This window comes from Lissotriton helveticus, chromosome 5_1, assembly GCF_964261635.1.
Source record: "Lissotriton helveticus chromosome 5_1, aLisHel1.1, whole genome shotgun sequence".
Lineage (NCBI taxonomy): Eukaryota > Metazoa > Chordata > Amphibia > Caudata > Salamandridae > Lissotriton > Lissotriton helveticus.
Window position 1 is genome coordinate 1,437,126,713 of NC_136065.1, and position 144,179 is coordinate 1,437,270,891.

Sequence of the window (144,179 nt, forward strand, 5' to 3'; positions counted from 1 at the left end):
GGAGTGGGCCAATGCGGAAATAGCGGCTGCCACGGCTGCACACCAGTGAGTGGTAGCTGGGTTCCTCAATGTCCTCAAAACCATCCACATGGCATTGCTGCCACAAGGCCTGGCGCTGATGCCTGCTGCTGCTACCACTACATCCTCATCTCCACCCCCTGAAGTGTCAGTGCCACACAGTGCAGCAGACATTCCACCTCCGGCCTCTGAGGTGTTACTGCCACACAGTCCTGGAGAAAGACCAGCACCACACACACATGAGGCACATGGAACAGCAGAGGATGAATAGTTGGATGAAAGTGCTATTCTGGTAAGAAGGACGCAGTAGCATTCATCTCCACCATATGTCCGGTTTCAGCTTGGTTCTGCCCTCTGCATCCTCATCCTCCACTGTCCCCCGATGCACTCTGCGACACTCACCTTGGACCTCGCAATGGACTGCCATATTCTGTGGGATCGCCAATGACACAGCAATCAGACAGTGGACTGAACTCTTCCTCTTCCTTTGTACTTGTCATTCTCTGAAGGACTCTGGCTGGCCCTACATGGGCCAAAATTGTAAATTGGGGTTTGCATGGCCCTGAACTCCTCCAGATGCAACACTCCACTGAATGTGCATTAAACATTCTGACTCACACAGATGTGTTGTGTCTATGGCCTTTCATATCTGTTAGTATTTATGAATGTAGAGTCAGTGAATTCCCCCTATGTCCAATGGGCTCATGTCTTTGGACTTGGGTCACAGGGTGACCCATTGCCAAATGTTGTCTGGCTGGCGCCGACGCAACAACAGCGAAACACGCATTTGTTACTTCCTTGTCCAGCCCCGTACAGAACCACCAGAGCCCCGGGGTAATTGTTCTAACCCTTATGCTGGACTGGTATAAGCCAGGCCAGCCCATTAGGCTTACACTTCAGGGGGGGACAACAACACCAAATGTGCCAGGACTCCCCTGTAGTGATCTGCTGCTCTCAGGTCTAGTTGTCAGCATGCCAGTGCCACTCCCTCACAGCTGGTATGCACCCACACCACACCCATCCAGCACACGTGTCACAGCACATGTGACCCTGCCAATAAAAACGGCCAGGCGCACATGCACGACGCCATTTCCAACCACTCTCTGGGTGTATCCGTGTGGTGTGCATGTAGGCATGGGGTAACGGAGGCCTGCAACATCACATTCCGCAGGCCCGGAGGTGACATGATGGCGTCCGCACCACGATACCCAATCATAGAGGGTCCATGACTAGCGAGGCACAGATCTGGTGGCACCGGATACAGTGAGGCAGACACATGCACACTACCACGGGACGGTGACTTTTGGTGCACTGAGGTAGGGGCACCTTAAGTTCTGACCAGGTGTGCAGCCTGCAATGATGCCCCCTCCTGGTGGTTCCGACGGCTCAGGTTTGTGTGCCCTGCTGGATCGCAGTGTAGGCCTGAGCCAGCAGGCAGCGCTGGCCTACCGCCATGTGGCATCGTCTCCTGGGTCTCAGAGTTAGTGGCACCTATGAGGCTGAGCGGGTGTGCAGCCTGCGATGTTGCCGGGTGCACTGGTATGTCCACTTCCATGGAGACATGGAGACCCAGCACCAAATGTGAGACTTGGGGGCCAGTGGAGCTGCATGATGTGGAGGGTGCCATGTCTGCTGGCTCCAGGCTTGCACCGGCACGTGGTGGGCCCTCATTTCTACACGCTGGTGGCAGAAGGTGAGCAGTGTGGCCTGGGTGCGCAGTGTAAGCACTCTCGCTCCCTGGCACTCTCTTCTTTTCTCTGTCTCTCTCTCTCCCCCTCTCTGTCCATCTATCTCTCTCTCCCCCTCTCTGTCCGTCTATCTCTATCTTTCTCTCTCTGTCCGTCTATCTCTCTCTCCCACTCACTCTCTCTCCTTCGCTCTCTCTCTCTCTGTCTCTTGATGTGTGCAGGACACACCTTCTCATCATGACTTTTGTCTTGCAGGCTGTGACCTACCGAGTGTCCCCACGGGTGCCGCCATGTGTCTTCATTTCTGCTCTGTGTTTGTTTTAATAAAGTTTCATTTGTTGCGTCGAAGATGAATGTGTGATGCTCATTTTTTGTGTCGACACATGCATGTAACCAGATGTGATTGTGAGACATCAGGCAGAATATTTGGTACATGATTCTATGTAGTTGATGTGGCATGTCTTTGTCCGGGGAGGGGGCATCTAGTGGGTGGAGGCGGTGGGTGTTGTGGCCCTCTTGGGTGTCCGGTCTGCTAAATAAGTGGCACCATGGCATCTGTTGCTCTTCAGGTGTGACTCTGGCCTTGGCTCCCGTTTGTGGTGCAGGCTGTGGTCCGACTTTACACCAGGCCAGAGCAGGTGTTAGTTTTGTGCTGCTAACGCGCCTTATCTCATGTTTTGTGATCTTATTGCCGATCTGGCTGGTCATTGAGAATATTGCGGAGTGGTGTTGTCGCAGCTTTTTGCTCGGGAATGCCTACTCTGCATCTCATTAGCGATAGTTGCGGGGGTCATCTGTGGCAATGTTTTTTGCAGCTGCTATCACAGGTAAACTGGTGCTATGGGCTGTTAGCACCAGCTTGTGAATGGGGCAATAAAGTTATTGCGACTTTGGCTGTGATAAAGTGCCGCCAACTCAGCGATAGCTCCTTGAGAATATGTCCCTCAGTGCTTTATTAGGTAGCTATGATTTTACGGTGGAAACATGGGCTTAACCATAGTAGGTACAATAGGTTTTCTTATGGGATACGATTCAATGGATGCATATAATTGGGTGTGATTCATTTGTTTTGACTGAAAGTGATAAAGTACATGTCCATTCACCACAGGTGGCTCACCCCAGCAACAATTTTGCCTTCAGGCTCAAAATAAATCATGTAAATCAAAGTCCTCTTGTAGGGCTAAAGAGGACATTGTGGGTAACAAAGGTTCTTTTAGGATATATTCAATTTGGAATCCATCTGAAGCCCTGAATGTTGGTGCCAACAGTTCCATGTAGAGGAAACTTGAAAAACATAGCTGCAATTGTCACATCTCCACTGGGATCACTTCTCCAACTTTTCTGCTCTTGAGGATTACCTTCAGACTTTATGTAATGATTGAGCTGAATCAGTGTTGTGCAGGCCTCAGCCAGACCCGCTAGTGCAAGGGGTTCGCCCTTCTCTGCACAAAGTCCTCAGACCAAATACAAAGAAGTTGGCACAGAAACTGGAAATAGAAAACGTAACATTTATTTCACCTCATGAGGTGGTGCTCCGGTTCCAACAGTACCCTTCGGCATTGCAAGAAGTAGCACCACGAGCTAAGATAGCATGGTTTATTTATACCCACACAGGGGCTCAAAAGAAGGCGGTACAAAGCACAAGAGCACATTTTATGTACATATAAGGTAATATCGAGAGGCACAATCGATCAGTGGGAGGAGCTAACAGTCTCGGGGGCTTGACAAACACATTCCAATGTAGAGCTAATCACTACCAGATGTGAACCCTAACGAACAGCTGCAACGTAGGGGACGCTATTTATAGCCTGTTACTGGGCAGACTCAAGCACCATGAACAGGAAGATAGGACAAAGCACATGGTCGGCACGAGGCAGAATGTAGCAGACAAAATGGCTGCCGTGAATACAAAATGGAGTCCGCTAAATGTCAAGATAACGACTAGAACTAAGATGTCTTTCGCTAATGCTCAATCTAATCGCTGTTAAATTACAACAGACGACCCTTTTAGCATTAGCTAAAGACATACGCTCTTTTGGGATAATCTAATTATTCATCCTGTATATCTATACGCATCATATCAGCTACTTCTTTATCTAATGTATGTTGTGCTTTTTCATTCACAGTATTCTTTTTGGATGATATACAAGCAGTTATCCATATAGAACATAGCATTGGGCCACAATGGATACACATACAACAGGTGAAAATCACTGCAATTGCAATACAGAGAAGAGTCAGTAATTTCCAACCCCAAGCGGAAACTAGAGCCCAGAACCATCCAGCAAAAGTCCAGGTGCCATTTTTAGCATGAATATCTGTAGCTATCTTATGCAGTTTAAGAATTGCATCATATACTGAGGGCGAATTATCAGAGATAAAAACGCAACAACTACTACCAATAACTTTGCTTGCACCTCCTCTATCTGCTAACATAACGTTTAACACCATCCTATTCCGGAGAGGTACAATCCTAGCAACTTGTAACTCTTCAGTAATATTTCCAAGAGCTATAGCAGTTTCATTAGTGACAGCTTCCACAACTCTAGTCAATCGTCGCACTTTACTGCTATTTAATGCAGCACCCACAAAAGGAAACAGGCCCAAATTAAAATCAACATATTGCTGCAGACTAGTGTCAGGTTGATCCACATCATCGGTACTTATTGTCCTCTTATAACGATTCATTGAAATGTTCCTAAACAGTTTAAAATCTCGATGGTATGAAGCAGGTGCCAGGAAAACAGGAGGCAGTAAGAAAGAAACATAACATGCACCTGACCACCCAACTGGTAATCTATGCTATCCATGACTTCCACATACTAGATATGTGTTATGTGAAGCCAAAAATGAGCTATTATTTATTCCATCTATATTTAATACAGTAACACAATCATTAATTCCAACTGGGATTCGTCCAGTACTTTGTACACATAAGTCTGCTTTAGTCCTTGTAACAGTAATTACAGATTGGTTGCTTGTGGTAAAGTCTCTCGTGTGGGTGAAAACATATGGCGTAGAAGCATTGTCCGGTCGGGATTCCTCCCATTCCCATATAGTTCCATTTGCTTGAGGATACCCATGTTTGTCTTGATAACACTCTTTATTCAGACGAAAAAGAAGTCCAACTACTGTAGGTTTTCTAGTTGCAAACAAAAGAGTGTTTCAGGCTCGACAAGAACCATTATGCGAGAAAGGAAGTGGAATAAAAGGTGTTCCACCTTTCTTTTGATGTGCTGGAAGCATACCACATATCCAACAATTGGTGGTGTTCGTTGCATTATGGGTATGGTGAAGCATCTGGACAAACGTATTATTAAGATAAGATTCTCAATGCTTCTGCTCATGATACGGAAGAGTGAAATGCTGGTGTTCTTCTGGGACTGGAGTAGTAACCACAAAAAAATCATGAGTAGGAGCCATCATTTCAGCAGACCAGGTGATTACTGCTATAATTGTCAGAGCAGCAAAACACCTATAACTCCTAATACCTTTTTCTTAGTGGTCATCATAGCAACAAAATCAACTTTCTCAAAAAACAGAACAAAACAAAAAACAAAAATAGTAGTAGGAGCTCTTCTCCCCTGGGTAGACATTGTTTTCTTCACCACAGATCAAGACAGGTGTCACTACACTACACAAGGATGATCCCCCTCCCTTGTCATATCGGAATTCTGTTTCCACTACCCAGGGCGGTTGCTCAACCTGTCTCTCTCAAAAAAAACCTGTCAATGCTTTCCTCGGTCTCAAGTTGTATTGCGTTGCTCCAGGAATCGTCTGGTCCGGGAAGAACTCCGCAGATTCGTCAGGTGATACAGCAGGGCCTTTCTCCATGGTCAAGATCTCTCGATGATCAGACAGCACAGCAGGTTCCACCAAGTTCGACGATACCTTCCGACAATGGGTACTATGCACCCAGTTCTTCTTGTTGGTGACTCGAACCGCTGTCCTCGTGGCAAGGAGCACCTGTTCTGGTCCACGCCATCTCGGCTCCAAGCTGCTTGGCCTCTCGAACACCTTAACCATCACAAGGTCGCCAGGACGGAGTTCATGGCCTTCACCTGTAGATCTGTCAGGAAGTGCTTCTCGAACCTGTTGATGAATAGAAACCAAACTGTCAGTTAACTGTGCCAAATAGTCATTCATCAAGACACAAGGAACATCATACACAGACCTCGGTTTTGGAACTCCCCAAATATTCATGGGTCGTCCAAATACCACTTCATACGGAGTGAGACCCGTTCTAGAATGTGGTACTGATCTGATTGACAATAATGCCAATGGCAACGCATCTGGCCAGGTCAAGTGTGTAGAAGCTTGAATTTTCACAATTTTCAGCTTCAGGGTAGCATTATACCTTTCCATCAATCCTGCTGATTGTGGATGGAACACTGCGTGGAACTTCTGTTTCATTCCTAATCCCTTCAAGACATACTTGGTAACTTCCCCAACAAAATGAGGTCCGTTATCATTCCATAGGAGTCTGCAAACACCAAACCTCGGGAAGAATTCCTTCAATAACTCCTTAGAAGTAGTAATAGCAGTATTGTCCTTTGTGGGGTACGCCTCAATCCGTTTACTGAAGGCACATCCCACCACTAGAACATACTTTATGTTATTACAACGCTCATGTTGGATGTAATCCATTTGCAAGACTTCAAAAGGTGCAGTTGGTGTAGCAAAATCTCCAGATGGAACTTGCGTTCCTTTTCCAGGATTATATTGTAAACAGATCAAGCAAGACTGTACTACTCTCTTAGCTGTGCTAGCAATTTCTGGATGCTCCCAAACTTGCGTAAGCATTTTTGTTATTGCGGAAGCTCCAACATGTGCTAGCCCATGTGCCATCGGAACCATAGGTTGTACGAAAGCTATAGGCAGCTTCCATCTATCCATCTGCTTATTCCGCCAACAACCTTCATCATCTAACTCTCCTTCTTTAGACCATTGTTCACGTTCTTTATCAGAGGCTGTCCTCTGTATCTCTCGTACTTCTTGCCTAGCATCATGCCATCTCTCAGCATGTGACTTCACTACATACATGGGAGTAGTGCTTCTTTGCGTCACAGTTTCACGTGCCACGTGATCTGCAAAGGCATTACCTTGTCCAATCTTATCTGTCACTTTCTTGTGCGCACTACACTTCACTATGGCTACTTTCTTTAGGCATGTCAATGCAATCAAAAGATTATGCACTAATTCTCCAGGCATTATTTGCATTCTGTGAGATGTAAGAAAGCCTCTTTCCTTCCAGAGTAGGCCAAAATCATGCGCTACTCCAAAAGCATAGCGGCTATCTGTGTAAATGTTCACACACAAATCAGTACTAAGCTCACATGCTCACGTCAAAGCTATCAATTCAGCTGCTTGAGACGATTTCTGTGGTATGCGAGCTGTCTCCACTATTGTTTCAAGCGTGGTGATTGCATATGCAGCTGAGGTCGTACCATCTGGTAATTTCAAACAAGACCCGTCAACCCACAATTCACCATCCACATCTGGAAGGGACCTATCTTGCAAATCAATGCGACCCTTTGTCTGTTCCTCAGTCAGGAATATACAATCATGCGTTTCTTGTGATTGAGGCTGAGTCACCAGATACGGCAACAAAGTAGCTGGGTTCAAAGTTGCACATCTCTTCAATGTAATGTGAGGAGCTAGCAATGTCAGTTCATATCCTGTCAGACAAGCGCTAGTTAAGTGCTGCGTCTTTGTTTGATTCAAAAGGGCATCAACCGCATGGGGTACCAACACTAACAGCTTATGTGACAAAACTATTACCTCACTCTTTCGTATTGACACAGCTGTTGCGGCAACTGAGCGAAAACACCCAGGTAATGCTCTAGCAACAGGATCAAGAACTGCTGAAAAATAAGCACAAGGACGTTGCTTATCGCCATGTAACTGGACTAAAACTGACAATGCATATCCATCTTTCTCGTGCACGTAAAGTGTAAAAAGCTTCGTATAATCTGGTGTACCTAACACTGGTGCTAAACAAAGGGCTTGTCGTAACTGTCTAAAAGCAGTTTAACATTCAACTGTCCATGGAAGGGGTACGGGAGTATCTTTCGTCAAAAGTGCTAACAAAGACTTAACAATATGTGAAAACCCCAAAATCCATTGCCTGCAAAAGGAAGTAACTTAAGACCAAGGAATGCACGTACTCCTTTCTGTGTAGAAGGTGCTGGTGTGTCTAAAATTGCTTGTATACAATCTAATGTCAATGCACGTCCCTCCTTAGACAAAAGGTGACCTAAGTAGGTTACCCTTGGACTACAATATTGCAGCTTCTTTCTCGACACTTTGTGATGATGTGAAGCAAGTAAAGAAAGCAAAGACCGAGTACACTTTTCACACTGCTCCGGGGTGTCGGCTGCCAGCAAGATGTCATCGACATATTGTATGAGAGCCACACCTTCGGGCAATGCAAAAGAATCAAGTTCTCTTTTTAATGCTTGACTGTAAATACTCGGACTCTCAGTATAGTCTTGAGGAAGTCTACAAAATTTATACGATCGATTATTCAAAGTGAAACCGAATAAGTATCGGCTGTCAGAATGAATAGGGATCGAAAAGAAAGCATTCTTCAAGTCTATAACTGAAAACGTAGTAGCATTCGGGGGGACTAAAGTAAGAAGTGTTGTGATGTCAGAAACCACAGGGTACTGCGGTACAACAATCTTGTTTACCTCCCTCAAGTCTATGATGAATCTGTAAACTCGAGTATCATTGTTTCTTTTCAGAATTGGAAGAATCGGGCTGTTGCAAACATTAAATGGAACTTCCTCAACAACTCCAACTCGAATAAGATCCTGTACAATTAGTATGAGTGCTTCTTCACCCTCCTGGGAAATCCTGTATTGAGGCAAGTGAGATAACACAGCTCCCTCCTTGACACTAATCTGTACTGGTGGGATAACCATTTGACCCACATCAGTACCTGAGGTAGCCCACAAAGTTTTAGGAAGCGAAGCCAATGCAATGTCTTCTTTAACAAGACAAACTCTTTCAGGCTCGGAATGATTATCATTCAAAATGACACACACTCCTTCAGGAGAACATCGTATTGTGGCTCTGAAATACTTCAACATATCAAGACCCACAATATTATCTGGTGTGTTTGGGGAAAGCAAAAACGGACATGGAGCACTAAATGTATAAACATGAAATGCAAGTGGTTGTGACAATGGGCTAAGGGAAGGTGTTCCATCGAAACCTATCAAAGTAATAGTTACGCCAGACAGGGGAGCCCTTGGAACCAATTGTTTAGACAAAGCACTACGAGTAGCTCCTGTATCAACCAGAAACCGATCATTAGAACCCAAAACATGTGCTGTAACATAGGGACCCGGTACAAAAGGGGGTGGTGATGGAGGGAGCATCTGAACCAATCAAACACTCACACCCAGTCAAAAGATCTGGGTTTGATCCATCACCGTTCTTTAGCCCACTATGCCACCCCAGTTCAGACATGGCTATATGCAAATCAGTCTGACCCTGTGCCTCATGGGAACAGTCCAGCCCGAAAGGCCAAGCCATGCCTTCCCTGGACCGGAAACAAGCTTCCGAGGACCGGTTTCTGGCATTCCAGCCGTCTTCAGCCCGACTTGCTTGAATCCAGTGGAAAAAGTGAGCAAGGGACTCACGTCTGAGCATACCCTGCCACACTTATGGCGGCCAAAGTGGTACAAAAGGGGGTGGTGATGGACGGAGCATCTGAACCAATCAAACACTCACACCCAGTCAAAAGATCTGGGTTTGATCCATCACCGTTCTTTAGCCCACTCTGCCACCCCAGTTCAGACATGGCTATATGCAAATCAGTCTGACCCTGTGCCTCATGGGAACAGTCCAGCCCGAACTGCCAAGCCATGCCTTCCCTGGACTGGAAACAAGCTTCCGAGGACCGGTTTCTGGCATTCCAGCCGTCTTCAGCCCAACTTGCTTGAATCCAGTGGCAAAGTGAGCAAGGGACTCACGTCTGAGCATACCCTGCCACACTTATGGCGGCCAAAGCGGTACAAAAGGGGGTGGCGATGGACGGAGCATCTGAACCAATCAAACACTCACACCCATAGGTAACATAGGGACCCGTCTGATCTACTGGAACTTCAACTGATTCCTTACCCCATCCTTGGCAATCCTATGCATGAGCAGAATCGTAAAGGTCAGGCTGGACATAATTAGATATTTGACATTGATTTCGTCTATCAAAAGCATTTGGTCCATTCTGCGCTCGTACATTAGTATCAAATAGAGCAAGATCATTCGTTTTTCCCCTAGGCCCTGAAAAACCTAGACGATTTCTCATTTGTCCCCGCCCTCGTGAATTCTGTTGGGCACGCCACACTGGGCAATCAGCCATCCAATGACCAAATTGCTTACAATACGCACATTGATTAATAGACAAATTCGTACGAGTATAGGGAGTATTGAAAGATCCACGTCTGCCTCTATCGTAACCTCTATCATAGCCTCTAGATGGCAGACCATAGACTTGGGCTAACATGACTCTTGTTTTCAAATCTTTAGATTTCTTTTCTTCCCTACCTTTCGCTTCTAATTCTTGACGCCCATAATATTGAGCCATCGTCAAAACAGATGCTGGAGAAGAGGTAGTCCAAGAACTTTCACTGGCTTTTAAGAGTCTAGCTATCCCTGGCAACAGATTCGTAACATATTTGTCGACAAACAGATGTCTGCCTGTATCATCCGTCAAAGACTGACCGCTAAAATCATGAAAAGCTGCCTCAAAACGTGTAAAGAAATCAGAAACCGGTTCATCTACCTTTTGTTTACACGATGCTAAAACAGTCCAATCTATCTTCTTAGGGGGAATAACTGTTTTAAGTTTAGTTATTATTGCTTCGGGGAAATCTAATATTAACTTGTGTGGCTTTTTAGTGGGCTCCCTATCCACATCCAATTGTTCTAAATCCTCCCATTCGGCACCAAGAATAGCCCGATCATCGATTTTACGAACATTCCGCCACATATCTGATGGTAAGATTAAACCGAAAAATAAATCTATATAACACAGGGTCATAGTACAAGAATTTATAGCGCCTTCAACTTCCTCATAGAAAGCGGCTGTTTTTTTACGCGGAACGGGTAATGCTGCTTTAAGCGCCATTACATCTGCTCTATTCCAAGGAGTGTACACCCAATTATAAACGAAATATCCTTTAGCATCAGCAGAATTTTTATCATCACTGTCACCCGCTCCTTTAGGAGGAACATACAAGGGTGCGGCTTCCCGCATAGGCCTCATATCGACTGGTATTATCTTATCTGTTTCGAAGATAGGAGACTGCGACACTCCAGAGGGATTGGGCTGCGCAGCTGCATCTGCAAGCTTTTTCTGCTCCTTCAAGTGAACCGCGTCAGTTCGTAATTTAACCAACCATCTAATCGTGTCAGGCACCTGAGAGAAAAGAAAAAGACCATCAGGCATGGATTTACGATCAGCTGCTACATTATCAGGTTCTATTATTGGAGAGAATTTTCGAAAAAATTCTACAACTTCTGTAGCAAATGTCACAGTGAAATATAGCTGCTCCCTTTCCGACCATCCCTGTATACTAGCTAAAAGATCGGAAGCAGGATCAGTCCTACGTAATGCTTTACGAGCAGCTTGTCTGATATCGGATGCATGCTCAGCAGTCAACATGGATCGAGTGTCCCGCGCTTTTTGTTGCACTGTAGGTGGAGGTCGATCTAATAACAAAAAATCTACTTGCGGTTTATTAAGGACAGGATAGAGAGGCTGTCGAACAGGATATTGTCCAGATACCTGCAATCTTTGTTCTTTCTCCTCTTTCTCTTTTAGCTCTTTCAGTTCTTTCTTTCTCATTTCCAACGCTTTCTCATACACATTCTTTCGCTGTTCTTTCTCAATCAACGCTTGCTCACTCTTCTCTTGTTGTCGTACTTTTTCTCCCACATACGCACACATTCAAACATATCACGTCTAGACCTCCGCTCAAAGATACATCGCTCCACATACTCAATCTTTCGTGCATCCAATGACCCATTCAGTGGCCAACGTAACTCAGGATCCTTTTTGGTATATTTATGCCACAACGTGCTGTACATTATGTAAGAAAGACCAAATTTTAGATACATGTCTCTATTAGGCATCCCCTCTGGGGGAGACGGCTGCGATTCCTCAAGTCGTAGATTGGTACCATTACAAAAGCAACACAACTTTCAAAGTGCGCTAAAAACAGGCATGCCAGAAATGATGCAAAATATGCAGCATTATACACAAAGTAGCACTTAAAGTACCTTAAGTACGTTGCGCGGTTCAAATCAAATAATTAAAGAAAAATCTTCACATTGCCTGCCTATATGAGTTGCAACACATATATATACTAAATTCCAAATACAAATTACACTAGTCTTTCCAAATACAAATATGCCACAGTAAGTGTTCCTAAAACTACCTTACCATACCAGGGCTTTTAAAACCCATAGTAGGTGCCGCAAAACGGCTCTTACCAATCATAGGTTGTCCAGATTCCAACTGCCAAGTTCTAAATTCGACCAAACGGTCACTGCACGGCGAACCAACAGAAGAGATCTCAGTGGAAGACCGGCGCCGCCTGGATGGTCAGATCGGAAAGAAGGGAAGAAACGCCTTGGGTGCCAAGACTCGGGTCTCTTCTGGCAGCGATCGCATCCTCAGCGAGGTTCCAAACCTTCGTCACGACCAATCCTTCGGGCATCCGAGTCGTTGATGAGCCCTACGTTGGGCGCCAATTTGTCGTGCAGGCATCAGCCAGACCCGCTAGTGCAAGGGGTTCGCCCTTCTCTGCACGAAGTCCTCAGACTAAATAGAAAGAAGTTGGCACAGAAACTGGAAATAGAAAACGTAACATTTATTACACCTCATGAGGTGGTGCTACGGTTCAAACAGTACCCTTCGGCATTGCAAGAAGTAGCACCACGAGCTAAGATAGCATGGTTTATTTATACCCGCACAGGGGCTCAAAAGAAGGAGGTACAAAGCACATGAGCACATTTTCTGTACATATAAGGTAATATCGAGAGACACAATCGATCAGTGGGAGGAGCTAACAGTCTTGGGGGCTTGACAAACACATTCCAATCTAGTGCTAATCACTACCAGATGTGAACCCTAACGGACAGCGGCAAAGTAGGGGACGCTATTTATAGCCTGTTACTGGGCAGATTCAAGCACCATGAACAGGAAGATAGGACAAAGCACATGGTCGGCACGAGGCAGCATGTAGCAGACAAAATGGCTGCCGTGAATGCAAAATGGAGCCCACTAAATGTCAAGATAATGGCTAGAACTAACATGTCTTTCGCTAATGCTCAATCTAATCGCTGTTAAATTACAACATCAGGAGATGTGGGTTTTGAGCCATTTTAAATCCATTAGCTTCAGAGGGTTCACTGTCTTAGGGTCAACCATCTTTAGCTGCAGTTCGAGGTTTTACCACAAACAATCCCAGAGAAAGCTAATATGTTGCTCATTGACATAATCACAGGGCTACTTTGTGGTCTCCTCCTCCCTTTGTTGAATATGCTAACTTATGTATATGAGAGCTTCCATACGCTCTCGAGGTTTCTCCTAGTGAGTAAACACTTAATGTGGTTCTCAGCACAGGGAATTCCCTGCCGTGTTTCGGCATCGGACTGTCTGTTTAGCAGGACAATTTTCCCAGTATCCACCTCTACAGGCATTGCCATTACTACATTCCATCAAACTCCTCCTTAAGAAGTGACATTACTGGTTTCCTGACAAAATCATGTTTAAAAGAAGAAGCAAGAAAATAAAACTTCATTTCCCAGCATCACGTCTATAAGATGTGACAGTACTGAATCTACCATCAATTTAACTTTAGTTTTACCCTCTAGGATGTCAATCTTACATCCCAAGCCCCAGCTAAGTGTGGACACAGAAAGGTTTACTGCCTGCTTGGGACTGCTGTGGGCAGAAAGGGCCTTGGGACTCAACACCAGTTGTACTGTAACCACAATGAGCACTTGCAGGATGTATTATCACATAATGTGCCTAGGCTCCACACTGTCTGTTCCATGATCACACCCAGACCTAATCCACACACTCTGACCTCATCCTCACAAAACATAGGGTCTGATTACGATGCCAGTGGTCAGACGGCCAACATCCCATTGGTGGTGGTCCGACCGCCGACAGACCTTCAGTTGACCACCATATTGAGGTGGTGGTGCTCGGACCGACATCAGCCAGACTTCACTTCTCTGCATCCGCCAAGATGGTGCAGCTGTCGATGAGTGCCAGGGAATGGCAGCAGTGCAGAGACAGGCACTGCCATCAAAAATGCAATGTCCATTTCCAATAACCTTTTCATTGTGGGAACTCCGCCATGAAAAGACTGTCAGAAAGGGGACTAAGGGGCCCCAAACAGGGATTCTGGCCATCAGAGAAATTGGAAAAGTGTTCCTGGAGGCAAGTTTAGTGCCCCCTTCCATGGCACTGACCTCTGTGTACCATGTGACATGCACAACATGGTACATGCACACAGTGCACGGACGTGCAGGAGATGCTGCACAATGGCAGCATGTGCCGTGTCCCTTTTCCATGGCTGCAGCATGCCCCTGCTGTGGTATCTCTGACTTTGGGCCACCAACCCAGCAGTCTGGTGGTAATACAGGGGTCAGACTCCCACATACACCTCAGGTGGTCTCCTGATCGCAACAATGTCTGTTGGCGCTCTGACCACCGGCATCCTAATTGAGCTCATAGATCCAAACTCATGCACATCCCTCTAACCATCACACACACTCAAACTGTTAAACACACAATCCAAATCATGTGCATTACTTCTCATTCTGCAATAATGAATGCTCCAGTCATGGTGGAGTTCAACCCCTATCGCAAGCCTGGCACCCTCTTCATCACAGAAATATGGCTCATCCCAACACCTCAGACATCCTAATGTCCTTATTGTCACAGCAGTTGCGGCTCCTGGACAGAGTGGTGTGGGGCAGTGGGGCGGGGGGGGGAGGGGCAGGATGTGGGGTAGTAATCTCCAGCATATGGCAGATCGGAGTTAGGTAAATAAAACAAATAAATTAAAAAAATTAAATTGCACGCCCTGCATCGCATTTTGCTTTGCAGCGCGCGCTATTTAATTTGTTTTATTGATTTATTTCTTTACCTAAATCCGATCGTCCGTATGCCAGAGTTTACTACCCCCCCACCTTAGCCGTCCCCTGCCCTGCAGCACTCCCTCCAGGAGCCGCTACTGTGTCACAGGCTAAAACATCTATTGTGCAGACCACACATGTAAGAAGTGACGTGGCCTCACTCTCATCCATATATCATGGCAAGCAAGTGTCACTCAAATCCATGGAGCTCCAGACATTCCACTTCCCACTGTCTTATCGACACACTCAGCATGGTACATCATGTCTCCCAATTAAAGCATTCCAAAGGCCACAGCCTTAACCTTGTCTTCTCAATATTACCCAACATCCAGTGCAAATCGTCCACACCTCTTGACTGGCCTGACCACCTTATCATCGCTATATCCCTGCTAGGCATACAACCAACACATTTAGGTCAACCCAAAAGAGAAGAACAAACCCTCGAATCTTTAAATACTTCTCCATTGACAGACGGTAGCTGGAACTCATCTCTTGCCATACCAACACCAGGTCTGACGTTAAACCCCTTCTAAATGTCTGCAACAGTTTTCTGGAAATATATGTGCACATCCAAACTCCAACTAAAACAAGAATGTGCCAGCTAAACTTTTCAGCACCATGTTTACTCCGAAGGCGTTGCCAAAAACAAACACTCCATCTGCAGACAGGTGTCAGTTGATGTAAATGTAGGCTTTGCAACATGTTAAAATTATCTACATGACTGACTGGAGCTTTTTTCTACAGTGGTTCAGGCCTGAAATAGAGGTACTGATGTTTCGCTGTCCATGTTCCACAAGTAGGTGGAGTAAAGTTTACTGCCACCAACATGTGGAATCTCAATTTAATGCACCTAGGGTTGCCCTGCCAAAGAGTCTATGCATACCACTTAGAATAAGCGATACAAAAGGGGGTGGTGATGGACGGAGCATCAGAACCAATCAAACACTCACACCCAGTCAAAAGATCTGGGTTTGATCCATCACCGTTCTTTAGCCCACTCTGCCACCCCAGTTCAGACATGGCTATATGCAAATCAGTCTGACCCTGTGCCTCATGGGAACAGTCCAGCCCAAACTGCCAAACCATGCCTTCCCTGGACCGGAAACAAGCTTCTGAGGACCGGTTTCTGGCATTCCAGCCGTCTTCAGCCCGGCTTGCTTGAATCCAGTGGCAAAGTGAGCAAGGGACTCATGTCTGAGCATACCCTGCCACACTTATAGCGGCCAAAAGCGGTACAAAAGGGGGCGGTGATGGACGGAGCATCAGAACTAATCAAACACTCACACCCAGTCAAAAGATCTGGGTTTGATCCATCACCGTTCTTTAGCCCACTCTGCCACCCCAGTTCAGACATGGCTATATGCAAATCAGTCTGACCCTGTGCCTCATGGTAACAGTCCAGCCCGAACTGCCAAGCCATGCCTTCCCTGGACCAGAAACAAGCTTCCGAGGACCGGTTTCTGGCATTCCAGCCGTCTTCAGCCCGGCTTGCTTGAATCCAGTGGCAAAGTGAGCAAGGGACTCACGTCTGAGCATACCCTGCCACAATTATGGCGGCCAAAAGCGGTAGAAAAGGGGGTGGTGATGGACGGAGCATCAGAACCAATCAAACACTCACACCCAGTCAAAAGATCTGGGTTTGATCCATCACCATTATTTAGCCCACTCTGCCACCCCAGTTCAGACATGGCTATATGCAAATCAGTCTGACCCTGTGCCTCAGGGGAGCAGTCCAGCCCGAACTGCCAAGCCACGCCTTCCCTGGACCGGAAACAAGCTTCCGAGGACCAGTTTCTGGCATTCCAGCCGTCTTCAGCCCGGCTTGCTTGAATCCAGTGGCAAAGTGAGCAAGGGACTCACGTCTGAGCATACCCTGCCACACTTACGGCAGCCAAAAGCGGTACAAAAGGGGGTGGTGATGGACTGCCAAAGAGTCTATGCATACCACTTAGAATAAACCACTGTTAACATGTTTTTATGGACTAATTAATTTCATACTGAGGTGTTTAGCAGCATCTCAATACACAGAGTCAAATATGTCACTACATTCATTTAGAGAAAATGCACTTTCCTGCAAGAGATGGAATTTTGTGGGATGAGGAAATTAGATATACAAAGCAATGATAAAGTACAATAGTTAAAGATTAACATAACCATCCCTTCTTCATCATGCACATTTTTAAGGTATAGTCATGCAAATACATGTGTACATCTCAGACATTGTCTTTAAAGTAGCAGCTACATCACAGATGGTGTTCTCAAAGAAGTTGGTATTTAAGAGGGCCTTTAAAGTATTGCAGAGCCATAAGCATGTTGTTTCTCTTTATGAACAAGACTTCGTGCCTTGAATGTTAAAGTACCTCCTAGTGAGCCAGATGCAAAATAGGTATGAAAAAAGTATGAAATGTACAATACTTTTCAGCAGGGCCTTTTCTTAACTGAAAGAATTGTTTGAAGAGGTATTTTAGAATGAACACAGGGTAAATACAAAATCATTTAAAAATAACTGGAAAATGCAGAATGTCAAAGGCACATCTTTGCACAATAAGTGTGTATTTATAGGCTTGTTTCCTTCAGCGTGCAATTTTGTAAAATTTTTTGGAAACTATTTTGCTGTGAGTGTTTGAAAGGATCCTGTAATTCAGTGCCATTTCTGTGCTTCCGTGAAAGACAAAACATTAACGGCCACATGCATCATCCCGGCCGTTTGCGAATTCCAAATTGCGAAAAATAGCGAATCGCAATTTGGAATTCGCAAAACGGGATGCATGAATTTTTTCTAATAATATTAGCGATTCGGTAAAATTCTCATTTTTTACCGATTCGCTAATATTATGCAAATCCTAATTTGCTAATTCGCATTTCCCATTGATTCCTATGGGCCAAAAGGCCCATAGGAATCAATGGGAATTGCAAATTTGCAAATTAGGATTCGCATAATGTTGATGCATTCCATGGGTGCAGGGGGGGGGGTCCAAAGGACCCCCCCCTGCAACCCTGAAATGTATTTTTAAGTGGATGTTTCACACACACATGTCCTAAGGACATGTGTGTCTGTAACATGCAAGTTTTAAAAATGCTTTTTTTTGCTTTTTGAACAATTTTCGCAAATTAACACGAGGGTCAACCTCGTGTTAATTTGCACTTCCAATTTTCAAATTCGCTATTTTTAAAAAAATGATGCATTGCATTTAAGGAATCGCACAAATGCGATTCCTTAAATGCATTCGCAATTTTTAGAAATGCTAAAAATAGCGAATTATGCACAAAAGTTTGATGCATCCCAAAAACGGATTTTGCATTCGCAAACGGCCGATTTTTCCGATTCGCACCGTTTGCGAATGCAAAAATCATTGATGCATGTGGGGGCCAGTCTTGTTGCATAACATTTTGAAAAGGATCTGCTCAATGTGTAGTTTTCGCTCTCAAGAAACATAAGTAATTTCCATGGCAATAGGATCACTTTGTGTTCAACCTGCCAGCCTTAAGGTGGTCTTCCTCCAACTGTTTGCCTATCTCCTCCACTTTTATGATCAAGTGTTCACTAGCTTTAGGACTCTTTGCACTTTACCACTGTCACCAGTGTGATCTCTCGCTTAAACATGGTAACATTGGTTCATCCTCAATTGGCATATTTAATTTAATTTTATGTCCCTAGTAAAGTGGTACCCCCTGTACCCAAGGCTTGTAAATTAAATGCTACTAGCGGGCCTGTAGTACTGATTGTGAACCCACTGAAGTTGCCTGTTAACCAAGTCTCAAGCCTGTAATTGCAGAGCCTGTGTGTGCAGTTTTACACTGCCATGTCAACCTGGAAAAAATAAATCTTTTTCCAGGTCCAAACCTTCTCTTCTCTAAATGCATTTATTAAGTCCTTACTACCCCATACGAGGCGACAAAGTGCTTTACAGCGAGTAGCGTGCTACTCCGGAAACCAAGGATTATGGTGAATCAGTATAGGGATATATGGAAATTTATTTGAGCACAGGACATTTAAGTCTGTTATTTGGATTGAAAAAGGATAGTGGGGGAGTTGAAGAGGGAAGGGTTTCCATGTATATAGAGCTTGGTACCCCTGATGAGGTGTAAAAGAGCTTTTTGGTGAATAACAGGCTACTCTAGAACCCATACAGGAATAGTGGTGAATTAGTACAGGTGGAAGTTGAAATTTATTTGAGCAGTGGATATGTGAGTCTGTTAGTTGGATTGAAAAAGATAGCGAAGGGATAGATGAGAGAAGGGTCTAAAAAGTGTTTATTTGGACACCATAGCAGCAGAAAGAGGTTTGAGATGAGTAGAGGGATGGGGGGAAGAATCAGAGGTAAGGGTTTAGAGAGGCTTGTTTGGGAGATCTGACTAGTAAAAGAGGTTTGAGATGATGTAAGTAGGGGTAGAGGAGGGAAGAGTCTAGAGAGGGGTATTTTGGGGTCATGGAAATATAATGGGGTTTGGGTGAGCCAGAGAGTGGAGGAAGAGGATATATTTAGAGATGCATAGGATGAGATATAGGGTAGTGCATTGGAGATGCTAAATTAGGAGTAAAGTAATACATATAAAGATACATAAGTACCTGGAAGGTATATATGTATAAGTAATTGTATTTAATAAGATAATGCATTTATAAATCATTTTATACATCTAAGTTTCCCCTAACGTAGGCCATGAACAACCCAGAGGGCAGGGTACAATGTATTTAAAAGACAGGACACATATTTTTAAGTTTTACATGCCCTGGTAGTGAAAAACTCCCAAAGTCATTGTTCACTACTGCAAGCCTGATCTCTTCCATAGGATAACATTGGGCTTAGCTTATTACATATTACAAGTGTCATTTGTAATTGGGAAGAGATATCACCCCCAAGTCTGGTGTCTATGCAATCCTAATTTAAAATCCTAATTTATGGTGAAGTCAGATTTTAAATTACAATTGGGGTAATGCCACTTACGAATGTTACCATTTTCTTACTTTATCCATTTGGTGCCTGCTGCCTGTCTCTTTTCAGTCTGGGGTGGGTGACAGCTGGCTTTGTGTATTTCTCCTAGACAGCCACACAAAGTGGGAGCTTAGGTGTGACTAAATTGACCATCCTTGGTAGATGGGAGGGGGAAGCCAAATCCAGCCTCACTTACACCTGAATTAGCTGTGCTCTGTCACCACACAAAAGGCTGCATATACCCCTGTAGTGAGTTTAGACCAAGGGCAGGAAGGGAGGACCTCTGTGCACTTCAAAGACTTCTCTGACATCTCCCCCACTTCAAAGACCCAACTGGGTATAAGTACTGGACCTCTGACACTATGACTTCAGTCCACCCGTGAAGACTCTGCCAGGAAGAAGGACTGCTGGGCTGCTGAAGGATTGCCACTCTGCTGGACTGCTGCTTTGCTGGACTCCTGCCTTGCTGTGCTGCCTTGCTGTTCTCCTGCCTGGGTGATAAGGACAGAACCTGCATCACTTGAATCCAGAGTAAGGATGGGCGGAGAGCTCCGCTCCGCCCACGGACTGTGCAGAGTTTTGCCTACTCCGTGCTCCACAAAGTATGCGGAGTAGGCAAAACTCTGCAAACTCCACGGTGGAGCTGAGTTGACCAGCCTCCGCCTCCCACCTGTCCTATGAACAATTATTATACAAGCTTAAAAAAACGATATAAAGTAAATAAAAATGCCTTACCTGAGATACAACGTCCCCGGGCTGCCCTCTTCCTCCATCGCAACGTATTGATGACAACTGCGCATGCGCTCGCGCATGGACATTTCTCGCGTAAAATGTACATGAGGGAGCGGCCGCAGTTGTCATTGTCATCTTCTTGATGCACAGTTGTCATCGAGAAGACGCAATGGAGTAGGAGGGCAGCCCTGGGATGCTGCAGCTCAGGTAAGGCGTTTTTATTTACTTTACATGGTTTTTTAAAGCTTGTATAACAAATATTAATAGGGCGGGTGGGATGCGGGTGGCGCGTTGCAGAGCTACGCGAAGTGTGCAGAGTTTGTTTTAAACTCTGTGGTGCTCCGCGTAGCCCCACTAAGCCCACTGCGCCCAGGGTTAATCCAGAGTGACTCCAATGGCTAGCTGGCAGGCCTCCTGTTCTGAAGCCACAGGGACTTAAAAGACTTCCAACCACACTCCTTCTGCACCTGGACTCTACCATCTGTGAGTCTTCCCTGCCACGTGTCGCCGTGGAAGAGGTACTACGGTGACGCTACTGCTGTTGAACCAATGCAACGCCATTGCTCTGCACCTCAGAACCGACGCAATGCCTCTGCTACATGGATCTGAGCTGACGCGTCTTCTCTGCTGTGTGCAACGCACTGACGCATCACTTCTGTAGCATGGATCTGAACCAGTGCATCGCTTTCGGAACCATAACTCTTCCCAGTGCAAGGTCCTTGGTTTTCCGTCAGCAGCTGCTTCGACGACGACAATGAACCTCTGCATTGCACCTTACTACTCATCAGATTCGGAGCATTGCCACTGCTGTGCTGACTAGGACCAGTGCATAGTCACCACTGAGTGGATCACCACCGACTCATAGCTTTGGCTGCACCACGCATCTTTGACATTGACGCAGTCAGGATTAAGGTACCTCTGTTCAGCAGGCCTCATTGGGTCCATATGTCCGGTCTCACTCCATTGCAGCCAGCCTAAATTGGCTTTGTCCTGGTCCGGCGCTGCCAGTTATCCCAAGTAAGTGCTAATTGCTTCTATGCTCTATTTTACAGTTTATTCTTGAAAAATTCATATCTTAAGTTCTGCTTATTGAATTTTTGTCATTTCAGACTTGTGTTATTTATTAAATTACGAGTTTTTTTGCTCATTTGGTGTGAAATCTTTTTGTGTAATGTTTTACTGTTTGAATACTTTACACATTGTCTCTAAGTTAAGCCTGACTGCTCTGTGCCAAGTTACCAGAGGGTGAGCACAGGTTAATATATGACTTACCTGCTTCTTACCATGATTAGGATTGTCGTTGCTGCATGACTAGAATTCATAACCCTGTCAACCGACAACCCAATTTCCAACACTTTGCATATGGGGTTGAAGTAATTTCCAATTTACTGTGAACAAAGGTATTAAAAAGAATTTGACACTGCATTGAGTGACATTACAATTGTAATTATATGTAAATACCAAGCCATTAGACCACGGGTACTCATAGTACGGCCCGCGGGCCGCTGGCGGCACGGCAAGCCTTCATTTGCGGCCCACGGACCTTGCTGACATCATACCCTTTTTAAAAAAAAAATGTTTAGAGTTTCTGCAAACACTGAGTGTTTCAGCAGCGCAACTCTGAGAGACCCTGAGAGACTCTGCTGCGGGGCCCGGGTGATTCCAGTGATTGAGTGGAGCTGCAGGGGCCTAAGAAGAGGTGAAATGCAACAAAGCCCCATTAACATGCAAATGGTCTTTTAAAGACCTGTGAATTGCTCGAGTGCGGCTGTGTGTGTGTCCCGGAAGCTGCCTCAGCCAGGGCGGCTGTTAGGAGGGGTCCTTTGGGAGAAGATCACCCCGAGAAGTCTGGGGGCTGTATGATGCAGATCCATGCTGACCCCCTGCTCCCTTAAAGCCGTAAACTTTTTCCTTTGAAATGACCAGTGTCTATGAACACAGGTCACATAATCAGCACCTACAAGGCACAGTCATAATTAATATATTCTGAGTGGCAGAAAACAACTCTACCTCATGTGAAAATACAAATGAAAATACATGCTACAAAACAATCACATATTATCATAAGAAATTAAAATGTATATGTGTGTTTATTCACAAGTTCTTAACTAAACATTGTATGACTCACTGGTATGCTTAGCTCCTGAAATATATTCAAAAAGTGTTAAGAGTAAGAAAAGTACATAGTTATGCATATTTTGAAAACAGATAATGAAAAATAAAATGTATTAAAGTTGCCAGTCCCAGTTAAAGTCACTTTGAGAAAAGCATGCTCATTTTTCAAAATGGGAATGTCAGAGGTAGGGTTTTGAATTGTGAAATGTCATAGTTTCAGCATCCAATAGCCCCGCAAGTATCAAAACGCATGCTGGCAGGTGAGGTGGCCCAGTCCTCTATGCTGCTCCGTGATGCTGTCTACGAAGCGAGGGTCGGGGGAGAATATGGAGCTCTACGGGTGCCCCCCGCCAACACCAGTGAGCAAGGAGGATAGTGCGGGACCGCTGGTGAGGAGGGTGGTTCCGGAGCAATTCCTGGCCAGAGAGCTCAGCTTGTGGCTGCACTCCGGGGATCTGGACGGCACAGTGTGATCTGTGCGAGCGCAGCAGGATCCCTCCTCGTCGTACATCATAAGAAGGCATAAAATACGGGGATGTCCCAGCCCAACGCGAGTTCTCCCTGCATCTGAGTGGCGTGCCCTCCTGTAAAGCACCATTGACCACATACAGTGGGTAAAGCTCAGCCCTACAAAAAACCACAGGAACCGCTTAATTATTAGCGTGGGCTAGGAGATAAGGCTGCCTTGCATGCAAAAGGCCAAGGGGCCCTGGAGAGACTTAAACACATCGCAACCTTGCCAATCCTCGTCCAGCTGCACATGATCGTCAAGATAGCAATAGCCTGAGACTAGGTGGCCTGGGAGCATAAAGGCAGTGATTCATCATTGCTCGTACCTGTGAAGCATGGGAGGGCGCCACACCAGCAACCTGAGGAGTGAGGAGGAGGGGCTTGCTACCTAACCCCACTAGACCAACAAGCTAACAGGCAACACCAGGGTGCGCAGTGGACACAAGCCCATTCAACTGAGACCCAGAGCCGTGCAACCCCCGCCTGGTGCTCAGTGACATCACAACCCTTGGGACCAACATAGACCACCGGAGGACGACAGGGAAGGCGTTTTGAGGCGGTGTGTGCCAGACGGAGGGAGACGGACGGAGGGAGACAGAGGAAGGGAGACGCAGGGACGGAGATGGAGGGAGGGAGACAGACAGAGGGAGGGAGACAGAGAAAGGGAGAGGGTGACAGAGGGAGGGTGACAGAGGGAGGGAGACAGAAGAAGGGAGACAGAGGGAGGGAGACACAGGGACGGAGATGGAGAGAGGGAGACAAAGGGAGGGAGAGGGAGACAGACAGAGGCAGACAGAGGGAGGGTGACAGAGGGAGGGTGAGAGAGGGTGGGAGACGGAGGGCGGGAGACAAAGGGCGGGAGACAGAGGGAGGGAGACAGACGGAGGGAGGCAGAGGGAGGGTGACACAGAGACGAAGATGGAGAGAGGGAGACAGAGGGACAGAGACAAAGAGAGGGAGACAGAGGGAGACAGACAGAGGGAGGGCGACAGACAGAGGGAGGGAGACAGACAGAGGGAGGGAGACAGACAGAGGGAGACAGAGGGAGACAGACAGAGGGAGAGAGACAGAGCTGAGGGGGACAGAGGGAGGGAGACAGAGGGAGGGAGAAGGAGGGAGGGAGATGGAGGGAGGGAGACAGAGTGAGGGAGGGAGACAGAGGGAGAAGGGTGACAGAGGGTGGGAGACAGAGGGAGGGAGACAGAAGGAGGGAGACAGAGGGAGGGAGAGGAAAGGAGATAGAGGGAAAAATCCTCCACTTAATCCCCTTCCAATCCAGGAAACTGCTCATGCAGGGTCTGGTTAACTCCAGATTGGACTACGGAAATGCCCTTTATCTAGGGGCCCCCGCATCGGTCATTAACAGACTGCAATGCGCCCAAAACGCCGCCGCCAGACTCCTGACCGGGACCAAATCTAGATGCTCTGCCAAGCCAGCCCTCAAAAGCCTACACTGGCTCCCGATTAGGGAAAGGATCACCTTTAAGACCCTTTGCATTTCACACAAAATAATGCAAGGCAGAGGCCCGCCGATTTTGAGATCCCTCGTCAAACCCCATAATTCGAACAGACAACTCAGTTCAGACTACCTTTCCCTGGCCAGCGTCCCCAGAATCAAAAAGGCCCGCTCCGGGGGGCGACTGTTCTCTTACAATGCTCCAAAGCTGTGGAACTCCCTTCCACTCTCCATCCGAAGAGAACACAACCTACTTGCCTTTCATAGGCAACTAAAAACATGGCTCTTCCCATAATACATCACCTTTTCTTCCCTCCTCTGAAAGCGTCAGGTCGATTCAGCGCTGGGACGCCCCAGGGTAGCTATGCGCTTTACAAATCTGCATTCAATTCAATTCAATTCAATTCAATTCAATTCAGAGAGGGAGTGAGAGGGAGTGAGACAGAGTGAGTGAGACAGAGGGAGACAGGGAGAGAGGGAGGGAGAAAGAGAGAGAGATAGAGAGAGAGAGAGAGAGAGAGAGAGAAAGAAAGAGAGAGAAAGAAAGAAAGACAGAGAAAGAAAGAGAAAGAGAGATGTGTATGCCAGGTCTAGTGGCTCAGTGGACGAAGGCATCCTCTGCAGGGACCTGTGATCAACCTCATGGTCACAGTTTTTTTTTTTGTTGCTCTAGCCCCACCCCCTTCCTAACTGACCCCGCCCCCACTGGTGCGGCCCTCGAACATAAACCACACTGTATATTTGGCCCCTGAGAGAAAGTTTGTGAGTACCCATGCATTAGACACTCTGTTCTCTTCAGGACTTAATCACTACTCAAGCTGGTTGCCTCCACCACACAGCAAAATGAAGAAGCAGGCATGAGGATAAAATGATGACCAAATATATAAAGTGAACAGTCCAATTAGGTGGTCTGGAGGAAAATAAAAATCTTGTCATCATGGATGTGCGTCCATGGATCGTGAAGGTTTTTTTTTTTGAGTACTCTTCTTTCATAACACGCATGTGGTGGTGGTGAATTTTTACTTATAAATTGGTATCCTTTGATAACTATGCATTTTTGTGTGTACACTTTCTTACAGCTCCCCTGAAGAAGGGATTCATTCCCGAAATGCATTGGGACTGGAAAACAGGGATCTCTAAGCAACAGCAACATTGTTTTTAATTGTATGTTGTTTATTATTTACCTAGATAGGTGTGTTTATGTCTAGTTTATGGCATTGAAAAAATTGATGATGCGTGCAGAAACATAATGAGAAGAATTTTTTTTTCATTTGGTATTTTCATGTACAGAATATATTTAGAGACTTAAAAGTGATATCAGAGAACATAGGAAAATTGGTGATTAATTTGGGCAATCGGAGGTTTGCCAACAGCTATGCGGGCAGGGTCAAGTGACCGTTGTCACTTGTTGGTTTTTGTTTACCCAATAAAAAAACATTGGGCCCTGATGGGTTTCCCTGGGAATTTTACAAAGCCTATGCAGAGGAACTCACCCCTTATTTATTAGAAATGTATGCTGAGGCGTACGATTTAGGCATGTTACCACCGTCTCTACGCGAGGCACTTATCATCACACTACTCAAAAAGGATAAATCCCCCACTAATTGTGAATCATACAGACCGCTTTTGCTGAGTAATACAGATGTAAAAATCCTGGCAAACGTTCTGGCCACTCGTCTACAGCCACTCAAGCAAAAGTTGGTCCTGCCTGATCAATCTGGTTTTATTCCAGAGCGTTCTACCTCCCACAATTTGCAGACACTGTTTGCTATGCTTCACACTCTCAATCCTGATATGACGGCGGCAGCAGTCATGCTTGATGAAGCAAAGGCATTTGGGGGCATATTTATGAATGGAATTTTTAGGCGCAAATGCTGTGAATTACAAAAAAGCAGCCTTTGCAACTAAAAATTCGGAAAACGGGATGTAAAATTAAGGAATCACAAAATGTGTGATTCCTTAATTTTGCGTAAGCATTTAAGGAATCGCAAATTGCGACAAGCACTCAAGTTTTGTGATTTTTCTTTAAGAAATTTTTAATTTGCGATTTCTTTCTCAAATGCACTTTTTGGCATTTGTGAAGGTGCCATTTGATGCACATACATGCCCATAAGGCATGTATGTGCGCCATATGTGCACACATGTTCATTTCAGGGGTGCATTAGGGTGTCCTTATTAAGCATGGGCGTAAAATCCGTTCCGCTCGCGGATTTTGCGGATTTTCGGCAAATTCGCAATCCGCGAACTCTCGCGAACTTGCCGAAAATTCGTAAAATCCGTGCGAAGCGGATTTTTTGCTTGCTCGCACTTGCCACCTAGAATACTATACAATTTCGCGGGAGTAAACACTTGCGAACACGTAGATGCGGCGGGCAGCGACAATCTCGCAATTGCGAGATTGCAAAATTTGCAATTTCGCACAAGAAATCCACCAGCAGGGAGCATAAACCTTGAAAATTATGATTTTTATCAGAATAACTTCTCAGGTTGACATTTGCCTGCACTTTTTCTTTGCAAGGAGTCCATTTTGGGGGAGGGTGGGAGGAAGGAAGTGCCCCACAGTCTCCAACTTCCTGTTCCTGTCCAGCTGGCTCCTCCCAGTGCTTTCTTCATGTGCTGGTCACTTTGATTTGGATCTTGACCTGGAAGGGTTACTTTTTGTGGATGCTGCTGGATATTTGGATTTTTGCAAAACTGAAAGCACTCAGCAAAATTTAAATCTTATCATTAGTAACCTTTCCCTGTAGTTCTTCCTGAGGGGCCCCTTCAGAGTTCATTTGCCTACTTGCAACTATTCTATGACCCTGCTCTGACCCTCACAGCAGGCTCAGAGAATAGCTACAAGTATACAACAAAGGTCCTGTTAAAAAAATTACACTGCAACAGAAAGCAATTACAGACAAAACTGAAAGCACTCAGCAGGTGCAAATGTTCAATCTTATCATTAGTAACCATTCCCTGTAGTGCTTCCTGAGGGGCCCCTTCAGAGTTCAGTTGCCTACTTGCAACTATTCTATGACCCTGCTCTGACCCTCACAGCAGGCTCAGAGAATAGCTACAAGTAGGCCACAAAGGTCCTGTGAAAAAAAATTGCACTGCAACAGAAAGCAAATTACAGATAAGGAAGCAGGTGCCAGCCAGACTGGAAGTTTAAATTCAGTGACACATTAATCAACCCCAAATTAATTCATGTCAGTTGAAGCAGGGCAGGTGTGCTTGCTTTTTTTCACCCCCATAATCTACAGTGATAAACCGACCAGAGGGTGGCAGTGATGTACCAGAGGGTGGCATGGGTATACCAGAGGGTGGCAGTGGTGAAACAGAGGGTGCTGTGAACCTGTGATGATGAACCAGACGTAGAAACAACATAGTCGCGGCCGTTGCGAGCCGACAAGTAAGTTCGCAATTGCGAACTGGTACACAACCCTCGCGAACTGGCAGAAACCCTTGCGAACACAAAAAAATCCGTAAATACGCAAGTTCGCGGATTGCCAATTCGCATAATCCGCCCATGCTTAGTCCTTATGGCACCCTTGAACCCTTGAAATTATTCTCAATTTGTGATTCTCTTATTGCGAATCACAAATTGAGAATGACTTCCAATTCATTCCTATGGGCCTCCAAAATGAATGGGAAAGTATTCTTTTTTTTCATTGCGATTTCGAAAAAATGGTAATCGCAATTGCGGAATAGTAAGAAATCGCAAAAAAATTGCGATTTTTTACATACATCCCGTTTTGCAATTCTCAAATAGCAATTTTCAAAAAATCGCTGCTTGAGAATCGCAAACAGGGATTTTCATACATATGTCTCTTGATTCCATAGAATGGGGCTATCTTTTTTATGTGTTACAGCGCATGGGTTTTTCACCTCTCTTTGTTAATTGGGTGCATCTCCTATATGCAGGTCCCACGGCTCGCGTCCGGGTAGAGGGCTATACTTCTGACCCAATACAAATCATTAGTGGCACCCGACAGGGTGCCCACTTTCACTGATGCTATTTGCCCTGACGCTGGGACCACTAGCTTACCTTATTAGGCAATCCCTCAAGCACGCAGCTCTCAATTTCTTCCATCGGCCGGTCATCATCTCTCTTCTTTACGCAGATGATATGCTGCTTTTTATACGTGAGCCCCACACTTAGCTAGCACCAGTTCTGCATGAGTATATCCGCTTCGCTCGTTTTTCTGGCCTCCACATTAATTTGTCCAAATCTGTAGTGATATCGCTGACGAAGTGTACCCTCCCAAATGAACTTAAATTTCCCCTTGTGTGGGCCACGGATTTGGTTAAATATTTGGGGGTGGGAGTTCACCAGAACCCAGAGGTCGTTATCCGTGAGAATTACGGGACTGCCACCACAATGCTGGTACAACAAGTGGATAGATAGGTAAAACTCCCGCTTTCTCTTGCAGACAGTATTGCACTGATCAAAATGGTAGTGTTACCTACATTTTTATATTTTTTTCAGTAACATACCACTCTAACTCACACAACTTTTTTTTTTAAACTCTACGCACCCTGCTGCTTCACCTCATCCGGGGTGGTCAACAGGCATGGGTGAGCTGGAAAACCCGCACACTGGTTTGCACATGCGGGGGTTTCAGTGTACCCGATTTTTATCTCTACTACCTTTGCGCACACGTACAATACGCACACTTCTGGGTCACCTCCCATGCTTTCGTCCTGCACGTTGCTGTGGAGCACTGGGATGCACACCCAATTGAGTTCTCTATTAACACATGACCATAGGCCTACACCCCACAATACCTTAACAGTATTCATTTAATGATAGCCGCCTGGCAGGCATTGGCCGTGAGGTGGGAAAACTGCCATTATACTTCTTGCTATTACCGTTGGCTTATCACTCAACATATCAGTAACACACGAACAGGGAGCTCTGCGCACACTGGTGCAGGTAGGCATTGATAAGCTACAAGATCTTTATCCTGGAGGTACTTTACTGTCTACTACCGACACACACTAGATTTGGAATAAGACACCGCTCTTCGTTTTTTATATACATAGACTGAAAAAGGCTTTGCAGATTCAATACCCCACATTCCCAATGGAACCACCGGAGACATTGGTGCTGTGCACACTGCTCCTGGGCCCCACCCGACATAAGCTAGTTACTAAACTCTACCGCGCTGCTAAGGAAGACAAGACCCTCCTATGAGACAGGAGGCTTAGCAAGTGGAATTAATATCTCGACCCACAACTCACGCAGAAAGACTGGGAACTCTGCTGCCAACTCACTGCCACTAGCGCCCTCACCTCTAATGGAAACTTGGGTATCATACACTTTAAATATCTCCACCAGGTTTACTATACTCCCCATAAAGTTTGAAGGGCTCGCGCCTGCGTTGCAGTCCGCAGCAGTGCCCGCTCAGCACTGTTCGCGCAGTGAGAGCCCTTTTGTATGGGGTTCTGAAAGCTGCTCACACGCTCATAAGTGTGATCAGGCTTTCGCTGGTTGCAATTGGGTTCAGCGTGTTCTTTTTATAAAAATAAAGCACTCAATTAACCTCATCGATGCTGGTGACGGAACCACTCCGTCACCAGCCACGGACGCGCTGTGCTGGTGAGGAGTGGTTCCTTCACGGCCCGAATCAGAGGAGCAGCACCAGGCGGCTGCGAGGATGTCTCGCCGGGCTGGGGAGCTTACTCAGACCCCCCCCTGTAGAAGTTCTGGATTCCGCACACCAGCAACCGGCTGGCCCAGTGCCAAAAGTGTAAATGGGGGTCTCTGGGGTATGGCATGGGCAGGATGGCCCCAGTTGCTTTCCCCTGCACCTGCATCTGGTGGCAGGGATAGACTGACTGCAAACATAATGTGTGCAGCTTTGTACGAGGACAGTGTGCTCCAGTTGGTGTGTGCAACTTTGCAGTGAGGACACTGTGCTCCCGTTTGTGTGACCATGAGGGCAGTCAGTGGGCACGCACGCTGGTGAGCTCAAGCTAGGGTCGCACACGTGGGTCTGTGAGTCTGTCCATCCATGGAGCAGTGCACTCGGAAGAGGTGTGTGTGTTGTTGTCATTGTTGGTGCGGGTTTGTGAACTATGCATGTGGATTCGGCTACGGCGTGCCTGGGTGACTGACTGCTTGTGGTGATTGTAGGGATGATGTCTGTATGTGTCGGTAGGTCAGTGTGTCTCGGTGAATCATCAACACCTCATTTGAGACAGACACCTTCCTCGAGAGCTCGAAGCATGCCAAGATCAACGCCTTAGTCAAGACACCCAAGGCGGACCCCAAGGACCTCAAGAACTTCCGGCCCATCTCCCTGCTCCATTTCCTGGCAAAGGTCATCGAGAAGACTGTCAATGAACAACTGACCGGCTACCTCGAGGAGAACAACATCCTGGACCCTTCCAAGTCCGGGTTATGCAGCAACCACAGTACCGAGACTGCCCTCATTGCCGCCACCGATGACATCAAGTCCCTGCTGGACAATGGAGAAATGGCGGCCCTCATCCTCCTGGACCTGTCAGCCGCCTTCGACATGGTCTGCCACTACACACTATGAACATGCCTCCACAATGGAGGGATCCAAGACTGGACCACCTCCTTCCTCTCCGGCAGAACACAGAGCATCCGCCTTCCCCCTTTCTGCTCGGAAGCCACCGAGATCATCTGCGGCGTACCCCAGGGCTCATCCCTCAGCCCAACTCTGTTTAATATCTACTTGGCACCGCTCGCCCACATCGCCCGTCAGCACGACCTCAACATCATCTCCTACACCAATGACACCCAGCTGATCCTCTCCCTCACCAAGGACCCCCACACCGCCAAAACCAAAGTTCACAAAGGAATGAAGGCCGTCGCTGAATGGATGAGAAACAGCCGACTGAAGCTGAACTCGGACAAGACGGAGGTCCTCATCCTCGGATCCTCCCCTTCGGCCTGGGACGACTCCTGGTGGCCGACCACACTGGGAACCGCTCCAACACCCACCGACCACGCATGCAACCTAGGGGTTATCCTCGACTCCACCTTCTCCATGACTAAACAGGTCAACGTCATCTCCTCCTCCTGCTTCAACACCTTCTGCATGCTCCGCAGAATCTACAAGTAGATCCCTACTGAAACTAGAAAAACGGTCACCCAGGCCCTCGTCAGCAACAGTTTGGACTGCGGAAACACCCTCTACGCAGGAGCCTCGGCCAAACTCCTGAGACGGCTCCAACGCATACAGAACGCCTCTGCAAGCCTGATCCTCGACATCCCTCGCTGCAGCCACATCACACCCCACCTGAAAGACCTGCACTGGCTCCCGGTCAACAAGAGGATAACCTTCAAGCTCCTCACCCATGCACAAAAGACACTCCACAACACCAGACAAACGTACCTCAACAGATGCCTCAGCTTCCACACCCCCACCTGCCAGCTCCGCTCCACCGATCTCGCCCTTGCCACAGTCCCCCGCTTCCGAAGAGTGACCTCGGGTGGCAGATCATTCTCCCACCTCACTGCCAAGACCTGGAACACCCTCCCCATCCACCTACGGCAGACACAAGACCTGCTGACCTTCAGAAAACTCCCCAAGACCTGGCTTTTCGAACAGTAGCAACAGCATTCCCCACCCCAGCGCCTTGAAACCCTAGCACTTTACAAATGATATGATTGATTGATTGATTAATTGATTGATTGATTGAGTGAGTCTGCGGTAGGTCAGTAAGTCTGTGTCACGGCAGTGTGTCTATATGGGTCTGTGGTAGGTCAGTGTGTCTGAAGGGGTCTGTGGTAGGTCAGTGTGTTTCGTGTGTTTGTGACACAGCAGTGTGACTAGGTGGGTCTGTGGTAGGTCGGTGTGTCTGGAGGGGTCTGTGAAAGGTGGGTGAGTCTGTGGCATGCCAGAGCAAGTGTCTGGTAGGTCGGTGTATTTGGATGTGGCTTGCTTTGCCTGGTTGTGAGTGAGTGGCCTCCGGGGCGTCTGTGTGTTTGAATGTGTCAGTTTGTGAGACCAGTTGTTGGGATGTGTTTGCTGGTGTGAGTGTCATGCGTGTGCAATGCCTGGCTGTGCGTGTGCTTGCCTGCCTGTGAGTGTGGGTGTGCGGAGCAGCGTGTGAGAGCCCTGGCTGTGCCAAGCTGTAGGTGTGTCTGTGTGTGTATGTATATGTGTGTGTGCAACCATGAGTCCGTGTGTGTGCAAAATGTAGGTGTGTCAGCGTATGTGAAAGCATGAGTCAGTGTGTGTGAAGTTGTGGGTGCGTGCATGAGCGCGTCGGTGTGTGTGTATGTGCTAACATAAGTCAGCTTATGTGCAAGTATGGGTGTGTGCTTGAGTGTGTCAGCGTGTGATTAAGTGGTGGGTGTTAGTGTCGCCTGTGTGCAAGTTGTGTGTGTGTCTGTTGTAAGAAGTTGGCCTGGCATATGATGTCCACTATTCTAGTGGGCACCTTGCACCAGTCTTAACGACCCTAATTGATGGTATATTTAGACAACCTTTATAGAAAGCTATCCTAGTGGTAGCTGTGGAGAGCAGCCTTCAGGCTAAGACTTGAAGGAATGTAAAGCAGCTTGTTTTACCAGTCTATAATCTCTTGAATGATCAAAAGAAAGAGCACCACACCAGGTGTATATGTAAAATATATGACCCACGGGGGACGCGTGCAGTGTCTAAACACAGCCGCGAATCACCATTGACTTCTATGGCGAAATTTAAAGTTGAAGTTTAAGGGCACTTAGGAGTGGACTACGGTAAAACCCTTTCAGTACTGGACACTTCGAGAGTCAAAACCCATGGGAGCACTCAAGTACTTGTGTTACCTCACCCAGGGAAGCCAGGTGCATAGGTGTCCTTTTGTGTAGGTTTTGTCGTCCATTCCAATGGAGAGCAGCAAATAAGTGCTGCAGGCGTCCAGGAGAAGAGTGTCCGGATAGATCCAAGGGGGGATCGGAGATCTGAAGAACCTGAAAGCAGAGGGGACAGAGTCTGAGTCACTAGCCAGTGACCAGGATGGCGACAAGAAGATGCCAGCTGATGTTAGGTGCTTTCAAGTGAAACTTGACTCTTCAGCCACAAGGTCCAGGAGCTAGATTTGAGCTGTCCCACATTGGTTGTCGAGTGCTGCAGCATCGGTATCTCGATTGGACCCAACAAGCCTTGGCAACAGCAACCCTTGCAAGATGACAAGATTGGCTTCGGTGCAGACCAGCAAGGTCTGAGGGCAAACCCTTTGGAGGGGCGCAGGGCACGCCTGGAGCAAACAGGAAAGCCCAAGAAATAAAGTAGCTTCCTTTGTGAGGACCCACTAGCCAACGGACTACTGATCGTAAAGGCGCCTGAAGCTGAAATGCTGAAAGTGGGCCCACGGAACACTCAAGGAGTGTAGGTCCACAATCTTCAATGCAAAAGGTGCTCAGGGCTTGGACTACTAGTAGCCAAATGCACAACTTCGGGAAAGCTCGGGAATTTGATGCACTAGCAAATGTGCAAGATGTACAGAAGTTCTGGTCCCACGTCTCTCTTGATAGCTACAGGTCTCAGCTTTGCTGGGGACTCTTGTCAGCCTCGAAGATGTCTGGTAGTCCATGTCCTGTGTTGCAGATTCTTCGGGATCCGGCCGGAGCCTCAAAAATGCAGACCAGCAAGTTGCTTCTTTGGTGCCTATTTGAACAGCGGAGTCACTCCTTGACCCCAAGGGAGATTTCTTCCATCTTCCAGTCGATATGGAATGTCGAAGGTCCAAGATTTCTGTTTCAGAGTTTCATCCAGGGTTAGCTAAAGTCCAAGTGACTAGGTTCCTATACTTATACCAAGTTTAGGGGTTGGACTAACTCTAGGGTCCTACCTATGGGAGGACCTGGGGAAGGGGTGTTAACACCCCTTCCCCTTTGTCCAGATTCAGGCCAGAGCTGGGACTGAGTGCGCCAGCAACCGGTTTGAACTGGGAAATATACGGGGACACCTTGTGTGCCCCAGGCACTGTCCGAAAAGCATTCACTGAAAGCAACCCTCCCTGCCCCAATACACTAAAGCCTGTCTGGCACTTCCCTGGACAGGAAACCTATTGTCCAGGCCTCCCCTGCCGGAGTTTCGTCCAGAAGCAGGAGGTCAGACTTGTGTCTGTGGCAGTAGCATCCTTTTTGTGATGCTGAGGCTCTTTAAAACTATTACCGGGAAAGTAAGTGTGTACATGTCTTCTCCTTCTAGAAGGGTGGAATGATACCCCCGCCTCCAGAACTGGCGGGGGTAGTATTCCAAAGTGTTTGACACCAAACACAACATGTTTTGATAAAGCCAAACCAAAGTTAGCATTAACCACGAGGGTTATAATGCACTTAAGAGTATATGGTATGGCCATATCACAGAACAGCTATAAGGAAGGGATTCCAAAAGCTGCAGAGGGGCTCAGCTGATGCTAGGGCACCCTCTCACACAAAACCCAAGCACTCTGCCTGCAGGATTGTCAAGGACTGTCATAGGAGGGACTTATAGGTTAATATGTGTCTGTTTTAAATGGTGGATATAGGTATACTATATCCCAGTAAGGGGTGCTTACACCACCTTACCCAGGCTGCAAGTGCAGACCTGTGGTGCCATTTTGGAAGGCTTCCCAGGGGTGGCATAATACATGCTTCAGCACCTGGTAGGCCTCTTGGGCACCTATGCCCTTGGTACTTAAGGTACAATATACTAGGGACTCAAAAGGGTAACCCAGTAACCAATCTGGAGTGTACCTAATGTACATGCAATCAATTTAGAGAGAGAACAGCTAGGCTGGGGCCCTGGTTAGCACGGCACAGCCAGACTAAAGTCGATAAACCAGTGAAACACAGTGGGGGTAACCATAGGAAGCAGATCCTACTCTCCTTCACACACCCCGCCCCCAACATAGGGCCATTAAACTAACCTTGACCAGTTGACTCTTCATGTTCTAAGTGGAAATATCTGGATAGTCCATGTGCATTGGCATGGTTACCCCCAGGTCTATGTTCCACTGTATAGTCCATCCCCTGTAGGTAAATGGACCTCCTCAAACGTTTGGGGTTTTCATCCTTCATCTGTTTTAGCCATAAGAGGGGCTTATGGTCTATATGAACTGTGAAGTGAGTACCAAACAAGTATGGCCTCAGCCTCTTCAGAGCCCAAACCGCAGCAAATGCCACCACAGCAAATGCCTCCCTCTCAATAGCTGACCAACGTTTCTCTCCAGGGTTCAGCCTTCTACTAATAAAAGCTACTAGCTGGTCCTGACCTTCATCATTCAATTGTGACAGCACAGCCCCCAACTAAGATGCATCTGTTTGGACAATTAATTATTTGGAGTAGTTAGGACTTTGCAGAATTGGTACAATGCACATGGCCTGCTTCAGGTCATCAAATACCTTTTGACAGCTGACTGTCCACTGAACTTTCTTAGGCATTCTTTTAGAAGTTAAGTCATTCAGAGGTGTCACAATGGATCCATACCCCTTGACAAATCTCCTATAGTACCCAGTCAGGCCCAAGAAAGCTCTGACCTGAGGCTGGGTGGTTGGAGCAACCCAGTTCATTATGGTCTGAATTTTGCCCTGCAATGGTTGACCCTGGCCTCCACCTACAAGGTAGCCCAGGTACACAACATGACTCTGCCCCATCTGGCACTTAGTAGCCTTGATAGTTAGGCCTGCCTTCTGCAGAGCCTTCAAAAATTGTTCAGGTGGATCAGGTGATCTTCCCAGGTGGAGCTAAATACAGTAGTATCATCTAGATAAGCTGCATTATAGTCTTCCAGGCCTGTTAAGACTTTGTTCTCCAACCTTTGAAATGCAGAGGGTGCGTTTTTCAGACCAAAGGGCATTACCACAAATTGATAATGTCCACTAGGGGTTGAACATGCTGTTTTTGGCTTTGCATCATCAGCTAGCCTGATCTGCCAGTAGCCAGCTGTTAGATCAAATGTGCTCAGAAATTTGGCAGAGGCCAACATGTCTATGAGCTCATCTGCTCTAGAAATTGGATATGCGTCAGTCCTAGTACCTGCATTGAGTCCTCTGTAGTCTCTCCTACTACCCTGGGTGTGAGGTTTGGGTACCAGGACTATTGGACTAGCCTAAGGGCTATCTAAAGGTTTAATCACTCCCAGATCCAACATTTTCTGGACTTCTGTCCTGATACAGTCCTTGACATGATCAGGTTGCCTGTCAATCTTATTTTTAACAAGCAGACTGTCCCCAGTGTCCACTTCATGAGTGCACCAGGTAGTCTGACTTGGAGTCAGTGAAAACATATGGCTATACTGTTATAGAACTTTTCTGCAATCAGTTTGTGCTGATCAGTAAGGCTGCCTGCCAAGGCTACGCCATCAACTGATCCATCATCAGGGTTCTGAGAGAGCAGGTCTGGGAGAGGGTCACTATCTTCCTCCTGTCCTTCATCAGTAGCCATGAGCAAGCCCATGTCTGCCCTGTCAACATATGGTTTCAATCTGTTGACATGAAGCACCCTATGGGGGCTCCTGGGAGTTCCCAGATCTACCAGACAGGTGACCTATCCCTTCTGTTCATCAATAGTGTGGGTGCCACTCCACTTGTCTTGTAGAGCTCCTGGGGCCACCCACAGGCTTCAACACCCACACTGTCTGTCCTGGCTGGTAAAATGTCAGTACAGGCTTTTGGTCATGCCAGGCTTTCTGTAATTCCTGGCTAGCCTCAAGGTTTTTAGTTGCCTTTTTCATGTACTCAACCATCCGGGAGCAGAGACCAAGTACATAGTCCATAATATCCTGTTTAGGGGGTTTGAGAGGTAACTCCCATTCCTCCTTCACCAGGCAAAGTGGTCCTCTGACAGGGTGCCCAAAAAGAAGTTCAAATGGGCTATAACCTATTCCCTTCTGTGGTACCTCCCGGTAGGCAAACAAAAGGCAGGGTAGCAGGATATCCAATCTCCACCTGAGCTTTTCTGGGAGACCCTTAATCATACCCTTTAAGGTTTTGTTGAACCTTTCAACTAAACCATTGCACTGTAGATGATGAGGTGTGGTGAACTTGTAGTTCACTCCACACTCCTTAAACATTGCAGTCAAGTAGCTAGACATAAAGTTTGCCCCTCTGTCAGATACTACCGCCTTAGGGAAACCCACTCTTGAGAAAACTTCCAAGAGGGCTCTTGCCACAACAGGTGCGTTTGTGGTCCTAAGGGGAATTGCCTCTGGGTACCTAGTGGCATGATCCACTACCACTAGGATAAGCCTGTTACCAGGTACAGTTTGGGGATCCATTCGTCCAAAAATGTAAATCCCTACATGTTCAAAGGTAACCCCCACTACAGGTAGTGGTATTAGGGGGGCCTTTGTAGTGCCACCTGCCTTACCACTGGCTTGACAAGTGACACAAGAGTGACACAACTCCTTGGTGTCTTCAGACATGTGGGGCCAGTAAAAGTGAGGGACAATTCAGTCCCAAGTCTTGTTCTGGTAATGTGTCTTGCTAGGGGAATATTGTGGGTTAGTGTCAATAGGAAGCCCCTGAATGCCAAAGGTATGACCAACCTCCTGGCTGCACAAGGCTTGGGGTCTCTACTCCTCTCTGAATACAGGAGTCCATCATCCCAGTAAATCGTATGGGTGCCACTAGCATTCCCAGCAGCCTCAGCAGCAGCTTGCTGTCTGAGGGGTTCAAGAGAAGGGCAGCTCAACTGCGCCTGACTCAGACCTGCCCTTGAAGGGCCCCCTGTCCCTAAGAACTCAACCTAATCAAGCTCAAGCTCCTCTGGGACAGCTCCTTCTTCAGGCTCACAGCAATCAGCATCCTCAGAAGGCTGATTCTCACTCGGAGTCAGGGGGGAAGGCACTGCCTTAACCCTACTGCTCCTTTTCTTGGTAGGCAACTGGTCCATTGTTCCAGAATCCAGTGCCTGTCCAGTTTTAGACTTTCTGACCCGTGAACCAGTCACAGCAAACCCATGTGCATGAATTCCAAGCATTGCTGCATGGGTCCTTAACTCCACTTCAGACAAGGCTGAAGTTTCTAAATCATTGCCAAGCAAGCATTCTACAGGGAGGTCTGCACTAATCACAACCTTCTTAAGGCCAGTTACCCCTCCCCAGGAAAAATCAACAACTGCCATGGCATGGTTAGTCCTGACATTGCTGGTGTTGATCACTTGGTAAGTCTCACCAAGTATGACTTGTCCAGGGTTCACAAAGTCTGGTGTCACCATTGTGACACTTGCCCCTGTGTCCTCAGCCTTTTTCTCATTAATCAAAGGTGTTTTTCTGTACTTGCCCAGATTACTGGGACTCACAGAGATGGTCATATCTATGCCTCCATCACAGACTAAAGCAGCTTGAGTTTGCACCTTGACTAGGCCAGAGTCCATCTCAGATCCCAGGGTTAACCCTACTACACCCTTCTGTTGGGAACCACCACTTGGAGCTGAACTAGGGAGAACAAATACCTTAGGGTCAATGGTGGCTGGAGCTGTCTCCTTTTTGGTGCAATCACTAGTACAGTGACTATTATTCTTACAAACTTTGCAACATGGTTTCTTTGGGCCTTTTTGGATTGGGGACCCCCACCATTAGATGCTTTTTGGGGACCTTGTGAAGACTTCTGGTCTTTACCTTTCTACCCACCCTTTTGATCTGGCTTCTTTTGGTCACCACCTTGGTTCTGTACCGTCTCTGCTTCACCCTGGTTCTGACCCATGTGTCTGCCTTATTTCCCAATTCTTGGGGAGAGGTCAGATCAGAGTCTACCAGGTGCTGATGCAACAGCTGGTTCTGACAGCTATTAAGTATTTGTTCTCTCATGATCAGATTATACAATCCTGTATAGTCACACACTTTACTGCCCAGTAACCAGCCCTCCAGAGCCTTAGTAGCACAATCTACAAAGTCAATCCAGGCCTGAGTCTGTGCCTTCTGGGTGTCTCTGAACTGTAACCTGTTCTGTTCAGTAATTAAGCCAAACCCATCTATCAGAGCACTCTTCCAGACCTTGTAATCATCAGCATCCTCTTCTCTTACAGTGAGGAGCTTATCTCTACCTTTGTCTGAAAAGAAGAGCCACTGCTCCTGTGGTACATTCTGTACTTTGCAGGCCCTCTCCAGTGCAGTAACCCATTTGTGGATGTCATCCTCATTCTGATAGGGCGGGACAATCTTGTTTAAGTTTCTATGGTCATAAGACCTATCTCTACCACTAGGGAAGTTGCTGCCACCATGCCCCATCTTTTTCCTCTCTCCTTCACTAGCTGGGTCTCCTTTTCTATGGCTACTTCTTGTCTCCTCATTCTAAGCTGGGCTTCTCTCATCCTAGCATTATGCTCCCTCTTCTCAAGTGAGGTACCCCTCCAATGAGCAGAGGCAGAAGACCCCACAGATGTACCAGAATGATTAGACTCCTGGGAAGGAGACCTTTCTCTTCTAGGCACACCACCAATTCTACCTGGGGGGACAAAGAGAAGACCTCTTAGGGCCTCTTTGGCCTTCCTCATCTCAGGGCAGATCTGGATTCACCAGATCTAGGTCATTGTCACCTTCCTGGTTTCCATCAGAGTCAGAGTTCTGATGAGGTAACTCATCAGTGTTCTCTTCCTCTGATGTACCCACCCTATTGCCTACCTTTTCAGCATCTGATGCTTTCTTAAAGTCATCAAGCATTAACACCTCTATAAGCATTGGGATTCTGTCCTGGTTTAAATTTTCTCACGCCACACAAAGTCCTTAGCTCTTGGAAAGGAAAGGTGTCATACTTAGATGTCTGTCCTTGACTGGCATCTGGAACAGACCCACTGGGTCCCTCCTTTGAAGACATAAATAGTGAGGTGTGGTGTGTGTACCTACCTACACTATTTGGTTTCCTACTAAACCTCTCTTGAGTTGTGGTGAGGGTGTGCTAGGCCCTTAACACACACAACTCTAAGTTCAGTATAACTTACCGTATTATAAGCTTGTATTATATGTAACTATGGTATAAGCGTGGGCCAAAAATCCGTTCCGCTCGCGAAATTGGCGGATTTTCGGGCAATTTCGCGATCTGCGAATCTCGCAAAATTTCCGGAAAAATTCGCAAATTCGCTCACGGGCAGATTTTATATTTTGTTTGATAGCCAGCTCACTCAAGGGACCAAAGTTACAGGCACACACGGTCACTGGAGGCAAATCTACTGGCCCTTTACGCAGCTGTAGTGTAGCAAAAGCACTATACATTTACCCAACGAGGTAGCACTTACTGATTAGCCAGTAGAAAGTACTCCAGTTGAGTAGAGGTATGGCACAACCGGTGGCATCATCGTGGATAAATATATGCAGGCAGGATTCATTCAGGTACGATGCTTCTATCACAAAAATAAAACCTCAACAGGAAGCAATTACAGATATAAGCAGGTGCCTGAGTTGAAGCTCTAATTCAGTTGTGCATTATAATCAGCCCAAACAACTAGTGAGCATGGTCCAGGTGTGCTTCATCCCCATATCTACCGCCTACAATTAGATGTAATCCTTGATGGAGGTCTTTGCATTCATGAATTTCCCGAGCGCAATCCCCCTGTACTTACTGTGACCAGGAGGCTGCTTTCTTCTCATCTGCTGCTCTGATCGGTCTCTGACCCTTTATAAACAAGAGGCATGTGAACTCGCATAGAAGCCCCGCCCGTTTGGCCCCGCCACACACACAGTAGGGTATGCAACATCTTCCCGCCCTTTCCTCACTATCATGGACAGCTCACTCGAGGGACCTCGGCGCCTGTCGGCGCGGTGGCAAAGTTACAGACACACGTGGTCACTGGAGACAACTCTTCTGAGCCTTTACGCAGCTGTAGTGTAGCAAAAGCACTATACATTTACCCAATGAGGTAGCACTTACTGATTAGCCAGTGGAAAGTACTCAAGTTGAGTAGAGGTATGGCACAACCGGTGGCATCATCGTGGATAAATATGCAGGCAGGATTCATTCTGGCACGATGCTTCTGTCACAAAAATAAAACCTCAACAGGAAGCACTTACAGATATAAGCAGGTGCCCGAGTTGAAGCTCTAATTCAGTCGCACATTATAATCAGCCCAAACAACTAGTGAGCACGGTCCAGGTGTGCTTCCTCCCCATATCTACCGCCTACAATTAGATATAATCCTTGATGGAGGTCTTTGCATCCACGAGTTTCTCGAGCGCAATCCCCGTGTACTTACTGTGATCAGGAGGCTGCTTTCTTCTCATCTGCTGCTCTGATCGGTATCTGACCCTTTATAAACAAGAGGCATGTGAACTTGCATAGAAGCCCCACCCGTTTGGCCCCGCCAGACACACACTAGGGTGTGCATCGTCTTCCCGCCCTTTCCTTAATATCATTGACAGCTCACTCGAGGGACCTCGGCGCCTTTCAGCGCGGTGGCAAAGTGACAGACACACATGTCACATTATTTGTGCAAATGGCAAAAAAAGCCGCAAGTTTGTGGGAAAATCCGCGAACTCGCAGATTTTGTTGCCATTTCGCGTGAATTCGCGGACCGTGAATCCACAAAATTCACCCATACTTATGGTACCTTTAGTTGATTTTCCAATGATATTCTCAAGATTATCTGGTAAAACAATACAAGCTGGAATCCCACACGCTGCACACCAATGTGAGAAGCTCATCTGGCCTCTGATGTCCACTATTCTAGTGGGCACCTTGCACCAGTCCAAAAGACCCTTATTAATGGTAGGTTTAGACAACCTTTATAGAAAGCTATCCTAGTGGTAGCTGTGGAGAGCAGCCTTCAGGCTAAGTCTTGAAGGAATGTAAAGCAGCTTGTTTTACCAGTCTATAATCTCTTGAATGATCAAATGAAAGAGCACCACACCAGTTATATATACCAAATAAATGTATTTATTCTAAACACAACCCCTCTAGTCTCTTTATGAGGCTAGAGGCAAAAGTACAATACAAGAACTTAAATAGCACACAGTAAATTAGCACAGTATACATTTTGCCCTAGGGACCTCACAAACCATAACTAAGAAAGTGGTATAAGAACCACGTGAGGAATAGAAGTTAGGCCTAGGGCCTATAGAACCACTGGGGCAAGCAGGAACCACCCAAGGTAAGGACGCAGGAGACCCACGGGGGACACATGCAGTGTCTAAACACAGCCACGAATCACCATTGACTTCTATGGCGAAAGTTAAAGTTACAAAGTTAAAGTTTAAGCAGTGGACTACGGTAAAACCCTTTCAGTACTGGTTACTTCGAGAGTCAAGACCCATGGGGGCACTGAAGTACTCGTGTTACCTCACCCAGGGAAGCCGGGGGCTTAGGTGTCCTTTCGTGTCAGGTTTCGTCGTCGAATCCAATGGAGAGCTGCAAAGAAGCGCTGCAGGCGTCAAGGAGAAGAGTGTCCGGATGGATCCAAGGGTGGATCGGAGATCTGAATAACCTGAAGCAGAGGGGACAGAGGCTGGGTCACTAGCCAGTGACCAGGATGGTGACAAGAAGATGCCAGCCGATTTTAGGTGCTTTAAAGTGAAGGTGGTGAAGCTTGACTCTTCAGCCATGAAGTCCAGGAGGCATTGACAACAACCAGGAGCTGGATTCAAGCTGTGTTACGTCAGATGTTGAGTGCTGCAGTGTTGGTATCCAGATTGAACCCAACAAGCCTTGGCAGCAGAAACCCACGCAAGAGGACTAGATTGCCTATGGTGCAGACCAGCAAGGTCTGAAAGGCTCACCTTGTGGAGGGGAGTCAGGGCACTTCTGGAGCAACCAGGAAATCCCAAGAAACAAAGTAGATTCCTTTGTGGAGACCCACTAGCCAACGGACTAGGGATCGTGAAGGCACCTCAAGCTGCAATGCTGAAAGCGGGCTCACGGAGCACTCATGAAGTGTAGGCCCACAATCTTCAAAGCAAAAGGTGCTCAGGGCTTGAACTACAAGTAGCCCAATGCACAACTTTGGGAAAGCTCTGGAAGTCGATGCACTAGCCAATGTGCAAGATGTACAGAAGTTCTGGTCCCACGTCTCTCTTGATAGCTACAGGTCTCAGCTTTGCTGGGGACTCTTGTCAGCCTCGGAGATGTCTGGTAGTCCGTGTCCTGTGTTGCAGATTCTTCGGGATCCGGCCGGAGCCTAAAAAATGCAGAATGGCAAGAAGCTTCTTTGGTGCCTGTTTGAATAGTGGAGTCACTCCTTGACCCCAAGGGAGATTTCTTCCGTCTTCCATATGGAATGTTGAAGGTCCAAGATTTCTGTTTCAGATTTTCATCCAGGGTAATCTAAACTCTAGTGACTGGGTTCCTATACTTATACCAAGTTAAGGGGTTGACTAACTCTAGGGTCCCACCTATGGGAGGACCTGGGGAGGGGGTGGTTACACCCCTTCCCCTTTGCCCAGGTTCACACCAGAGCTGGGGCTGAGTGCCCCAGCAACCGGTTTGAACTGGGAAATGCACGGGGACACCATGTGTGCCCCAGGCACTGTCTGAAAAGCTTTCTCTGAATGCAACCCACCCTGCCCCAATACACTAAAGAGTGTCTGGGGAGGTGCTGGCACCTCCCTGGACAGGAAACCTATTGTCCAGGCCTCCCCTGCTGGAGTTTAGTCCAGCAGCAGGTGGTCAGACTCATGTCTCTGGCAGCAGCATCCATTTTGTGATGCTGAGGCTCTTTAAAACTATTACCAGGAAAGTTTGTGTGTACATGTCTTCTCCCTCTGGAAGGGTGGAATGCTATCTCCGCCACCAGAATTGGCAGGGGGTAGTATTCCGAAGTTTTTTAAACCAAAAACGACATGTTTTGATAAAGCCAAACCAAAGTTAGCATTAACCGCGAGGATTATAATGCACTTTAGACTATATGGTATGGCCATATCACAGAACAGCTATAAGGAAGGGATTCCGAAAGCTGCAGAGGTGCTCAGCTCATGCTAGGGCACCCTCTCACACAAAACAAAGCATTCTGCCTTCAGGATTGTCAAGGCCTGCCATAGGAGTGACTTATAGGTTAATATGTGTCTGTTTTAAATGGTGGATGTAGATATACTATATCCCAGTAAGGGGTGCTTACACCACCTTACCCAGGCTGCAAGTGCAAACCTGTAGTGCCATTTTGGAAGGCTTCCCATGGGTGGCATAATACATGCTTCAGCCCCTGGTAGGCCTCTGGGCTACCTATGCTCTTGGTATCTAAGGTACCATATACTAGGGACTCACAAGCCAACGGACTAGGGATAACCCAATAACCAATCTGGAGTGTACCTAATGTACATGCAATCAATTTAGAGAGAGAACAGCTAGGACGGGGCCCTGATTAGCAGGGCACAGCCAGACTAAAGTCGATAATCCAGTGAAACACAGCAAAAAGTGGGGGTAACCATTGGAAGCAGATCCTACTCTACTACATCGGTAAGTTGTGTGTGCCAGCATGATGCAAGTACTAATCAGTGTGTGCAAAAGTTATGGTGTGTGTGTGTGTCAGCGTGTGTGCAAGTTGTGTGTGTGTAAAAGTATGAGTGTGTGCATGAGTGTTAGACTTGGCATCATTGGCGTGAGTCTCCCTTCCATTTTGACGGATTGCCTCCTCTGTTTTGATATGTTTTTGCTGGGTTTATGCTTTGGACACTGTGCCACTGCTAATCAGTGCCACGGTGCAAGTGCTCCCTATGGTAAATTGATGTACTAATTGGTTCTTCCATGATTGGGTTATTTGATATATCTTTCAGTCCCTAGTACAGTGCACCATGTGTGCCCAGGGCTCGTAAATCAAATAGTGCTAGTGGGCTTGCAGCACTGGTTGTGCCACCCACAGAAGCAGCTTGTAAAGTGTATTTCAGGCCTGCCATTGCAAGGCCTGTGTGCAGTCTAGCACTGCCATGTCGACTTGGCCAAGTGCACCCACTTGCCAGTCCCTAAATCTTCCCTTTGCTTCATATTAGACACCCCTATGGCAGGCCCAAGGGCAGGGTGCATTGTAGGTATAAGGTAAGACATGCTCTGATGTGTATAGCATGTTCTAATAGTGAATTACAGCCATTTTTCGTATTTCACTATTGAAGGCTACCTGTTCACATAGACCAGAATGGGCGGTTAGATTATTACATTCTTATAATCCTAACTGACTTAAGGAACACGGTAGGCCTCTCTGCCTTCAGAGAACAAAGGATTTTGGCAGCCGCTGCCCGTGGAGGAAGTTACGGTGGGGCAGGGAGGCGGGGAGGGGGAGGGGCGGGGTGGAGGGTGCTAAAAACCGGCATATGGATAATTGCAGGTAAGTAAACAATTTAATTAATAAAATGAATTTCATAGCGCGCACTGCATCGCATTTTGCGATGCAAGGCGCGCTACCAAATTCGATTTATTAATTAAATTGTTTACTTACCTGCAATTATCCATATGCCGGTTTTTAGCACCCTCCACCCTGCCCCTCCCCCCCGCCTCCCTGCCCCACCGTAACTCCCTCCACGGGCCGTGGCTGGATTTTGGGGTATAAATATTGGGACCCTGATCCCAGGAAATTAGATCACTTCTGGAACAAGAAACCTTTCTGCCAAGCAGAAGGACCAAGGAAGGTGCAGGAGTTGTACTGCCCCTCTGCTAGTGTGCTGTTTGCTGGGTTGACCTGCAGTGGTTGCTTCATTGCCAAGGGAAAGGAGAAGGAACTTTGTAAGGACTTTCATCTACAGAATATTCTCCAAGGACTTGAACTTTGCTTGCCTCCTGCTGAAGTCTCAGAGACAAAAGACTTCATCTCCAGCTCCCTCCTGAATTTCCTTGCTGGGAATTCTGACTCCAGTCACTTGCGTGCCGCTGGGAGCTAGAAGCGCGACGCATCGAAAAGAAGCATGTCTTCGCCGCAGCTGAAATCATCGCAACGCCCGAGAATCGAGCCTTCGTCGCATCTCCCTGGAAGCTTGTGTTCATCGAAGCTGCCTGCTGTCGCATCACCGGGGAAGAATGACGCCATCGAGAGAGTCGCCATTGCATCACCGGAGAAGCGTGTCGCAGGGTCTGTCGCGGCTCCAAAGTACAGAGTCGTCGCAAGGCTGCCAGGGCGTCATCGCATCATCATCGCATCGCCGCATCAAGGGCACCATCTTCTCGCATCGCAACCGGATCATCGCATCAAGGCGCCATATTGCGCACCGCAACGGGCCCGCAAGCTGAGAATCTATGCATCACCTCCGCACCGGTAAGGCTCACGACGAGTCCCCTACTCTGCGCAAGCATTAAGGAAGGACGCAACCATTCCCCCGGATCACTGAACCGACGCATCTCCCCTTTTGCGAGCCTTTTGTTTACTTTGCGTTATGCATCCAGGTACTTTGTTGAGAACTTTGTCGCATTTGCTAACAACTTGAACTAAGAGACTTTAATCATCCTTTAAGTAATCTTAAGTGTAGTATTGTGGATTTTTGTCGTTTGTGGTCTTCTGTTTAAGTCTATATAAAGAATACTTATTTTTATAAAACCTGTGTTGTGTCCATCTGTAGTGTTTTCACTGTATTACTGTGTATATTCACAAATGCTTAACACACTGCCTCTGAGATAAGCCTGTCTGCTCGTGCCAAGCTACCAAGGGGGTGAGCAGGGATTATTAAAGAGTGTGATCCCCTTATCCGGACTTAGAAGTAAGGGTCCCTATTTGGACAAAGGTGAATACCATTGCCAACTTGAGACCCCCAAATCTAACAATGAGTGTCAGTGTGTGTGCACGTTATGGTTTGCGCGTGTCAGCATGTTGTGTGTGGGAGAGTGTCAGTGCATGTGGAAGTTGTGTGTGAGTGTCAGTGTGTGTGTACAAGCACGAGTTAGCTTGTGTGCAAGGTGTGGTGTGTGTGTGCCAGCCTGCTGCGTTGTATGTCTCTGGGCCTCGGCAGGTCTCGGCTGTTCCCCAGTCCAGGTGTGGAATGCTCTCCACTCCCACATCCTCAGGCAGCCTCCTCCATCACTCCATCCCACTCCCTCCTCCTACAGCCTCTCCCTCTCCAGGGACACTGGCCCTCTCCTGGCACATTCCCAGCCCACCCCACAACCTCACTCACAGTGCTGGACGTGGGGGAGCTGCACCTACCCTGTCCCCCAAGGCGCTGGAGGTTGGGGTGCTGCATGCTCACCATCTATACATTCCATCTTGCATTTTAAAATCCTTTTTTTTACATCTTTATTCATCAATTTACACCCCTTTAAGTTAACATAGCCTTAGCTTTACTGTACAGTTGCTATAGAAGCTTGTTGTTAAAACGTTAGATTCTTGCCCAGGTCCATTTGTACATAGCTATTATAAGTTGTAACCTCTTGCTTGAAAGCTTCCCCCATAGTTGATTGTGGTTTCCTTTTCAAATGCTGTGCCATAATCAATCTAGCATACATAAAGCGTCTTGTTATTTCGCAGCTCTTTGTTGGCCAGCAGAGTTAAAAGTATGCTGTTATAGTAGAATATGCTGGTCAAAATCCAGTTTAGTTTACAGATAAGAGGTTGTTGCCTTCACCTAATTGTTTGGAATGTTCAATATGTATTTGGCAAGTAATTAGTAATGTGTTTTTTATATATGTTGTTAAAGGCCTTTTGAAAGCATAATACAGCAACACAGATTGCATTACTGTAAAATATGGAGCAAGGTGTTTCCATGGACCATCACAATTTATGTATATCTTTCTTCTGCTTATCATTAGATACAGCTTGAGCCCCAGAGCAAACAAGCATTTGGAAAGCAATAGGTCTCGCATTTACGCAACTTTAAGTTATTGGCATTGCAAATGACTATACCTTTTATTTATGTTTTAAAAGAAAAACAAAATAAAAGGCATTATCATTTGCAATTTCAATAGCTCAAACTTGCGTAAAAGTGAGACCTATTGCATTGCAAATGCTTGTTAAATATGGACTCCGAGACACTAATGCTTGTAATTGATGTGGGGTTTTCGGGGCACACTTCTGGCACCTAGCTTGGATCTGCAGGCGGGTGTTGGAATACTGGGCTGCTGTGATTACCACGTTATCAACGATTATTGGGATCGTGTTGCAGTGTTCCCCACATATATGCTTACTGGGTCTTGTCCCCTTCCTAACGGGTGTCACGGGCAGGCTGACTAAGAGTGGCACTGCTTATTACCAAGTGACGAGTGGCGATGGTATGGGATAGTGCGCTGAGCACCACAGCGGAACAGTGGCTTAGAGATTTGGCATTTTGTAGAGAAAATCTAGTCTTGCATGCGGAGGAGCTACCATCGTCCTCCAGGCCCAATGACATCTGGGAGCGCTTGTTGGTATACTTGCGTTCTGTAGTCCAGCTAGATCCCCCTGATAATGAGTCCCTGTGAATACATGCGCCACACACCGTATGTAATGATGTCAGTATGTTTAATTGTTCTCCCATGTAAGCTTAATTTACAGTCACGTGCTGTTTTTTTGGTTGTCTTTGCATATGGTTGTACCAAATGCTGTTTTCTCTCCTCAACTGTACACTGAGACTTTATGAAAATCAATAAAAAAAATTCACCATCCACAAATATTCGGATTAAAACGGGTTTACATCAAATGTTTCTCTGCTTAATGCTATAATCATTTTCATGCAGGTGAATTTGAAAAAAGCTACAGATTAAGGCCAAAGTCACAAAATATTTGTGTGAACAAATATTCCACACAGGAACACAGAAAGTAGTATTTCTGTTAGCATATTAAATATCTTGATTCATAGACTCAAGCTTTGTGGAGGTTTCTGCCCACTGATATTACTAAGGGTGGGCGTAGTTCGCGAAGTAGCGCTACGCGAAGTGCACTTCGCACTACGCGAACTTCACGTAGCACTACGCGAGCTGCGTAGTAGCATGTTCGCACTGTGCAAGATGCGTTTTCAATGATTGCACAGTGCGGACAAGCATCCGGCACTGTGCAAGCATTGAAAACAGCATCTTGCACAGTGTGAGCTGTAGTTTTCTGCTGCTCGAGGAGATTATTACTCGAGCGGCAGCTTTCTCAACGCGAACAGTTAGTTTCTCATTGAGAGCGGTCGCGAGCATGCGCAACCACTCACAATGAGAAACCTGACCTCCTCGCATTGAGAATCTCGCCGGGATGTCATTTTGCTTGCTCGCGGTCGCGAACATGACGTTCAGGACCGCGAACAAGCAAAAAATGAGCGCTGCACTACGCTACGCTGCACTACGCATGTTCGCACTGTGCTACGTGCCGCTCGCGTAGTGCGAAGTTGCAAAAACTTCGCAAACTCCGCGAGCGGAGCGTAGTGCTTCGCCCAGGGTTAGATATTACCTACTATCTCATACGATCTACGAGTCTGGCAGATATTTCACAGTGGAAGAGTTAGGGGAGGGAACTTGGCTCTATCTTTAAAGGCATTCATATAGTATAAAAGAATGCAAACATGCAGACAATCTCACAATTGCTCTGGGTAAAGAAAATGTGTTTGTTCTACAGGGGAAAACATTTTCCAAGTGATGAAAAAATAGAAAAACCCTAAACCTTTTATTAATCACAAGTACCAGTTGACATAGATTTTGTTTGTGTATGCACTGCCCTAAAACCAGAAGCATAAGCAACCCTCGAAATTACTGTTTGAAAATCGGTCCTCACTAATAGGTATAGTTTATGTTCTTAAACTTGTGGCCCATGTGTTAAAGTACAAATGTTATAATGTAGGCACAAATAGAAACGCTATTCATGTGTAAAGGAAACGTCATGCACATTGTCCTAAATCAGCACCTGCGAAAGGTTTGTGAAGTTGCAACATTCTAATTTTTAATTTACTGGATTTTTCTTAAGCAAAACAAACTTTTTGAACAATTGCCACCTCTTTTAACACAAGTTCTGAATTTGATCGCAGTTCTAGGCAACTTTCAACACTTTCTGCCCTGATGTGGCATGAGTGAGGACCACATCAAGAACTTGCATTCCTTGCATACATCTATACTACTATTATAAAGTAAGAATTTTAAACCTTTGAGGCGGGTAAACTCGGGAACCACAGCGCCAATCCAAACACACGATACATCATTAGAATTGTCAGGGTCTGCAGAGTGACATAGGCTATATATACCCAAAAAATATACGTTCTATAAAAAATATACATTCATAAAAAAGTAGTCCCTTGGAAGTAGCGCCGGGCGTGTGCGCTAACGACGTGAACGTGCGTGCTGACATCATCTAGCGCAGTGGGGGTTGCGGCGGACAGGAGGGCGAGGAGGTCGAGGAGCGGCGGACAGGAGCGCGGACAGGAGCGAGGAACTCAGGCTGAGGTAGGTGAAGCGCGGGGAGGATCGGAACGTGTGCGGCTGAGTGAAGCGCTGGGAGGAGCGGAGGAAAGGACTCGGCTGAGGTGGGTGAAGCGCTGGGAGGAGCGGCCCGTTAGCGCGGGGAGGAGCGGTGAACTGTGTGCAGCTAATTAGGGGCCCTGAAGGTGGCGGGTGCGCAAAGGGGGACCCCCCGGACAACGTCGGGACGGACTGCTAGTTATGTATAAATGTGTAACAGTGTTCACATATACAAGAATACATTCCAAATTCTTCTAGTGGAAGTGTGATTTACCCATGTGTCTTTTCATATCAATGTTGCTGGAATGGGAATTTACTCTAAAAAATAAAAGACATGAGGTGTTTGGCAAAACAGGAAGTTAATTTAATTAATTGCCGAAGCCGGGAGAACAGTGACAGAGTCAGTGTCTGAAGACTGTCTCAAAGTACATTGGCTTTGGCCAACATTCTATAAATTTCACGGATTGTAATAATATACATTGTACATTCATTTAGAGAAAGAAATCCGAGCCTAGTCATGGAGTTATAAATCTGACCACCTGGCTGGGAGCGCAAGTGGGTATTGTGCTTGTGTGGACACAGTGCAGAAGACTGGGTATTTGCCCAGATGTCCAGGATGGGGACCGCATGATCCCTGTGAGTAGTGTGCATGCTTTGCTCTGATTGGCTGAGTGTTCCTAACTTCATGTGGAATCTAACTTTATGGTGTTTGGGGAATTTGCTCCCCTCTGGCTAAATGTGTTTTTATTGGGGACAATCTCCTTAAACAATTATAGTGTCACAGCCTCTCTGTGGGATTTGTAGGACCCAAGCCTTCTTTTTTCGTATTCTCTGTGGGATCGATCAGGTTTTTTCCTGTTCACGCGTTTAAAGGCTACGTGTCAACCTATCTGAGATTTGTTAATCAGTTGGTTCAGGCCTACGTCTCAGGGCCTGCCTGACCATGTTGACTTGGGGTTGATGTGGAGGTCATATCAGGTGGATTTAAAAACAGTGATGAAAGTTCGTTGTTAAGCATACATATATTATGCGTACATTGAAACTGTATCTTCTAATATTAACACCAGCACATTTCCAAATGTATTGAATGGTTGTACTCTGATACTAGCAGAATATCAAAATCAGAAATGAACAATGTAATGGCTTGTAATATTATTTGTGTACTATTTCTTGAAATACTGCATTTATTTCTGGAGGATGTATTATGTGTTTGAATTTTTGTATCTAGTGAGTTGACAGGAACAGCAAGGCAAAGATATTGGGCACCCAGCTGGATAACAGGGGTCCAGATATCGATGTTTAATAGAAACTGACTACACTAGCACTCTATTTCGCAGAGGGGGCTTAAGGCTCTCCTCAGGACTCCTCACAAATGAGAAGTGGAGTTTACAATTTGTCAACTACATTTTTTAAGTGAAAAATTGTTTGTTGAAGATGCCAAGATGGAGTGCTGGCATAATAATGTGATTCATTTTAGGATCTGGGCATTATTCCCATGTCTCACTGACCCTTAAATTAAAGACACCCCTAGGTTAAAATGAACATCATACTACTGGACATGGTACATTTAGTATTTCAAAGATGAGTTTGTGTTCCTTCTGTAAAGCTTCATCGGATGACAAACTGCTGAACAAGTAGAGCAAACACAAGGTGATGATGAACGGAGCGCTGAAACTTTACAGACACTCACCCCCAGTAGCAGATCTGGGTTGAATCCATCATCATTCGTTAGCTCACTTTGTCACCTCCGTTCATACCCAGATATATGCAAATCAATCTTGACCCTGTGCCTCGTGGGAACAGTCCAGCCCACACTGCCACGCAAGGTCTTCCCTGAACTGGAAACAAGCATCCTGGGACCGGTTTCTGGGTAACACCCTTCATCAGCCAGGCTAGCTTGCATCCAGTGTCAAAGTGAGCAAGAGACCCCACGTCTGGGCATACCCTGCCAACTTAGGGCGAACAAAACAAACAAGAGGTGATGATGGAAGGAGCGCTGAAACTTTACAGACACTCACCCCCAGTCACAGATCTGGGTTGAATTCATAATCATTCTTAAGCTCACTTCGCCACCTCAGTTCAGACCCAGCTATATGCAAGTCACTCTTGAACCTGTGCCTCATGCGAACAGTCCAGCCCGAACTGCCAAGCAAGGTCTTTCCTGAACCAGAAACAAGCATCCTGGGACCGGTTTCTGGGTAACACCCTTCATCAGCCAGGCTAGCTTTAATCCAGTGGTAAAGTGAGCAAGGGACCCACGTCTGAGCATACCCTGCCAACTTAGGTCAAACAAAGCAAACACAAGGTGATGATGGACGGAGTGCTGAAACTTTACAGACACTCACCCCCTGTCACATATCTGGGCTGAATCCATCATCATTCTTTAGCTCACTTTGCCACCTCAGTTCAGACCCAGCTATATGCAAATCAGTCTTGACCCTGTGCCTCATGGGAACAGTCCAGCCCGAATTGCCAAGCAAGGTCTTCCCTGACCAGAAACAAGCATCCTGGGCCCGGTTTCTGGGTAACACCCTTCAACAGCCAGGCTAGCTTGAATCCAGTAGCAAAGTGAGCAAGGGCCCCACGTCTAGGCATACCCTGCCAACTTAGGGTGAACAAAGCAAACACAAGGTGATCATGGACGGAGCGCTGAAACTTTACAGACACTCACCCTCAGTCACATTTCTGGATTGAATCCATCATCATTCTTTAGCTCACTTCGCCACCTCAGTTCAGAACCATCTATATGCAAATCAGTCTTGACCCTGTGCCTCATGGGAACAGTCCAGCCCGAACTGTCAAGCAAGGTCTTCCATGAACCGGAAACAATCATCCTGGGACCGGTTTCTGGGTTACACCCTACATCAGCCAGGCTAGCTTGAATCCAGTAGCAAAGTGAGCAAGGGACCCACGTCTGGGCATACCCTGCCAACTTAGGGTGAACAAAGCAAAGACAAGGTGATGATGGATGGAGGGCTGAAACTTTGCAGACACTCACCCCAGTCACAGATCTGGGTTGAATCCATCATCATTCTTTAACTCACTTTGCCACCTCAGTTTAGACCCAGCTATATGCAAATCAGTCTTGGCCCTGTGCCTCAAGGGAACAGTCCATCCCGAACTGCCAAGCAAGGTCTTCCCTGAACTGGAAACAAGCATCCTGGGACCGGTTTCTGGGTAACACTCTTTCTTCAGCAGTCAGGCTAGCTTGAATCCAGTAGCAAAGTGAACAAGGGACCCACGTCTGGGCATATCCTGCCAACTTAGGGAAAACAAAGCAAACACAAAGTGATGATGGACGAAGCATGGAAAGCCCAAAACCGGTCCTAGGATGCTTGTTTCCAGTCCAGGGAGGACATGGCCTGGCAGTTCGGGCTGGACTGTTCCCATTGGGCGCAGGGTCAAGACTGATTTGCATATGGCTGTGTCCAAACTGGAATGGCATGGTGAGCAAAAAAATGATGGATTTAGGCTCAGATCTCTGTACTTGGGTGAATGTAGGACATTGTTCTGTATTTTGTCCATCAATTGTTCTTTTTGCATTTGTCACCCCGAGTGGGACGTGTATACCTAGACGTGGGTCCTGTGCTCACCATGCCACTGGAGTCAAGCTATTCTGGCTGATGAGGGCTGAAAGCCCAAAACCTGTCCTAGGATGCTTGTTTCCAGTCCAGGGAGGACATGGCCTGGCAGTTCAGGCTGGACTGTTCCCATTGGGAGCAGGGTCAAGACTGATTTGCATATAGCTGTGCCCAAACTGGAATGGCATGGTGAGCAAACAAATATGGATTTAGGCCTATATCTCTGTACTGGGGTGAATTTATGACCCTGTTTTGCATTCTGTCCATCAATTCTTTTTGCATTTGTCACCCCAAACAAGTAGAGCGACATGGTGCTCTGCACCGTTTTGTGATTTGGCCCTCTCACTGAATATTGCCTATAACTGAAGGAACAAGATATTTTGGGGTATGCTCACAAGAACGTTTGATAACTACCGCAAGAGTAGCGTAACACAACTTTCAACGTCGCAGTCCATCGTGGGAAAATAACCCCGTGACAACGTGGAATTCACAACACGGCGGTAGCATGCAATAGTCTGCCGAAACCGCGGACAATGTCCGTGATACAACCACCTAGATGGAGACAATACCTCAAACCACAACACCAAAAAACCTGCGATGGGCCAAAGGGCAATGAGGAAACCAGCAATAAGCAGCATCAGGCCTGCAAAACACACCTCGCAGGTTGGAAAAATCACCATAAAAGTAGAAAAAACACATAAACACAAACTGACCAACACCCTAGCAACAAGTAGGCTGCCGGAGCAGGCACAAAGGACGAGCGCAGCCCTCAAGCATCCCGAACGACCAGCCCGGGACCTCAGGGACAGGAAAGGGCTAGGACTAGAAGAAGAGGAAGTAGAAGTTCAGTCCACAGGCGAACAACATCATAGTCACGGAGGTGATGGAACACCATCAACAACTGTTCGTCACCTCCAACGTGTCATTGGGCACCAAAAATGGAATATGGCGGGACATAGTGGACAAGGTGAATGCTATTGGGGAGCACAAGAGGACAATGGATGCGGTCAAGAGGCGATGGAATGACATCAAGCGGCAGACCAAGGAGAAACTCTCCACCAACCGGAAGGCAGCAATGCAGACTGGAGGTGAGGGCCCAGTGCCACAGCTTGAGCTGAATGACATGGAGGAGTTGGTGTCGACAGTCACCAGTGTGGAGACTGTGGCCAGAGTCGGTGTATAGGACACTGCTCGACAGGACACAACACAACCGCAACAGGGTGAGTACCCCACCAGGTACTGGGGTGACGGGAGGAGATGGGCACAATGGCACACATGCACAATAACGCATAGCACAGTGAACACACACAAAGACTCTGGGTCCTCGCACTGATCTACAGACTGTCATAATGTGCAATGCCAAACTGTCTGAATGTCAACATTTACCATGCGACTACATACATGTGGACACTTCGTAATACACCATCTCCCCTTCACATCGCAGGGGCACCGTCAACACCTCCTGCAGAGCAATCCCAGCCACTCTTCACTGATGATGAGGAGAACAACACCACCATCGACACCCAAGCCGTCCGAGACATCATGGACCTTATCGGCAACTCACCTCCAGGATCAGAGCAGGCCAGCTGCATCGATGAGACGCCACCGACTACCCAAACCACACAGCAGGAGGCCCCCACAGCCCCGGCACTCCCACAAGACCCATGCCTCAGACCCTCAGGAACAACACATGGCCTTCCAACGCCGTGTGCTGGGGGCCAGAGGGACACCGCAGAGCAGGTGCGGCTGGGCTTCGGCAACATGGCAACCAAATTTGACGCTATCCTTGGGTGTGTAGCCCCTCTCCATGGTCTCCAACGAGCCCTGACTGACATCGCTGGAGTCATGACGCGGAGAGAAAAACACCTGTCCACTCGGAGTGGCTCCAGCATTACCAGCCGTAAGCTGGCACAAATTCGGAGGTTCATGGAGGACATGGTGCGATCCTCATCATGGCTTTGCTGCCACAAGGCATGGCACATCATCCACATCTCCACCCCCTGGTGTGCCTTTGCCTCCCTGTGCAGCAGGCCTAACCGCTCCGGCACCTGAGGTGTCTGTGCCACACATTGTGGCAGATATTCCACCTCCGGCACCTGAGGTGTCTGTGCCACACAGTGTGGCAGACATTCCACCTCAGCCACCTGAGGTGACAGTGCCACACTGTGTGGCAGACATTCCACCTCGGGCACCTGAGGTGATAGTGCCACACAGTGCCACAGCCGGTACAGCAACCTCCCCAGGTGGGGCAGGGCACATATCCAGGGACTAGGACATGGATGAGCTTGTGATCAGGAGGGCTCAGTAGCATACATTTCCGCCACCTGGCCTGTTCCTGGTTGATCCCGCACGTGGCCTCATGACCTTCCACTGACCCCCGATTCACTCAGATGCACTCACCTTGGACAGCGACATGTACCGCCACATCCTGTTTGATGACCAATGACACGGCGACCAGACTGCAGACTGCACCCCTCCTCTTTGCAGTACTTGTCTTCCACGGATGGACTTTGGCTGGCCCTCCATGGGCACAGACAGTGTGGTGTATTCAGCATTGCCCTGTACCGCTCCAGCTGCGGAAAAGCACTGGATGTGCAATAAACATCAGTCATGCAGTGCTGTGTCATGTCTTTCCTCAATCATGTATGTATGTGTGGATGAATGTAGGGACAGTGATTTCCCTTGCGTCAATAAATCACATCCTGTGGGATGGCATTCAGATGGGGTAACATCGCAATTTGTGTCAGGGGTCCCATGGACACCACAACAGGGACACACACAGCAGCCACTTCCTAGTCCGGACATGGACTGAACCACGCCCAGTGCCCATGAGTAGTTTCTCAAGCCTGACCCTGTTTTGGCGTACGGCAGGCCAGACCACTCCGCTCAGGCCTCCGGGGCAGGGCTTCATTGCTACCCCTTGCAGGCGTACTCGCTGGTGTTGTGCAGGTCACTGGTCTAGTTCTCAGCATGTCACAGCCACTCCCTGAAGGCTGGTTTGCACACACACCACACCCACCTGTCACAGGTGTCACAGGCCATGTGACCGGGCAAATATAAGGGGCCGATGACGTAACATTCCCCTCCGACGATGGTGACTGGATGGGGGACCCGAGGCCTTGTGGCCGGCACGGGCCTACCACTACGTGGCGCTGACTGGGTTTGCACAGGGTTTGTGGCAGTCGCTGCATTGCAACCTGCATGGGCATACCACCATGTGGCGCTGACTGGGGTTGGACAGGGTTTGTGGCAGTCACTGCATTACGGCCTACACAGGCAACCCGCCACGGGATGCTGACTGGGGTTGGACAGGGTTTGTGGCAGACACTGCATTGCGGCCGGCACAGGCACTCCGACACTGGACGGTGACTTAGGGTGCACTGAGTCATTGGCACCTTGAGCTGCTGAGCGGGTGTGCAGCCTGCGATGATGGCCCGTCTTGGCGGTCTGGACTGCCTAGGATTTGTGTGCCTTTCTGGACCACAGTGTAGGCCACGGCAGCACCCTGCGCGGGCCTAATGCAATGTGGCCCCGCTTCCGGGGTCACAGAGTTAGTGGCACACATTGGGCTGAGTGGCTGCGGTGTTGCCGGTGCCCTGGTTTATACCATGCAATGGTGTAATATGGTCCCAGCACCAAATGTGTTACCTGGTGGCCAGCGCAGCATGGATGCATGGAGCGGAGGGTGCCATGTCTGTGGGACCCGGCCTTGTGGCTTGCAGCGGCACATGGTGGGACCTGCAGTCTACACGCCGGTGACGGAAGGTGAGCAGTGAGGCCCATGTGTGCATGGGCGGGCATGCTCCAATGGGCGGCGGGAGGGACTGGGATGCCTCTGCCTGGGTGTGCATGGGGGTGCGGGTGATGTTGTCTTGTGCAACTGTGTGTACTGTGCCAGTCATGTCTCTGGACTCTGTTTCGGATGACAGCTCTGTCTCAGATGTGTGTCCTGGTGTGCAGCTCTATGTTCTAGCAAGTGGCTAGAGACACACCTGTGGCAGCAGGTGAGCGGTGTGGTCTGGGTGCGCAGGGTCAGCTCTCTCTCTCTCTCTCTCTCCTTCTCTCTCCCCCTCTCTTCTTCTTCTCTCTCTCTCTCTCCCTCTATTCTTCTCTCTGTCTATTCTTCTCTCTCTCTCTCTTCTTCTTCTCTCTCTCTCCTTCGCTCTCTCTCTGTCCTTTGATGTGCACAGGACACTTCTTCTCATCATGTTTTTTGTTTTGCAAGCTGTGACCTATGGAATGTGGGTCGAGGGGAGCCACCATGTGTCTTAATGTAATTTCTGTGTTGTTTCAATAAAGTTTAATTGTTTGCTTCAATAGTGAATGTGTGATGGTCATTTCAGTCTCGACACATGCATGTCACCAGTTGTGATTGTGCGACATCAGGCAGATTATTTGGTACATGTTTTGGTGTCGCTGGAGCAGCATGTCTTTGCCTGGGGGGTCCCGGGTTGGTCCTGGGTGGGGTTGCAGTGGGTGTTGTGGCCCTCTTGGGTGTCCGGTAGGCCTAATCAGTACTCCATGGCATCTGTTGTTCTTCTGGTGGGGATCTGGGCTGGGCTCCCTATTGTGGTGCAGGCTGCCGTCCGACTTTACACCAGGTCAGAGCAGGTGTAAAATTCCTGCTGCTAACGCGCCTTATTGTGTGTTTTGTGTTCTTATTGACGATCTTTCTGGTTGTTGTGAAAGTTGAGGTGTGGTGTCGCGGCTTTTGTCACGGGAACGCCTACTCTGCATCTCATTAGCGATAGTTGCGGGGGTCCTCTGTGGGGATGTTTATAGCAGCTGCTATCATGGGAAAAGTGGTGCTGTGGGCTGTTCGCACCTGCTTGTGAATGGTGGGGAAATTTATCACGACTTTGACTGCGATAGAGTGCAGTTATTTTGGCGATAGCTCCTTGTGAATATGCCCCTCTGAAAAATAGTATAATGTACATTGGAAAGAGTTAGATTTGAACATTGTTTCTTCGATTCTAGGAAACCCACGCCCATAGGTCTCATGTGCATGATATTTAACCAGACCCTCCAGCATTTCGCGATTTCGCGATTCACGAAAAAATCACGAAATCAGCTGGCAAGCGCGACGGGCGTGATATTTACCTAACTGCCCGCAAAAATAACGCTCCCGGTAGGCATGAAAAAATGATGCAATTTATTGGTTGTGCGCCCATACGTCATCCCGTCAAACGGCGCTATAAAATGCCTGATTCCTCGATTATTTATAAAAGGTATGAAAGAGGAGCGAGGCGAGGAAAGTATCGCTACTCTTCAGCTTGCAGGGACTGGAAAGAATAACAAATTACGATTCCAGCTCGGGGACGGGAGGGGCGCGCAGAGAAGGGAAAGGGCTGTCTTTTCCTTGCGCACAGAATACACTGTGTCTGCTTTGCCGCTTCAACTGCCCTCCCCCTTTCTTTCTTCCTCCCTTTTCTTCCCTCTCTTTGTGTAGCAGCTTCTCTCCTACTGAAATCCCTGCCTTCAGAAACGGTTCTCCCAGTCTCTTTTCTTCGTTCCTTGATTTGTGCCCTTGTGAAATGGATCCAAAAAAGAAAAACATGTAATTGACCTCTTTTTGTGATATTTTACAATTCCAGAGTAGTGCTTGAAATAGATAAATAGAAGTGCAGGTACTCTGTAGCAGAGTACCTGCTTGTTTCTGAGAAGTGCAGGTACTCTCTCACTCTCAATATAAAAAAGTGCTGTGTACTACGTACTGGACAGTACTGGCCCAATGAAAGCAATGTTCCAAAGTGAAGCTGTGGGAAAGAAAGGTTCAAAACATGAAAAATAACTAAATAAAGCCAAACAGAGTGATAGCAAAGTGGACAGATTGATTTTATTGATACCTAAACACATTTGCGCCACTCTACAGAGTTTGCCAGTGAAGCTCTTCTTTTGTTTACTTGTCTTTCTTTGAATAGCGTTGTTTTCCCCCTGGTGGGGAACCAGTGCACTGCAACACATGGATTGGAAAACAAAATGTGTACTGCGTCTCGGTGTTCAGGGAATTGGTCTTTTTATTATACTGCTTACATTCTGTAAGGATATAAGCAATGGACATTGAAATGGGTCCATTCTGTGCCCTTAACTTTTCAGGCAAAAGCACTCACTGATTTCTGAATAGTGAGTGTAAAAGTGTTAAAGTAACCATGTTTTTCCTGCTTACATTTCACATGCTTTACTTAATTTTGTATTCCCTATGAGTATTTGCTTTTTCCAGGATAATGTTACTTTTTTTTGTAGGCAGGATATTGCTCTTGTCTAGTGTGTCATTTAAATTGAGCCGCATCCAGGTGTTTATAGCGGGCACAATTGGGTTATAGTTGAGGCAGTGCGAGTTTCTCTCAGTAGGGGAGAGGATGTGACACCATGGCCAGAGCTACTGAATTTGGAACTGGGGAACCTGGTTCTGAAGGATGATTATTGCGAGATGTCTGCCCTGTCAGCACTACCCATAAAAGGGAGTCAGTGCACGCAACAAAAGAAGAGGCTGAACCTCTGCACCCAGGGAGAGATGGGGGTCTGTGTGACTGCACCCAGGGAGCAAATGGGGGCTGTGTGACTGCACACATGGAGCAAAGGGGAGCTGTGCGACTGCACCCAGGGTGCGGTGAAAGTGGTGCCCCGGCAGGGGTGCACTCATGGGCGCTAGAAAATCCCAGGGAGAAATACGCCCCCTCCCACAAGGTTAGTAGGTTAGTAGATAGGAGCTGTGCTTCTATAGAGCTGCAGAAACTTTAAACATGCCTATTTCAAAGAGGAATACTATGCTAAAACAGGTTCTATTGATTTAGGGCTGAAAAGGAATTATTTCGAGTAAAATAAAGTGCCGCAATAATGCCGCTAAATTTACATTTTTGTGCCGCTAAATTTGCACTTTTATGCCGCTATATCCTGGGGGTACTGAAAAAATAAAAGGGGTTCTGCCCATATTACCCTCCCATACCTGGACAAGGAGCATCAAAAAGATGAAAAAGTAGAAAAAAGTAGCATTGAGGGATTAATTCAACATTTAATTAAGAACATGAAAAGATTAATTATCCTGTTCTATACAACTTATTATGTAACAAATCAATTACAAATTCCTGGGGACATATAAACATGTACAAAAAAGAGATGGCGCATTACAAATATATACAAAAAGAAGGCACAGTCAACTATATACACAACACAATGCAATATATACAAATCACAAATACAATATGTACAACACATATACAAAGTGTACCCATAGACAGGTCTCAAAAAACGACCTATCACACAATATACACTCCTAATTTCGAATGATATATATCAAAAAATGGAGATCCCAAATGCGCCTGAGATGCAACTTCTCTCAACACATTCTTTTGTATAAGGCGCCTGAATATACAAAAACAAATAAACTAAACAGGGACTCCTAATCACAATGATGTCGACGCAGTCGCGGTCGCGTTTCCGCCAGTTGATTCTTTATGGCTTCATCAGGACAAGGGTACTGACAACAGAAGCTAGCGCTGGTAAATGTAGTGGTCACCCAGGGAAAAGGGGTTATATTGGTCCACTGGGCCCCAGCGCCCGGGGAAGGCTTTACGGGCCAAACCGCCGTGCCCACTTATAGGTCAGGGGCGTTCTATAAAACTAAGCAACACATCCAATGCGGAGGTCGAGGCTGAAACACTCGCTCAAAAACCGGAGGCCAGCTTAAGTCCAAGGTCCATCCACGTCGCTAAACCGGAACCCAACATCCGCCTACAGTGAGTCATCTGATGGTGGAAATCAGTGCCATGAGTTTTGGGTGTAGGTGGAAAGGCACACATTGAGCATGCTTGCCTTTTTCTGTGTCTACCACTCAAACGGTCTACAACACAGGTCGTATTTAAATAACGTGACTCTGTTTGCAATAGACTTTCAAACTAGGCCAGTGCGAAATTTCCATTTTGGTCGTGTAATTTGCCTTTAATATGTCCATTAAGTAAAAGGTCTGAAGTCAAAGTGCGTGTGATTTGCCACACTTTTTTGCTCCAAGGAGTGATTAGAGCAGAAAGTGTATTTCAGGGCACATTATCTCGTCGAAAAAGTAAGTCTACTTGACGATATCTCGAGTTACTTTTGAATGTCCTCGCATTCAATTTTCACTCTCAATACCCCAAAATGTATTGAGCATTTTCTGCTAATAACTATTGCATACGTTTCCAGAACTTTCAAGTAATTTAAAAAATCTGCTCTTCCGCGCGCGTCTATTGAAACCCTATTACATCCACTGTACGGACACCAGCCTATTACTAGCAACTCCAGTAATGTTAACTGATGCCCACATGCTGAAAACTCAAATGGATTACACCTGTAATCCAAAATGGCGGCGAACCCTCCATAGCCGACCCACCCCCCTCCCCCTCCCCCTCGTTGTGTGTGTCAGCCTGGCTGAAACAGCTTCCCGGACACACTCACAGCCGCACCCAAGTACTTCACAGGTCTTTAAAAGACCATTTACTTGCTAACGAGGCTTTGTTGTGTTTTCACCCCTTCTTAGAGCCCCTGCATCTCCACTCTAACTATCACTGGAAGAGTCAGCCCCCGCCCCTAAATTTTTAGTAGTCCCCCCGAAATTTGGCTCTAGTTGCGCCTCTGGCTGCAGCAATCCTATAAAACCACTAGCCCTGCGACAAAGGACTCAAACTTGCTTTACCTCTTAACCCAAGCTTTCTGGACCCCTGCTCTCAGGTGTCCTTGTTCTTTTCAGTCCACCGATGCTGGTTGATTAACTGGTTGCAACTCTATGCTTCCTCTCTTTATAACCCAAATCACTATGAGCCACTGCTGAGAGTGGTTATGTAGAACTCTACCAATATCGCAAATACATTTTTAAAAAACACACCGAGTCTTCTGAGCCCACAGCTCACTATATAAAAGAAATACCAAATGGAAAAAGTACAAAAAAACAACAACGGGTGGGTGCATTTCGAACCCGTCTTGGACGCAAGTCCATTATGGTGATGAGGGGGAGAGGGCGCAGAGCGCAGGAAGCACGGAAGCCCTTCTGTTCTTTCTAAGCCTCCCTCGGTGCTGCGATATCAGGCTGAGAGCATTTAGCCAGCCCTTTGTGTGAGAGGAAAGATTGTCAGAACAAAAGAAATGTGCTCTAATGAGCGCCCGAGAAGAAAAGAGGTGCAGTGGCGAGGCATATTAACGGACTGCACAATTAGCAACAAACAACTCCCCAATGGCTGCTCCAAAGTTTCCGAGCCAGCTAATAGGTCCTGGGAAGAAAAGGTTCACCGAGAGTACAGAAGATAAAAGAGCAAGCGCGAGCGGTGACATTTTGGGAAGCAAGCGGCCTATGTATTTAAGATTTCAGACTGACGTCGAGCGGCGCCTTAATTATCATCCGTGTTACTCGGCGTGATGAGCTGATAATGGGGGAAGGAGACGAGTGTCGGAACTGTCTCTCTTTTAATTAAGACGAGAGTAAATATTTATATGACTGTTGCCGTGATTTGTTGTCTTGAAAATGCATGCTTGCGTTCCTGTCATTTTAAATATATCCTAGAAGGCGTGCATTTTTTTTAAATATCAAAATGTTGTAATTTCTGGCATTTTGGCCAGTTAGAAACTTTTACTATGTACCTTATTTTTTACCTCTTTAATCAGTATGAATCTTACTGAGGCTGTACTTCATTTTATGCTCTGCCTCCAGCCATGGATAGAGGAAATTATTTTAGGGGGAGGGAGCGGGGCAAAGGGGCTGTGCTCGTTCAGAGCATCGCAGCTGCACGTTAGAAGGTCAGACTGTCTCTAACTTTTCCCCAGCACGAGCATGCAACTAGTTACTATAGCACTGTTGGTACTGAAGCAATTGTACAGAACAACCTCCTGCCCTCTTCAGATGCTATGCAAGGGAGACATTAGAGCAGAGGTCTTCAAACTCAGAGCAGGGGTCTTCAAACAGTTCTGCTCGGAGCACCATCTAATCAAAATGTTTAGAAGTCAGGCGCCTCTACAAAACTCGATGTCAAGGATTGGGAGGAGCAGGGCTGAGAGCAGAGGGTAAGCGTGTGAAATCATTTCAGAGGTCCGTTTTCTGTAGCCCATAATTCATACTAAATGTGAGACATAAAGAGCAACTGCTTCAAACAAAAATATAAACCGAACAAAAACACTTCTCCCCATAACTAAAGTGATGTGAGCCGTTCACCCTCCTGGGTCCTATGCACCTGCACCCGGTGAACTAATGATAGCTGTGGCTCTGAGTAGAAAGCTGTCGCATATGCTTCTTTTGCAATATCAACACCATGCCTGGCAATTACTCCAATCTAGAGATAGACTTTCTGTACCTTTCAGAAAAAAAGTTAACTCCATGTGTTTCCCCTGCTGTACAGTAAGGGTACCTAGACCCTAATGCTAGCAAGGTTAATGAACTCCTATGCTCCTTTCACACTCACGAGCTCCAGTGCCACTGCATCTGCAACACTAATGATAACTACTGTCAGGCAAAGTGGGGTCTGTCTGCCTATTGCTGAAAAAATGGGTACCATTCTTGCTCCACTCTCTCCACCATCTCAGTCCAAGCTAAGGTGTCTGCTTTGCATTACCTTTCCCGTGGACCACGGCTTTGATGCCCAAAGCAACATTGGCACACCAAAGCTGCATAGGCCCCTAATGCAAGAAAGGAAGGGTAGTAAATTATTTATTTATTTTTTGACATTTGTAAAGCGCAAACAAATGCCCGTAGGCGTCTCGGCGCTAAAGATTCTATACAAGATTCAGGGCAGGTTACTGATTAAATAACCAAGTAACAGTCTTAATTGGGTTTAGTTGGCCTCTCATACCTGTGGGTCCTGGTGAAACTGCACTGAAACCACCAATCATACCTACAGCGTTGTCTCTTCTGATCACTCCACTGGACCATAACTAGTAGGCATGAGGCCTAAAGCAGGCTGTCTGCTCCTTTGTGTAAAAAAGGGGTAATAGCCTCACAAGAAGGCCCCTGTTGCTTGGGCCCTGTTCCCTGCACAGCAAGGGTGACCTGGGACCTAATGATGGCAACGAAAATGTGCCCCCAATTCCCTTCTTCGGTAGTAGAACAGTAATACATGGGGTGCAGTGGCACTAATCATACGTGGCACCAGTGCAATTCACCTACTGCACCAATGGCAATAATGTCCCGTTAAAAAAAGCAAGCCCCCATATCTCATCCCCTTCCTCAGGGCATCTGTCTGAGAAATGTGTCTCTGTCCATGTGTAAATAATCATTACCAAAGCTAATAGGTCTTGCCTATGAGAATTCTATCCTTGGGCAATGATTTGTAGCCATGCTGTACAACAGAATGGCTGCTGTGCAGCATGGCTATAAATGACTTTCAAAAAGTACCATGATGCGGCTAGTGCCAATGCACCGCACTTTTTAAAAACTAAACTGTCTCTTGTCAGTTAATGCAGTCCGTGAGGTGCCACTGGCTAAAAGTGTAGGGGGTATTGGGTCTCCTACGCTGTGAAGGCAAGATAGGGACAGAGAGCTAAAGATGCAGGCCTTCCCAGGGTGCCTTCTACCTGAAATAAATGTAAATGTGTGAAATTGTTTAATCAACAAATGTAGAGGCAGCTTGGGGTCCTATAAAATCTTGTAATTGAGGAAGTTACTTGTAGTTTCATGGTGACAAAGGTTTATTCTTTTTGCGAGGTGGTGCAAGAGGGGTATCAGCTGAGATCTGCAATCTATAAATGTTTCACAAGGTGCAGTCTGATTACGTATTACTAATGGTCAGGGAGTCGCTGATGTCCCTTGGGGAAACCCCCTCCTCCCAAAGACACCACCCGTTCCCACACCCATGTCAGGGACCATGAACACAAAGTTAAGTTCTTTTTAGTTAGGGGTCATACGACTCCTGGACATATTTATCAATACATATAAAGAGGAAAACAGTTCATCATTTGTTTGCACAGTAAACCACAATTTTACATTTTTGCTTACAGTTAAGTCCTAGCCTTAACAGAGTAGCAAATACATGGGAGTTAACTAGCCATAACTAAGATTGTTCCTGTGCATCCATCACAAAACATATTTCCTGAGTGAGATGATGACTAGTTCCAGGCCCGTTCCTCTTAGAAAACACACTTGTCCAATCCAAAATGGACATGGATGTGTCCCTCCCAGCCTGGGCCCATGGTGGGAGTTGCGGTGGGGCAGAGAGATGGGGCGGGGGAGGGGCAGGGTGGGGGGTGCTAAAAACTGGCATATGGATACTTGGAGGTAAGTAAACAATTTAATTAATAAAATGAATTTCGTAGCGTGCGCTGCATCGCATTTTGCATATGTTATAATTACAACATTTATAACATATTTTGCATATAGAAGTATACATTTTGTGCTTATGAAAGTGAAATCAACTGTCTGAAATCCACAGATCTAAAATCTCAAGTTCGGGTTCTACTGATAGGTTCATGCCCTATCTGCACTTAGGATTGTAGGTAACCTGTGGGCGTCCACACTCTGGACATTTTCCCTATATTCATTATGGCCAGTGCAGCCCAACTGTGTTACTCTATGTAAAATGTGCACACATTTGTGCCATAATAAACAAAATGATAAAAGTGTCCTTTATGTTTGTATCCTGATTTAAATTAGACACATGCCCAGCTTTAAGCAAACAACTACCCACCAAATTGATGTCTGTAGTATTGAAGAATGTCCATTCGGACTCTAGCCTGGTAAATATAACAAAATATACAATTTCGTTATTTTTAGGCCCAGCACCCTCTTCCTCCCCTTCTGGGGTTAAATATTACCTCAGCAAATAGAATAATTGCATACAAATAACATTTTCTACGTAATAAAGAATCAGTATGAACTCTGTTATGATTACCACAAACTGTAATAAACTGTGATTGTTAAACCTGGCATCATTGGCGTGGGTCTCCCTGAATTTTTTGTCTTTACCTCCTGTGTTTTTCTGTGCATTGGACTCCGTTTTGCTGGTCTAGCTGCTTCGGGCACTTTGCCGAAGTGCAAGTGCTCCCTTTTTAAATTGTTGTTATGGATTAGTGATTCCATGATTGGCATATCTGATTTACTAGTCAGACCCTAGTACAGTGGACAGTGTGTGCTCAGGGCCTGTAAAACAAATGATGATAATGGACTGCAGCTCTGATTGTGCCACCCACAGAAGCAGCCTGTGAAAAGGAAACTCTAGACTGCCAGTGCAGAGCCTGTATGCAGTCAAGTACAGCCATGTCGACCTGGAAAGTGCACCCACTTGGCAGGCATAACCTTCCCTTTTCTTACATGTCAGTCACCCCTAAAGTAAGCCCAAGGTACCCCTGTGGGCAGGGTGCAGTGTATGTGAAAGGTAGGACATGCCCTGGTGTGTGTGTCATGTTCTGATAGTGAATTACTGCCAATTTTGTTTTTCACTATAGCAAGGCTACCTGTTCCCATAGGACAGAATTGGGAGTCTGTTTATAACATCTTATAAACATAACTGGCCCTGGGAATAAAGTAGGAAAATGAAGTTTAGTATGCCTGAACTTAGAATGTTAAGATGCATCTTTTAGTGAGGGTGATTTTTACATTCTGTGTTTGAAAATATAATTTTTAGAAAGTAGGTGTTTTCTTGCCTAACCATCCAGTGTGCCTCTGCTAGGTTTGTGTATTGCATGCCTGGTTTCTGAATGACAGGGGCTGGAGAGGGGCAGTGGCTCCGGTGAACCGGATGAGTCAGGGTGGGGCTGAATAGACCTGGGCTGCATTTAGAGGAGTGGGAGGAGCTTTCCTTTTACATGCATGGGCCTGGTCTACGTTCAACAATTCTGTATCCACCTCCTGCAAGGAAGCTGCGCCAGTGAGGACAGAACTTGTTTTGGCTGGCTACAGACACTCTCTGCCATCAAAGAACAAAGGATTTTGTGTAGAATGAGAGGGGCACAGACCCCAGACTTTTGGTCACTTCTCGGAATCAAGAGTAACCTTTGCCAAGGAGAAGAGCCGGAGAAACTGAGGAGGAATACTGCTCCTGTGCTGTTTGCTGTCTGGGGTTGTCCTGCAGAGGCTTCTTGTTACCAAGGAAAGGAGAAAAGAAATTTGATGTTTGTTTTGTCACCTGCTTGAGTGAAATATCTCCAAGGGCTTGAAATTGAGCTTGCCTCCTATTCTGCTGTCTCTCTGCATCTGGAACTGCTGTTTCAGCTGCCTCAGAAGGGAATTGCAACACCGATTACGGCGAGCAATGCTGTAACCTGCATCGAAGCTGTGGGCACCGCTTGTGAAGAGCACAATGCACTGCCCCGACATGCACCATAGGCCCTATGTCTGCTGCCTCTGGGCCGCATCGACTTCAAAGCCGTCGCCGAGGCCCCTGCCTGCAAGGGAGCCGAGGACACCGCTCGATATGTCTATGACACAACGTCCTGACTCGCACCTCAGCCCCGACTTCACCAACACCGGTGCTTCATCAACACAGAACCGATACACGCCGTGGGTGACTCCTGAATTCATCAACACTGCACCATCATAAGGAACCGTTGCCTCGCTGCCACCGTGAAGTCAACTCCCCGACCCAGTAAGGAACTGATGTCTCACCTCCCCTGCACCGCTGTAAGTAACTGAGGCTTCACCTCCCCTGGTGTCGTAAGGAACCGACGCCGCTTGGCGCCAATGAAGCATCACCTCCCGGCGCCGTGCACCGCCTTTGCTTTTATCGTTTCCAAGGTTCTGTTCTTTGTGGGTCTGCTCGATGTCGGTGCTGTACTTTGGGATTTTTATCTGTCACAGCGTTGTAATAACTCCAGGTGAAGACATTTGTTGCTTCAAACTTTAATTTAGCAAATCATTTATTTTTGAGGATACCTTGATCACTGTACTGTGGATTTTTATTGTTTGGTCATATTTTGGTTTAGATAAAGATTACTTATTTTTCTAAACCGGTGTGGTGTCCATTAGTAGTATTTTGACTGTATTACTGTATTTGTTCACAAATGCTAGACACACTGCCTCTGAAATAAGCCTGTCTACTCGTACCAAGCTACCAAGGGGGTGAGCAGGGGTTATTTTAGAAGTGTGTCCCCCTTACCCTGACTAGAAGCAAGGGCCCCTATTTGGACAAAGGTACCCACCTCTACCAAATAGAGACCCCCATTTCTAACAGCGATTTATTTCTCAATAGGTTAAAAGGTGGCTAATGATGAAATTGACAATTTCCACCAAATTTGTGAAACGACACGACATGAATTAAATCCTCAAAGTATCTCAAGTATTGTCAAATATACCCTTGAGGGCCAAGAAAAGCTTCCATTTCATTATGCCTCAGTATTGCCTTTTTGAATTTTGGAATGAAGGACAGTTTGTCTGCTGCTGATCTCTGGTTTCTGGTAGGCACATAGGAATTCACCAATTTACTGAAGATAGCAAGGGCATTGGGAGGCAAGAGCCTTACATCAAAAGCAAAGACTTTGAGCCTTATCAGGAGCCAGTGTAGTTTCTGCAGTGCAGGTCTCATGGAAGTCATATTGGGAAGCTTTAACAGTGCCTGAGCAGCCGCGTTCTGGACCCGCTGTAATCTATTAAAATGGGTCTTGGCCACACTCAGAAAAAGAACATGACAGTAATCCAGCTTGGATATTACAAGCCCCTGGATCACAGTTTTCTGTGCGGCCTCTGGTGGGATCCTGGGAAATTTCCTCAGGGATCTCAATATCCTGAAACATTTCACGGCGAGAGTGGGAAAATTAAATAAAGAAAATCAATAAAGAAAAATAATTTGGTTCACAGGCTAATATTGAACACATCAACCATAATGTAGGAGGAAGAAGCAAAGAATGTACCCTATCAAAACAGTCCCAACCAGTTATCAGGCACCATTAACAATTATTTGCTTTGAGAAAATCATTTAAATAGAGCCCAAAAGGTAATGTCTTTTCCAACGGCCTCACAAAATCAAAAAGGCGGATTCTAGAGGGAAGGAGCCAAGCTCAGGACCAAGATGGTCGCCTGAGCGCTCGGCTCCCGAGACCCCATCCACCTCCTGCAATATCCTGTATACATCCTGAGCCCTGAAACTATCATCCGATAGCGGAATCGTAGCGACGTTCCCCAAGGCATTTTGGGGCCGGCTCCGAGGTCGGGGAACTGAGTGACGCCACTCGCAAACCTGCGGCTTACCTGCCTCCCCAGCCGGGGACTAAAGTGGAAGTGTTGGCCGCTGCAAGTAGGTCAACAGCGGTGCCGGAAACCGGAAGTTGCCGTTCTGGCCCGTCACTCTTTCGAAATCTCCGGGGAGTGGGGGGATTGCACGGCCCCACAGCGACATCGGCTACAACTACGGACCGGCCTTGTCGTGGCTGCCGGTTGTGGGTGCGGGCGTGACGCGGCCCGGGGCATCTGCACATTGGAGACCCCTCTTCGCGTTCCAGTTCAGTGGGAAGCTGCGTTGGACTGCCGCAACCTCCGGTGGAGCCTGACAACAGAGTGGGCCCCTGGGGGCGAGGAAAGGCGGCGGTGGCCCATCGGGTCCGGAAGATTGTAACCGGATTGGTCTGCCTGGGCGAGAAACCCCCTTACAGTACCAGCGGGACACCGAAGGTCGCACGTCTGGACTTGCAGGAGCCATAACTGAGGTACGCGCCGGCAGTCTGCCTGGCCATACAGAGGAAAGCGGGGAGAGGCGCATCGAAGGGGCTGAATGTGGAGGCGGGCCCAGCGCAAATATTAGAGGTGGAAGAGACGTATGGGACCAGGACCCTCGCTATCGGAAGCAGACGCTGGGGTGAGCCCACACAATATATGTTGGCTGGGGACAGCGCGTCTGAATTTTTCTGCACCATTCCCGAGATTCTGGAGTGGGAAGCATCGAGCACCATTGTGGAGAGGGACTGTTGTAGTGCTGCATGCGGATGGCGTGACCTGGCAGAGATCACATCCCGGGCCCCCTCCCACCCCCGGGTAGCGGACTGCTGTGCATTGCTGGGAAGATCTCCAGACACTGTGAATATGAGTCTTTGTTGGGGTGAGGCGGTCACCGCCTGACGGGGGACCCTGCTTGGCCACATATTTCCTTGGGGTGAGGGTTCGGAGCCCTGGCTCCCTGACTGGGACGTGGAGGAGTGTGAGGGCCCAGCAGTTGGACTTAGTCACCGCGACGAATATCGGATGAGTTGTGACCACCGCAATGGCAACGAAGCCGGACGCCGCCAAGCCTCTCCCTAGGTCCTCGAAAGGATCTAAACACGTTCAATCTAATAAGCTGGACCACTATACGATACCAAAGGGATCCCCAGTTGAATCTAGGAAGGTACTATCTCTGAGGGGGGACTCACGGGATGCCCCCGTGGAGCCCACCTTAACAGATGTCATGGCGGTGATTAATGGGGTCCAATCCTCACTCGGTGACAAAATGGGATCCATAGAAAACAAACTGGACACGGTCATGATAGAGGTCAACCTGATACGCGCAGATCTTTCAAACACCAGCGAGAAAGTTAATTCGCTTGACATTAAGACTGCCAGCTTGGTCGATGATATGGCGACATTGCAGCAGGAGGTGCGGGACCTCAAAACTTCTCGAGATGCCACAGACCGAAAGCTTGATGAATATGAAGCAAGAGCCAGGCGCAATAACCTACGCATCCTAGGAGTGCCCGAGAAGTCAGAGGGGCCGCCTCCGGACTTGTTGTTAGAAGACATTATCCTTAACTACCTTAAGCCGAAGGGTCTCAGTAAATTTTTCACAATAGAAAGGGCCCACAGAGTGCCGGGGGGGAACCTAGACTGGGAGCACCCCCTCGCCCGATGATTGCCAGAGTGCTTAACTTCCGTGACAGAGATGCGATCCTACAGGCGGTGAGAGCGGAGACTCCCTTGCGATTTGAAAATGCTACACTCTCTTTCTTCCCAGACTTCACCCAAGCAGTGCAGAAACAGAGGCAAAGTTTCCTTCCAGTTAAGAAGAAACTTAAGGAAAAAGGCCTGCGATATGCCATGATGTTTCCGGCTCGGCTGCGGGTGGAAATTGAGGGAAAGACATGGTTCTTTGACAACCCTGAAGTTGCGTCAGACTGGATAGATAATAGACCCTCGATTGGGACGGAAGAGCAAGGACTTAGAGAAACAGAGGACTGAGTGGAACAGTAATGATGGGGTTGTGGAACCTTTGCCCAGTTTGAGAAAGTCGTGTGATGGGATGGCCCTGCAGATAAGTGCCACAGCTGGCAACTATTACAGAGGTCAAGACAGTGCTTTTGGAGGTGGAGGGGGGTGGGGCAATGGTTACTTCATCGTTACTACCTTTAGTTAGTCATATAGGCGGGTACTGAGCGACAAGCACACTGTGAGTTGGGGATGGGCATTAGCCATATGCATGGGTGCAGGAAGGGGGGTGGAGAGGGGGTGGTTGAAGAGTTCTGCTGTGGTGGTTTTATTGTTCGCTGTATTTTTTGCTTGGTGTATTTTTTTACTTTTCTTTTTCTTTACGTCGGGTGACGGAGCTGTGTTTGTATTGTATAGAGGTGACAACGTTGTGAATGTACTGACAATGTGGATTTTATGTCATCATACAAGGGGCAAGGCCACAGTCGGACAAAGTTAAAGTTGGTTAAATGTCGACACCTAGCAGGGGGTCGGGGATAAAGGTGCTGAGTTGGAACTTGAATGGCCTTGGGGACCGGATCAAGAGAGGAATGGTTAATCAGTTGATGAGAAGGCATTCTCCAGATGTTGTACTATTACAAGAGACTCATCTCATAGGTGTCTGCTGCATGGCTCTCCATATAGGTTGGTGGCGCATGCTGGGTTTACCACCGGGTCTAGGGGGGGTAGGAATATTGGTGAAAACCTCCTTTCCTTTAACAATCCAGGCAACCTGGTCCAACCGGAGGGGCCGCTACATTGGAATCTCGGGTCAGTGGAAAGGGAAGACGGTTTCCTTCTTCTTGATCTATGTCCCGCGGGGCCTCCAATCTGACACTTTCCGCGAACCTGGGGGCTGTCTTTCTCACCCTGCCCCTGGGCCTTCTGATGCTGGGTGGTGACTTTAATGCAGTGCTAGATGGTGAGGTAGATAGACACCCGGCCCGAATACTTAGACCAGCACATAGATGGCTCTCAGAATTCTTAGCAACTATGGGGCTTTTGGACAGCTGGCGGGTACTTAATCCGACACAGACATACTACACACATGTGTCCGCAGTGCATCAAAGCATGTCAAGACTAGATTACATATTGATACCGGCAGCCCTAGCAGCTACAGTCAGAGAGGCACGATATCTCGGAAGGGGGATCTCTGACCATTCTCCCATGTGGTTGAGTGTGGAGCTCGGACAACCAGCATTTGGAAGAGTGGCTCCAATAGGTGCATGGCACTTGAGAGACCCTGCGACTAAGAGGGAGATTGTCAAGATTTCCGATCGCTATTTCCAAGAAAATATAGGTACTGTCGAATCGGCACAGTCATTGTGGGAAGCATATAAGACGGTAGTCCACGGGGAAGTCCTGTCTTTTATAGTGGGGAAGAAAAAGAAGCACAAGGCAGAGGTCGAGAGGGCGGAGGCAGATGTAACTCGGTTGGAAGAATTGGTGGCCAGGACGGCCACTCCGGCAGACGTGCATCTTTTAAAATTAAGACAGGAATAGTAAAGAAGCATTGCCAAGGATAGGGCGGTGGGTCAGAATAAGGCCACCCAAAGCAGAATATATGAACATGGAGACAAGGCTGGTAAGCTGATGGCTTGGCTCGAACAGCTTGTGCCGGAGTTACAAGAGTGGATTCCATCACGGTCACAGACCACCAGGCAGTGGCAGATGAGTTCTCTGACTATTACAGAGGTGTATGCACTTCGGTTGGTGGATATACGGAGGCTGAGAACAGTGATATGATAAAGGACATCCACATGCCTGTACTGTCAGAGGACGATAAGGGGTATTTGGATTCCCCTTTCACAGATGATGAAGTGGCACAGGCCCAAACGGTATCCCAATAGAACTGTATAAATTAAATGCCAATAAACTTGCCCCATATGTCCGATCCATGTTCATGGAATGTAAGGAGAGAGGTCGGCTCCCATATGACCAGTGGGTGGCGAACATAGTAGTTATACACAAAGCAGGCAAACCTAAAACTCTCTGCTCCTCATACAGACCAATCTTGCGGCTCAATGCTGAGCCTAAAATCCTAGCGAAGCTATTAGCTACCAGACTGGTTAAAGTAATCACCAGCTTGATACACCCAGACCAGTCGGGCTTTATGCCACGCCCCAACACAGCTCTCAATCTACGTAGGTTGCATGGGATACTGGGTGGTACCCCGTCGACTCATGAGCCAGCAGTACTAGTGTCTCTAGACGCCACCATGGCGTTCGATAGGGTCGAGTGGTCCTACCTGTTCGCAGTATTGGTGAAGATGGGCTTTGGACAGAAGGCAAAGGTCGGGAACAGTGTGGATGGATTACCGGGAGGAACATGGCGGCAGGCTGACGTCTGCTGCGGGAGCTCCAATCTGATGACGGATTCCCCAACCCGATATGGATGGGAAAGCGGCTACTGAACGGTGAGCGGGCACAAGAGACCTTTCACGATGCCTTAGATTATTTCGGCAAATTTTTTCTTTTTTACCTTTTTTTTCTGCTACTGCCTGCCATTGTTGTTCGCCGCGGGTGTTGGACTGGCATCTGGGAGTTTGACCGGCGTCTCTCCGGCAGTGGGACCATGCAGATAACCGGCGTGGTGAAGCCTCCAATGGGAGTAGCGCTGGCTACGGAGCCAGTGGAGGTGAAAGTGGAAGGGGCGTGCGGCACCGAGTTCGGTAGGGTGCAGGAACAGGAGCAGGAGCATCGAGGATGTCGGGCAAGCTTATGGCGGAGGTCGAGGTCGATGCTTGCTAAGATCAGCCTTCGCTCACCCTTCAGCCAAAATTACAACGATACACGGTCAGTTAAGGGAGACTGGGGCGGTAAACAACGGGTCGCAGGAAGCACGAGCCTGGTAGGGGCTAAGTGTTTAGGCCACTGCCACTGCCACCATAAGACATCTGGTGCTGATTCAGGTAACATTGCCCACACCCCTCCCAAATTGTTACAGTGCGGGGGGATGGACTCAGCTACAAAACCTGTATCAAAACAATTGAATTTAGCTCGCTCCAGAATGGGATCTCAACCTGCAGACCTAGGGAGTAGCAAAGAAGTGACACTGGCCCCCGCACATTCTGCTTTACCTGTGTTACCGGTTAGAAATAGGTATCAACTCAGGTCTAACTTAGAACTACAAAAAACTGGGCTTCGTCTTTTTAGTACCCCCGCACGGTCAGAGGTAGCACCACTCACCCCGAAGGGGAAAAGGAAGGAAAAAAAGGAGAAAACCTAAAGAACTGGGGAGCTTAAAAAGCGGAGGCTGACAAAAAACAGTCTATCTCAGCCAAAACCTACACCCTCTTTAAGATCGTACTTTAAAATCATGGAGCATGTGACAGATTCAAAGGGGGGAGTCTCCCCCACTCTCCTCTTCCCCCATTCCTACTCTTGCTAAACAACCAGCAGTTTTGGTCGCAGCGCCTCAATCTGTAACACTGGAGAATAGATATTCGGTCTTAACATGTGACCCCGAAACAGAGGAACAGACGATGCCAGAGTCAAATCAAAGTTCCCCACAAGTAGTACTTGGTCTATCTGCTCCTCTGGCTGCCGGGGGTGGAGTAACTGAGAATGGCAGAGGCAATGAGATAGTACTTGCTGTCCCAGTTGGAGGTTGCTCACAGGTGGAGGCACTCCTAAATAGTCTGAGAGAAGATTTATTATCTAAATTATTATCTAAATTTGAAATCTCAGAGGCGAACCAAAAAAACATCCATGATCAGTGCACTAACTTAGAGGCCAAACTCGATGATGTTTGTAAGCGGACCGGCATCTTGGAAGAGGAAGTGTCATTGCTCACGGGGGCCTCAAAAAGACATGACAGGGATATCGAGACTCTTAAAACCCAGAATAAAACCCTCCAGATGGATATTGAGATACTGGAGATTCATTCCAGGAGAAATAACCTGAAATTTCTGAAGATTCCAGAGGGGGCAGAGAATGGGGATGTCAAAGCACTGATATGCAAACTTCTTAGAGAAGGGGTACTAAAAGATAGATCGGATATAGATCTAGAGTCCGAGATCCAGAGGGCCCATAGAGACCCATTTAGATTACACACTGAGAGGAAAACCCCCAGGAAGATTCTGGTAAATTTCCACACGTATGCCACAAAGGAGTTAATTTTAGGTAGAGCGCTGTCAGACACCACACTTCGAATAGACTCTGCTAAATATCTTATCCGCTCTGATGTGGGGAAAGTAACGGCACAATGACAGTGGGAGCTAGGGAATAGGATGCCTGATCTAAGAAGCATAGGAGCGCAGGTCCAGATGAAATTCCCAGCCTTCTTAAAAGTAGTCTGGAGAAACAAAACACATAACTTTTTATCACCTCAGGAAGTTGACGCCTTTCTAATACTAATGAAAGAGAGCTCTTAGTAGAGTTCTGCTTGTTTCCTCTTAATTTTTGAAATTATGATGTTTGTTATTTCTCTCTAGTTTTCTTCTTCCTTTTTCATACTATGTACTAAAATATAAAAGTATTGAGCGGGGAAAAAATACAAAGAAGGGAAAAAAAAGGAGAAAAAGGAAGGGAAAAGAAAAAAAAAGTAGGAGAGAGGGGAAAAAAAGGGAAAAAAGGGCATAGAGAAAAAACACAAAATAGAATGCACTAGAGATCACATTTAGGTGCCCACCCACCGGTTATAAGGGAGGGGAATCCAGATCAGACACTGGGGGCCCCCAACAGGCGACAAGATCGCCAAAATAGGTATGGGGGGTTCCTCGGGGGGTGGGCACTTAGTTGGGTGGTTGGGGCAAAAAGGGGAAAAAATAATCCTCATATACTCATGAAGAAAGAGTTTTTGGATGGGAGCTGGGCAGCGATTTACCCAAGGATGACATGTAAAATTAAAATCATCAGCTGGAACGTTAATGGTTTGAGGGATAGTGGGAAGATGTACAGGGTAAATGAGTATTTGTATAATTCAGGAGCCCATATTTGCCTTCTTGAAGAGACACATTTAGAGATGCGGGAGTGTAAATCTGCATTTGAGAAGCGTAGGTGGGTCCAAGATATCCTCTGTTCTGAGCAAAGCGGGAACACAAGGGGGGTGGCAATTTTGATCAGAGCAAATGTCGGGATTAGGTTGGTGAAATTTGAGACAGACCATTCCGGGAGATGGCTGGTGGCATCGTTAATAATAGGTCAGACCCCCTTCTTTATGCGCAGTCTACGACGGGCCCAATCAAGACGTTCCAGGGCCCCTTATGAAGATTAAAGCTAGCTTAGTGGAGACTGTAGGACCTGTAATACTTAGGGGTGATTTTAGTATTATATTTGATGAAAAATTAGATCGCACTTCCAGGGTCAGTTTGTGCCCCCTCAAAAGTCCCGAACGGAGCTAAAGAACATTATGAAGGACTTTAACCTTATAGATATCTGGAGAGCTTAAAATGATGGGAAAAGAGATTATTCCTTCTATAGTAGAAGATACGGACATCATTCCAGAATCGATTTCTTTCTCCTGGATCAATCACTTTTTTCAGATGTAGACTCTATATCTTATATTCTGGCTATTTTGTCCGATCACTGAACTGTTGAAATCGTAATCTATCTTAAACAAAAGATACAGCAGAGGAGGTGGACTCTGGATAGAGCCCTATTACTTCAAGAAGGGGTCAGGCTGGATCTAGTAACGCAGACGGAGGAGTTTTTCAGGCATAATAATGGCTCGGCAAGCCAGCAGGTGATTTGGGAGACATTTAAAGACTTTATTAGAGGTTATCTGAGTACCCTGATGATTAGGAGAGATAAGTTGATGAGAGAAAAAAACGAAGAGCGTCTCCTGAGGATCAAATTAAAAGAACAGGCTCTTCAGAGAGCATCTGCAGACCAGTCAGATACTAGACACCGCCTACAAAGAGAGTTGGACATCTTACGGGCAGAATATCAAGCAAGTATAGACAAGGTATTAAAAGATAGATGGGATGTTAGCAGGCTCCAAAATTTCTCGTATGGGGAGAAATGTGGTCGCCTACTCGCATGGAAATCTTGAGCAGACAAGACCAGAAATCAGATTAACAGCCTATCCCTCTCTAGCTCAGGCGTTACTACGTATGATGATGATTTAATCAGAGAAGAGGCTAAGTCCTATATGCAAAATCTATATAAAGCCAACCCGTGTCACTGCATGCAGCGTGTGGAGATTTGGCTAAACAAGATACAGCTCCCGAATCTGTCTGAGGGTGATAGAATTTTTCTTGCCTCCGAGATCAGAGAGGGTGAGGTGAGAACCCAGATGTTGAAAATGGCTAATGGAAAAGGCGCCGGCCCCGATGGGCTTCCTCTAGAATTGTACAGGATAGTCTTAGATCAAATAATTTCCACATTAACAACACTGTTCAACTGAATTTTCTTACGGGGAGAGCAGGCCCCAAACTCATGGTCGGAGGCCACTGTTACGTTAACAATAAAGTCAAATAAAGACCCAGTAAAGATCGAGTCATATAGACCGATTTCTTTGCTAAATTTGGACTATAAGATTTTTGCGGGAGTATTGGCGGCTAGATTGGCCAGGGTAGTTAAAACCATCATCCATTGTAATCAGAGGGGCTTTATCCCTGACAGACAAATCAATGAGTTAACCTTTCAAGCCATCGCTGCAATCGATGTAGCCATTGATAAAAAAACTGCCTCTGACCCTGGTAGCGGTCGATGCCGCCAAGGCATTTGACCAAGTAGATTGGTCATATTTGTGGAAAACATTGGGGGCCTTTGGACTCCCAAATAATTTCAGGACAGCTATAAGGTCTCTCTCTTGTGTTCCGAGCGTTAAAATCTTAGTTAATAGGTCTCTTACAGATCTATACCTATTGCTCGTGGCACCAGGCAGGGCTGCCCTTTGTCGCCTCTTTTGTTTAATTTATATATAGAGCCTTTTATTTGTTTGCTTAGATCTGATCCATTAATTAAGCCTTTTAAGATTTCTAATTTGGAATTAAAATTTCCGTTATACGCGAATGATTTACTGATGTACACCTCAAATCCGTCTGAAGCACTGCCAAGATTGATAGACTTGGCAGAAACTTTTGGAGAGATCTCAGGGTAGATAAGACCAAGATAATGGAGTGGAATCAAGAAGTAGAGACAGTAGGGTCAAAGACTAGAATGAGATATCTGGGGGTGTATTTGGCCAAAAAGATTGAGGATATACCAAAAATTATCCTAGATAGAGCTTCTAAGGATGTCTGTGCCCTACTTCAACGATGGTCATCTCTCCCTTTAAACATCTTTGGGAGAGTCAATTTAATTAAGATGATCATTCTCCCGAAAATAACATTCATATTTAATTCCATTCCTTTATCCTTTCACACACCGGCCATTAAAAAACTACAAGGGAAACTAGAATCCTTTATTTGGAACTCAAAATCTCCACCTATCTCATGGAAAAAAGCTTAGGAGAAGCTTAGGAACAGGAGGGCTGGCTCTCCCAGACTTATTCGTGTATTGCCATGCATTTCATTTAAACAATTTTAGACTACTAGCTGGTAAAATCAATTTATCCTCTCAAGGCATACTTTTTTTTAGCACTACTGCAAGATATTCCACAGGGACAAGATTTTTTTCTTTTTAAATTTGGGGATTCTAAGTTTTTTAAGAAGGTGAAACTCAAGATTTTAGGGGCAGCTTTAAAAAATTGGGTATTCATTAGGAAAAGGCTTGATATCCCATATTATGCAGCACAGGCCCCGATATGGGATTTCCCTGGGACTCCTGTCTGCCTTGATGATCAACTGTCCCGACCCCTGAGGTTAGCAGGGTTAGAATACTGGAGGGACCTGCAGGAAGGTGCCCAGCTTTTAAGGTGGGAGGCCCTCTCTAATCTGACTGGGGGAACACTCACCAGATTCAAATATTACCAGCTATCCGGATGGTGGTCGACTAGAACATGGGACTCCAACAATCCAAATCCGAAGTTTGAATTAGTATCTAGGAGTGGAAAGTGGAAAAATCAAATCTCATATTGGTACTCAGCTATGCTTGATGTTGAAAACCTCACGGAATCAGAGATACAAAAACTTTGGGGTAATGCTTTAAATTCGAACAATGGAAATGTGAAATATCTGTGGTCTGATTCTTTTACCATCTTGCAGGCTATTGTTAAGCCTGCTACATTAAAAAGAAATCCTCTGTATACTATGTATAGGGCCTACATTACCCCTAAAAAATTAGTTACATTTTCTAACTTGGAGTATCACTGTCCAAGATGTAGACATCCTGCTGCGGACGACGTCCATGTGTTCGCCGACTGCCCAGAGCTAAGAGAGTACTGGATCAAGATTCGGGAATTTCTGGAAGAAGTCCTTCAAGTGTCCCTGGAAGTTACCACAAGAACTATCCTCTCTGGGTTGGGTAAGGATTATAATATAAATGAACTCTTTACGAGATTTGTTTTTTATGTTATGGTTCTTGCAAGGCGTGAAATCTGTAGAGCCTGGAAGGATCCAATCCCCCCTACTTTTTCAAATTGCTTAAAACATATCATCCTCATAAGTAAATCTGACATGGCAAGCGATCCTACAAGTTTTGTTAAAATCTGGGCGGCCTTAGTGGCATGGCAAGACAGGTAAATGGTTTTTCCTATGATTTATCTGGGGCCCTGATGGTTTTCTTGCCTTCAAAGTAACACAGGGCGCCAACTACGGTGTGAAATGGAGTAGAACTGGGAAAACAGTGGCTACTTGAGGGATCAGGCTAGCCACTTTACTGTTGGTCGACGATATTAGGGCCGGACCAGGATGACCAACTGCATAGAGGCGGCCAGTTTCCTATCAAGACTTCCAATAATGGTATATGAGAAAAGAGAAAAAAAAAGATGGGCTTTGAACCGGAATTTGTAAGCTGGGTACGTTTGTTGTACATTACTCTCTTGGCCAGGGTAATCGTCAATAACCATAAGTCGGCTGACTTTTCTACGGTGCCGATAGTGGTGTCTTTGCCGCTCCCAGTCCTTTGTTCCGATCATTTTTTAATAAACTTTGCCATTTCATACGAGGTTAGCACCAGCTATAGAACACAGAAGGATGTGGTTCATCAGTCTAGAGCGTTTCATCTAGTGACAGCAGATATGCTATCGGACGCTCTCTGCCAACATCCGTGTAAACTTACAGGGAACCTAGAGGTAGATCTGACGTTGTTCCAGAAATGGTTGCATACTAGATTCGAGGAGCTAGCTCCTGGGAAGTCAACCAGAATAGCCCCGCACCATGATTCTGCCCCTTGGTTTACCTCTTCACTGCGGGAACTGCGCCAAGGCTGCAAAAAAGCGGAAAGACTCTGGCGTCGTAATTACGACCCAGTGGAGAAATTAAAATACCGTGATGCCATAAAACAATACCACAAACACATCTCCATAGCTAAAAAGGAATATCTTGAGCATAGAATAGACCGGGCGGACAATACGAGTAGGGAACTGTTCAGGATTGTTAAGGAGTTTGTTGATCCGGCTGCAGGTGCCCTCTCACACTCTCATACAGAAGAGTGGATAGGGCAGCTGGCTGATTTCTTTGTCACAAAGATCAAAACCATCCAGGATTCTTTCCTGCCCGCGGATTCTGCTTCGGATGTGGACGATTTAGGTCGTAGATGGAACCCGGAAACTTCTTTAGAAACAGAGCCCAGACCTACACTATCGGTCTTTCCGCCGATGTCCTGTGGAACATCGCTGGAGCTACTGTCCCGGCTCCAATCTGGCTCACCCTTGGACGCTTGTCCTGCGAGGTGTCTGGGCAGGGTGGCATCGGCAGTAAACAGCTTGCTGAACCCCTTGCTGAATTTATCGTTGAGCTCAGGAGTGGTGCCCAGGGAATGGAAACACGCACTTATTCTGCCGCTGATCAAAAAACCTCTGTTAGATCCTTTGCTGCCGGCCAACTAGGAGACCGATCTCCCTCCTCCCTGCTCTGGCGAAGGTGGTTGAGAAGCATGTTCAGCATACACTTACCACCTTTATCGAGAATAACAACGCTCTCCATGATTCTCAATCGGGTTTCCGTGCTAATTATAGCACGGAGACAGCCCTCGTGGAAGTGACCGACGCCATCAGGGAGACGCTCGATCGAGGGGGAAAGGCGATGTTGGTCATGTTGGACCTGTCGGCGGCTTTCGACACCGTCCCTCATGAGGGTCTCCTCTTAAGACTCAAGGAGATCGGACTACGGGGGACGGTGTTGGACTGGTTTCGATCCTTTCTATCGGGCCGCCGACAGGTGATCTGGGCTCCACCGTTCTCCGCGGAAATGCCATCGCTAGAGGTTGGGGTTCCCCAAGGATCCATCTTGAGCCCCACCATTTTTAACATCTATATGGCTCCTCTGGCGATGGTAGCGGAGGCTTACGGGGCCCGGGTCATCTCATACGCTGATGACACCTGATGGAGCGAGATAGAAAACAAAATTTTGTTTAAACTCGCGAAGTCACATTTCCATAACATGAATAATAATATTAATGATTTGTGATATGTCGTGCTAATACAACTTAGATTAAACTTTACACATGGGGGGACTAACATGTGTGCTCATAAACGTGCATAATTGTTGCATCTTTTTGTTCGTGCAAAATAATAAAATAATTTATTGTTTTCGTTTTTGTCATTACTAACTGCTGCAGACTTAAAAGAAGCATGTGCTTGTTTTGCTTTTCCTTGTCTGTGTGATGTCATTTCTACTATTCTAGGTGCATATGGGTCTCATGGAATAACGGAGACTGGTAGATATAAACGCTGCTTTATTTGTTTGCAATGGCTAGGTAACATATAGATTAATCGGGTGGGTTAATTAATTAGTAAAACTTGGGGTGGATACAGAATCTACATTATTTCTTACATTAATACTTTTCTTGTGTTTGTTTTATATTAGAAATCATAAGTTGCCTGCTTTTGGGCCTAGTCACTTGAGCCGCAGAAAAAGAGCTGACATATAATTCTGCAGAAAGTCACGAGACGCCCATTCTGAAATAAATTATTCGTCAAAAGCTGCGTTCACAAAGCAAAAACTAATGCTGTCATCATTCTGTCGGACATGGCCAAGGTCGAAAGTGAACATTTTGTCAGTCCTTAACTTGGCATCCGCGGAAGTATAATGAAAGTCAATGGACGCTGCGAGAATGACTTAATACATTTGTTGCAAACTCAGGAAGCTTCTGGCTTCACGTGGAAGGGACAATGGTCTCTATGAAACGTGATTTAATGGAACTTTTTGAAAACTGGGTGACATGTCACTTGTCACTCTCAGCCAATGGGACGTCGAAGATTTCTGAAAACTTTCCTTTGCGTAGTTTAGTTAGCATAGAAAGGTATAAAAAGTCATGCCCTTAGGGATGGGCTGGCTGCTGCTTTCTGACTTTCCGATGAGGGTGAAGTGCTGACGAACTTTACTTGGAGCACGTAAGAATCCTCAAAGAACTTTTCTTTAATTTCTATCTATTTAGCTCAGTTAGGGAATTAGATTTTAGAAATGCTAAACTTTATATATTCACTTTAAAATTGATTTACTTGCTTAAATTGTATTTTCTCATATTTCTTTACAATCATGCTTGCTTTATTGCAAATAAAATTCATTTATAGAACTATCAACTTATATACCATAATTTAGTAAATAAAATCTTACTTTTGACAAACAAGCTGGTCTTGGTTATTCAGAAGTGTAGGTTACTATTAGCTAGATCACGTCGCCTATGGTGGTCATTTAAATGGTATAGTTTTATTCTAATGACAATATTCTTTCCGCAGATGTATAAAATGTATATAGTTTGTAGATAATGTGTATATAGATTTAATTTGACCACCTGATTCAGTAGGCCCAAAATATGTCAGGTTTATAAATGGGTCCATATTTAATATAGAATTTTGTTTATAGGTTATAAAGTTGGGTAGCGTTGTTTATGATATATTTTCTATAGGCCGCTGGATCAATTCTCTGGTAGCAGAAATTGATGGTTGCTAAGGGGTAACCAAGGTAATATGTTGGTTGCTAAGGGTTACGTTATGGTATGGAAATAGGATCGATGTTTTAACACATGTTGAGTTCGTTTTTCGTGCTATCTGTAAACTATACCGGTATAGATTGTGTGGCGAGAAATTAGTCACGCAAGCCATCTGTTCTGTTTGTAGTGATATCGCCGAGTATCACAAGAGGTATCGCCGTGTACCATAGTGTTGTCGCCGAGCAGCACAGTTTTAGGGCTAGGTCTGAATCTTGTATAGTGAGGGTTTTCTAAGAAATTTGAGCAGCATGAGAATAGGGACAAAGCGCCTTCCATAAAACTCACTGTGATAAAAGTATTAGTTATATCCGAGCTTAAGTGAAGGGTAAATTAGCGTCGGTGCATGATTATCTATAAACAGGTTAGAGTCCTGTACGGGTACATGCTTCATATCTATAAACAGGTGAGAGCCCTGTACGGATAACGTCGTTATTTTGCTAACGGTGCATGATTTCTATAAACAGGTGAGAGTCCTGTACGGATTTCATGTGTGTTTGAAATTAGGGAATTTTCCGTATGAAAGTGCGAGTTTGAATTGTATTTTATGTTCAAGTGGAACTCTTAGAACTTTCACTTCGCGGTGGGTTCAGAGCAAAGCGAGTTCATAATTATACGTGTTAGAAGGGTGGGGTAAGGTTACTCTACTGACAATTGAATATTATCCTTAGTGTGAATAGCGCCGTCTATTCCGAAGTGTGGATACTTGAATGTATGTAAACTATCCTAAATAGTGAAACGAACAGATGTTGTCTTTATAGTCATCGTTAAAAAATTAATTTACACTGAAAAGTGTTCTTAAAATGGCGCTGTGAAAAGATTTTGTGAAGGAGGGGTAAGCGCAAGGAGTGAGAAACGAGAAACCGCAGCTGCTGTGTACGTCACAGAGCCGCGCTGGGATTGGGTGACCTACGTCACAAGATAAATTCTGATTGGCTCTTGAGTCTCTGACGGCCTGTGAGCTGATTGGTCCTTCGGAAAAACTCTAAATTCATTGGTTGAGCAGAAAAGTGACGTAGCTCAACTGTCATTGGCTTGTTGGTGTGTTTCGCGCACGGATTGGTTGTTGTACGGAACATCCCGGAAATATTTTACGAACGATTTTGTGAATTAGATTTAACTCTTAAAAATGAGTTATCATTTTAAACATGTTGAGAAAAAGTCAACATTATTTCAGAAATTCAAGAATTTATTTTCACCTGACAAGAAAATCGAAACGCGAGGTGGTAAACTACTTCATAAGTATAAAACACCTGCAGCGTATATGGAAGGTGAATATGGATATCATACTGTCTTATGGTTCGACAGTTGGAAACGTTATACTAAAAACGACGGCGTTTTAACTTGGCCTGATGATGGTTCATTTAATGTAAGAGTCTTAAGAAACTTAAGAGAGAAAATGAATGCTCTCGTTCCAAAACCGAGACCAACTCAATTTGAAGCTTTAGTTGAGTGGGAAGACGAGATGTATCAGTTACAAAGAGAAGCTAGTGGAATTAAAAGACCTTCTAAAAATCCATCTTGGAAAAGAGAAACTCATGAAGATAGATTGAGAATGTGGAGACAGGGAAACATGAGTGAAGGATTATATTTAATTCATGAAATGGTAATGGGTACTCCTACAGGGAAATCTATGGAAAGTGAATCTGAGGATGCAGTTATGGAAGAAATATATACAACTGCTAGAAAGAATCAGCCTAATCAGCCTTTGAGACCTCCTAGATCATGGTCTACTCCGGTGGTTTCTACTGAAACTTCACCGAGTGCACCTCCAATTAGTGAAGCTCCTAAACTTTATCCAAATAATTGTGAAATCACTGAAACTCCTAGAAGACCAGAATTCGAGAATGCTCGAAATGAAGGTAGACATTTTTCAATGACTCCAAGAGCAAGGGAACCTCCAAAAGATTATACAAGAGAGGCAAGAAATGTTGAAGATGTTGATTATAATGAATATATAAGATCAAAGGAAGAATTAATAAAAAGAATGACAAAAGGCATGGAAGCTGTGACAGTTCCAGTAACAATTGGTCCTGTTCAGCCCGTATTTGAACCAAGAGAAACAAACAAAACTGGATTAACTATTCCTTTAAATACAGAAATTCAAAAGGCTGCTGAAAAATTTTATTCAGATTTATCTGAAATAAACACTTCTAAATCAAGAATGCCTGATTTAACCTTTAATGAGGATTTATCTCCAAAAACACCAATGGGTGCTATATCAGATATAGGGAGTCCTGAAGTCAGAGTAACCACACCAAAACTTGATGTGGCCAAATTAAAAGCGAATATCGAAGAATTGATAATTGGAACAATTGGTCCAGATAGTTTAAATTACTATCGGGATGATGAACTACTGTTCATTTGCAAAAGCATTCAGTGGAAAACGAAAAATAAATATGATCAACTAGAGGATCTAGCAGCAGAACTTGAAATCGATGTGAGTAAACAAAAGAATTTTGCAAAACATTACAGATTAGACTTTTCAGAAAGTGACATTGAGAGTTTGAACTCAATGGGAAGAATAGTTCACATTAAAGATTTAATTGTCTATATCAAAAAGCTAGGAGAACTGAATAAATGGAGAGTAAAATGGACGAAAAAGAAGGAAGATGAAAGATTGGATAAATTGTCAAAACAATTTCCAATGAGAGAAGTTGCAGGTGGAGGATATGTTCATATCCCGTGGTCAAGACAGGACATTCTGTTATTTACAAATGACTTTCCAAAATTGAGGGAAAAACCAGTTGAGTGGTACAGGCAAGTTGATAGGTTTATCAAAGTGTCAAAAGTTCTGTGGATTGATTTGGATGGATTTTTTGACATTGTTGTTCCATCTGATCTTTGGACAGAATGCAAAATATCGATTAGTTGGCCAAAAGCAGAACCTGAACGAATTAAAGAAACAGGTGCTCCAAATCCACTTGTAATGGATTTCTATGAGAAAGTAATTGTTTGGATGAAAAACAAAATTCCACCCAAAGAAGTAGATTGGGTTAAAATAGAAAGAACAGAACAGGAAACAAAAGAATCAGTTCATTCTTTTTATGAAAGACTACTGTTAATCTTTAAACAATACAGTGGTTATGAAAAATTAGATGAAAAAGACATGAGTCATTTTGTCTATAGATTTGTTTATGGACTAAAACCTGAAATTGGAGAAATGATTAGAACTAGTATTGTCGGATGGCAATCACTATCTGTAGATGATATCCTAAGAAAAGCAAAGTATTGCAGTGATGAAATAGAAGTAAAACAGAAGAAGCTGAAGGAGAAAGCCATGTGGGCTCAGGTAAAAGTGGCTGAGCAACAGATTGCCAGCATGGGTAATAAGAACACTAATTTTGTTCAAACTGGAAATACAAACCAGATACAAGGAAAGTTTAAAGGTAATAATTTCCCAAAGAAATTTAGCCCAAAGATTGAGGAGCTGAAGCAAAGATTACCTTGTTTTAATTGTGGCGAAATTGGACATTGGAGGGACGAGTGTCCTCATCCTCCTAAAAACTTAAAGAATCCCTTATTGAATCCACAGATGCAGAATGGTGTTGACCTGCAGCGACAGCTACAGATGCAACAGGGGTTAAACGAATTTAATATTCAACGACAATTACAGCAACAGCAACAACAACAGGTGAATAATCGTCAAGACCAATTGCCACAACCACCTTTTCCGAATTGTGGGGGAGTTCAAAAATATAATCCAAACGTGGGATTTCAGGGAAGTGAACAGGTAATAAAACCACAAAAACAGCAAAAACAGCAAAGGGTTCAAATGCAAAATGCTTCACAACAATTTTTATTAACAGAAAGTCAAGACAGTGATTCTGATGATTATTGCTGACGGTGCCCGAGAGAGGAGGAAGAGTGTGTCGTTGGAGCCACTCTTGAGGTTGACCAGTCTGGTCCTTATGTAAACGGGAAAGTTAATGATGTAGACATCACTTTTCTAGTGGACACTGGTGCTACCCGTTCTACTGTTAGATCAGTGGAAATTGAAAACCTACCTCTCTCTGGGGATACCATCCAAGTTGTCGGAGTAAGTAATCAACAAATTAAAACAGACTTAACTGATCAAGTACCAGTTGAAATTGGAAACTACAAAGATAAACACAGATTTGTGGTTTGTAATAGTAGTCCAGTAAATCTGTTAGGCAGAGACATCCTATGTAAAATGAATTGTAGAATATATTGTTCTCCTGATGGAGTTGAATTACAAACTATGGAGGAAGATGGTTTATACAGAATGACAATGATGATGATAGAAGCAGAAGAAACAAAATTGTTTCCTGCATTTGAAGAAAAAGATCTACCTGAAGAACTCAAAGGAACAGTGAAATCTGAAATATGGGATTTTACTGGAAATGAGATGGGTCTGATGAAAAACGTAGATCAAGTAAAAATTACATTGAAACAGGGAATAGAATTTCCAAACACTCCACAATATAAGATGAAAACAGAAACAATTGAAGGTATTACACCTATAATTGAAAAATTAATCAAGCAAGGTGTATTAAAAGAAATGAAGAGTAGCTCTTGTAATTCACCGATTATGGGAGTTAAAAAGTCTAACGGAACATTTAGAATCGTACAAGATTTGAGAAAAGTTAATCAAATTGTCGTTCCATGTTGTCCTGTGGTTCCAAATCCAGCAGTAATTCTATTTCAGATTCCACATGATGCTGAATGGTATACAGTCATCGACCTTTGCAATGCATTCTTTACTGTTCCCTTACATCCAGACAGTTATGAAATATTTGCTTTCAGATTCCAAGGTAAGACCCTCGGATGGTCAAGAATCCCTCAGGGCTATACAGAAAGATCTTTAATCTTTAACGAACTGTTAAAAAGATCATTAGAAGACCTAGATTTACCAGGTAGGTCTACACTAGTGCAGTATATTGATGATTTGTTAATAGCTGCAAAGACAAGAGAAAATTGTGTAACAGACACAATAATTGTGTTAAATCGCCTTGCAGAAGAAGGACATAAAGTGTCCCCAGCAAAACTACAGTTTTGCAAACAAGAAGTAAAATATCTTGGTCACAGAATTGCAAAGGGAAAAAGACAAGTAACAATAGAGAGAATAAAAATGATTCAAGCAATGTTACCACCTAGAACACAAAGACAGGTCAGAATGTTCTTGGGAATGGTAGGTTACTGTCGACAATGGATAAGTGGATTTTCAGTAATTGCAAAACCACTACAAAGACTGACAAAGTCAGATGTAAAAGATCCAATTATTCTAAATGATGCTGAGATGGAATGTTTTGAGAACCTGAAAAAGAGCTTATGCCAAGCTCCTGCTTTAGGCATGCCAAATTATGAGAAAGATTTTGAACTGTATTGCAGTGAGAGAGAAGGATGTGCATTATCTGTGTTAATTCAGAGACATGGAAATTTAAAGAAACCTATTGCATACTTCTCTGCAGTTCTTGATCCAATTGCAAAAGCATTACCAGGTTGTTTGAAAGCAGTTGCAGCTACAAGTATCAGCCTTGAACAAAGTGAAGGAATCATTATGGGATTTCCTGTTAAGGTTTTTGTGCCTCATTCAGTTGAAATATTACTGACAAGAGGTAAGACTCAACATCTAACAAGTAGCAGATTGACAAAGTATGAGAAAATCATACTGGGAGCAGATAATGTTTCGATTTCAAGATGTTTAAATCTGAATCCTTCTACATTACTGCCTGATTCTGAAATTGTTGATGACATTGAAACAGAACATGAATGTTTAGATGTCATGGAATTCTGCACTAAACCAAGAAAAGACATCAAAGACAGACCTTTGTCTGAATCGGATTTTGTCTACTTTGTAGATGGCTCATGCTTAAGATCCGAAGGAGGTGTCTTGAAAGCTTCATACTCAGTTTGTACAGTCGTAGATGTTGAAGAAGCATCATGTCTTGAAGGAGTTCGTTCAGCACAAGTGGCTGAATTGATTGCTTTAATTCGTGCATGCGAAATATCAAAGGATATAAGAGTTACCATCATTACTGATAGTCAGTATGGGTACGGAGTTGTGCATGATTATGGACAACTCTGGTCACAGAGAGGATACATGACATCAACAGGATCACCAATTAAAAATGCAGTTTTCATTAGAAGATTAATTGAAGCAATACAATTACCAAAAGAAATCGCCATTGTTAAATGTGCAGCGCACACTAGAGGAACTGATTATATTTCCAAGGGAAATGCCTTCGCAGATGAAACAGCAAAGTACTGCGCAAGGAAAAATTATTGATACAATCGGGAGAGGAGTAAAGAAACTGATTCAAATTCATTAATGCTAACAACTGTTGTAGAAACATGGCATGAGATTAGAGATTTACAAAACGAAGCAGAAGATGATGAAAAAGACTTATGGTTAAGATCAGATTGTAGACCACGTGAAGAAGATGGAGTGTGGGTTTACAAAGATGGCAGAGTAGTTTTACCAAATTGTTTGATTGCTGACATGGCCAGATTATATCATGGTCCAGCACATCTAGGAAGAGATTCTATGGTCAGACTTTTCAGAGAAACATGGTTCAATACCAAGTTTAGAACTATTGCTGAATCTTTTTGTCAAAGGTGTTTGTCATGCCAACAAATGAATCCAAACAGAAAATCAGTGGTGGGGACAGGAATAATTGGTCGAGAAGGTGGTCCCTTTACCAGGTTACAAATGGATTTCATCGAAATGCCCTTACACAATTGTTTGAAATATGTACTTGTAATTGTATGCTTATTCTCAAGATGGGTAGAGGCTTTCCCTACACGACATTGTGATTCAATTACAGTAGCAAAACTAATGCTAAGAGAAATCATCCCAAGGTACGGTTTTCCAGTCACTATTGAGAGTGATGGAGGAAGCCATTTTGATAACAAACTGATGAAGTTAATTTGCGAAGCTTTGAGCATTGAGCAGAAAATACACTGTGCATACAGACCAGAGGCATCAGGAGTAGTTGAACAAATAAATGGAACAATCAAAAACAGAATTGGAAAAATGTGTCTTGAAACAGGTATTAAGTGGACCGATGCTCTTCCACTTGTTTTAATGTCATTAAGAAGTACACCAGATAAAAAGACAGGTTTGAGTCCTCATGAAATTTTAATGGGAAGAGTTATGAGGCAAGCTTTTGTACCTGTAGGTAAACTATTGAGCATAAATGACAGTGCAATTTTGGATTACTGTAAAAGGTTATCTGATATGGTAACTTCTGTGTCTAATCAGGTGGGAACTGAAGCACAATCAAATGAAAAGGTTTTGACTCATGATCTGAGACCTGGCGATTGGGTCAGAACGAAAGTACATCGGAGGAGGAATTGTCTAGCTCCTAGATGGCAGAAACCTAGGCAGATAATCTTGATCACTACTAATGCTGTAAAGTGCAGAGGATTGAAACGTTGGATACATCCTAGTCATACTATTCCAGTACCAACTCCTGAAAGTTCTGATGTTGAAAGTGATACCACAGAAGATTCTGATTCTGAGGCAGAAGACAAAACAGAAGGTGAAGTAATTCCAGATTCTGAAGATCGACAAGAAAGTCGACATCTGGAAACTGTGTCAGTGAATGGAAATCTGACGAGAAAAGACTTAGAAATAATTGAAATAGATTCTGAAGGTGAAGAGAATCTGTTAAAAGGAAAGATAACTGAGGATTCGGTTGTGTCGATTGAAGACAGAGAAGCTGAACAAAAAGAAGTTTCAGACCAGGAGAGTATCGAAAGGCAGAGAACAAGCTCTGAAGTAAGGAACAAATATCGGAAATCTGGGAAGTTAAAGGTAATTGAGGAAGAGGAGGAGAACGAATTACCAAGTACCAGTGATGGAAGACAAAGTGAAGTTCCTGAAGGAGTGAAATTGCCGAATAGAGAAGTTCCTGAGTCAATTGAAATTTCAGACTACGAAACTGAAGAAAGTGACGTGGAAGGTGAAAGTGAAAACAGAAAGAAAAGGACTTGGAAGTCAGAATCAAATAATTCTGAACCAAAGAAGAAGTACGTGAGAAAAGCAGACTACTGGCCTGGTGGAAGATTGAGAGTCAGATTGATCAAGAAACCAATAGAACAAGTTGAAGAAATCAGTAGTCAAAAGAGTCCTGGAAAAGAAGTTGGAATTGGAAGGAAAATTGAAGTGATATCAAGAAAAGGGAAGAGAATAATAAGACCAAACCAAAAATACAAGTCTCCTGAGTGGACTTACTTAGTAATTCCACCTGTTATTGACATATATGATAGTAGTGAAGAAGAAAACGAAATCCAAGAAATTAGTGACAATGATTGAAGTACAGAAATATTAAATTGGCAAAAGGCTGAAGAAAATTTGTTAGTTGACACAAGGTCGAAGAAAAACTGTTTAGTTGAAGAAAACTTATGTATGACATAAGGTCGAAGAAATCTTGTTTAGAATTTTAAAAAGAAAAAGAAAAAGAAATTTTAAAAGGGGGGTGTAAATATAAATTTAGAATTTATATAGAATTTTAAAATTTAATTTTAATTTTTGAGGCTAAAATTAACCAAGAATGCCTTATGTTAAGGAGAGTACTTCAAAGTGTTCTGTTTTTAAAAGATGCTGTAAGATGACTCTGGTGTGTCTGCTCATTTTAGTTCTGCTCTGGTTGGTTCTAGCTGTGATTATTCCTTTAGAGATGAATAGAGAATTACACAAAGTTAATTTAACAAGCAAAGCTCTGGTTAGCCAAACTAAACATAGTGCGTCTACAAAAGTTATTGATCATCAACCTAACATTCATCAAGATAAATCTATAGGTGATTTTTCAAGTAATACTTTCACAAAGCTATTGAGTGAATATGTTAAGGTAATGGATGCAAAAGACTGCTATGTCTGTGTTAAATTACCTGCTTCTGTTTCTGAGGGAGTAACATATAATATGCTTCCTCTCACTTATGCTGTAACATGTAGTGTATTAACTAGTTTATTTTATCAAACTGGACGTTTAGAGTATTACTATTCAAATTATGATGACATTTTTGCTAATATTAAGATTGATAACGCTTTAAATAAGCATAAGAAAGCAAAACAAATGAGAGAATTTTTCCTTGTTACTAATGAACTCACATATGAGTATGCTTACAAGAATAATTTAACATGTAAATTAAGTGCTGAAGGAAAGAAATTTTTGAATATGGTTGAAGAGAGAAGAGCAATTTATAAGAGAAATGAATTAGTCAAGCAGACTAAGTCAGCCTTCTGGCAAAAAGAGGATGAAAAATTAAATGGCAAAATGCTTGAAAATATTGCAATTCACATAGACAAACCTGTTAGTGGAAAACTTTGCATTAGAAGAGATAACACACTTTTTGATAATTACTTTGTAGGTGCAAGTAACTGTGAAGATACTTATCAGATTTTGGGAGGTTGGGGATTTAAAGGTGGAAAGGATCCTATCTTTCCTGGGATTTATTTTGTTTGTGGTGACAAAGCCTACTACAACCTTCCAGACCATTGGTATGGAACTTGTTATGTGGGAATTGTTTTTCCTAAAGTGTTTCATGTTGACAGAGATCCAGAAGGATTGTTTAAAATTCATAATTATGTAAATAGAGCTAAAAGAGAAACTTTTACTGAAGTTCTGGGAGATATTTTTCAAGCTGTAATTCCTTTTGTTGGTATAACTCTAAATGCAGGGAGAATCAGAAAATTGTCCACTATAGTTGATAGATTATCAACTGACACAGCTGATGGATTTCAATTAGTGAATGTTGAAGTTATTGCAATTAGATCTATGGTAATTCAAGATCGTCTTGCTTTAGACATACTCTTAGCAAAAGAGGGAGGAGTTTGTGGCATTTTACATGTTCAACATTGCTGTACATATATACCTGATGAAAGTAAGAATATTGAAATGTATATTAAGAATATTACACAAATGCATTCAGAGATAATTCCTTTAGAAGAAGAAGATTTTACAGGGAAACTTTCAAAAAGGTTTCAAGCAATTAAAAACTGGTTTCATAATATCGGAAGTTCAATTCTTGGCAAGATTCTGGCACCTTTGATTATAATAGTATTCATTTTTATTTTAACCAAATTAGGTTGTTTGTTACATAAAAGAAAGAAACAGTTGAAAGAAAAGAAAAGAATCTATAAACTCAGAAAAGAAGAAGAAAGAGAGATCGAATTGCAGGAGTTACATAGAGAGCGTCATGTTAATTGCAAAGATTATGCAGAAACAGACTTTTAGGTTTACTGATACAAATGAATTTGAATCGATTTCTTAAAAATTTAATTTACCAAAATTTTGAGTGCTGGTGTGGTGATTTGTTAATCACCAGATGAGGGAGTTGATGGAGCGAGATAGAAAACAAAATTTTGTTTAAACTCGCGAAGTCACATTTCCATAACATGAATAATAATATTAATGATTTGTGATATGTCGTGCTAATACAACTTAGATTAAACTTTACACATGGGGGGACTAACATGTGTGCTCATAAACGTGCATAATTGTTGCATCTTTTTGTTCGTGCAAAATAATAAAATAATTTATTGTTTTCGTTTTTGTCATTACTAACTGCTGCAGACTTAAAAGAAGCATGTGCTTGTTTTGCTTTTCCTTGTCTGTGTGATGTCATTTCTACTATTCTAGGTGCATATGGGTCTCATGGAATAACGGAGACTGGTAGATATAAACGCTGCTTTATTTGTTTGCAATGGCTAGGTAACATATAGATTAATCGGGTGGGTTAATTAATTAGTAAAACTTGGGGTGGATACAGAATCTACATTATTTCTTACATTAATACTTTTCTTGTGTTTGTTTTATATTAGAAATCATAAGTTGCCTGCTTTTGGGCCTAGTCACTTGAGCCGCAGAAAAAGAGCTGACATATAATTCTGCAGAAAGTCACGAGACGCCCATTCTGAAATAAATTATTCGTCAAAAGCTGCGTTCACAAAGCAAAAACTAATGCTGTCATCATTCTGTCGGACATGGCCAAGGTCGAAAGTGAACATTTTGTCAGTCCTTAACTTGGCATCCGCGGAAGTATAATGAAAGTCAATGGACGCTGCGAGAATGACTTAATACATTTGTTGCAAACTCAGGAAGCTTCTGGCTTCACGTGGAAGGGACAATGGTCTCTATGAAACGTGATTTAATGGAACTTTTTGAAAACTGGGTGACATGTCACTTGTCACTCTCAGCCAATGGGACGTCGAAGATTTCTGAAAACTTTCCTTTGCGTAGTTTAGTTAGCATAGAAAGGTATAAAAAGTCATGCCCTTAGGGATGGGCTGGCTGCTGCTTTCTGACTTTCCGATGAGGGTGAAGTGCTGACGAACTTTACTTGGAGCACGTAAGAATCCTCAAAGAACTTTTCTTTAATTTCTATCTATTTAGCTCAGTTAGGGAATTAGATTTTAGAAATGCTAAACTTTATATATTCACTTTAAAATTGATTTACTTGCTTAAATTGTATTTTCTCATATTTCTTTACAATCATGCTTGCTTTATTGCAAATAAAATTCATTTATAGAACTATCAACTTATATACCATAATTTAGTAAATAAAATCTTACTTTTGACAAACAAGCTGGTCTTGGTTATTCAGAAGTGTAGGTTACTATTAGCTAGATCACGTCGCCTATGGTGGTCATTTAAATGGTATAGTTTTATTCTAATGACAATATTCTTTCCGCAGATGTATAAAATGTATATAGTTTGTAGATAATGTGTATATAGATTTAATTTGACCACCTGATTCAGTAGGCCCAAAATATGTCAGGTTTATAAATGGGTCCATATTTAATATAGAATTTTGTTTATAGGTTATAAAGTTGGGTAGCGTTGTTTATGATATATTTTCTATAGGCCGCTGGATCACACCCAGCTCTTATTTACGTGCAGCAAGGGTGAGGTCTTTGACAGCGGCAGGATCAAAGACTGTCTGAGTTCAGTCTTTGCGTGGTTCCAGCAGCACAGCCTGAAATGCAACTCGGACAAGTCTGAGTTGCTTTTCTTTGGCTGTGCTCCCGATCCGAGTTGGAAGTTGTGGTGGCCCCAGGACATGTTTCCTCCCGAAAGGCCATCCTCCCAAGTGAAAAATCTGGGAATGGTAATTGATGAAGACCTATCCTTCCGACCCCATATCGTAGGGCTTGCTGGGAAATGCTTCGGCATTCTTAAAATGCTGAGGAAATTTCTCCCTCTGCTCTCCCTGCAATACCGAAAGACTGTAGTTCAGGCGCTAATAGGGTCTCGGTTAGATTATGCAAACGCGCTTTTTGCAGGTCTGCCGAAATACCTTTTGGCCAGACTGCAGATCGTTCAAAACTCGGCGGCTAGGGCCATATTTGGCCTGCCAAGGAGAGCCAGTGCTTCTCTGCTGTTAAACAGGTTGCACTGGCTACCTATTTCCAAAAGAATTAGGTTTAAAATCCTCACGTTGGCGTTCAAAGCCCTCCACTCTGTTGGCCCTAACTACATCAGAAAGCGTATCGCTTTCTATGTACCACGGAGGATGCTGCGGTCAGCCGACCTGGCTAAAGTGGAGGTACCCACTGTCAGACGAGTTCGGATGGGAGGACGGTCATTCCAATTTATGGCTGCATGCCTTTGGAATGAACTCCCCCTTTCCCTCCGCAAAGCTAATAACCTCCTAGCTTTTAGGAAAGAGTTGAAGACCATGCTCTTTTCTGTGTAACCACTGTGACGGTAGCGTTGTTGCCTTTGTGTTTTTTGGACTTCAGGCCCCCTTGCCAAAGCGCCGGGACACCCTCTGGGGTAGCCTGCGCTCTAAAAGTACGGCCTTAACATAACATAACATAACTTTCCCCTTGGAAGGGGCAGGAGACAGGGTTGCCCCCTGTCCCCGCTCCTCTTCGCTCGAGCCTTGGAACCTCTGGCGGCATGGGTTAGATGGGACGGATCATTACAAGATCTTCGGTGGACACTGGAGTGGGAGGATAAAATCTCGTTGTAGGCAGTTGATATCCTCCTTTACCTCACTAACCCCAGGTTCTCTTTGATCAATTTTCTAGATGTAATTGCCATATTCGGAAGATATTCTGGATTTGCAATTAATTGGTCAAAATCGGTGCTCTTTGTCCTCAGGGGTGAGCCGCCAGTGCTCCCGCAGTCATGCCCTATACAGATTGAGCTGGTAGGGTTTAAGTATCTTGGAATATATGTTACACTTGACCCAAAGCTATGATATCTTAATAATCTGGGACCCCCCCCTTGGATAGGCTCAAGAGGGACGTGGAGCTCTGGAAGGCTCTTCCACTTTCCCTATTGGGTAGAGCAATTCTGTTTAAGATGATGGCCCTTCCCCGATTTCTATATGTATTACAGAATACATTGGACCCGGTACCAGCATTCTATTTCAAAGAGATTGAGGCTCTCCAGAGGAAGCTTTTCTGGGATGGAAGATCCACACAGCATTTTCTAAGCTCACTCTCCAGAGGTATGGCGGTGGGATTGGGCTGCCAGCCCTGCAGAAATACTATTGGGCTTCTCAGCTTGCTGCGGTGAACAATGTTATTTACAGACCTCCAGTGGATCCAGGATATGCCATGGATGGTGGGCTGGCGCCAGGAGGTGACTTTACCAGAGCGCTGTATGCCAGACCAAAGCGGTTTTCCCTAGTGGGTCCAACGGTGCATGCTGTCCACGTGTGGCATGCGGCCAATTGATATCTTGCCTGGGAACGGAAGCTCACCTTGGCCACCCCTATGGAATTCAGAGAGACTAGGGAGTTTGTGGAAGACCAAGGGATTTGATAAATGGGATCTTATTGGGATTACACAGATTAAAGATAAGTGGGGAGGGGGTGCAGTACATACCTTCGCCTCTCTCAAGCAGCAATACAGCCTACATGATAGCGAGTTCTTTCGGTACCTCCAGGATAGACACACACTCCTCACACACATTCCTAGAGACGCCGCACTTCCTGAGGCCTCTCCTCTGGAAGATCGTGTGCTAGATGGATACCTTCCCGAGAAGACAATTTCTTTAATATATAAAAAGCTGTTATGGGCCTAATGGAAAGTGGTGCGTGACGAAGGGGGTGTGGAGAGCTCAGCACCTTTATGCATATTCTCTGGCACTGCGCGGAAGTATGGGAGTACTGGACAAAGATTCATGACGAGATGAGAGGTGCACTGGGGGTGGAGATAAGGCCAGAGGCCCGTGGATGTCTGCTGAATGTGTGGGAACCTATGGACCTGAATACATATGGGAATCAATGGGTAACACTGGCGTGTATGGTAGCGAAAAAAAATCGCTCAGTTGTGGGGAGCCAGTCAGCCGCCCCGGGTTTCTAAGTGGGCGGAGGATCTGGATTGGTCTATGTTTCGGGAGAGGTCGGTGTATGTGGCCAGGGGTAGTCCAGAGAAATCGGGGAAGGTGTCGGGGACCTGGAATAGTTACCGAGAAAAGATTTGTGCACCCCCGGCGCGGCAGGTTGTAGTGGATGCGCTTGAATCCCTGTGACCTGATACATATATACTGTTTTTAATATTTGGTATAAACGAGACTGTGTCTTTGTCCGCTGCTGATGTTGTATTTCACCTAATGCTTCTGTTTTGTTCTGTTTATTTTCTTTTTTGTTGACTATTAATAAAAAGATTTAAAAAAAAGGCGGATTCTAATAAAGTGGCAGAAAAGGGAGCGCTGTAAGGATAGCAAATACAGAAGACTGGGGTATCATTCGGGTGACGCCAGATTACTATGGGATAAACATGCCCCTGAGAGAACCTGTTACAGTACTTTCCATTTTTCTTCAGGGGTAAATGACCTCTAAATACAAGCTTTGTCGTTTTGAACGAAAGATAACATGCAGACGTGGACTTATTACACCTGATTTATACCCTTGTTTCATATTTGTATGTTATATTACCTGTTGAAATCGCAGCTCTGCATTGCTATTAATATCTCAGCATACCAGGATCTGGCACAAGCAGTGTTCGGGCTTGACCCCCTTTTCTCCAGACATTGGTTCTGGAACAACGTTCTGATTGGAGGTGCTGATCAGGGACCTCAGCACACTAAATTAATGATAGTGTTACTAAACGAGCAAGTGATGCAAATGAGGAAAAACCTGTAAGTGGTGAGTGAGCATGTGTTAATGGAAAGGAAAGAGGTGGATGAGATTAGGCCTGGGCGGTAAATTTAGTTCCGCTCACGGAATTTGCAGAATCTGGGTAATTTCGTGTTCCGTGGAGAACACGAAATTGCCTAAAATTCTGCGTTCCGCGACTTCGCAACATTTTTTGCTTGTTCGCTTTCTCAAAATGCGTGTTCGCAAGATATTTCCCCCGAGCATGCAAACAGCAATTGCGAACATGAAAAAAGCATCGCAAACAAGCAATTATGCGTGTTCGCGGAATTTCTGCGTGTTCGCGGAGATTTTTTATTGTTTCGTAGAGATTTGCGTAACGCGATTATGCAAATTCCACCCACCATTAGATGAGATGGCAGTCCAAGCCATTTTTAGTGAAAATATGGGTTAATAGTACATTACGATGCAATATTCTCAATAAGTAGAAAAATGTGCCAATTTTTTAATTCATAAATGGAGATATGTAAAAGAGACAATTACTAATTCCAAGTGCTTTCAACCTTCCCGCATGACAGATTGAAATAAAAGTATTTTAGTTTGTTTTTTCACCCTATATTGAAACTTTTCTGCCATCACATTCCACAATTTAAAGGCCAAAATGAACCTCTTTTTACATTTGTCAACTTTAGAAATGAGCTGTTTTTTATGTCGGTGCTTTTTATGTGCATCATTCTTTCATGCTGCAAAGGACCTCATCACGAGTGACAAAGGTGTGACAGTAAATGCCATCGCTTTGAAGCAACACAATTCAAAGAATGTATGATGTTACCAAGCATACATTTACAATGCATGCATTTACAATGCAATGTTTACATCGCAACATCCTTTACAATGCATTTTTTTACATTGCATGCTATTACATCGCATTTTCAGAAACAACCTTTACAATGCATTCCATTACATCGCATTATACCTTTACCAGACATACCATTACAATGCATACCATTGCATCGCATTTAAGGTAAGTGTTGGATAGTATAAGGGTAATAATTACTATTCTAACTCCAGTGAGTGCAACGGTAGGGTAAGTGTTGGATAGTGTAGGGGTAAAAATTACTATTCTAACTCCAGTGAGTTCAACAGTAGGGTAAGTGTTGGATAGTATAGGGGTAAAAATTACTATTCTAACTCCAGTGAGTGCAACAGTAGGGTAAGTGTTGGATAGTGTAAGGGTACTGTGCGTTGTAATGGTATGCATTGTAATGACTTGCGATGTAATGCCTGCGTTGTAGTGCCATGCGTTGTAATGTCATGCGTTGTAGTGACATGCAATGTAATGGCTGCTTTGTAATGACATGCTATGTAAAGGATGTTGTGATGTAATGATTGCTATGTAATGGTAGTGCGATGTAATGACTGTGTTGTAAAGGTTGTTTATGTAAAGGTAGTGTGATGTAATGACTGTGTTGTAAAGATTGTTTCCCCAATTCAACAAAATCAATCAATCAATCAGGGAATTAGTAAAGCGCACTGCTTACCCGCTAGGGTCTCAAGGCGCTGGGGGGGTGGGAGCTGCAGCTAGTGGTCGAAGAGCCAGGTGTTGAGTAGTCTTCTGAATGCCGGGAGGTCTGTGGTCTGTCGTAGGGGGAGGGGGAGGGCGTTCCAGGGCTTGGCGGCGCGGTGGGAGAAGGATCTGCCCCCGGCGGTGGTTTTGTGGATGCCCGGGACGGCGGCCAGGGACAGGTCGGCGGAGCGGGGTTTCCTGTTGGGTACGTAGACGGAGAGTCTGTCGTTGAGGTAGGTTGGGCCAGTGTTGTGGAGTGCCTTGTGTGCGAGGATCATGAGTTTGAATGTGATTCTTTTGTCGACGGGGAGCCAGTGCAGTTCTCTCAGGTGCGGGGTGATGTGGTTCCGGCGTGGTATGTTGAGGATCAGGCGTGCGGAGGCGTTCTGGATTCTTTGGAGTCTGTTGATGAGTTTGGACGGGGCTCCGGCATAGAGGGTGTTTCCGTAGTCGAGTCGGCTGCTGACGAGGGCGTGGGCGACGGTTTTCCGAGTGTCTGTCGGGATCCATCTGTAGATCTTGCGGAGCATGCGGAGGGTGTGGAAGCATTTATAAGATAGCAATAGCATAGCAACTGACATTTATAAGATAACAATATGCAATAGTTTGTTAAAAGTTGTTCTTGGGGCTCTACTTAATTTTCATTGACCTTTGTATTTAACCATAAGCGAACACTGCAAGGAAAAGAAAACAGTTTGAAAGAGCTCAGCGTTTTCTATCATCTTTCATAAACTGCCCCCGGTCTGAGAGTGCTTCAGCGCTTTCCACAGCACTACTATAACATTAGCATATAGCTATGCGCTATATAAAAATAACTTGAATTGAATTGACTACGTCCACTGCCTCTGTTGCCAGTCCATTTTGGAAGGATGGTCGGATAAAGACACTTCTGGAAAGTTATTTTTTATTCCCCATCCAAACACTTCTACATGGCAGTGGCGCTGCATATCTGGGGACTCCAATATCAGTAGCAATGCAAGCTTGGGGGACTAAAAAACAACATGCAGACAGGTTATAAACTGAAAGAGACAGGGCACAAGTAGTGGCCGATTTTGATGTCGGAAGACATCGATTGTGTATCGGCCCAATCGACCTGCTGTTGGCGGCCCCAACCCAGCAATTAGGATGTGACCGAACACTGTTCGGTCGCAGTCCTATTCTTTATTGTAAAGAGAAGAGTTGCAGTTCATCCCTGCACCCCTCAAGGTGCCTGCCACGGGGTGCAGGGATCAACAGGGGGGCATAATAGGTGCCTCCTAGGCCGCCATCCGGAGGCCTTGTACCCACAGAGGCCCTGCTTGGGACCCCCAAAGTGGACTTCCAACAGCCTTTCTGTGTCAGGAAGGCCGTGAGGCCGTCTCAGAAAGGCTGTTGGAATACAACATTGTAATCCCTCGGGCGGAAAGAGCCACCCTTGGGATTACAGGAGACTCTCCGAATGGCTGTCAAGAACCCTGAGACCTTCGGAAGCCACTTTGAAATCCAGTTTGGATTCATTGCTGACCGACTCCATCCAAATGGGTCAGTTGGAAATGAATCTAAACTGCTGATTACAATGCAGTAAGAACAACTGCAAAAAAGGGTCAGAGCCATTTCCTATGGCATCGTAATCAGCCCCATAGTCTCTGTGCATTTGTGCATGCCTGTATTTGCCTGTATTGGCACTGGACCCTAACATTTGAACTTCTGCGGACACCCACTTAATTATTAGTGGGACCCTTATGGAATCATTATTGGAATCCTGGGACCCTCACTAATTAATTATTGGATCCTGGGCAGTCCAGGCAAAGCATTTTCTAGGATTTGAATCACAAAACAATACACAAAAAATACAGAAAAAAACATTTATCAAACAAACACAAAAATAAAATATTTAATTTAATTCACAAATGTAAAAAACAAAGTTTTAATGTTAATAAAAAGATTGTAGTGTCTTTTTAATTCAATTGAGGCCACTCGTCGTCCATATTATATTCTGTTCGATGCACTTGCACTGCTCATAGAAATCAATCTGAGGGTACTACCTGAAATTGTGACCTATTTAGAAAATCTTCACATTTATGAACGATTTAGAAATGTCAAGTGTATATTTAGGTTCTTTATTTATATTTACTTTAATAATCTGTTAATATTATTACATTTTCCAGGCACTCAAGGCCCCTTTGATTAGGCTTTGTGGACCCCCAGGGGTGCCCGGACCACAAGTTAAGTAAGAACCACTGTTTTAGACCATTAATGCTAAACCTGTTGGCTTCACTTTTACTTGTGCTATTGTAACCCAAATAAAGAAGGAAATCACAAACAGCAAACCCACAGCCCAACTAGCAGGGAGTATAAGCAACTTAAGACATATATCTGGCAGACATGATAGTTGTCTAGTTGTCTTTGGTAGCTGGTTAAAACGTTTTGCTTTTATACTTAAGTGGTGAAGGTTAAAAACATGGAATACACCAAATAAACTTCATTATGTGTCAGGAACTTATCGGTGTGCGAAGCTGTGAAGGATTTACTCTTTAAACTTCTTTCAAAACTTTTCAAGTTTTAAAGTTCAGCAAAGGATGGTGAAATTGTAGTTATGCAAACTTCCTGTCATTGAAAGTTCCTAAAAAGCAGCAGATGGACGCAAAACATGTAATTTATCTACTGAAATGTGTTGGCAGTGCCGACATTTGAAATCCTCAAGAAGGTGTGGAAGGCCTGGCTAAATCATCCCTTAGCAGAAGGAGATGTGCGCGAGTTCACGTTGTGCACCGTGGGCTGATCTAAATATACATTGCCAGAGCCGCGTGCCGTGTACCAGTACAGACACGCCTGTGAAGAGGGCTGCGCCGCGCGCCTATGCTGCGCGCGCTGAAAATGTTGATGTGCGCGGGGGATCACCTGAGGACAGTGACAGACTTTTAATGACAACATTGTTGCCGCCACGAAAGCTGCAAAAAGCGCGGCGCCCTTCCAGCTGCCAGAAAGGTTTCAATAATAGATGCTCGAAATGAGCTGGGATGACGAGGGGTGACAAACCTGTCAAGTTACCCAGTCTAATGATTGACTCTACTGGCTTGCTCAGTACCACCTCCAGACTAATTCCAAATATAGAGGAAGTTCTGCAGATTCCATTTAAAGGAAATATTTTAAATGTGCATTTCCCACCCTATTGTTCTAAAACAGTTCATATATTTCTAGGTCAATCTGAAACCTCCGCTATTCTAATTTGTTTTTAAAAGTTTTACGGACAGGTATGTTTTCTTGCCTTTTGCACGCTGGAACAAAAAGCTTGAGAGGTGGTTCCTGCTAAATAACGGCAATCCCTTGTTTCAGCCGCCGTGTGCACCTATCCTGGTCTTTCATTTTTCAGATTAATGCCAAATACATAGGTTAATTGAAAGAAATGAAGTCTATATCTCCCCGAATGTAATGATGTGTTTAATGAAGGCACTGGACAAAAAACATGGCAGCTAGCATACATGGAACCGGATTTTAAAAATGTACATATTCTTTAAATTTGATCTGTGCATTGAAACCTCACGATAATACAAATTAAAAGAAAATGCTTTGTACCATTTGAGTTTTGTATTGTTCTTCCATGTGTCAGAAATACTTTTGGTGTTCATGATTTCATATTGTCGTGCTCCTGCTTTTAAATGAATTAAATTATCTTTTTCTGTTTATTTTCCATTCGACAACAAAAGGAGTAAACACTTCACAACTTCTTGGTAATTCGTTTCCTGTACTTTAACTACTGCGTCTTTTTTCTGTCAATTGCTTCTATGTAATAAATTGCTGTAATATAAGGATTCCTTTCTGCAGCCTCATGGTGACTGTTCTGTGATGCTTGGTGCTGTTCACACAATTGTAAAAGAAGGAGGAAGCGAAAGTGGGAAAAAACCATCGCACAGGGGGAAAGTAGGTACCAGCAATAGTGAGAGAAAACGGCAGTGAGTGCCTGGAAGTGAACTAAAAAGGCCTGAGAATAATTCCAAACTGTGCAGCCTTGGTATTTGGCACACCGATATTTAATTGTTCAGGCCGCAGGCTTCTGAGCAGAGTTTTGGGCACCAGCGCTGATTCATTTGCTACAGATAAGGTGCAATACCCCGGTTTTTGCCACACCATTCCCTTGACCAGGACAATATGCTCTGGTATAACAAGTGTGTTCTTCTAAGTGCAGTTTTGACCCTGTGCCTGCATTGGAAACAGCACATTATTGAAAGATGGATCCGTGGGTTGAAGCCACAGGTCTGTCTTCCACTGCAGTTGGCGAACCTGTCCCATTTTTACACGGAGAGCAGGAGTCTGCCTGGAGGCAGGTGCACAATGTGACTGTACCTGCCTGAGAGGGGCCCCTGGGGTCTCTCTTAACTCCACCCAAAGGGGCACCTACGGGGTGCTCTGACTCTGTGCCAACCATAAATAGAGCACAGCAAGTGGACCGCTCAACAGGTTTCTTGCCTCTGAGCTTGCCTATGTAATATGAGCAATTGCAAAGGAAAGGGAATCCCTCTTTGGCATGGGGGTCACACCCCTTTGCTATCATACTGGCACATATTTTGCCCTAATGTTTTGCACAGCTATCTGTGGCCCATTCTCTAGCACTAAAGTGCCCAAAGGTTGCAAAAAGTTGACCCAAATTCTTATTGTACGCATTAGGCACATCGAATAATAGAGCCCACCATGAAGCATGAATCAGGAAGAATGTGAAGATAAAGGGCATCTTCTCAGATTTTGGGTGGGTCATCCCACAGTAATAGGCTGAATAAGAGAAGCATTATCTCCTTTGTTCTTTCTTTCCTTACAATAAGAATTACTTGGATCATCTTATTAATGCTTTGAATGATACAAGTGTGGCCTGGATAAAAGAGACTTTCAGAGAATAAGTCAGTCTTGTTGGTGTGTAGGGTGTTGTAGATATTGCAACGAGGTTTGATTTTAACACATTCGTCACGGTGGGGCTATAGAGCATTTCTGCACATGGGGCTGATGTGTTCATATTTTCACTAATGGTCAAATGTTATGTATCAATAAAGATCGCTTTCAATGGGAGGTTAATAGGTGGGCTCAGTTGTATCAAGTGTAGTGGGCTTATCTGATAACAATTCATTTACAATTTTCTTTATGCTTAATGTAGTGATGGCACCAGTATGGAACCAAAAAGCCTTGATAATTGTTTAGGTAGGCAGAGGGGAGGATGTTGAGCTGTAACATGGTCCACAAGTTCTTCAGCTGAGACTGTCATTTTCTCCACTTATGAAAAAATGAACTCTGGCTTTGTTGGTTTCATCTTTAGATAGACAATAGCCACCTGTTAGAAATTGGGTCACTAGTTGACTGGAGTGTGAGCCCTGGTCAAACAGCAACCCCAATCCTAGTCAGGGTAAGGCACAAGTAAACCTTAAATCAACCTGTGCTCACCCCCTGGTAGCTTGGCATAGAGCAGTCAGGCTTAACTAGAATGCAATATGTAAATTATTGTGGCAACACTTCAAACAGTAAAACAGTGAAAACACCACACAATAAGATGCCCCACCAGGTTTATAAAAAAATTCCAAAAGACAGCCAGCAGTGGTGTTTTTGGACAGCACCAGTCAAATATCCCAATCTTATAGTTCCCTTGTGCCCACTCCTGGAGTTCTGACTTCCCACAAAACTCAATCCTTGGTCAATGTTTTCACAATATTAAGTGAGCAACCTAATTTCATTGCTCACTTTGAACTTTCCAATTCGAATTGCATCTATCTATAATCTCTCTTGTTTTCAATTACTTTCCATATTTCCATTTTCAATTAATTTCCAGATGTTGGTGTCTTTTTCCATAGAGTTCTTTTTATTAAGTGTCCAATTCCATTTCACTTAAAAAAAACCTAGCCAATGTGTTTCATCTCCTATAGGGACTTCATTAGGGCAATTTGATTTATTCTCTTTCTCAAAATTCTTCTTTTCCATTCATTCCCCGTTTAAATGTCTGGGCTCCTTTTGAGCAGCCTTTCAGTGTGTGTGCCCTAATTCTGTCTGATCGATCTGAGCAGGTTTATAAAAATGGAGTTATTTTTAATAAATAAAACAAGACCAAAATGACAAAAAGCCTATCAGTGAAACCAGATATACTGAATAAAAAAATGTAAGTTGAAATAGCACCAAAAAGCACAAAGCACCATCAAGGGATATCTGGTCACGCCAGACCAGGACAAAGTGACAAGTTCCGGCTGACCACAATGGAGCGGGGGCCAGCTATAGGGACCCAGTTTGGCCAGCTGAACAAAGAGCCTTAAATCCTGGTTACAGAGTGTTGGGTGCATCCGGGTCACAGAAGCGTCATGCAGTCAAAGCGATGCGTTGGTTCCCAGATGCAATGAAGCTGAATTGTGAGGTCCTGTTGCATCACCATCGACAGGGCTTGTTATGTGAAGCACTGGATTCATGGATGTGGCGCGCCGCTGGCAATGCGCCAGTCCTGCAGAGCTCCAAGGTTTCTTTGCGGAGTCTGCCATCAAGGCTGCCGTAGACAAGAGCTGTGAGGACCTGGGTTAGAGATACACCTTGCCTTTGGTGATGCATCAGTTCTGAGGACTAAGAGGGACAATACAGACCCTCTCCCTGAGCCTAATCCATGCAGCAGTGACAATGCTTCAGTCTGCTCGAGGATACATCGGGTCCACTGGTAAGCACCTTAAGCCCACTTCCAAGGGTCCAAGACTAGGGTGGCACCACTTGACATAGTAGATTCACAGAAGGCAGAGTCCAAGTGCAAGATTGTTGGGAGCCTGTTATGCACATGAGACTTCAGATCAGGATGCCAGCCAACTAGCCCTTGTAGTCACTCTGTGTTTAGGGTCCAAGAGATGAAAGTCCAACCCTTCTCACCCAGGCAAGAGAGCAGCAGGCAGCAGGTCAGCACTGCAAAGCAGGAGTGCAGCAGAGAAGTAGTCCCGCAAAGTGGCAGTCCTTTTAGCAGCACATCAGTTCTTCTTCCTGGCAGAGTATCCACAGGTCCAGAAGAGTACTGAAGTGGTGGTGGCTGAGGTCGTTCTTTTATACACAGTTGAGTCTTTGAAGTGGGGAGACGTTTCTAGAGATATGTCTTTGAAGTGCTCAGCTCCTGTGCCCTGCCAACCCTGACTCCAGACTAACGGCATGGGGTAGGCAGTCCTTTGTGTTGGGACAGAACACACCCAATTCAGGTGTAAGTGAGTCAGTGATTGAACTATACACTCCCTTCCTGTTAGTGATAGCCCACTCAGTCATACCTAAGCTCTCATTGTGTTTGGCTATCTAGTAACTTTGGGTGTTGTTTGTGAAGTAGCGCTGCACATAGATACGTGAAGTGCACTTCGCACTATGCGAGCTATGCATAACTACGCGAACTACGTAATGCACTGTGCAAAATGCTGTTTGCACTGATTGCACAGTGCCGGATGCTTGTCCGCACTGTGCAATCAGTGCAAACTGCATCTTGCACGGTGCAAGCGGTTGTTTTCTGACGCTCGAGTGGATTTCTGCTCGAGCAGCAGCTTTCTCAATGCAGACTGGTAGTTTCTCATCGCGAGCAGACGCGAGCATACACCACCCCTTGAAATGAGAAACCTGACCTCCCCGCGTTGAGAGCTCGCCGGGAGGTTTATTTTCCACGTTCGCGATCGGCAACTTGATGTTGCTGATCGCGAACGAGGAAAAAGTCTCGCCTGGATGTCATTTTGCTTGCTCATGGCCGCCAACTTGACGTTGAGGACCGCGAGCAAGCAAAAAAATTACTGCTGCACTATGCTGTGCGTGTTTGCACTGTGCTACGTGCAATTTGCGTGGTGCAAGTAGCGCAAAGTTTGCAAACGACGTAAGCGTAGCATAGTGCCTTGCTCAGGCTTACTATCTAGGAGGAATGCACAAAACCCAACTGCCAACCATACTACACTTAATACCTATCCCTTGGCGCTCCTGCTACCCCTTCATTATAGCATTCTCTTTATCATTCCACCCTTGCAAAACCAACTTGTTGTCGCTCCCTAAATCCCCTTCTGGTTGTCACTCTAGATTGCTTCTCACTACCAAACCCTCACTGGCACACGATCTCACTGTCGGCTCATAGTCGGCTCAGCACTTTCATGACCTCCAACAACTTCATTCTGCTGCTGATCCAAGACCTGTCACCACGACATCACTTTAGTACTGCCACGAAAGCACTGATGTCACACAAAGCCTCTCTGTGAACCTCACCTCGCTCTGGCAAAATTACTAATAAACAAATGGGACCATCTTGGAATAGAACACTGATATTTAAAAATGATTCAGGTAAATAAATTGTAACACAAATCACCATAGTACGGTATTATAAGAGTACAAATCACGTAATTACAATTAAGTATTCATTATAATGATTTTTTAAAAATATTTTGTATTATCTCCAGTTTCAGATAAGTATACAAGAAATTAAAAAAGCTATAACCAATACAATTTGGAGACTCAAGTGCAATTAAGTATATAAAAAATTGGTCAGTTCAAGAGTTCAGCCTAATAGGATGCCATGGTGTCAACCCTCAGCACACAAAAGCCCTTGCCAGTTCTTGTTTAATTCCATAAAAGTCAGAAACCGAGGCTTGTACTGTGATGCCCAATGCACCCCACCTTCTTGTCCCTGACGCTATTTTGTTTTGTGTTGCTAGATGAGGCCATGCTCGAGACTGACCAATAGGATGCTGCGCAGTACCACAGTGTGATAGCGCCTCACCCATCAGCAGGTCCAATATTTGAATAGACAATACCGAAAACAATCCATTCATTGGATTGGATCGAGCTCGTCAGGTGCTAGGACCAGGAATGATATCCACATTAGTGGTGGGTGGGTGCCAGTAAAATCTGCTAAGCCTCGTAGTTGTTATTTTTGCCAAACTTCAACCACCAAGTGGAGTGCGGAGTTACAAAAACTCTGTGAACTCCGCAGATGGAGCAAAGTTTACCACCTCCCATAATTTTTAAACACATTGCACCATGACCTCTGTGCTGTCCAGGGCATACCCTAAGGGTGACTTATATGAATTAAAAACAAAGGTTTGGGCCTCGAAAAAGGCTTATTTAGACAGTTCGAAATGGGAGGTTAAACTGCACACATTGGCACTGCAATGGCAGGCCTGAAACATGTTTAAGGGACTACTTAAGTGGGGGGCGTGGCTAACCGCCGAGCATGGCGTCCGCAGCCTGATGGAGCTCCACTGCGAGACCCTCAGCTATTGCCACAATTAAGGGATCCAAGGGTAAACACTGCTACTTCCCTGTTCTCCCGACCCTGTGACACGGGGGCACAAGCCTGGCTGATCAAAAAGTCGTCCCGAGCCTGAGACGGGACATCGCTGGCCGGAGGCCTGCCTGCACCGGAGCCTAACTGCGCCACACATGGGGATCTGGAAGGACGAGCTGTGACGCCAGAGCTCGAGGCGGTGTGCCCCCGCAGACGCCATCACCCTTCCACAGCCAAGGTATTGAAGCCGGAACACTGGCGGGGGCCCGTGTGGACACAGGCAGTGAAACGGCATGAGCAGGAGGCTTTCCGTTGAACCGTGCAGCCTGCACAGGCCTTGAGCTATCGCGGGCCCCGGCTGACCTACGTGAGGCAGATTCTAGCAGTGGGGCTGAAGCTCTGCCTCTAACTGCACGGCGGGCAACATCAGCACACCGCCAGGCAACAACTTGCTGTGCTGGACGTGGCCAGGACAACACTGCAGATTGGGCTGAGGATGTGAGAACGCTCTCCTGGGCCGAGCAGGTGAGGGCCGCTGGTGTGGTGGAGTGGCGTGGCCAGCTTGTGAATACTGGAGCTGCCCTGTGGCAATGACCGAGTGCTGCTGTGAGTGTGTGCGCTGCCCATCACAGTACCACACCATCTAGTTTGGACATTTGGATCACGGTGTGGGCAGCCGGCAATCACTGCGGGTATCTGTGGATTTACAGAGCCGTCATGATCTGAGGGGACACCTCCATATACAGCGAACCCCCCACTTTTGCCTTCCCCTCACTTCTGCCAGCTCGACATATATCCACAGTGAGACACACTAGCCGCAGTGGGGCCCAGATGATATCTGTGGGGGGTCGGACCACCTGAAGGCCCCATTTGCACACTGAGAGGGACTCCACGTATGCAACAGAGGGCAGAAACAACGGGGCGCACAAGGGGGAAATATACAGAGCAACCCCAGGTGGAACAGTCAGCCCAAGAAGACCTCAAAGAGCATTCGCAAACCTCATCAATTAGCTGCATCCCGCCTACAAACAAAGAACCTGTTGATGACAAATTGGACTTAATCCTGCAAGAGATACGGGAATCCTGCACGTCCCTGGAATGACAGATGGGCTCCCTGTCCACAGGCCCATCCTTCCTGCATGCAGACCATCTGAAACTGGTGGACACAGTTAAACTCAACAAACAAACGCTATTGGAGATCTTGCCACAACACAAAGGTCATATGGAGGCTCTAGACTGCATGCGGAAACAACTAATGACTAAGCGTGGGCGTAAAATTGTTTAATTAGCGGAATTTGCGGATTTTTGGCAAATTTCGTGATCCGCGAATCGCGCTAATTTGTCCAAAAATCCGCGAATTCGCAAGCTGCGGATTTTTTTGCTTGGTCGTGCTTGAAAAATACAATATCCCGCGCGCTGCGTTGACTTACCGTGATTCTGAGTCCGCCAAGTTGTTTTTCTCCCGGTTTGCATGTGCTGCGCCATTTTGGATCTTGCTGCGTGATCGCGCGTGAGTTTTTTTACCGCAATTACGTCATCGTGGTCCGCCATCTTGCACAGCGAGAGTTTGACAACGTGAGTACGTCATAAGGACCCACGATCACGCATCGCGGGAGTAAACAATGCCGAACATGTAGATGCGGCGCGCAGCTGACATCCGGCGGGAGATTTGAACAGCTCGCTTTCCCGAAATTGCAAAAATTGCAATTCTGCACAAGAAATCCACCGCAGGAAGCATAAACCTTCAGATTGAGATTTGGCTGCACTTTTTTGTGGGAGGAGTGCATTTTTGGGGGGGGGGGGTGGGAGGAAGAAAGTGCCCCAGAGTCTCCAACTTCCTGTTCCTGTCCAGCAGGCTCCTCCCAGTGCTTTGTCCATCTCCTGGTCACTTTTCATTTGGATCTGGAGCTGGAAGGATTACTTTTTGTGGCTGCTGCTGGATATTTGTATTTGAGGACTTTTTGGACTTTGGAGTTTTTGGATCACTTTTGGATTTGACATTTTACAAGTAAGTTGGTGTTGTTTGTTTGGGGCATTGCAGTTGCTGCAACTACAATTTTAAAACTTTTTCACAATTTTAAAAATTATATATTGTGGGTAGCCACAGTATCCAGTAGGCCCACGGTTAGTCATGGGTGCATGATACAACTGTTTCTGTGAGTTTTGTTGAACTTAAATCTCATTTATGTCATTGAATTTTAGCTCACTATATGTGGATTTTTATTTTTTATTTGGGGTGCCTGTAAAGCCACACTAGCCAGTAGGCCCAGGGGTCGTGAGTGGTGCATGGACCAAGTCTTTCTGTCGGGTGTCTTGAATTTAAACATCATTGAGGGCATGGATGGCATTGGATTGTGGTGATTTTTGTGTGTTTTTCGACTTTTTTGGGGTGGTGTTGGGGCCTGGCCATGTGGGTGGGGGCCATTTTGAGGCCTGGTCCAGGCAGGGCCTGGCCATGTGGTGGGGGTCAAGTGGCCATTTTGAAGCCAGGCAGTGTGCTCAGGCCTGCCCCAGGTTGCCTTGCTTTCAGCCATTAGGCCCAGGGGTAGTGAGTGGTGCATGGACCAAGTCTTTCTGTGGGGTGTCTTGAATTTAAACATCATTGAGGGCATGGATGGCATTGGATTGTGGTGATTTGTGTGTGTTTTTTGACTTTTTGGGGTGGTGTTGGGGCCTGGCCATGTGGGTGGGGGCCATTTTGAGGCCTGGTCCATGCAGGGTCTGGCCATGCGGTGGGGGTCAAGGCTCAAGTGGGCATTTTGAAGCCAGGTAGTGTGCTCAGGCCTGCACCCAGCTTGCCTTGCTTTCATCCATTAGGCCCAGGGGTACTCAGTTGTGCATGGACCAAGTCTTCTTATGGGGTGTCTTTAATTTAAACATCATTGAGGGCATGGATGGCATTGGATTGTGGTGATTTTGTGTGTTTTTTTTCGACTTTTTGGGGTGGTGTTGGGGCCTGGCCATGTGAGTGGGGGTCATTTTGAGGCCTGGTCCAGGCAGGGCCTTGCCATGTGGTGGGGGTCAAGGCTCAATGGGCCATTTTGAAGCCAGGCAGTGTGCTCAGGCCTGCACCCAGTTTGCCTTGCTTTCATCCATTAGGCCCAGGGGTACTCAGTTGTGAATGGACCAAGTCTTCTTATGGGGTGTCTTGAATTTAAATGAAACGCTGATATACAAAGTACTATCAGTCCCAGGATGCATCACACCATGTTGGTTGAAAACCTTCATCGTAAATTCAAAAATTAGTCCACAGTCCACTGTTTAAGTTTCGTATTTATAATAGTTTATTGTTCGTTTGTTGATGTGTTCAAAACAAGGTGATTTCAATTTTCAAATGCGTGTATTATGCCCAATCGCCTTTGATACAGCATGTAAAATTCCTTGCTCCAAAAATATATGCAAATGTTTAACCCAATGCATTTCAAGCCATTCTGGCCCTTCGTCAGGGGTGCATATCTGTAGAGTTAAAATCAAATATATTGCCATTAACATCTTAAATTTATGTCCACATGTCAATGTTAGTTATCAGGCTGTTATCAGTGCCCCATTGCATACCGTGTTGTCCCTCCCGTAACCAACGTTTCCCCTCAATAAGCAAAAAAGTGCCATCTACATAAGTTACTAAAACAGTTTGGCGGGTAATGTCCTCTATACTTATCGCTTTGAAGTAAGTGTCTATACTGCCAATATCTAGAATTCCCACTAGACAGTGAATCCAAAGATTGCGTGTGTTTAACCGATAAACATGCGATATATTAACGTACCTTTCTTTGCTAATCAGCTACGAACATAACGTTCTGTATCTTCTCCCCCAGTTGCTATACCTGTCCTTCTCTAGTTTCAACTCGAATTTTAATCTCCTTGATCCCACCCACATCATTACCCTGATCTCATCATTCCTCTCCGGATTGGCAACTCCCATCTACCACAATTACTGGCCTCGCTGTATCCTTCCAAACTCACGTCTGCCGTAATCCAACCCCCCTCGGTCACTGTTATTTGCCCCGCCCTACCCTCGAATGTTTCATCACTACGCTGTTTACGCTATGCTGTTACCCGGTACAAACATATGAATATGCAAAACATGTGAACAAAGTCAAACGTGCAAAACATTCCATGTTCTTTCTTTTTGTACAATGATACAATACGTTGATTTTAAAATTGGTATGAAGTTAAAGTTCATGCGTTCTTAATGTTCTTCGGTAGTCCATACTTTTTATGGGTGCAGAGTCAAGTAGGATGACTGTTCAGACAATGAAAAAAAAGTTGTGACTCGCAACACCTTAATTTTAACAAGTTCATCTTAGTTAATTCTTTTCTGGAGCGCTCACCAGGATAGCTCCAGAAAAGAATTAACTAAGATGAACTTGTTAAAATTAAGATGTTGCGAGTCACAACTTTTTTTCAGTGTCTTGAATTTAAACATCATTGAGGGCATGGATGGCATTGGATTGTGGTGATTTTTGTGTTTTTTCGACTTTTTGGGGTGGTGTTGGGGCCTGGCCATGTGAGTGGGGGCCATTTTGAGGTCTGGTCCAGGCAGGCCTGGCCATGTGGGCCTGGCCATGTGGCTTGGGGTCAAGGGCCCATTTTGAAGCCAGGCAGTGTGCTCAGGCCTGCACCCAGTTTGCATTGCTTTCATCCATTAGGCCCAGGGGTACTGAGTGGTGCATGGACCAAGTCTTTCTGTGGGGTGTCTTGAATTTAAACATCATTGAGGGCATGGATGGCATTGGATTGTTGTTATTTTTGTGTGTTTTTCGACTTTTTGGGGTGGTGTTGGGGCCTGGCCATGTGAGTGGGGACCATTTTGAGGCCTGGTCCAGGCAGGGCCTGGCCATGTGGCTGGGGGTCAAGGGCCCATTTTGAAGCCAGGCAGTGTGCTCAGGCCTGCATCCAGTTTGCCTTGCTTTAATCCATTAGGCCCAGGGGCACTGAGTGGTGCATGGACAAAGTCTTTCTGTTGGGTGTCTTGAATTTAAACATCATTGAGGGCATTAATGGCATTGGATCGTGGTGTTTTTTGTGTGTTTTTCAACTTTTTGGGGTGTTTAACTTAAGTTCCTCTGGCTTCCATTGCTTTTAGGTGCACAAGAGAACCACCAGTGCCAGGAAGAAGTCCTGCAGCGGTGTGTGCAGCACAACATCACGGACGTCACGTGTGGCCACAGACAAGACAACTCTGCAAATCGTGCAACTGCGGCCTGCTGTTCTGACATCTGAAGAAGATGGGCCCAAAGAAAGGTGGCCGTAGCGCCTCGGCGAAAAAAGTTGCCAGTGCCACTGCTAGTAAGAAGGAGCAGAAGAAGCAAGTGGCCCCACCTACCAAGGAGACTGGTGTGCCAACCGACACATTTTTTTGGGGAAAAAAACTACGCCTGCAGCAGCAGCGGTGTCTGCCGGGGACCAAGCTGAAAGCAGCACCTCCGCTTCATTGGGCTCAGTGCCACCACGCCAAGTTAGGTCCAAGACCATGAGTGCTGCAGAGGCAGCCACTTTACTTTCCCAATCACCATCGACCAGTGATGTTGGCTCATCACAAGAAAGTACCATCCAATCAACGCCGGGTGTAACTCAGCTGACGAGTGTTCAACAACCACAGCCGCAACGACAACCACAGGTGCAACTAGTACAAGCGCAAGTACATGGGCAAGGAGAGGTGCAAGTAGAGGCGCAAGGAGAGGCGCAAGGAGAGGCGCAAGTAGAGGCGCAAGGAGAGGCGCTTGGAGAGGCGCAAGGAGAGGCGCTTGGAGAGGCGCAAGGAGAGGCACAAGGAGAGATGCAAGTAGAGGCACAAGGAGAGGCGCAACTAGAGGTTCATGGAGCGGCACAACTGCCTACAACGCTTGTACCTCCAGAAGTAGGGGCACATCAGGAATTTGATATTCAAGTTGAGGTATCATCCGAGGAAGCCACTCCTCCTGAGGATGATCCATTGTCTTTCAGATCCCCAGAAAGAAAAAGGTCAAGGAGGGCTGCTACTACTAGTACTACAAGTTCTTCTTCAAGCCCCCTTCATTTTGATGACCTTGATCTTGATTGGAACCCAGCAATGCAGTCTGATAGTGAGGCATGCCATGAGCCGACAAAGGTAGCTAAGCCTAAAAGGAAGGTTCCCGCAAGGCTTCGACTTATGGATGATGACGACGAGCAAGAAGTGGTGTCTTCTGCTGCTGATGAACAGTCTGACAACGACCCAGTCAATACAGACGTCCCTCTAGCCCTAGCGGGCATGCAGCAGACTGACATTTTCACCCTATCCCGATTGGCTGCTGAGCGGGATATGGGCGGCGTGGCACTGGTACCACCACCAACGCAGTTAACTACAACACCAACATGACCTAGAGCTTCCATCTTTTTTAGTTAGAAGGGCCGGCAGGGACCTCCATCCAGCTCGACCTCCATTACCTCAAGTAGTGGTGCTGTAAGTGAACAACAGAAACAAATTCAGCCACGCCCATCCTCCACTTCATCTGGCATTGAAAGTCAAAGTAGCACCTCCACCACCAGCAGGCATCTCCAGTCCCCAGTTTGGGACTTCTTTACTGTTAGCCAAAAGGCGGAAAACATGGTCGTTTGTTCGATTTGTAAAGTATCAGTTAGTCGGGGTAAGCTTGGTACCAACTATGGTACTGGAGGCCAGAGAGGTCATCTCAAAAAACACCACCCTATCCAGTGGTATGCGCACCTAAGTAAGATCCAGGAAGTCCAAAGTAGAACTGATCCAAATGTATCCATTCACATTGCATCTGATGCTGACGACGAGGGGCTGATTGTGCAGGGGGAAGTCAAGAACCGACCGACATTTTTTCTGGTACACCCAGTATCCCTGGCAGCAGCACTGCAGTGGTAGCACCCACACCCTCTACCCCTGCAACATGTATGAGTCACACTAAGAGTCTGGGAGAGACACCAATGCAAAAAACAACATCAATGAGCCTAACTGGTTTGAAGTCTGCATCATCATCATCATCATCACATAAAACGGCCCAGTCCCCCATTAGAAGCATGTTTTGGTCAGATGCGCCATTTGAACGCAACCACCCAACAGTACGTCTGTATAACGCAAAGCTGGCTAAAATGCTAGCGCTGGACCTTCTCCCTTTTTCTTTCGTGGAAGGGGTGGGTTTTCTAGAATTTGTGGCAACAGTCTGCCCTAAATGGAAGGTTCCTAGCCAGTCCTTTTTTGCCAGAGTTGCGGTTCCAGCACTACATCAAGATGTGCTGGAGGTGATTGGGGCAGCTTTGCAGAAGAGTACTGTTCACACTATTCACTTGACAACAGACATGTGGACCAGTTGCCAAGCCCTTGATTACATGTGCATCACTGCATACTGGGTCTCTTTTGCAGGGGTTAGAGACAAGACAAATGTAGGTGTTGACCCGGACACCCTTTTTCAAGCTACTCGGAAACATGCAACATTAGCCATGTTTGCCATGGAGAAAATTCATACTGCACCTAACCTTTTGGACGAGTTTGATAGGAAGGTCTCTGAATGGCTGCATCCAAGAAATCGCATGGTTGGTTATGTTTCCACTGATAATGGCAGTAATATAGTTAAGGCCATGCAGGAGTGCCGTATTTGGCGAACAGTATTAACATCGTGGTGCAAGATTTCTTTAAAAAATGAAAACACAGTCATCAAGTTACTGACCACCTGCCGAAGAATCTGCACACATTTCAGCCATTCTTTTAAGGCCCGGAAGCAGCTGAGGAGCATTCAACATGAACGTAAACTGCCAGTCAAAGGACTAATCCAGGAGGTGGCAACACATTGGAACTCAACCTTTTACATGCTTGAGCGTCTGTCTGAGCAGTGGGGGGTAGTAAATAAGTATGTCTATAAACTGGGTTCTACTATGAAAGACATGAGGCTAGAGTTGGAGGAATGGAACCTAGTTGCAAGCCTGACAGACATGCTTAGTCCTTTTGAGGTCTTCACGCGTGAAGTCAGCAGGGAGGACTGTTCTTTGGGCAAAGCTATCCCATTGTTGCGCATGCTAGAGCACCAACTGAAGGAGGTGTCTTCAACGTTCCGAGATGATGCTGAAAAGCAAGAAGCGTATCATTTGGCGGAGAGGTCATTAAGCCGCCTAGTTGACTATCAAAGGCTTAAAAACATACATACAGAACAACATTACATGTGTGCCACTCTTCTGGATCCACGGTATAAAAAGGCAGTGGCCAGCAAAGCTTTCATTCCTTTTGATGAAGCAGATGTTTCAAAGTACAAACATTGGCTAGCTGTGTCGCCAGTCGGTTCGAAAAAGAGCGGCAGAAAATTCAAGGAGACGGCAGAAGTACAACTGAATCAGCAGGCCATCTGGCGTCAAGTTCCACTTCTGAATCTGTGGCCGAAGGGAGTCACTTTCCCTCACAGCCATTAACGACACCAGCAGCAACCGTATCATCGCCCTCACCTGCAACAGGCCGAGCCATAAAATTGTTGGAAGAGGATTGGTTAACTCATCAAGGGTTTGCTCGTTACAGTGCTGCAAAGGCCACAGATGGTACGCAAAGTGGAGCAACCGTGGAGAACCTTGAGTCGATGGTGCAGGCCTATCTGGATGACCCAACAGAGGTCTTTGTTAATAAGAACCCATTGCTGTATTGGTACTGGAAAATGCCTCTATGGCCACTGATCACCAACCTGGTTATACATTATTTGTCTTGCCCACCCGCAAGCGTGTCTTCTGATCGTGTTTTCAGTGCTGCTGGTGCCATTGTAACTTCAAAAAAGGACCTGCCTCTCGCCCAAAAATGTGGAGAGGTTAACACTGATCAAGATGAATCAGCACTTCATACCATCAGATTACAAAATACGTGAATGCACGCAGGAAGAAGAGGACACCGACTTAGGTAACGGAAGTTCTTCTCTGTTAGCTGACCTACTCCCGTCTCAATTCATAGAGTTTCAGGACGAGCTCTACTTCCCTGACACCGAGGCCTGAAAATGACTTCCTTTTTTCCGTCCTTATTCACTTTTATTCCTGTGTGTCTTTCTTTGTTTTGCAACTTTTACCACAACAAAACTCTAATCACCTAATCACAAGTCCATCAGCAGCACTGTCTTCATCTTATTTTCTTTATTGATTTGAAGGTGCCGCAGTCTGCATTCCTGAGGTTCACAAGTTTACAACTCGATCATGCTCCTCTATACTCCTCCTCCATACTCCCCCTATCCATTTCCCTCAAGGCAGATGGATGGATTACGACGAGTCCCCTCTAGTGGGACTGAAATTACTGACTGACTACATGGTTGCTGATTGCTGACAGAGTTACTTCTGATATTGACAGGACAGGCTGCCCTGTGGGCCCTCACTTTCCGAAGAAGATGCAGACATAAAGTAGAACAGGTAATGAATAATTGAGAAGATGGCATGCAGTGGACAGCAATGGCTGTCTGGCTCTGATGAAACCAATTGCTGTTTGTTTTTTGTGCATGAAATGATGAATCATGTGTCTTGTCTTAGTTATTAATTAATCTTTTACACAGTCATTCTAACTCATGTCAACTACTGTTTTTTTACCTTGTTTAATTCAAATTGTACTTCAAATTCAGGGGCCATTATGTTGCATTTTACAATATGCTAAATGTCCTTGGAGTGGACTCACTTGCCAATATACCATGATGATTGATTAAATAATATATCTTTTTTCTTTACAGTCACTCACTGGGATGGATGGATCATCAGCGTCGGTTTACGGAAGAACTATGGCCAATTCGTGAGTGGCAAACAGGTAAACCAGTCTACAACAACTACTACAGCAGAACTACATGTCTATCTATTCGTGGTATGTAGTGGTCGAGGGCGAGGCAGTGTACTGTTGTTGTTATGCCAGGCAGAGTCCACTCCACACAGCAGTTCGTGTAAAATTGGGGCTATGTGGCTTGCTGCATACAATTAGATATGCTTTGTCTGTCTGACAAAGAGCCTAGGTATGCTACATCAGGTTGCTTCACTCAGAGGTGCCTGCCTTGACCGTCTGCATGGCACTGCCTCAAGCTTGGGCCAAACATCCGTTATGTTTGCGAAATTTGCTGTTTTTCGGTTTTTCGCAAATCTCGCGAAATTACCGAAAAATCCCAAATTCTTGAGCGGAACAGATTTTTGTCCCATGCGTGCAGCAGGGCCATGCAGAGGGTCAAGGCAGATACCAATGAGTGAAGCATCCTCCTGATGTAGCATACCTAGACTCTTTGACACATGCAGACAAAGCATATCTAGGGTTTAGGGTTCAGTGCGATTTACTAGGGTTTTTGGGTTTAAGTTGGTAGGGTTCCCGCTGAGTCTAGCGCTCAGGGCCCGATGCAGGCTCGTTCATAATGATGTTGGCAAGGTTTTAGGGAGGTTTGGTGTTCTTTGGTCCAGAATTGGCAGCATTTTGCCCTTTTTGGTGTTTTGCGGGCGCGTGTGTTTGGGTGAAAACTAGTCGTAGACCTTCTTCTTCTTCTTCTTCTTCTTCAAAGAGCGCAGTGGTTCGATTTTGTTCTGCCTTGCTGAGATTCTTAGGAATCGCTGGAACAAGTGTTCAGGTAAGTTTCAAGAGGATCGAAGTAGTGTAAGTGCTGAAAACAGCAATTTTTTGTGAACAGCGCAATTTGCCATGTTTTGAATATACCAGTATTGCATGTTTTTGGGGGCTGTTAAGGGGGGTTCTAGATTTGTGGGGGGGGTCTGGGAGCACTGCTGGGATAGTCTAATTTTGATTGCAAGTGAGTTGAAGAAAATCCATGGTCGGAAAGGGGAGTTAGGGCCTAGCTGCGCATGGAGTGATCTGGGAACTAGGCCGAAAATATTCTAAGTGCGAGATTTTGCATTTTTCCTTTTTGCCTGTTTGGGGGTGTTCTGCTTTTTTGCGGGTGGGTTCAGGGGTCTGGGGGCAATGTGGGGAAGGTCTAATATCGGAATCAAGTGGTTTGGGCAAAATCCATGGTGAAAATGTCTTTCACTTTTCAGACTTTTCGCTCACGTGTTTTCGGGGGGCTGTTTGGGGGGTTTCTGGTGTTTGGGGGGTTTGGGGGGTCTTGGAGCAATGCTGGGAATGCCTAATTTTGGTTGCAAGTGGTTTGAAGAAAATCCATGGTTGGAAAGGGGAGTTAGAGCCTAGCTGCAGCGCGCGCATGGAGTGATCTGGGAACTAGGCCTAAATTTTTCTAAGTGTGAGATTTAGCATTTTTGCTTTTTGCCTGTTTGGGGGGGTTCTGCTTTTTTGCGGGTGGGTTGGCGGGTCTGGGGCATTGCTGGGAAGGTCCAATATCGGGCGCAAGTGGTTTGGACAAAATCCATGGTGAAAAAGTTTTTCAGTTTTTGCTCACTTCCTTGTTTTTGGGGGGCTGTTTGGGGGTTCTAGGTTTTTGGGGGTGGGTTTTGGGGTCTGGGAGCACTGCTGGCACAGTCTAATTTTGATTGCATTTGTTTTTAAGGAAATCCATGGTGGAAAAGGGGAGTTATGGCCTAGCTGCAGAGCGCGTTTGGACTTAATCGAAGGAAGGCCGAAATATTCTAAGTGTGAGATTTTGCATTTTTGCTTTTTGACTGTTTGGGGGGGTTCTGCTTTTTTGCGGGTGGGTTGGCGGGGCTTGGGGCATTGCTGGGAAGGTCTATTATCTGGCGCAAGTCGTTTGCATAAAATCCATGGTGAAAAAGGGGGGTTACGGCCTAGGGTTAGAGTTAGGGTTAGGGTTAGGGTTCTAAAATCGCTGTTTACACTTTACACATAGCTTGAGGGGAAAGATCCACAAATTTCACCCACACTTATTTATCCTTGAAAAAGGAGACTCAGAGTACGCACTTTGGAAATGATGCTTGTATGTTTTGTAATACTGTCGACTGAAACTGAAATTGTTATTTTTGCACTACACAGCGTACCTTATATTTTTTTCTCTGTGATGTTTTAATATCACTTCTTGTTTTTCCATCACCAATTACAGGCAGGCTTTTACCCTGTGCAATGACAAAAAGGATGACCTCAGGCTTAGCGACCCGCAATTCAGCATCCGCCAGGCAGGCAGTGGACAAGGTGTCTTCTGGTCCCTAACATTGATCGGCGGAGCATCAGATGGAATGGAGGAGTACCGCGAAAGAGGAATGGCTGGATGCATGCAACTTCCCAAATTCAACAGGACAACTACAACAACTTACAGTTACAGTATCCATCTTCATTTCGACTTCTCTTTTAAGTAATGGTATTGCTGTGAACTTCTGTGAGTGTGACACTGTGCATTTGTATGCTCTCTGCTTCACTTTATCCCTCCAGCCATTGTATACTTTTTTCTTTGCTATTTTTTAAACTAATTTAATGTACTAAGTGGTTCTTCGCTCTGAGGGCAGATAGGCAAGTGAAATTGCGTAATTACTGCAGCCCTGTACTGTCACATTGTTGTTTCTTCATAGTACATTGTAGAAAGTACTACTTACTTTACAGTAACCTATCCATTTAGCAAACAACTTCATGCATGCAGTGGTGCATGCACTTCCTTTATGTCCCTTAAATGATTTATGAATAGCTTCGTATCCAAAGATTCGTTAATCTTCATTTGTTATTTGTGCATGCTGTGATTATTTTTCCTCTCTCCACAAAACTTTCCCCACAAACCCCATTCCCATCCAAGTTTCAAACCCTAACCCTCTTCCCCCGTGCTGTGTGGTTTTCATTGAGGTGTGAGTAAATTACAACAATAATTCCACACACTTGCTGGGGAGGATAAGGTCAAAGCAACAGAAAATCTGGTTGAAGGAATCCGAGGAGATATTGTTACTCAGCTTTACACAGATCCAGGACTATTTGAAAATCAAATCTGATTTTCATGGCCACCATCAACTGTATTGATCATCAAGAACATCCTCCTCCTACACGTGGCGAATGATTACGCTGCTGTGTCCTTCACCTTCAGTACTATTTCTTGTAGTAGCCAAAGCCAAACTCCACCCAACTAGTATACTTGGGAAACTAGCATTTGTTAGGCTAAATTATGGCACTGTTCTTGTGTACTATGCTATATATTGTACTGTTGTAATGATCCACTCAGGCCACTCAAGGTTTCATTTTCTTTTTTTTCATATGCTGCTGAGTACTGCCACTGTGTACAACCACTACTACCACCACAACTATACCATTTCATCCGACCAGGATTGCCAACCTTCATCGCCAGTTGCCATGCAGCCAGCCCTGTGCCTAGCCCTATTCTCAAACACGAATCACAGGTAAGATAAGCATTTGGGGGGGAGGAAGAATAGTGCAGTAGTAGGAGAGAATGACGGTAGTACTACTAAAGTATTAGGACAATTGAATTCAATAACTTACTTTTGTAAACATTTGGCCGATTAATTAGACTATTTGAATCAAGCAGCCAGTTAAGTTTCAGAAAAACAAACAAACAGGTAACCCCCCCGCCTCCCCCGCAAAACAGTAAAAACGCGTATGCAATGTTTAAGTTGCAAGTAAATAATTATTTAAATCCATACCAAAAATAAACTATCCCGCAAGACCCGACCCTCCCCCTCCCTAACCCCAAAGAATGTCCGTGAAAAAGTCCCCATAGTCCAAAAAAACAACAACTTTCAATTCCCACCCCTCCCAAAAGTCCTTAAAAAAGGGGCAAGGGACTCTCTCTCCTCCTCTACTGCCGCCGGCACTGTCCTTTGGCCAGGTTGGCTCGTTGCTCCCTGCGGAAGTTCTTGAGCAGGCTCTTCATTCTCTCCATCTCCTGCTCAAGGTTGGACACCCTGAGGGTTAGGCGGTGGATGCGGGCCTTGCACCTGCTGTGGGGGGCAGCTGATTTTTTGGGCTGCTTGGTGGTGACGGGTGGCTGCGGTACCACGGCTCCGTACCACTGGAGGCTTGCGCTGACTGGCTGACCCAGGGAGCGCGGAGGAGGATGCAGCTGTTGTGGTGGATGTTGTTGTGGACTGAGACTGCGTGTCCTCCTCCTCCTGGGCCACCAGCCGCCGATATTTGGCGACAATCGCCTCCAGCTTCCTTTGCCGGGCCCGTCTAGCCAGCTCCTTCCGAGTCACTTTGGAAGGAGCATCTATATGAAGAAAGAAAAACATACTGTAACCAATGCTCTTTAAGATTAACACAAAATAGTTCAGCAGAAAGTTGTGTCACAGTAGAACTAGCAACTTGCAAGCACAGTACATAACATTTGTGGCCTGTATCTATCTAACCTCCCACTTTGTCAGCCTCTGCTCTAACATTAATGGGAGTTTCAGGAATCAATTCTACGAGCACTATATGGACTCACTACATTCGACTATGACAGAACACCAGTCTTATTCTTCTTCTTCTCTCTCGTTTGGCGAAATCGGTACGCAAACTTCTGGAAGCCGGCATAATGCCAGCGCAGTCAACTTGCACCTGAGAAAAACAGACACAAGCCACGATGACACAGACTTGCGTTACTGTACTAGTCCAGTGCATGCAGGTGGTGCAGCTCTTACTTTTCTATTATGGGTGGCACTGAGAATACTCTGTTACAAGGGCTACTGCTTAATTAATTTAACTATCACCCTACAGTGCCAATGACCACTGGAAAATGAAAACGACGAAGATAAATAATATGATTATCTATCCCTTCACAAGATATTTGCTTACATATGGGAGACCTTTAGGTGCTTTGTTTTGTTTTTTATTGAGTGATCACTGATAGGCCACACATGAATGACAGAGTAGTACTAAAATTATTAACAGAGGTAGTGAGTGGCCCCCGTAATCCCCGGATATATGCTGTGCTTGCAATACAAACTACTGCTACTATTCATGGTAGGATTCGGAAAAATTAGAACTTCTTTTCCTTGCCTTTGCTACACTGGAACGGACGTGCGGGTGCAGTGTTACATGCTCTTCAGAGTAACACTTACTTTATCCAGTGACCGTCTACTCTGTCTACATCCACATATGCTATCTAAGAGTCAGATAGTACCATGATCCAGGCATACATCCATTCAAAGAAAATGTCAATCATTCTTCTTAATGTCTCAACTGGACAAACCTTAGTTTTTCTCACAGAAAAACAAAATTTTCATTTTATTTTGGAAACCGCAAGCCATGCATCCGTGCTTGACTTGCATTTGAATTTGAACCAAAGGATATATTGCGCACACATACAGTTTCTGTTTCACCCACCCAGGCAGTCCTCTTCCCTCTTTCCTTCCACCCATCCTTGCTTCATCCTTCAACCGGCCATGCATCATATTCCCAGCCACCTCGTGCAGCATTCAAAAACATGTATCATTCTTTGCCAGTCATCATTACTTGTAACTCGCTCGTCCTTCCACACTTACTTACACCCTTCTTTCCCTTTTCGTTCATCCATCCACCAAGTTCATCTCTGATTTGACTTGGCTTCTCGATAAAACTTTCACAGCTGAGTTGGAGTCAATTTAGAGGAGGCTACTACCTGGTTGATAGAAACTTAGTTCTAAATTTGTAAGTCTTCTTAACAGTAAAGTATACTTGTACTGTACAACATATACACCCATGCAGATAGCACACGCTGCAGTCTGCAATCTCAATAAGTAAGGAATATACTAGCTTACCACTGCCCGCCACTACCGTGGCATCCCCCACAGCAGTTCCGGATGGCTGTTCCACCGCCTCCGCCCCAGGAGTGCCCACCTCCGCGCTGGCCCCGGCACCGGTGGATGGCTGTTCCGCCTAGAAAATACATTTCAGATTCTTAGATGCCATATACACAACTCCCTAGTATTTGTCTAGGAATGAAAACATGTTAATACGACTACAGAAACAAATTTAATAATTTGTGACTCTAGTCTAAACTACAAATTGCCCTTTTTTCAGGGAAGGGTGTTTTTTAGTTATGTTTAGCCGTAACATGTCTTGCTACACTTTTTGGTACAACTGATGAATGCTTGCTTTTTAACACGCACCATTTTCTCATAACAGACAGAGGCTTCCCTTCTAAGATTAAGAGCAAGATGAGATCCTCATCACTTGGACGGAGTCAGCAACGATTCAGCACCACAAAGAAGACTTGAAGTTTCAACCTGGTGAGGGCTCACCCACAATTAATGTGTGAAATCACTAAGCACTTTTCATTTTTCAATCCACCGTTTATATTGTATGATGAACTTGATTTTAATAAATGTTTTTACTTTTAATAAAGCTTTAAAACTTACATAGACTCTGTGGTTTTTGGTCATGAGTGAGTGAGCGAAAGGGTTTGCAATTTGCAAGCATGAGGCCGTGGCTCTGAGAGGTCGGGACTCTGACGCCGTACTCTTATGTCCTGGGTTGTATAATCATTGGGGATCAATCATCGATGAATTCGGGAGCTAAATGACTCTGACACACTAGCTAGTCAGAAAGGAGATTGGGGGTTTACATTCTGTTATGACTGAGGTATGTGGAAAGTCTAACTGCACCTAATATAATTGATAAACAATGCACTATTTCGTGTCCATAGTTCTGTTTGTGCAGAATAGTCCCTGCAACAGTAGTAGTATAGATTGTCCTCCTATTCAATCAAAAAGTAAACTAGTATCTTATTCTTTCTGGTGGCCATTGACATTTTATTGTTTTGAATTGTCAAAGCATAAACATTTAGAAGACTTTCAAAGACATTATGGACAACCCAGAGGACTGCACTCAGTGCATAGAGCTATTGCTGAATAGAATGGGAGTTTTGGTTAACACCTTTTGCCAACTGTGCAGGCTTAGTTAGCTACACAGACAGACTAATAATAATCTAGTAGTACCACAGTGAGTCATAGTAGAGGCAGGATAAGAATTTAGAAACAGTCTACAAGAAGATCAAAGACAATTTAGAAAAAATCGAATGAGGAACGTTAGGAAAAAATAGGTGCTGTAAAAGATAGGGAAGTATAATTATTAATATTAACAGGAAAACTTACTGGGGCCAGCAGAGGAGCCCTCGCCGGACCGATCCCGGCCTTCCTGATCTTGTACCTTCTCCGCCGGCGCCGCTTCCTCCTCTTGTGTCCCCTTGCCCCTGGGGGGTGCTGATGTACAACATGAAAGAAAGACACAAACATGTATGATTGTTGTCAACCAAATCAAACATTTCAAAAAAACAATAACAAATTATTTCGGGGAAATAGACAACAATTGCACTAAATTTATTGACCTATCTGATGTGGTCTACTAGGATATTAGTATTGCTGGATTCGCGGATTGCCTACTTGGAAAGTTTTGTAACTCACTAAACCAACTACAAAAAGGTTCGACTAGGACTGGCAGGCACCCCTCCGCAGCACGCGAAGTGACAGACACAGTCCATCGTGATTGCAGATCAGTGAGAACACTAAAAAGTTTCCTACTAAATAACCAGTTATAATATACTCAAACTTTCAATTCACCACCACTATCTCTTCGTAGTGGCAGGAGTACAAAGGAAGGAATGGACTTGAGTCTCTAGGGGCAGATTTACAAGCCCCTTACAGCTCTTTTGCTCCGTCGTTGCGTTACTTTTGTGACGCAGCGGCAGCGCAAAAGAGGCGCCATGGTGCAGGGTATATTAACAACGTGACGCATCTGGGAGATGCATCACGTTGTAAAGCCCTGCGCCATCAGGGGGCATTCTAGCGCAAGGGAGGGCGCCTCCTAAAAGTGGCTGATTGAAATCTACAAGATTTCACTCAGTCACTTTAAGGCCAATGCTGCGTCAAAACCCTGCGCCTGCTTGAAGCAGACGTACGGCTTGACGCAGCATTGGGGAGATAGGGCACCCCAGAGAATTGCTGGAGCTGCGTCTGGCTTGCGACGCAACTCCAGCAATGCGCCGTCTTTACCGCAGAGATGCGTGACGCATCTGTGTTGTTTTTACCACATGGTGCGCGGCTTTGTAAATGCGGCGCACCATGGGTGGTGAAGGCGTGGCGCACAATTACTGGCGCATCCCTGATAATTTGCAGGGATGCGTCAGTAATTGTAAATCTGCCCCTTAGTGTCTAGCATTACGCAGTTCGGTTAAGTACACTCATTCATAATCACTCAGGCCAATGAAATGAGCACAAAATCAAAAACAAGTAAGCATAGTAGCACCACCACTGAGCAGGCGAGCAGTGCACCTGCAATGCAATCACAGAAGATTTTGAAACATAATTTACCTAATATGTAATCAACAGCATTATTGATCTTCGGAAAAAACAAACATTTGCAATATGATAACATATAGCAGGAGAAAACAGAGAACAGTGATTAAATAGCTACTACTACTCACCAAGCCCAGGGATCTCGGGGGCATATTATCAAGGGATTTATCTCCGCTTTTGTGGCTTTAAAAGCCAAGAAAGCGGAGATAAAATTATCTCCCTATTACCTAGCTGTCGCTAACACCAGTTAGCGACAGCTAGTAGGAGATAGCGAACATCTTGGGCCCCGCTTTGCATGTCAGAGATATTTATCACTAATGACATGCAAAGTGGGCGTGCCAAGATGTTAGCGACTGGAAACAGTCGCTAGCATCGCTATCTCCTATTACCAACTTTTGGAGACAAAAGCTAACACCTGCCCTGAGCAGTACTTAGCCATGTTATCCAATGGAAGGTGGATAACATGGCTAAGAGCATTAGCTCGGTAATGCATGAATATCACTGACTTTACAGCGATATTCATGCATTTCGGCCGATTTTTATCGCTTAGGAGATAAACCTTGATAATAGCAAGGCTCCTAAGCGATAAAAATCCCCGCAACACGGCGATAAAATTATTGCCGCTAAGCCAACATAGCGATAATTATCGCTAGTTGTTGGTAATATGCCCCTCGATGCCTAGCATGGTCGAGCAGGTCGTGTTCACGGTCCAGGATATCGGACCACCAGTGCGTGGCCTGGCTGTAGGTGCGTCGGACCCGAGACTGCCGATACATGGCCCGGCACACCTTCCCCCACAGCTGCCGACGCTCCCAGAGCCCGTACCCACCAGCGATCCTGCCGCCTGCCACGATGGTCTTGGGGAGGTGGCGCTGGACATAAAAAATCAGTGCGGCCACCTCCTCCACGCTAAAGATCTCCCGCGCCACGACTTGCTCCCCCCTCAATCGCCCGCATATGAGCCGGGTGCGGGGTACGGGATCCTTCCCCTTGCTATTCCCGGCTCCCTTTGGCATGATCTGGACAGCTGAAGAAAAAAAAATAGAAAAGAATAGGGAAAAAGTAAAGAAAAGAAAACAGTTAGTAGCTTTAAAAGTAACGAAAAGTTGAAAAAAACACAAAATATAGATGTAGAAAAATAGAGGGATAGATAATGAGTAAAACAGATCAAAAACAAGTTCAAAGAAACAAAGGATTGGAGAGATTAGGAGAGGATAGGAAAAGCATGCGCAGAACCATACCAATGAATGAAAAACAGGATGGCCGCGCCCATTGAGGACTGCGTGGGTAAGTTCACGCGATATTTCCCCCACGAGCACGCTCAAACACATGCGAACTCGTAATAGCGCGCCGCACACAACGTGAGATTGCCAATAGCGCCTGGAAAGGGAAATACGCAACACGCACAAGATGGCCGCGCCCATGTACAACCGCATGGGTAACTTCGCGGTCGATGCGCTGCAAGCGGCCCGTGAATACGCAAAAAAACCCTCGAACTCGCAAAAACAAATCTTCAAATTCGCACGAATTCGCGAATTTTGCGGACCGCAAATTTGCTTTCGCGCGAATCTGCGGACCGCAAATTTGCAATTTTCACCCATACTTACTAATGACCCTTCAAGACAAAGCGGAGGACGCTGAAGGCAGAGTGCGCCTCAATAATGTCCACGTGCTAAACCTGCCGGAATGGATGGAGGGGGCCGATGCAATGCAGTACATGGGGCAATGGTTCCGAGACCACATCGCTCCTGTGGGACTATCTCCTTTCTTCTGTTTAGAGCGGGCTCACCGGATTCCAACAGGCAGGCCGAGGGCGGGGGCACCGCCAAGGACAATGATTGACTGCATTCTCAATTATAGGGATTGGGACATACTACTTCAAAGGGCCAGAGAAAACGCACCCATCCAATTTGAAAATCACCATATCTCATTGTAACCGTACTACACAATCAAGGTGCAAACGCAGCGTGCCTCTTACCTGTCCCTCAAAAAGAAGCTCCAAGAACTGCAGCTTAAATGCGCACTAATTTTTCCTGCCTGAATGAAAATACTGTACGACCAGAAATTACACTTTTTCAACAGCCCAGAGGAGGCAAATGACTGGATTGAGGCTACAATGTCGCCCCAAACACTGGCTGACCTCGAGCGCAAATTACGCAGCACTCCATCTCGACTGCCGAGAACACGACAGTGGGGATCTCGGAAACCTAGGAAGCCTGAGAGATGAGGACCCTCCCCGGAACAGACTGCAAGGGATTGCAGCTGTGTCTGCCTTACGTGAAACACACTCACCTATGCCTTCAACATCGTCGGAGGACATGGCAGAACCCATAGACTCGGACAGCCAAGATCCTTTGTTCCCAACCATTACCCCACAGACAGTGCAAACACTTTTTGGACAGCGAAACAGGACCCACCACCTACTATGTGCAGCTGCGGACCAAAATTGAAAGGAGGAGGGAAGTAAGACTGCTGTATTATTTCTAATATAACCTTACCCCCAATATCCTTACACTGATGTGTTCAAATATGGTCCTTGCTAGTGTGGGACCTCCATCGGGCTTGGTACTGTGATGGGTCTTCCAGGTCCCCCCACAAGTATTGGTATACTTTACAGTGTGGACTTTTGTGTAGATTTAGTTTTTGTTTGGATTAGCAATTTTGCCATGCTTGTCCTGGTATTGGGAAGGGGTACCTTCCTGCACAAAAACAATCACTAAAGGCCATTTCCTCTTTCAATGCATGTTGTAGAATGCAGCACACATTGAAAGAGGAAAAAAATGAGGAGAAATTAAAACATTTCTCCTCGTTGCACCTCACTACGCCACCTCTAGGGTGGCGTTGCATTCAGACGCATCTCCAGATTTCCGATTTTTCATAAATCTGGAGATATGTCTTTTTCCATGGGTGTTGGGTGGGAACACCCACAGCAACACCCATGGAACGCTCCTTCAACGCAAACTGCTGCGTGGGAAGGGGCTGTATTAACAAGAAAAGGAAAAGTCACACAGGGAGGCTTTTCCTGTCCTTGATAATATGGAGGAGCCCCCTGTGCCACCAGTACATCATGAAGAGTGATGTACTGGTGGCACAGGGGGCTTGTAAATCTGCCCATATTTTCCTAAAATGAAGAAAAAATGTATCTGATGTACTGTAAATTGTTTTGTCTTCACTCGTGTTTAAGTGTATGTATGTAAACATTGCATGATTGATAGCAATGATGGAAAACATTTCCATATGATATCACCCCATTAGCCCAGCCCCAGTCAGTCAACTCCTACGTATTGACCTGCCACCGGAATCCTATTCCTATACCGTGATCATGATAGGAGTTCCAACCTTAGGTATAGGGAAATTTGAGGGCCAACTAGAGTTAAAAAACAAAGTTAGTCATTGGCTAACTAGACATAGACCTATCCCTCATGCCCTAAGTGGTCAAATCCTACAGGTCAGAAGATTAGACTGGGTGGGACAGGGGAAAAAGGACTACGAGGGTGATTGCATAATTATACATTTTAAAGATCGGCGGGTGGTTAACTACATCAGCGGTTGGAGTGACGGCGACCTAGAAAGTAGAATACAAAGTGTAGATCTCAGTTATTTTTATTCGCCGCCCTCCGCGGCCCAAAGGAACCCAAATCGACAACCGCCACTGAGAATCAGGTATTACACCCCACATGATAAACATCAAATGGCACACGGTAGTATGTACCCCAACTACATCTCTGGACAAGGGCACCTTGATCACTATAACAGCCAGTACAGGGTACCCACCTTTAATCGGTTTGCTGCCTTCTACGAGCAGGAAGGCCTTGAGGGAGTGGATTGACTTCACGAAATACCGCTTACACCTGCTAAAGATATCCTCCCACACCACCGACAAAGTGTAGACAACAGGGGGTTGGCACAGGAAGCCGAGGTATTTAATACAGCCACAGGGAATACTAATAACCATCAGCTGAAGAACATACTCATGGAAACAATCGTCACTGAGGGACACCTGTCATTAATCAATGGCCCATCGACACTTAATGAGTCAGTTAACATCTTGCTCCCACAAACCCACGATCATATTCAAACCCACACAAGTAAATGGAACTGTAATATGGATCTAAGATCAGTGGTAGCAGATAGTCCTGAGCCAAGTCCTGCTAATTCCATCAGCAAAGCCTCAAGGGGCGAAGTTCCTGCTCCAGAGGAAACAACTGTAGCGAGGCAAAATGTAGTTTCATGGAATATTGCTGGTTTAGCCAGTAAAATCAACGATCCATCTTGGGTGTCCTTTATAAAATCCTATCCTCCAATCTGCCTACAAGAGACTTGGCTGGTAGGAAACAACGTATTTATAGAAGGATACAAAAGTTTTTTTGTGCCAGCAGAGCCCTCGAGGAGTGGCAGAGCTAAAGGGGGTCTTGTTGTGTATATTGATCTAGCACTAACATGCTCTGTCAAAAGATTTCCCTCTAGTGATAATTACTTTCAAATATTGACGATCAAAAAGGGAAAGACTCATTAGCACTGATTAATTTCTATAACGCTGTTAACCCTAAAGGGGGCTGTAAGATCGTGGATAGATTGCTTTCTTAGGGACAATATGGAAAGACTCCCACATCAGGTTGTCATTGTAGGAGATTTAAATGTACACCCCTGTGGGAATCCAGCTACTACACCAATAGACGTAATGGGTTGTACCAGACTTGAAGGCTTTCACTTCGATCATACCCCTCGTGGCAATTCGTTGAATGCCTTTATGGATGATTTTGATTTACTTACCGCCATGTCCCAGGTGGATGATCACACTCTCTATGAAACACCTACCTTTAAAGGATGTGCGGGTGGTTCTTACATCGATCATATACTTTATACTAGCAACCTTAGTTTCCATATGTATGACTTTAACATTTTAGAGAACTCATTGAGTGACCATAATCCTGTTTGTATTCATTTAGGAGGTACGTTCCTCAACGTACAAGAAGAAAGGACAGACAGTGGGGTTTTAAAATGCACGGACGGTAACAGACGTTTAAAGTGGGAAATGGTGAACTCGGCCCAACTTTACGAAAAGATTAACAGGACATGTAATGATGAGTTATCCACCTGCATTTCTCCCGCACCATCAGCACAGGAAATCCTATCAGCCTTTAATGGCATAGTCATTAAAGTCGGGGAAATGTTAACAGTACCCTCTACAGGTCGGATTTGTAATGTGCCAAAGTGGTTTGATCACGCTTGCTCTAAGGCAAGCCGTGATCTAAAGTCAGCCCTAATAGCTAGACCAAGGGACCCGGTAAACACTATGGCAGCTCGGCTTGCCTACAAAAGGGCTTTGGTTAAACGCAAAGCAGAAGTAAAAGCGTCCATTTTGGAAAACCTGCTAGACCCTGCAATACTTGGTAATAGTACTAAATTTTGGGGTATTATAAACAAACCCCTGTTGGAATCCCCAGGTGATTCCCCTCTAGGCACTAACATATCCGAAGATGATTGGGTCTCCCATTTTAGTTGTATTTTTAATAGTGATATATCTCAGCCTATATATGACAAAGGTGACCCAGGGACTAACACCCTGCGCTTCACGATTTGTGAGGTGGAGAAGGGCATTATGGGCCTAACCAGTAAGAAGGCACCCGGGCCCGATGGTCTGCCCCTGGACCTCTTTAAATCAAGGACATCACTCTGGGCACCCGTTCTCTCTGCTGTATTTAATGCAGCAGTTGACCATGGATGCCCAAAGTCTTGGGGGCTGTCCACAATAGTCCCCGTCTTTAAAAAAGGGGACCGTTACAGCACATCCTGCTACAGGCCAATATCGTTAATCGACTCGGTCGTAAAAGTAGTATGTGGTGTAATCCTGAACAGGTTAACAACCTGGGCTGACGAAAATAACATAATCTCCCCAATCCAGTATGGCTTTAGACCAGGCCATTCTACCATCTCTCAGTGCCTCAACTTATAAATGGTTTTGGGGAAATACACGTTGGCACGTCAGGGCACAGTCCACATGGCTTTTATGGACCTCTCGTCAGCCTTCGACTGTGTCAACAGGGACAAACTATGGGAGGCTATGAGAAATATGGGGGTGGAGCAGACCCTGGTCAATTTCTTGGCGGATTTACACCAGGACACCCGAGCTAACGTGCGATACACCCAGGACCTGAAGGTGACCAGGGGATTCGGAGTACACCGGGGTGTAAGACAGGGCTGCATCCTGGCCCCGTTTCTTTTTAATTTATATATTAATAACTTGGAAAACACTCTTTTAAAAACATGTGTTGACTATCCCTATGTCGGACGCAAAGGGCTACCCGTCTTACTTTACGTGGACGATGGCGTCTTGCTGGCAAGGACCGCAAAAGGGCTTCAATTGCTGCTTGACACCCTTTTATCTTCATGAAATCCCAGGATCTCTCCATTAATAACTCAAAATCATTTGTTATGAACGTAGGTACAGCACATAACAAGGATTTACCATTCTATGTAAATGGGGAGAAGATTCCCACGACAAAAACTTTTTCATATTTGGGGGTCCTGTTCGATAACCAACTGAAATGGGGCCCCTCTGTACAGAAGAAAAAAGGTGGAGATAACACGGGCAAATGCGGCAATTTTTAATTTTGCGAGGAAAATGGGGAAACGGCCAATTGCCGCTCTTTTAAAAGTATCAGGCCAAGAGTGTGGCAATAGGCTGTTATGGAAGTGAGTTATGGGGGCACACAACTGTTAAGCACTTGGTAGTAGTGGAGAACAATTTTATGAAACAGCTCCTGGGGGTCCCGAGAGGAACTGCAAACTTCATAGTGCACGAGGAGCTGGGCTCTCCTTATTTAGGTGACATCATTGCACTTCGGCCTTTAACATTCTGGCTGAAGTGCTGGCTAAATAAGGACCTCCCGCTAAACCACCAGCTCCTGAGAGAAGCACTGACATGGGATAATATGTTAAAAATCCCGTGGCTAAAATATCTGAAAAAATGTTTCTCCGCACTGGGGCGTCCTGAACTCTTCTCAAACCCCGATTCCATCACTGTAACCGACGTAGAGTCCGTGAAAAACACCTTTTCTCTTTTGCAGCTCTTTCAGCGGGAGGAGGTGGAACTAAAGAAAAGCAGTAATAGAAACTATGTTGTCCTACAGACCACACTAAGCATGGAACCTTACTTTACTTGGCCAATGTCGAGCTTTGACCGTTTCTTGTTAATTAGGTTTCGGCTGGACCTCTTTCATTTGTTGCTAGCTGTTCCAAGAGGCAGCCACCAAGGCCAAGTGCTACCTTCCTGCGGCTGCGACTGTGTGTCTCCGCAGGATTTGGCGCACTTTTTATTTTTTTGCCCTTTTTATGATATCCCCCGGAGGGTTTATAAAGCCTCTTCTCAAAAGACTGAACTTTATCCAGGTTAATCCCGCCCTTTGTTACCTACAGCTGCTAAATATTTAATGCACTTTATTCGTAATTAGTTTTTTAAAATTAGCCTTAAAATTTAGAGTCAGCATGGTTGGTTAACGTTTGTTACTGTTGTATGTATCTTTTAACAGATCAATTGTGTTTTACACCTGGGGTCAAAGTGGTTTTTAATCATTCAGTTTTTATGATGTTTTTTAAACTGTGCTTTTATGGTTGTTCTGCTAATAACCGAATAAAGATCTTCTGAATCTGGATATCTGCCTCAATAATTCTGTAACAAATCGGGTAATTAGGGGAAGAAAAAACAAATATACGAAAAGGTTAGCCAAAACCGGTAAGTGTAAGTGGTTTGCCCTAACGCACAGTAACAAATTTGGCAGATCTAAATAATATCAGCAAAACTTGCAGCTAAATATATCAGCCAAAGGGGGCCAACTAGGAAGAAAAAGAAAAAAAAGGAGAAGAAGTCATTTATAGAGAAGTGGCCTACTGTTGTGTAATATAAACAACAAAAAGTAATATCCAACAAAGTTAGGCAAGTAACAAACTGTTTAGACAGATATAACAAAACAGCCTGTATGATTCGAAAGTAAGGAATCAGATTGGTGTAGTATTTAAATGCGAAATTTCCTCATTAAAGATTTTAGTAAAATAACAATTTCTGTAGAATATACTTTCAAAACATAACATAACATGTCAACTGATATTGAGAAGATACAGAGAACATGTTGCGCCATTCCTCCCTATATAGTGAGTCCTGCATACTAAACAATATACAAAAATTTAACATGGAAAAGGTGATTACTGCAGAAGTCTATTGTTTTTCTTGAATAAACTTCAGAGAGCGCTAGAAGAGGCATTATGGCAATGTATTTAAATCATAATACCTGATAATATGAGGATTAAAGTCTTCGTGTCGACTAGCAGCGATGAATATGTGTAAGATGGAGTGCTATTTAAAGAGTTCCACAGTCACCAAAATGGCAGATGTGACGTCTCACGTAAGGTTTGTGTTGCGATGGCAAAAACTAGACCGCTACTGATATTCCAACATGACAAGGTCAGAAGAAGACTTGGCTGGACCAAGGGCTGTTTAAGGCTCAGGGACGGACTGGCTACCGGGCGTTTTGGCATGCTGCCAAGCTGGGGGCTGATGTCACTGCGGTGGGGGCTAATTTCATTGATGAAGACCTGTTGTGCTTCGATATAAACAAAGCAAAATTAATTTCGTTCAACACACGCAGGTCTCCATCAACAAAATCAGCCCCCTGCTCGGCAGCATGCCAAAACATCCAGTAGCCATTCCAGCCCTGTTGAGTTCGCAATAACCCCTAACTCCAGCATCTTGGAGACCTCCTCCTTAATGCTGGCTCTCACCATATCGGACAACCTGTAAATGTTATTCTTCAAAGGCATGCTGTCCCCAATATCAATATCATGGGTACATACTGTAATAAGTTCTGGGGTAAGGGAGGATAAAGAGGCAAACTGCCCCAGCAACTGGATGCATATTTTCTGATGTTCTAGGTTCAGTGTAGGGGAGAGGCTGTCACCCTACACTGACTTATCCTGTTCTGTAAAAGAAAGGAGGTCGGTGTGAGGTTCACTTTTCTCTTCCATCCTATCATTAATGACTATGAGCATTATTAACTCAGACATATCAAAGTGGGGCTTGAGGCGATTGACATGTATGACCCTTAAAGGGTTCCCAGGAGACTTGAGGTCCACCTAGTAGCTGACATTACTGTTGCACTCCTTCACCTCATAAGACCAGACCAGTGGTCTTGTAGGTCCCTGGGTTCCACATGCTCTACCACCAACACTTCTTGTCCAGGCTGAAACTCAACCAGAGTGGCATTCTGGTCATAACATCATTTCATGTCCTCCTGACTGGCTGCCAGAGTCTCCAGCACTAGCTTCTAGAGGGGCACTCCTAGGAGCTTGCTCCCATTCCTTCATCACCAGTCTGTAAGGTCCTTGTACAGGATACCAATACAAAACTTCAAAGGGGCTGAAGCCAAACCTCTTTGCGACCCAAGAATGTCAATGCCCACCCGTTTTTAAAGGGGGTGCCAATGACAGGAAAAGGTTGCAAGGGAACCGTGCGTTTCCCTCCTGACTTGCCACTGGCCTTGCAGGTAGAACATGACCTGCATAATGCATTTGAGGCCAGTAAAAGTGGGAAACAGGCCTACCAAAGGGCTTGTTCTGCCCCAAATGACCTGCCAGGGGTGCATCACTAGCCAGCTTCAATAGGAAGGCTCTGTAGCACTGAGGGACCACAAACACACTGGTTGAACCAGTCTCAGGATCCTTAGGCTCACTATACAGGAGACCATTGTCCCAGAATATCAGGTGATCACCAGAGGTGTTGCCAGCTGCCTGGGTCTCGGCATACTGCCATACACCCACAAGAGTAGGGCATTACCCCGGTACCTTGCTGAACTCCTCCCTCATTGGACACCCTTCCTGCTGCCAGTTGGCCAGCTCCGGCAAGATTCCCAGTTCACCCACATCCTCCCATGCAGGCTCCAAGGTGTCCCCCTAAGGGTCAGACTGTGGCATATTCAGAAGTGGATTGCCCACGCCCTGGCCTTTCCTTATCTTGACTGGCACTTGGGTCAATCTGCCAGACTGCAGGTCCTCCTGACCACCCTCTCGAGATGCCACGGACCATTTGGTCAGACAACCCACTCAGGCAACCCTTATATCTCCAGATGGGACCTGAGCTCCACCTCCTTCAAGGTGGTATACTCCAGATCATTGCCAAGTAGACAATCAACATGCATGGACGGACTCACAGCTTACAGTACCCTAAAGGAACCTGAGACCCATCCCACTCTAAGGGAACTAGAGCAACTGAATAGTGACTCTCATGGTTGTCAGCTGCAACAACTTGGTTAAATTCATAAGGAACTACCTGCTCTGATGTCACCAGATGACATCTGATGGTTGTCATGCTGGTTACATTGTCTCTCCGAGCCTACACCCGCTGCCATTGATGGTGACCCACTGCTTGTATTGTTGCAGGGATTCTGCTTGTACACAGAACTATGCACAGAAAACCTGAACCTTGGTGAATTGTGGTGTACCAAAAAACTCACCTCAGTGCCTAGAACCCCAATCCGACTAGCAATAGTGTTTCATTAATTCTCCGTACTACAGCGAAGCTACAAATGATTAGACGACATAGAACATGCGACTTAGTAAACTTTCAGGAATAGTGGGAAACAAGAACACTCTCTCGCTCTTTCACTCATACTAGTCCACAATGTGAGTAATCAGAGACACAGTATAGTTTCAAATGTTTATTTTAACTAATGTGCTCTAAGATGCAGAATACGCGCCAACACTAGCAGAAAAATGCATAATAATAATACAATCGGCATTGTTACAATTACATAAAGCACAAAAAGGGGAAATCATATTATAATGACAGTGGAAACAGGACTATAATGCCTTTACCACCCTCCCTGTGTTGGGAGCTAGATTATTATAATTATAGAAGACCTCTAGGCTTTGTCAGGGGGACCCCAAACCTCCAAGATCAGATGCAAAGAATAACATCCCAGGAAAATCACAGCTCTTCTTAGTTGGAAAGGCTTTCTCCAAGTGCCTTCTCATGCACGTAATACCATATTAAAAAGCACCCCAGTTTCAGTTGGGCGTCTGTGCGTCCTGGTATGTCTATGTGCGTGGGACTGACCAACGTGCATCAACAGCATACATTGTTATTCGACCTTGAACACGCTGTGCAGACAGAGAGCACAGTGTACTGCTAAATATGTGAAAATCAGATAGTTCTCATGTGAAGAAGCGCCAGCAGTGTATTTACAAGAACAGAGCCATGTAGTGTTGTGTGCAAAAGCAGCAAAACGGTGTCTAAGCCTATATTTCACTTATGCTAACTTAGCAATGTCTGCAGTTAACCCCATATCTTCACTACACCCTCCCCCTGGTCAGGCCAACAGACAATGGACTCAATATAATACAGAGGTCAAGTCAGAGTGAGTAAGAATTAAGTGCATCCATGTTGATGGGAAGATTGGAATGGAAGGAAAAAAAAGGGAGAGGGCAAAAAGCCAGCAAACAAAATATACGGAAAGTTTCCTACCGATGATGAAAGTCAGCCAAGTCAATCGTTGAGTGTACCAGCAAAAAGTTGCAACGGCCTCCAAGAGGAAGTCATTTTTATTGTCAGAAAAGAGAGTTGCGAGAGACGTGAAGCAGCTTCAATTTGGGACAGCTTCCAGATTTCATTGTAAACTGCATTAACCGCATGCGTGCGGGCGGAATTCCGCTCGCACGCTGACTTTTGCGGATTTGCATGTTACGTGACGAGCTGACCTCGTCATGAGCGTGCGAGGAGGCTACCTCATGACGAGCCCAGCTCGTCATGAGCGTGGAAGGGGTTAAGAAATCTCTTTGATCTAGGACCTGCAGGCCCTTTTTTAAAGTCTGTCAAGTCAATGTCATCTGTTAACAAAGACAAATGGTGTTTCACTGACGTTGGGGTTGAGTGTTTTAACCAATTTTGACATAATTTCCCTACTGAATAGGTTGTAAACAAATGGGAACTAGAAAAACGTGGATCAAGTCTATCCTGTATGTAACCAGGGGCCTTGCCTAGCAAACGGTGTTGGCAAGAATCCGAACTTGTTTGCCAAACAAACCAACCTAGGGGGTCCAGGCCAGAAACATTATATGAATCATTTGCAAGTAATGTTCGCAAATCATCAAGGGTCATATCTGTATGATTGTTCCAGGTCTCATAAGCATACAGATTAGGAATTTTAGGGACATTTAATTGTTTTGAAGTGGCCAATCCAAAACAGGTTCTTTAATAAATTGAACTGTTTAAAACCAGGATTTGATCTGGGATGAGGCACGCGCGATGTAAACCTCCGTGTCCTGTACCTGCCAGGATCTAGAACCCCAAACAGATGTAAGATAGACTGTATCTTTACATACCTACAGCTAACTGATCAGAAAAGGATTTGGAATACAGTAACTTTGTGTGGGTGAGCCTGACTTTAGAATTGGACGTAGTATTCATTTTAAAATAAAATGAATCCGGATTGGATTTATTAAAATCAGTGAAGTATGCACATTTTTTCAAAAGTGTTTTTGACTGCCTTCAATGGGAGCTGGGCAATGTTCCCATTGTGTGTAATTAACAACATTTCTAAATGCATTAGCTTTATGCAGGTAATGATGGCCATAATGCTGGGAGCAAAATAAATCAGCATAATTTGCAGAATTTAAATACAGATCCTCAGCATCAAATGCAACATAATACTTTAAATCAGAAAATAAAGACTGAACGGCGTGTACGTCCCAATCATCTGAGCGTATGTTTTGTTTCACTACATCCCCCATTGAAACAGGAAGCACATTTGGAGCATTAACCACCCTGATGGGGCCATAAATTTGGAACTTCACTACATCCCAAACTATTCCATCCATATATGGCCAGGCAGAGATGTTGACAAAAGTCCGGTCTCTTTTCATGATCTGAGAAGCGTGTGGTGCCAAAGTTCCGTCAATCACTCTCACAGGAGAGCATTCAGTAAGGTAGTGACCATTGATTAGAAGGAAAAAGGATGTCACAAATCCAATTGACATGAACAAAAAAATGTTGATGAGCACCAACCAGATGTATGTCCTAGGTGGAACCAAGTAATTCCGTTTAAACCAGGTGACAACATTTTGAGGGGGGGCCCAATGTTGTGGAGTCAGTGTCAAAAGAAAAAAATGACTTTTCAACGGCATTGTCTTGTAAACCAGGTAATGACTCTGTAGTGGGATACGCATATTCAGTGTCTTCATGTAGACTGCAAGCCGGAGGATTCTACTTTGGATTAGTATCAGAGGTCATCTCTATGGCAGTGTCAGCCTGATGTTGTTCGTCGTGTCCAAGACTGTATCCCTTAATATTGCTGGACAGGAAACAGCAGGAGTCATGCTATGAAGAATCGGCCAGTCGTTGTGGGCTCTCAGCTGCAGTTAACATTGCTAGGGGGACCAGGCAAGGGTGTCCTTCTTCGCCTCTACTTTTCGCGCTATATTTGGAGCTGTTACTGCGGCGTTTTGAATCTAATGTGGATATACCACCAATAAAAGGAAATAATTGTATAGTGAAGATACTAGCAAACCCAGACGACGTAGCAATTTTAACATCAAACCCTACCTTAGCGATAAAAGAGGTAGAAGCGGAGGCCCTAATGTTTGGGCAGATATCTGGGTATAGTTTGAACAGAGCCAAAACGCAGATTATAAAGAATACATATACTAGGTGCGATGATAACAGAGTGGTTAGCTCAGCAGTATATTTGGGGGTTTCAGTATCGGCGGACTTGAGAGTAATAGTTGAGAGAAATATGGCTCCTTTAATTTTGAAGGTAAAGAGTGACTTAGAGAGAATGAACAATCTTCATTTTTCCCTGTTGGGATGCACTAATGTAATAAAAATGTTGATACTGCCCAAATTTCTTTATTTTTTTAGAACTATTCCTTTGGTTTTTGAAGTTAAATGGTTTAATTTGTTAGAGAATGTATTGAATAGATTTATTTGTGCACATGGGAAGACCCGGCGTGCATATTATTATTATTATTATTAAATTTTATAGAGCGCGTAGTCACCCGTGAGTATCCCAGCGCTGAGATCGTTATCGTTATATGACCCTTCCAAGAGAGAGAGGAGGGTGGGGGGCCCCTGACTTTGGAATGTACCATATGGCAGCAGCATTACAGTACATGCAGGGACTAATCTGGGGTGGTGGACTCGAGGAAAGAGTTACGATCATGTCCACGGAAGTGTATTCTGCAGTGTTGGGGGTCGAGACAGAAAATTGCTTATTAAATTGTGTAGAATTTGGGTACTACAAAAGGACTAGATTTAAGACCATAGAAGCAGCAGTTAAGATATGGAATGCTTTTTTAAAAAAGGCGAACCTAGGAAGATATAACAGGTATATCAGGCTATATAAGAACAAATCTTTCCCGGTGGAAGTCTTCGCTGATTTAATAATGGCTGGATGGGCGCAAAAAGGGATAATACAGATTGGGGACTTAATGGATTAAGAGGGGATTGTCCAATTTGAAGATTTAACCCGCAAATATGGTGTTGCAAGTAGGGATTTTTTTAAATTTCTACAGATAAGGAGCTTTCTCAGCAATAAGCGGGGTGGGGCAGCGGGCTTTAGTCTAAATGAAATACTGGAGAAAATAGTATTAGGAGGGGATTGTACGATAAGATCTTTCTATGCAAGTCTTGAAAAAGGGAAGGTGGATGACATGGATAAATTTAGTAACAAATGGGTTGAAAAACTGGGGGGGGGAGATTGAAAATTTTGTGGAATCACTTGACCTGGGGCGTACCATCTTATGCTCGGGTCCCCTCCAATCTCAACATTATAAAACTCTGTTTTCGTTGTATCACACACCGGCTAGAATAGCTAAATGGGGAGTTTCGACTGGTACCACCTGCCCTCGTTGTAATGCTGTAGATGCAGATATTGTCCATATGTTTGCCACCTGCCCCCAGCTACACACTATGATTAAAAATATAGAAGAATTTATGGGTAATACTTTAAGAATACGAGTTCAATTGACACCGCTGTTAATATTGCTGGGGAGGGATATGGGGGAAGATTATACCTATAAAGAATTTATGTTTATTGCCACCGCAGTATTAAGGTTGTCAATAGCAAGAGCATGGCTGGATAGGACCCCCCCAGTAATGCAAACTTGGCTTTCAAATTTATTAGGCATGTATAATTTGGAAAAGGCAATATACTCACGCAAGGGGAAAAGGGGAAGAAAGTTAGGATTAAAAATTTGGGAGCCAATTGCGAAATGGAAAGAGACCATGGCAATATAGTAATTTATTTGTTTTGAAAATGGTTTAGGAAATACAGACATTTGCAAATCACAAGCCCAGGTGGATATTGAGTAATGTATTTTATTATTTCCCTTTTGTATTGCATAATAGGAGTAGTCTCATCAAACCAGATGTGGTTAAGTATACATTTTAAATTATTTGACAAATGTATAATATATGTATAATGTATGTGATACAATGTGTAATGGAAATAAAAATGTGGTTTAGAAAAAAAAAAAAGGAGTCATGCTATGAAGAATCGGCCAGTCGTTGTAGTTTGGCATTGTCCACTGAGATGTATCTGTTATCTTTGTGACCAGGAAGTCGTTGAAAAATGACTGTACGAGTTCCCTTCACGCCAAGCACTGGAACCGGTGCTCGATAAGAGTGACCAAACTCTTTCTTGTTCTCCACCTTCTCACGGGCCAGGTCTCCGACTTTGGGTAGCCAGCCAACTACTGGAATCTGTAGTGCAGCTTCAGTGGCGGAGGGTAAATGGTCCTTTGCAAAACTGTCACGGGTCTCTTGCAGTTTCGGTAATACAGCAGAATGATTATCTACGTTAAA